Raw genomic sequence first — 121,943 nt, forward strand, 5'->3', positions numbered from 1 at the left:
AAACTGAAATGTAATATTGCTACAATTACATGGGCTACAAGTTGAATAAATTCCCTCTCTGTAGCACCTGACAGACTGTTTAACTCATAAATAGAAGTAAAGTTATTAAACATTGAAACTGCACCTTTGCTCTGTAGACACCCTATATATATATATATATATATATACACACATATATATGTATATGTATACTGTATATTCAGATACATAGGTACACAGACACACACACACACCGTAAAGATATCCAAGTCAATATATCATTTATATTTGTGTGTTGTATCTAATAACAATTGAAAAGCTCACCTGGTTACAGAGAAGTTGAAGTTGCTCCCTTTAGCTCAGGGGATCAGGGTTCAAATCACTAGTCCTGCTGTTGTACCCTTGGTCACAGTACATACCCTGAAGATAAGGTAAGATAACAGATTAAGAGCCAAGGATGTTTGCGCATCTATGGCATGTGACACTGCATTCAACACCCAGAACATGGGCAAAATGGGAGGGAAACCAGAAGTTTGGACACAAGAAGAAGAAATAAACAATATGCAAAGAATACAGTACAATAACTTAGAGGGAAATGTGTGAGAATATCTCGTCATATAGGCACAGAAGCGGAAAAAAGCACAATTAAACTCAAATATGTCTAGCTGATGACTCACTAATGAATGTATTACTTTAAGATAAACAGTATGTTAACAACCGTCCTCGTTATGTTACATATTTGCTACCAGTTTTGCTGGCTGTATTAAATCAAATGTAGATCCCGACGGTGGAACATTAATGTCCTTTTGAGTGTGGATATGGGTCACACTGGCACCTCAGAGGTTGACAAGGGGCACAAGTGTGTGTGTGGGGGGGGAGCTTCAGTAGCTTGTCATTTGAGTCCCACTTGTCCTGTGTGGCTTCCCACAAGGGACTGGAACCTGCGACAGCCCGGTGCGAAAGCTATGTGATGATCTTACCTACACGCTTTGTGGTCCTGGAACTGTGGAGGTCTTGGCGCAGTAAAAATTACCCAGGTGTACAAATGGGTAAATCCCTGTCAGCAGTTTCGTGTCCACACCGAAAGTTGCTTCACAAAAAATGAATAAATAGCGATGACTGGCTGGTTCACTGATTGCGAACACGTCCTTCGGCGCTGTGTGTGGTTCTCACCTATTGGATATGTGTAACGGGGGAAATTGTTGGGCAGCCCCTTGGGGTAAAAGCATGTGTGCGTAGGTGGGGAGAGGTGCTGCACCGGGGGCGGGTGGGCGACGTGCGCTGCGGCAGGATGCCGCTCCACCGACTCCCAGCAGGAGACCACAGCAGGAGTGCGGCAGCACCTCTAACAAGAGGGTGACAAGGGAAGGCCGGGAGGCACCCGGGGAGCCGCTCAGTTATTAAAATGAGATGGGCAGATCACCATTCAGCAGTCGAGCCCCCACCAGCCCCGCTAAACCCGCACGGGGAAACCCGTCTGAAGACCGTCGGCTCGTACCCCCGCGTCTCCGTGCACATCAGTCTTCTTTCCGCCCGTCGAACGGCATCCGGTTTCCTCTCGCCCGGATCTTCTGAAGCACCGGAACCATCTGCTCACTCGCAGCTCGGAACTCCAGTTTCTTCAATGTGTGACTTAATTTCCCGGCATGAAGATTTCATTTATGAGCTGAAAGTTCCCAGTGGGATTTAAAGTTCCCTCCGTTCATTCACTCACTCGTTCATTTACTCATTTGTTCATTGCACTGGCACTTCCTCAGTCGCATACTGCCTCTCGTGGAGCTTTCAGCCCTGAGGAACGTCAAAGTCGCTCGTTTCTCCTTCCTGCGAGTAAGAGGCGCGAGACGCTCGTCTCCACCGTAAACGCACATCGGTACGAGTCGCTGCCGTCACCATAGCAGCAGGGCTGCTTTCGGCCTCTTGCCTGTTGGAAATAGTAAAACATGGTCATTTAGACCTGGCATCATGAGTACCGCTTCTACACGCAGTCCATGTGAAGCTCTGCTGTCTCAGAGGAAGTACAGTGAACACCTGGTCAGGACGGAAAGTAGCGGGAAAAGCACAGTTCATCCTCCGGAGACAGACCGTGCTCATTAGGGTTAGGGTAGAAGAAATGATGTTACTGCTGTTATACATAAATACACACACACGCAGTCTGAAACCATTTGTCCCGAGCAGGGTCGTGGCGAACCGGAGCCTTACCCGGTAACACAGGGCGCAAGGCTGGAGGGGAAGGGGACACACCCAGCATGGGACACCAGTCCATCACAAGGCACCCCCAGCAGGATTCAAACCCTAGACCCGCCGGAGAGCAAGACCCAGTCAAACCTGCTGCGCCACCGCACCCTCCTTAGACAAAAAAAAAGTCCAATTATATCATTTGTATGTTGTGTTGGCAAATCACTTTAAACTTTGAAATAGTTATTATTTTGCATATTCTACTGTACTTCAGTACTTCAGCCGACATTCGGTCTTGTACAGCTGAACTCTGGTGTGGACAGAGCTGTCCTAACTGCAGAGTCCCACTGAGTCCATGCTGTCTCCTGCTGACCACATACCTCAAGTCCTTCCAGAAAGTTCTGTGTCGCGCTCTCATCCTCAGTGTCGTCCAAGGGCTGCGTCCATCCATCTTGTTGTTCCTCTGTCCGTCCATGGTGCGCTTACACATCCCCTGTGTTCTCTCCATCGACTCTGAAGTTCACTGCTCTAGACGTAACTCTACCAATTTTCTTACCCTGAATTGATACAGTAAAAGTTACCCTGCTGCATAAATGGGAAAACAGCCACTTACAGCAAAGACCAGGTGATGGGAGTCAGCAAGGAAAAGTCACGATGCCACTTTCCTGACACCAGAAAGCAGTTTGATTTCGGAGGTGTTTTGTTTTCCTCTCCTCAGCTTCCAGATGGTCCATCTGGTGATGTGGGTCCACAACCTTCCTGATGCCTCTGGAGCTGGTCATCAGTTCTGTGCCAGCAGTCAGCACACCCACTGGAGGTGGACAGTCTCCCCGCTGCCCCCCGCTACCCCCCACAGTAATTAGAGTCCAAAGTCCACTTCTGAGCTTCTGAGGCATCTGGGTTTTCTAACAGAAAGAGCTGCAATAAACGGGGTGTCTGCATTCTACCCTGGATCCGTCGCCGTGGTCAGACATCTGGCCAGAGGGATGAGTCTGGAATACCGCGGTATAGTCTTAAAACCTTTTCTGCCATGACACAGGTTTTCATGAGACTCTGCTGTGTGGGAAGCAGAGCAGAGAGCTGGGGGGGGGGGGGAGGGGGGGCATCTGAGCTCAGTAACATCCTACAAACTGCTCATTAATTGAGTGGAGTAAAAGTACGTTTGGGCTTTTGTCCCCGGGGGGCCACCGCCCTCAACAGGCCATTAACATGTCAGACGCACCGATGGGGGGCTACAGAAATGGGCCCTATTTTGCCCCCTTTGACGCACCCCCTGCGAACAACTATTGAAACGGTACAAATAGGGGAGCAGGACCAGGCTTCAGGGCCACCGTCAGCCGCTCTCCCTTTCGGCCCCGGGCCCTGGGGTGGGGCGTGGGGGGGTTCTGCTGCCAGGAAGCAGACCCTCCTGCTGTAGGGCCCTTGGTGAAAGGGTGCTAATCTGATGACTAGATGGGCAAATCGGTGTAAGTCACAGCGGAGAGAAGTGTCAGATACATAGATAAATAAAGCGGGAAATGACAGGATTATTCACTTTGCTTACCTTTCAAAACTTTGTCGTGGTTCAGGTTTTTACATCACATGTAGCTTGAAATCAGACCGTTTCAGAAGTGAGCAAGAGACAGTCGGCGATGAGCGGTTTCACAGCGAATCAGAACTCTGATATGAAAGCGCTACGACTGTCCTCTGCAGTACAGCGTTGTCCAGGGGGCGTAGGGCTTAGCGGTATTGCGTTTTCATCGAAGGACACGGGTTCAAATCCCACCTCCTGCTGTAGTACCATTTATGCAAGTCCTTACCCCGAACCAGGGTAATTACCCTGCCAAAGACCAGCACTTGGGAGAGCTCCCATGAAATGTCTGGAATAGGTGGTAAAATGTGTCCAGGGTGTGGATATGACAGATGGACAACATAGAACCAGGACAGGAAACACATGGACAGGCAGGAAAACACGCTGGTGGTTGTTGGGTTGAATCAAAGCGCAACTTTCACCAGAAGCACACGTGAGACTGAGCTTTTTGTACTTTGGGCACGTTGAGAGGTCGGATTCTCTAGAAAAGACGCACACAAGAGGGCGAACAGGGACCAGATGGACAGACTCAACTGCAGTGACGGTGGACACGGCCCTTTAACACTAGGGCCGGAAGGGGAGCGCAGAACTTTCTGGAAGAAGTCCACGTACGTGGTCAACGAGAGTGAGCCTGGACTCGACGGCACCGAACGCGGCAAATCGCTGTAAGCGTCTTGGTGAATGTTGTCGTTTCTTTGACTCTTCCCTCCAAGACGACTCAACGGTGCAGCTCGCGTTCGGGAAGCTGGTTCTGTATGTCCGGCAAGGAGCCGCCCGACAAGGAGCTTCGCGTTTCACAGCAACCTCCAAGAGGAAACTAGCAAGAGCCTCACTTAGGATGTCACACACACCTCCTAATTGGCGTCACCAGCCGAGGAAGTGGACACACACCACCCCCGAAACAAACACAGCCGCAGCAGATGGAAGCAACCTGGAAGAGCGTCTCTCAGCACTAGGCTGTGCCCCCCCCAGAGCGAACGAATCACACACGTTATCATTACTTTTTTTTTTTTATTTATTTTTTTATTAGGAGTGTCAATCATGAGACTAAGGATGGCAGAGAAGGCACAGGTTGCTTTGTGGGCATCCGGAAAGTTCCAGAACACACATAGTAGGCAACGATGCCTGGTGCCCAATAAACAAGGTTTGCTCAATTCTTACCTCTGGGACAATTTAAATTTGGATTCCCCCCACCCCTTAAAATTAGAAGTATTTACAGCAACATTCTTCTTACTCACCCAATATATACACACACACACACAATTGTAATTCTTTTGTTAAATTATAATAGATAAAATAGAAACCATTTTCAGCTATAATATCAAAACATTTGTCAACAGTGGCTTAAAAATATTATAGTGGTAACAAAAGAATTCAGTATTATTGATGTTTCTCACAAGAAACAGTAAGAGAAGCAACTCATTGTTAGTTGTTAGTGGCACCTATATACTGTCATCGTAATTCACTGGAATTGAATGAAATCGAGTGAAATGCAGCTGTTACATAAACATGAGAATATCCATAAAAACCCCATTGCTAAGAATGGCTTTAAACAAGAAAGGTAAACCGGAGTATTCATGGCTCATAAAGAGGGAATAAAAAATTACAGGAAAAAGATCCATTGGCTATAATGATAATTATGAAGAAAAAAAAAGCCCATAGCATTCAGTAGTAAAGACACAAACAAAGTAAAAATATGGTATTCCTGGCTTATGTACACAAGTATTGTGTGTCACTGGGGGTGGGAAGGTGAGGCGTGCACACTGTCGCTCCTCAGGGTCTGGGGTTCGACCTCCTGGGAAAGAAGCAGAAACAGACTGAGCACGAGTCCTGAACCGAACCAGTGGGTGTGGTCGTCAATGACACGCGCGCTCACACACACGCACACACTCACCAGCAGGGGAAGGAGAAGAGCGGATGCTGCCCCCAGTCCACCATGTTGCCAGGGGTGTAGCTGTGGGCTCCGCTGTACTCGCCAGCCACGTGACGGGCCGCCGCCGCCGCCGGAGGATGCGGGTACTGGCTGGGACCCGGGCCGCTCCACTGGCCGAGCGCCGACTCGGATCCGTAGGGGGCGTACAGAGGGTGGGGCCGCGCGCTCGGCCTCGCCACGTGCGCCGAAGCGCCGTGTTCCGGAGGGGGGGCCACGGCGGCGTGGGAGCTGCTGGCGGAAGGCAAAGCCATCGTGGTCGGGGCCCTGAGGGTCCTGTGCTCAGGGACGGCTGCCGCATTGGAACCTTGGCGCTGGAAGGCGGATCTGACCGAGCCGCTGCCCAGGCCGGGGGGAGACGGGGTCTTGGCGAACTCCTGGGACCTGCAACGAAGAGGAGAGCCGCCGGTCAGCAGAGAACGCGGGAGAGCGCAGCGGCGGGGCCGCGCACCGCGCGGTCGCACGCACCTGTAGGACTGGTAGGAAGCGGGAACGGGAACCAGCTGCTCGTTGCTGAAGACCGGCGCCTGGCCCTCGGAGCCCACGGGCGACACAGAGCTCGGGTTCTGAGCGGACTCCTGCTGGGACCTCCAGGGAGAGTAGCGCTCCTCCTTCACCGCCGTGTTCTCCTTGGGCACTCCTCGGGGGCTCTCTTCCTCCTCACAGTCCTCAAAAGACTGGTTGTAGGGGCCTGGAGACACACGGCAGCACCGGTGAGGTCCAGGACTCACGGGGACACACACGCACGCTGCAGTACTAACCCAAACCGGAGGCAGCGCTGCACCACACTAAGACACGGAGACCCGTACCTGAATCACTTCCATTCTCCGAGTCCCTGTTGGCTGTATTCTTGGACGCCTTGGCCTGATTCCTCTGTACACGTCTGCAGGGGGTGAGCAGGACAAGTTAGGCTCCGCTTATCTGCCGACACGGAACACACACACACACACACACACACACACGGAGTACGCAGAACCACAGAGTACCTTTTGGTGTTGGTGCCATCATCTCGGAAGCCTTTGGCAAAGGGGTTGTGGTCAATCTTCAGCTTTGTAATCTAAGAAACAAACGAAAAACAACATGTTACTCCTTGCAGGAAGGGCAGGTCATTGCGAGGCATGAAGCGGGGGCCGTATCATCGCTGCGTACGAACGCGTAGGCACCTTGGTGTTCTGGTAGGCTGTAACAGCCGTGAACGTCGTTTCCGGGAAGCTGAAGATCTGAAAGACGCTCCAGCGCATGGCGAAGAGGTCATCGGCCTGCACGACGTGGAAGCGCGGGTTGTACCGATGCATGGAGTGCAGGATGAGCTGCGAGAGCCAGACACATCATTGTTTTTAATACTCGCGACTTGCGGGCTCTTCAAAAATGCACATCGCTCCCAAGGCAGCAGGACGGAGGGAGATGCTCACATGGCCATTCTGATCCAAGGTGTTGTTGGTCAGCTTCATCTTGAGGAAAGACACCGTTTGCTTCATCCAGTGGCTGCCCAGGGCCGGAGAGTCGGGGTGCAGGTATGAGCGACAGGGCGGCTGCGGCTCCGCTTTGCCCGCCACTTCCCACTTGTCCTTGTTCCACTGAGGAGAGAGAAGCACCGTGAGCTCCACGAGACTCGCTGAAGCTAGAGCGCCCCCAGCGGGCAGCTCACATCCTGATCACGCGTGGGCCACGGCAGAGCACAGACCCCTTACGCTCTTCCCTTCACGGAGAGGAGCAGCGAGGAGTTTAGCAGGGGATTGAGAAGCAGGAAGAGATAGCGTCCTTTGATGTCTGACAGCAACAGCTACCAGCGCCACGAGACGGGAGGTGGGACAGCTCGCCGAGACAGACCCCGAGAGCCGCTTCCGGACGCCGTTCTCGCACGGCCCGGCAGCGTGTAGGACGCGAGACGATCCAAGGGTGGCAGACGGAAGTTGGAAAGCCGAGAAGGTCCCTCACCTTGTATCTGAAGGAGTCGACAGGAACCATGTCCACCATCAGGATGTACTTGACGTACGGCAGCAGTCCAGCGATGGAGATCTTGCAGTGAGGAAACATGCGCCTGAAACGCAAGTGTACTGTCAGCTCATGCTCTGGACCACGGTATCCAGGGGGGATCCGTCCCACTCGCGCACACAGCCTGCGGAAACACCCCCACCGTTGCCATACGTCCGTACCGGCACGCGGAAGCAGAGCAGCGCCAGCGAACCAGGGAACTAACGGAACTGCCGAAACCTTCACAGCGGGGCTCACGTGAAACGCTAACGAAAAGCTCGGGTCTCCTCACTCACCTGCCTGGCTTGGTGATGATCATCTCTGTCCCGATGTCGTGGAAGCACTTCCACAGCTCCATGTTCTCCAGGGTGATGCTGACGTTGCTCAGGGGATAAGATTCAGGATTGCCGGTCACGGAGGACGAAGAGGGCATGTTGAACGTGGGCTGCAGGTCTGAGGGGGTCGTGCAGAGAGGGGCGAACAGGTTACCATGAGAGAAGAGCGAGGGTGAAAGAAACAGCCTTTAACTCAGTAAGTTATCGGCATAACTTGAGCAGATGGTTTACTCTGGTTAACCTGGACAACGCAGGTTAAGTAAGCATCCGACTAAATTCAAAACATAAATATTTCAAATAAAATTAAAGAACGACATGAGAAGATGTAAGCAAGATGAATAAATGGGATGAGAACCAGATCCAAACTGAAGCTGGTTTAGTTTCGGTGTAGTGATAAGGAGGAGCCACAGCCAGATACTGTGGTTCTTCTCTTAAATTTTTCTTTCACCTAAAAATGACTGAAAATGTTGATCCCCCCCATTTTTTCTTTTTTTTTTTTTTTTTAAAAACCCAAGTGAACATTCAGCTGCTGCTGCAGCTGAAGGCCAGTACTTCGCACAAGGTTCTACAGCAGGACCTGGACCTCAGATGATGAAGAGCACAGATCCACGGTCTGGAGGGGACCAGCTGCTGCCCAACAATCCAGGAAAGGAATCAGATCTGCTGAAGCTCTTCCTCCTGCCGTAGTGCCCCATCTTTGTCTCCCAAGAATCCAGCAGATCACCAGACAGACTCACCCAGAATGGGCTGCATGTCTCAGACCCAAAGCAGGTCACGGGCAGCAGGAACCGGCAGTTGCGCGAGTTGCGGTGAAGGGTTGGCAAGCGACACAGTCCGCCAGAGAGCAGCGTCCTCAGACTCGGCGGCTCCAGACTCCGGGCGTCCAAGCGCCGTACATCCCACTCGACGTTTCGCCGAAAGGTCGGGGGCAGGTCGGCGATGGAGAGCTCGCAGCTCCAGCTCCACTAGATCAGCTAGAGAAAGGAAAAGTCCCACGAAGGCCCATCGCGCCACTTTTAAGGAGCGTCGATCGGAGGCGGAGCCTGAAGGACGTTCTCGGCCTTTGAAGTGACACAATGAGGGGGTCTGGATCACACCTGATTGGATGGGAGGTGAAATCAAAGAGACTTAGCAGAGCCTTGATACCGTCCCCACAGGAAGGGAGCACACAGGAAGTCCTCCTTTATAAACTGCTAAGAGACTCCTAAGCAAACACGGATGAGACGCCGACGCTTGGAAGCCGCGCCGTCCTGCTTCGGCTGAGGGACGGTTTTTTGAGCACACCAAGCCCACGGCGCCTAGCTCCGTACCTCTTGCGAAAAACACATCGCCCCGAGCTGCATAGATGGTGGCAATTCGATAACTGGCCACGGAAATAGCGGGGGTCTGACGGCACACCTTTGGAGCGACTGCAAGCCGAAGCAAAAATGCAGGTTTAAAGGCAACTGCGGTGGGAAAAGACGAAAGGCGAAGCGCATCAAAGCCCGAGCCGAGCAAACATTCGACGACTGGTTTAAAGATGCCGCTTACGGGCCGTCGACTTGCAACGTGAGAAAAGCCCCGCGGAAGGTGAACGTGAGCTCGTCGGGCCTCCGCCTCAGCGCAGCGGCGTTAGCGCAGCGGGGCAGGAGGTGCGGCGATCGACACGCCGCGCTTCCCGGCGCGTCCCAGCCGCCGACTATCCTAAGATCCGCGCGGGAAGACGTTTTTCCGCTCGCCGCATTTGTACTCGTGTTAACGAAAGGCGGGAAACGAGCGAGAGGCACGTGAACCCAGGAGGAGAATCGTTTCGGGCCGGGGGACTGCCGACCGCTCCGCAGCTCCCTTTTGAGCGGGGCGAGACCCGAGCGAGATACCTGGCCGGGCGGAGGCCCGGCCCCGGGTGCGAGGCTGCTCATTCAACGCGGGCCTCCGCGTCGCACAACAATAGACGCTTAAGGGCGGCTCCTCATTCGCACCGCTTAGCTCCTCAAAAGGCTCAAGTTTCCCAGCACGTGTAGCCCGGGAGCTGAACGGCGAAAGGCCTCGGGTCGAAATCCACAAGCGTCACCCCCCGCCGCTCCCCGTCTGCGTCGCTGGCTGGAGCAATGGAGCCCGTCACCGTTTTCACGCGTGCAAAGTAGCGCCGATTGCTAAGAGATGACAAAGCGGCCTTGATCTTCTCAGAAATGCGTACGCGCAGCGTTCCCTCATTCACTTGCGTATTTTGCGAAAGGGGGGCGACGGAGGGCCGAGGGCTGCTCTCCGAGGCGCGGCCCGTACGCGCCGCTAAACAAAGGCCTCGTCGCGAGCTCGGGTTCGTAACCCCCGGGTCTCCGAGTTGCGCGAAACAGCGTCGCGGTCGGATGTTTACACAAAAGACACACTTGTGGAGTCTTGAAAAACCAGGAGGAGAGATGTGAACCTACTTCTCAGGAGAAGAGCAGGGTAAAGAGTGTGCTGGCTCAAGCTCTGTGTAAATGTGTGAGCAAGAGCCACACCTGGACAGAGACCATTAAGGGGAATGAGCTCCAGGTGTGGCCAGGTCTCCAGCCGGAGAAAGACTTTCTAAAGGGTGATGGCAGAGGAGTTCGTGGTTCTTGGTGTTTTGGCACAGAAGGGTGGTTGCGGTCTTCTCCACGGGCTACCAAACGGAGTGGAAAGAGGAGCGTTTTGCCCACTTTAGTTCTACTTCTGGGCTACAACCGTAGGAAAAAGAGCTCATTTCTCCACTCGGTTCTAGGGGTACGAGGGTTAAAACGCTCGTTCTTCACGATACGTGAAGGGACCACAACCCTGACGTGTGCTGGTAACAATAAATGGTTTCCTGCATGTGGCAAACTTTTGTAAATGACTGTAAGTGGAGTGACGGAACACACCTCGGTCCAGTTTGTGTCCTGTTTCAAATGGACCTGGACCTCCGGGTGTGCCCTGGGAACGCGACGGGAACTAGTTCGCTCGACCGCTGTTCCTTCAACCACTTAAAAAAGGCGAGTGTCCCCCTCTGGTGTCCTTTTGAAGCACAAAACGCATTTTCTTTTTGTCACACATGTAAGTTGACTGTTCTTACACCTCTGGCAAAAAAAAAAAAAATGTACCAGGTGTCTAGAGTCCACTCCAGACAAGGCACAGTGAGACTGGGGGTGCCACAGGTGCTCTAAATATAGTGTATTTACCCCCTTTACTCCAGCAGCACCTGTTTCCAGGGTAAATGAAGTGTTGAGTTTCTGATCGATTGGAGATCAGGCTTATTTATGCCACACGGCTCCTCTACCAGCACAGTGTCCTTACGTGTTGTGGAGACGCCAACACTGTAGCGATCTTGTGAATATCAGTTCTTTGTGCCTCTAACATCGGTGATGTTGGAGGATAAGCTGCAAACCTTATTTTCCATCTGCAAATCCACACGCGCGCGCTCTGAGACCGCTCGTCCTAAGCGGTATCACGGCAAACCGGAGCTTAACTCGGCAACGCAGGGCACAAGGCTGGAGGGGGAGGGGACGCACCCAGGACGGGACGCCAGTCCATCACAAGTAACCTCAAGTAGGACTCGAACCCCAGACCTACCAGAGAGCAGGACCTGACCAAACCCACTCCATTTGTTTACCTTATTTTTTTAAAATTATGGAAACTATGCAGTTTCCCAGATCTGCTGCCCCACACCTGTTTTGACACAACACAGTAAAGTTCCCAAAATCATTCCTCAGTTGCAGTAATTGATCCATTGGCGAATAGGGTAATTTTTACTGTACCCGTTCAGGGTTACTACTTTAATGAAGGTACCTACCGCAGGAGGTGGGATTTGAAACTGCATCTTTCAAGCCTGAATATGGCACATGTAACCAAGACGCCACCTACTGGAGGCTCCTCTAGGGGTCGAGCACCAGCGGCTGCCCCTCCCAGGCATTCGGAGTATTATTTCACACTCCGGAGAGTTCTCTCTCCGTCCGGTGCTGAGAGTCCACAACCTTCCTGATGCCTCTGGAGTTGGTCATCAGTTCTGTGCCAGTGGACAGTGTCCCCGCTACCCCCCACATTAACTGGAGTCCAAAGTCCATTTTCCACTTGAGCGGGGGGGGGTTTGGGGTTTTACCTTGGGCCCATCGCTCTGCTCGGACATCTGGCCTGAGCAATGATTTTGGTACTACTGTACCGCGGTAAACTCTCTAAAGCTACATCCCTTGAGTCAGAGAAGCAGCTCTCACCATTGCACAGTCCGCTCTGTTTGCCCCCCGTTGACCGACGCCGCTCTGGGTGCTGCTTGAATAGAGAGGGCAAAAGGCAAAGAAAGAAACGAAACGGTGAACGACAAGTTCGAAACGAAAATTTTAGTGTCGGAACAGATGATGATGATTTTCTGTAAGAAACGATGGAGCAGAGACTCCTCGAGGGGTCATTCCACAGACACGCGTTCACACACATCTCCAGCTGCTCGTTGGCCTACGTGTTGCGACCGGGTGGCTGTTTTGGTGCGATGGGGGCGAGACCCCCCACAGGGGAGTGCTATGAGGGGTGTTTATGGGAAGCGAGCGTGAGTGGGCTGCCACGGTATTGGTATTGATCGGCTACCGATAAGTGGCGTCCGGCTCCTGGACGAGCGCAGAAAGGCGTCTTTACGGCATCGGCGAGGCCACGGCGCGGCTCAGAGGGACGGCAGGCGTCTCGTCGGCACCTTCGCTGCGGCCCTCCATTAACGTTAAAAGGCTGTTTGCAAGGAGGGGAAATAAAGAGAGGAGAGAGCCGAAAGCACCACCCCCCCACCCCCTGAGCTCAGGTGCGAAACCAATTGTCACGAGGCAGTTATTAATCACAGGTTCAGTGCTGCTCTTCTCACCCAGGACCGACCTCCCGCCCCCCGGGCTTCTCTTGCTCTGTGTTCGAGCAGCATCCTTGGTGAACGAAGCTTTCAGAGCGTCCCTCTCGGGGGTCTTCATTACGTTCCTTTGTTTATTTGTTGTTGTTTTCCATTCTTGCAGAACCTGTAGTCAATATCATTAATACACCGTTACTTAATGTCTGGGTTCCGAACACTTTTAAAGTCGCCGTTATTAGAGCCCTAAAGAAATCGGATCTGGACTGTAATAACCCATGTAATTATAGACCTATCTCCAATCTACCGTTTTTATCCAAAATTCTAGAAAAAAGCAAAGCTTCCCAAATTGTAAAATATCTTAATCACCATAATATATTTGAAAAATTTCAGTCTGATTTATGCACTGAAACAGCACTCAGACGTGTTGTTAATGATATTCTCATCTCTTCTGATGCTGGTCAGATCTCTATTCTTATGTTACTGGACTTGAGTGCTGCATTCGGTACTGTAGACCATAGTGTCCTACTGAGTAGACTTGGAAAGCCAGTTGGACGAAGAGGTGGTTTGACTCATATTTAGCTAACCGTGAACAATTTGTACTAAAATCTGATGACTGCACCCCCTCCATCTCTACTACGGTTCAGTACGGTGTGCCACAGGGCTCTGTGTTGGGTCCATTACTGTTCTCACTTTATATGTTACCACTGGGTGACATTATTCGCAAACGCAATGTGAATTTCCATTCGTATGTCGATGACACACGGCTTTACGTATCGTTCAAGCCTGATGATCCATCACATGTGGTGTCGTTAGCTAATTGCTCTACCAGTATAAAATTATGGAGGATTAAAAATTTATCTCTAAATGCCAGTAAAACAGAGGTACTTGTGGTGGGTGGTGATGCCAAAACTCTCGACATAATCATGCCAATCTTTACAACAAATGGTATTACCTTCAAGCGTCCGGATTGTGTCAAGGATTTGGGTGTCCTGTTGAATGGGAGGCTGTCATTTGTATCTCCTGTAAATGCTTTGACTATGTTGTGCTTCCTTCAGTTAAGAAACAGCTAAATTACAGCAATTCCTATGAAGGCAGAATGCTGAGAAATTGGTTCATGCTTCTGTTTCAATAAACGTTTTACGCCAGTCTGTAGTCAAGTTTTCTTTGCCTTGTGCCTTTGTTCGGTGCTCTGTGTCACCGTGCGAGAAGATCACTATAAAAATACATTGAATTTAATTCAACTGAATTGTTCGAGTCCCGCTTGGGGTGCCTTGTGACGGACTGGCGTCCCGTCCTGGGTGTGTCCCCTCCCCCTCCGGGCTTACGCCCTGTGTTGCCGGGTAGGCTCCGGTTCCCCGTGACCCCGTAAGGGACAAGCGGTTCTGAAAATGTGTGTGTGTGTGTGTGTTTATTGCTAATATTTGGTTTTCCCTGAGATCTGGATCTGTCTGTAACTGAGAATTGTTTATATGTTGAACGTCCACATGTATGCTCTCTCCTGCGTGGCCTTCCTGCTGCTGCCATCAAACCTCTACAGCTGATCAGAACGCTGCTGCTACACGAGTTTTTTGACTTGCCCAAGCATTTCCACGTATCTCCTCTACTTGTTTCTCTGCACTGGGCTCCTATAGCTGCCCGGATCAAATTTAAGAACCTGGTTGTCTACAAATGCATCAATAGAACTGATCCCAGCTATTTACAGGACTTGATCAACTGCTACACTCTTCCACCTCTTCATGCAGCTACTCCTGTAATGTAAATGTTTATATAAAAATACTAGGAAGGTGATCAGGAATTGTCGATATTCTGATAGTTTGATGTAGCCACTCGTGTGATGAACATTCTTTCATAGGGTGGAAAGAAAACGTTACTTAAGAATCACACGTCTGCATCTATGTCTCTCCTGCTAATGTAATGAACACATTGTATTTTCTATGAGATGCGAGTCACTGTGGATAAAAGCATCTCGTTGTATGTTTGCTCACAGTGACATACAAAATTAAATTACTTACACTGATTTACCCATTTAGACAACAGGGTCATTTTTACTGTGTCAGTTCAGTGTAAGTCCCTGGGTTAAGGGTAGGATTTAAAGCTACTACCTGTGAGTCCAAAGGCATCAGCTCTAAGCACTGCACTACCTGCCGCCTCCAGTTTTTCAAGAATGAGGACATGAACACACACTATGGGGGAACCTGAAGAGCATGTCTTTGGACTGTGGGAGAAAACCCACACAGACACGGGGAGAACATGCAAGCTCCAGACAGACTGAGGGGGCATTGAACCCATGTCCTTTCACACCACCCATGAGCTCAGGTAAGAAGTAAGTGAAATGTGATGTGTCACATGGGAGCTGATACCTGTCCACTGTCAGGACAGGCTGAGGTCCACGTAGGTAAAATGACTCACTGGAAAGAGGGACAACTTCCATTTCACTCTAGGTGTGTGTGTGTGAGAGAGAGAGAGAGAGAGACTGTCTTACACCCAACACTTGTTTGGGGATGGACTCTGGACAACAGGGACCCTCCGTTGGACAAGTGTTTGTTGACAACAGATGACAAAAGGGGGCAGAATACTTTTGACCCGGAATCATGGGAGTTCTGCACTTCCTGCTGTGGTGCCTTTTGTTAGTCGAGGAGCTGTTTGGTCTGAAACTCTTCTTAGTGGTTAAAAGAAGCTGAGAGGGATGAGCAACATCCTTGGTGTGTGTGTGTTCGTGCATGCACGAGGGGCCTGTTGCAGAGCGGACATTCGCTCACTTCACCACACTTTTACCTTGTTCCTTTCTACCCTAACCCCCTGTCGAGAACTCTGTCAACCTGGACAATTCGCTCAGTTCCCCTTCCTCGTTGCCTAAGAGCCTGGGAGTAACAATTGACTTGATAACATCCACAGAATCTACTCCATTTCACAAAAAAACTGTACACAACTCCTGGTCCAGACCATGGTGATATCCCACCTGGACTATTGCAAATCTCTCCTGTCTGGTCTTCTGACCTCAGCCATCACACCTCTCCAGTTGATACAGAACACTGCTGCACAAGTTAGATCATATTCAGCACTCTGGCTACAGCCTATAAAACCATCAGTAGATCTCCTCCGCGATATCTACGAGACCCGATGAGTCACTACACCCCAACCAGACTGCTACACTCCTCCAGCTCTACCCGCTTGGTGGTCCCACGCACAACAGGTCCAAATCCAAAGCACGAAGGTTTGCGGTTCTGGCTCCAGCGTGGTGGAATGACGTCCCCCTTTCGCTCAGAACTGCTGACTCTCTCTTTCTCTCTCTGCATTTAAGAAGGGTCTCAGAACTCATCTATTTCTGACGCACTTCTCCCTCGATCTCTTAAGAGCTCAATAAACATGCACGTGTTTGTTTTATAATGTTAACAATTTGTTTAATAATTGAAAGCCCATATGCAGCTACTCATGCAGTGTACACTGGTTCATACCATGGTATGTGACAAATGGACTGTACTCAAGAATCACGTGTGTGTGCGCACCCAAGTCTCTTTCTGTTTGATGTAATGAACTCTTTGTATTTTCTCAGAGATGTACGTCACTTTGGAGAAAAATGACTCTGATTAATGAATAAATGTCAAACGACAAACTTGTTTCTAAGAAGTTCCTGCTTGTTAATGAGGCACAACACAGCGCCACCAGGTGGTCACAATGCAGGTCCACAGCTCCACCCCTGGAGCTGGAGTCAGTTTCCTCTGAGATTAATGTAGTTTGTAGGAAACGATGATGATCCACGTCGGTGTGAAATGAACAATGGAGACCAGGCACAGGTGTGGTAATCAAGTGTATTTTTGGTCATAATGCAGCAAGTCAATAGTAAGAGAAGAGAAGAGTGTCGTCCCCTTGTGTCTGAGCGCCGCAATGCTCTTCTTAACGCAAATACAAAGTGAAATTGACATAAACCTCGAACCCAGGACCAGACAGCAGCCAGGATACACTCCCATGAACAGTGCAGAAGGGTTAAAAAAAAAAAAAAAAAACGTCAGCATCTCGCACCAGAAAATACAAACATACATTTACAGGTCATTTAGCAAGACGTGGCTGCGGCTGATGCCCCTTACAAATATTTACAAAGATTTCTGTTTAGCTTTTAAAAATGCTGCTCTCACAGTTCAGTCCAGAAAAATACTGCAAATTACCATCTTCATATAGAAAACAATCTGTAGAAAAACATTCGTTCGTCTTCAGCTGATTGTTTAGTATTAGAGCTGTCAAATATATATCTTTTTAAATATACACTCCCAAAGTGATCCCTGGGGGGATTGAAGTGAAGGCGTCCCTTTGTGGCTCCCAGGGGGAATGCGAGGCCAGGCAGAGCGGGAGTCATGCAGACACGACACGAACGCGGGATCCACGTGTTACATGCGTGTGAGATATGTACAAAGCCCACAGGATGAGTAGACGGCCCCCCGACGCCTCCCTGAAGGGTTGTGCGAGGATGCTGGTGCCAAGGCATGTTCTGCCCCCCCACTCCCCCCCCATCACGGTCGACAAGAGAGAGCGGACATACGATGAACCTTTACAAACCGGTAGAGGACAAATCTGAGCCCAACAGTATCTTCAGGGTGTGTGAACCCGCTGGTCGAGGTGCCTCACGGGACTCAGGAACCACAGGAACCGCTGTGCGCCGCCGGGACTCCCGAGGGAGCACGCAGCGGGGGCGTCAGCAGGTGGATGTGAGCCCCCCAGAGTCCGAGGGGAAGAGCGCAGAACTTGCATCGCAGGGTACACATCAGCTGCATAGGACATGTTCACGGTTCCCTTTCTCCAGGCGCAAGTCCTCAGGAGACCCGTTTGCAGTCGGAAGGTGGACGTGCAGACGGCGCGGATCGTCTGCTCAACCACCCTGACAGTAAGCGGCACTTTGCTGGATGGACAGGATGGCCCTCGGACACCCGACGGACGAGCCCTTGAGCTCAACAGGACGCGAACGGCGCTTGAACACGGTCGGTAGGAGGTGGATCGGCGACGTGACCGCAGAATGGGACATGGCTGGCATGGCCGTGCTGAGATGCGCCGTGGGACGAAGCACAAGTGGGAGGGACTGCAGTCTGTCCACACTCTGCACGGCGTCCAGCAGGGGTCAGGGGGAAGGGGTCGGGGGTCAGATGTCCATGTAGTCCTCCTCCTCATCCGTGTCGCTCTCCACTGACGACTCCTGGCTGGATGTCTCTTGCACTTCGAGCGCCGGCTGACACAGGGTCTCCTTCTTGACGTTGGCGGCTGACTGGGAGGACAGGATGACGTTCTGCAGGGAGGGGGCGGAGCAGCGGTCACTCAAGCAACGCAGGCAACGGGAGGACACCACAGAGGAGCACGAGAGAGAGAAAGAGTGAGAAAGAGAGAGACAGATACGGAGAGAGGAGCTCCCACCTTCAGCTTCTGCTTGGTCTCCTCAGAGATGCTGCCCTTGGGCGAGAGCAGTGTGGGCGTGGGGGGCGTCACCGTGATCTCCGGTGGGAACTTGGCCACAGCCGACGGGATGAAGAGCTTTGGCATGTTGGGAGGGATCCGTGAGCGGATGCGGCTCGAGTCTGACTGCTTGGAGCTGGTGGCGTCGGGGGATGGGCTCAGGGCCGAGCCTTTGAGAGAGCGAGAGAGAGAGAGAGAGAGAGAGAGAGAGGGAGAGAGAGTGTGTGTTATATGGTGGTGGGAGGACACTGGCACTGGTGGAAACTGCTGTTAAGAAGGACATCGCCGCTGACGGAGACACATGGACACACACCTGTCCCCAGGGGCTGGGGGGCGCTGCATGTGGCCGTTTCCTCGCTCAGCCAGTCTGGCGCCTCCTGTCCCGGCGACATGGTTGCCATCTTCATCTGCTGGCAGAGCCGTGTCTCCTGCTGCCTGTAGGCCAGTCCCTCGAGCAGCTCCTCGCGCTCATCTGCAGGGCCGACAGCACCGTGAGTATCGCTACACAGGTCAGTGACCGTGCTGTGCCTCACCCCACCGAGGACCATGGTTCACCTCTAATGACCCTTGTGTATAAAGGCTAACCGCTGGTGGCGCTGCGGTCGAGGGACTGGACTTGTGCCCCACCCACTGCACCTTCAATCGCTTGAGGAGAATCAAGCAGCTTTATGAACACATACAATACCCTGCTGTACCATACTGTGCTCTACTGTATAGGTGCATCTCATTGGCTACAAAAAGAATCTGTAAATTTTGTTCTCTTAAATAATGAAATATTCCTTAATATGCGAAAAACCATTGTGACACATCACCTGTTGTACTTACAGCCACAAGGTGGAGACAAACACTTCTGTTCACAGAGCAAAAAACAAACAAAAAAAAAAATTTGGGATGTATTTCCAGGAAGCTGTTTAAGTGACACCTCCGCTGAACTTTCTCTACAAGGTACAATAAGACTGAGCGCTGCAGCACTTAGTTTTGGAGACACGCTTAAAAACAAGTTTTGAGCTGCTTTCCAACAGTGTGTGCAGAAGGACCGTCTCTCTCTCTCTCTCTCTCTCTCTCTCTCTCTCTCTCTCTCTCTCTCTCTCTCTCTCTCTCTCTCTCTCTACCACTTGACCCATACGGGGTCGCAGGGAGCCGGAGCCTAACCCAGCAACGCAGGGCATAGGGCTGGAAGGGGAGGGGGACACACCCAGGACGGGACGCCAGTCCATCGCAAGGCACCCCCAGCGGGACTCGAACCTCAGACCCAATGGAGAGCAGGACCTGGTCCAACCCACTGCACCACCACGCCCCTTCCAGGTAAAAACAGCAGGTCTAAATTAAGACTCAGTAGCGCCACCTTCTGTGCCAACAAAGAAGGAGTGGTTGAACCCAACTGGTCTTCTGCACTAATGCAGTGAGTGGTGAACAGAGCTCTTTGAGGGCTGCTGGGACAGCAATGTCTAGAGGGAAGACCCTCGGCTAATGTGTCCGACAGCAACTCAGTACATCTCCAAATCTCACTATGTTGACAGACAGACAGAAAGAGACACACACACACACAGGCTCTCCCTCGCCTCAGGCCTGGTTGCCAGGGCAACAATCACATGTAGATTACTGCATTGAGCACTGAGATGCACTCGAGCTTCCATGTTACCTTGTGTGTGCGCATGTATGTGTGTGTGTGTGTGTGTGTGTAGTAACACTCATAAACCACATGTGTACACACACACACACACACACACACACACACACAAAATCACATAGGGGTACCAGGTAGTTAGAGCTGTCCCCTTGCAGTGCAAGAACTGAGATCCAAGTCTAACCTCCTGCTATACTATGTCTGAATAAGATACTTACCCTACTGTGATCACTTTGTGCATAAATTGTACTTTTGCTGAGATGTACATCTCTTTGGACAAAAGCATCTGCTAAATGAATAAATGTAAATGTAAACAGTGTGTGTCGTGATGGTCTAAGACACCTTCAACAAGGAGAACCAGTTACACTTTTTAAAATCAATAAACCAAAAGTTTTTTTCATCATTCTGTTTGTATTCAGACCCTGCAGTTTATTTGCATTTGAACAATTAACATACAAAAGGTGTCAGTTTGTATCTCCCCCTCCCATAACTATATAAAACACACACACAGAGCTGAGCCATCATAGACTCCCCTTACTTTGTGCTTGGCTTATTGATGCTGGCAGTGGGACAGTAGTCAGATCCTATAATAAAAATATATTATAATAAGATGACAATAATAACAGTTGGCGTCTGCAGACCTTTCGGTCAAACCGTACTGTCTGACTTCATTAGGGATGTCGAACCCGTGACCCAGGCCCTTCTGCAAGCCCCTCCGTGGACACAGATTTGCTGACACTGCCACTCACCTGACTGGGACAGGAAGGCCATGGCTGCCGGGTGGTGACCCTGCGGCTTTCTCTGCTGCGATTGGTCCAGGGGCCCTGTGGGGAGGCCCTGAGGGGCAGGGCTCGCCTTTACCACACTCTCCTGCGGGGGTGGGGCCGGCGCAGGAAGTGCTGCATTGAAGATGTCTCGATGCTCTTTGGAGGATTTGGGTGTGGTGGGCGTGTCAAGGCTGGCCTGGGGGCGGAGACACAATGAGCAGCAGCGCACAGAAAGCACAGGACACAAGCCATCAATCGCACCGCACAGGTAAACAAAGAAGTACAAAGTAGCAGAACCCCAGCCTGGCTGAACCTGGAGCCTTCCAGAACAGGGTCCAGCGAAAGCCCCAGCAGCTGAGCGGAGCGTCTCACCCGGATCCGTGGACGGAGGTTGTGGCGCCGAGTTCCTGAGCGCAGCCGAGGAGTGCTCAGCCGTCGGTGCTCCTCCACCCACTCTCCGCCCCCGCCTCGGCCCCGCCGCCGCCACACTGCCCCCTCCTCCGTTTTTGGAGGACCACTCATAAACACGAGAGCCGTACAAACAACCTGTGGCAGGAGGACGCTCGATCCTGGAGCTGCTGCAGCGGCTGTTGCTGCTGCCATGGCAACGGGGGGAGGCAGCAGCAGCCAATGGCTTATGGTAACACAAAGAGTCCCAAAAAGGAGCGCCGGTGAGCGGATTCCATCCTGTTGCGTTAGGTAATGTCCGCCGTGTTGTGCCGGAAAGAGCATCGTGTTGAAAATGCCGTTACAAAACCGACGCACAGATCGAGATGCAAACTGGTGACTGAGTGGTGCCATCAGTGGGCTTCGCACCGCCAACATGACACAGACACGGCCCACACATGGTACGTCACTTCTTTACGCAACTCTCAGTTTGAACAGCGGGTGTTAGAGCTTCTGCCCTGCACTCAAAGGTCCTCGGTTCGAATCTCACCTCCTGCTGTAGTACATCTGGGTAAGGTACATACCCTGAGCCAATATAGTAAAAATAACCTTGCTTTATAAATGTGCTTTCAAGGAAAGTGTCAGATAAACAAATAAATGTACGTGTTACAGTGATATGGGAGGGGGGCTGTAATGAAGTGCTGTGATCAGAACCAGCACTAAGGTGTGTGAAGTGGGCCTTTGATCCACATGATGCCAGCTCTCCGCACGCTGCCCTATTGAACCGTCGATTCCTCCAGAACTGCTGCAATCGCACAGCAAAGATCATCGTTCCCCAGGTTATTATTAAATACAGTTATAATCATGTAAACATGGCTGCCACTCTGAGCAATACAGTGTTTATTACGGTAATGCTGCACAGGACCCGCCCCTGCATAACCAGGGCCAATGAAAGTTCCTCATGGGCGGAGCCAAGTTGGAAAGCGGCAGAAGAAACCGCCCACTTCCAGCAGCACCATAGCTTTGTGTGTGCGCGCGTGTGTGCGCACGTGTCTGCGTGAGAGAGAGCGAGAGAGAGAGACTGTGGGAGACACCTCTTAAAGCTTGTTGATTTGACAGGACACAGAGCAGAGCAGCCCGGCGCCCCCGGCAGGGCATTGCTGACGTGTTACATCACTGCATTATTGATGTGTCTGTGCGCGTGTGGTTCACATCTCCATCATGCAGTGAGTTCGCAGACACACAGAGGCTGAAACACACGTGTGGTTCCTTAACCACTATGCCACACAGGGAGCATCCTGGTGAGGTGCGCATGTGAGCCCCCTAGTCCCTGACTCATTGCGACTGCAACTGTGCTCCGAGATGTGCAGTAGGAAAGAAGGCATGGCTGTATGTGTTCAAACACACACGCATAAACAGCAACTGCTCCGTGCACAATGCCTCATCTCCTCATCACTATGGCAACCCCCAACTATTAAACACAGCCGGATGAACCCCGGAAAAACCACACGGCATCACACACAAGAGGCCGGAGGATGAGGTACAGCTGCACATTTAAAGCTATGAGCCAAAGCGGGAGATGTGTGTTCACAGGTGTCGTTTCAGCCAGGTTCAAACCTCCTGCATTTCACACAAGATGCGTGCGAAATGCACACCGCGCTACAGGGCAGGCGTGCGTGCGTGCGTGCGTGTATATATATAAAACTGTGGAGCAGAGCTGTAGGAGTTTCCACCTGCAGAAATGAACATGAAGAACACCACCAGTTCCACCAGGTCCTGCTGACTACAGCGCCACCGAGAGGCCACCGTGCTGACTTCATCATCACACGAGTCCCAAAAGCATCGATACAATGAAGCAATTCCTGCAATACCCCAAAGCAGCCACTGGTGGTGCAGCGGCCAGAGCACCACATTTGCAATGTGCCCTGTTTCTGTGCTATCTGCACTCATATCAATAATATTAATGTATCCACCTTTACAAACTGTAATAAATGTATCCGACACTTTTCTGCAAGGTCACTTAGAAGTTTTGCACACTTTACATTTGTTTTCTTGTCATTTGTAAACCTGTGCATTATTACTGCACAATATCCTTCTTTCTGCAGAGCAAGCTGAGAAGCCACTTTTAAAGATGCTATAAAATTAAATTTACTAAGATCACTGAGCTTCTTACAGTGATTTACCTATTTGTACAGCATGGTATTTTTTACTGCATCAGTGCAGGGTAAGTACCTCGAACAAGGGTACTGAAGCAGCAGGTGGGACTGGAACCTGCGATCTCTGAGTGTAATGTAACGGCATTAATGGCTCCAACCAGTACAGTAACTGGTGTCCCACACAAATAACACGTTAAGAGAGGCGTGTTCACGCAACACGGAGCTCCGTCGCCCTCCTGCATCTGAAGCTTCCTGCACAGCAGCACTTTCACATCTCATGGCTCTCGCTGCTGTGCTGACGGGATGCGGGAAACCGCCAAGTCTCAGCATCTTGAAAGAGCAGGTCCTCCTTGCAAACGAGTGCACACACACACACGCAAACACACAATCATTTAGCTGACGTTTTTCTCCAAAGCAAGTTAGTTGTTTAACGATTTATACAACTGTGTAGTTTTACTGAAGCAACTTAGGGTAAGTACCTTGCTCAAGGGTACGACAGCTCGAGGTGTTATTCAAACCTGTGACCTTTGGGTCCAACCACTACACAACCAGCTGTCCCCTCACAGAACTACATATACTCGCATGTACACAACGCACACACTGAAGTCCTACATGCTGCAGAGTGCAGTGATGAACAATGATAGCTGTATCGCACCACAGGTCACTGTGTGGGCGGAGCTGAAGACCTTGGCGATCTGAAGCCTCAGGGACATGCGAATGGACCACTAGCTGAGCGGGAGAGCATGACAAGAAATGCACTCCTGTCCTCAGAGGCAGGAAGTATGTGATGCAGCGCGCTGCACACACAGCGGAAAAGTCCCAGCGACAGCAAAGCATCCCATTGGGGACTTCCTCACCGCAAACGAGCTTATTTTGAACCCCAGGGGAGGAGTGCAGATTCAGCTTTGCACGGGGGAGGGGTTCTCCAGCAGCAGCAGCAGCAGCAGCCGCGGGGTCCACATCGGAGGGACGCCTCCTCACCTGTCCTCATTCATGGGCTTCACACAGACACCTTACAGGTTACAGCAGGCCATCCTGCCATGTGCAGGTACGTGTACAACATCCCCCTCCTCCGGATGCAAATGAGATGCCTTCCTCATTGCCAGACCACCTGGGCGCTGTAGGGACAGTACCTGGAGGTCTGTTATTTACGTCTGTCTCCAGTGCCATGCAAACTGTCCCTTCCACATGAAGCCCAGGAGAGGGAGGGAGGCAAACAGAGGACTTCCTGTACCACAATCGTTACTGTGGCGACACTTTTAGTCTTAAGGTCTGTTATTTACTCTGAGTTGTACATTGCTTTGGAGAAAAGCCTGCAAAATGAATTAATGTAAATATGTCAATTCTACTCAAAGGACACAGGTTTGAATCCTGCTTCCTGCTGTTGTACACCTCATCAAGGTACGTACCCTGAGCTGATACAGTAAAAACTAGCCCGAGTATAAATGGGTAAATCAGTGTTAGTAGCTTAGTGTATAACCCTAAAAGTGTATGTCCCAAAAAAGTCGTACGAATGAATGACTGAATGAATAGAGAGAGAGTACAGTACTAACAATACACTACTAACAATAATAGTGATACATCATGCTCATCATGGTAGTCATCAGTGTTTCCGCCCGTCATCCCTCGACCTCTGACCCACAGCTACTCAGTCTACCTTGCCACTCACCACATTTATCCTCATGGTTTGTTTTTCCACAGCCAGTAATGCTCCTTGTTACCCTCCCTTCTGGTGTCTGTGGTCGCTTCTCTAGTAACACACTGCCAGTCGCCACCGTACACCATTGCCGCAGTGGCAGCGGCTCCCCCTGGTGGCTAAGGTTTGCCTACCTGTCTCTGTGCAGATGTGGCCATCTGGATCTGGCAGAACTTGACGGCCTGGTCCAGGGCAGCCTCCTCGTCCACCTGCCGTGGGGGAGACACGAGTTAGACAGGAACTCCTTTGTAAACATTCCTGTACTAGGGAGACTACAGTGTCACAACACTGCGCCACATGCAGCCAAATGCAGTGCAACAGTGCTCCTCGCAGGGCCGCCGAGTTCGCAGTGGGCGGCTTTCTGGCGCCGGTTACCGTGGCGCTCGAGTGCTCGCACCGCACCTCACGTGAAAGTTGAGAGGAAACGCAGACGTGTCGCCAAACCGCTCTCCTCTCCTGAGCTGAGGGGCCCCTCGGCATGCAGACCCCCACATGGGTGCTACAGAGTGCGCAAGGAGCCCAGCGACCCCCTCAGTGCTGCAGTTCACTAGAGAGGCTGCGTGCTGTGGTGGCCCCAAGGGGGTGCCATCCAGCACGATCAGTCACGATACGAAGCTCCGACACAGCAATGAAGATACCTGTGTGGAATCAACACCATGAGCATCTCGCCCTTAATGGGCTACAGCCGTGAGCCCGGAAGCACAGACCGCAGAGCAGCAAGGAAACGGAACCCTGCTGACATGGTGACTGAGCACATGTCTTACAGGGTGCAGCTCAGAACACAACAGAAACATTTGCTATGTATAAACAATGTATTACCTTTTTTTTGGTCATTATCACGTTGCATTGATGATCAATTACAGTATCGTTTACGCGTACATTTACATAGATTTCTGTTTTTGCCGAAAGCTGACAGGACCCCAAACAGAACAGGGGTGGGAAACCGCCTTAATTCAACTCCCTTGCAGTGTTTACAGCTCCTGTCTGCTGTTTCTGAGCATCATTGATTGATAACTCGATGAGAAATGTTGCACTTGCACATGTTTATAATATGAATTAGTCAAGAATCAACAAAGCTGCTCGGATCAAATTTAATTAAGACCCTGGTTATGGCCTACAAATGCATCAATAGAACTGCTCCCAGATGGACTTGATCAACTGCTACACCACCACCAGACTGAGATGCCCCTCCACACCTGCCCGCTTGGTGGTCCTACGCACGGAAGGTAACGCAAAGAGGTTTTCGGTTCTGGCTCTATTGTGGTGGAACGACCTTCCCCTCTCACTCAGAACTGCTCAATCTCTGTCCATATTTAAAAAGGGTCTGAAAACTCACCTTTTCCAGACTCACTTCACCCATCATCTCTTAAGTTCATGTAAGGTGTAAATGCTCATGCACCATAACTTCGAGATCATGCCCGGACAAGACTTTACACAGCTACTCTTTAACATACGCAAATGTTTGCATCTCCAAAAAAATAAATAATAAGTAAAAAATTTGTAGGAAGGTGATCAGGAATCGTTGATATTCCGAGTTTTACGGATCTACTCAGAACATTGTGATTGTGATGAACATTGGTTCATATGGCGGAAAGAAACTACTTCAGAATCACACGTCTGTAACTGTCTCTCTTCCTGCTAATGTAAAGAACACATTGTCTTTTCTATGACATGTATGTCACTTTGGAAAAAAGCATCTGCTGAATGAATAAATGTAACGCAAATGTAACAATCTGAACCAAAAGGAGTTTGTGGAGGCAACACATTTTTATTTGTCATTTTAAATTTTAATTCAGCCCAAATAAGTTTTAAAGAGCACTTTTTTAACCTCCAGCTCACATTTTTACAGAAGCTGACTAGCAAATAAACTGAGGGACATCTCTATAACTTCTCTACGTTGAGAAGCTGCTGCATTTTAAAGCACTTCCATCCTGTCTTGTGGAACATCAGTACTAGTGTATGCGTAAAGGTTTACAATAGTTTGCAGTCAGTCAGCTGTGATGCAGAGAACAATGGACATGTGTTCACAAACTCGATTCATACCTCGCTCACCTGAGCGTGGGAGGTGCCGACAAACCACACAGGTGTAGAGCATTTAAAGGGAGGGTCACATTTCTCACTGGACCCTTTATATGTCCCACTGGCAACAGGGTATGTGTTACATATGTATATAGACACATCCATTACTGTATACATATATTCACGAGGCTGTTGATAAAGAAATAAAGAGATATAATCAACAAGCAAACTTGTATCTCGTCTTCCTACGTCAGATGACTGCTGAGTGCGACACCGAGTGTTACGTCAAACCACGTACTTTAACAGCAGTTTCCTTCTTGTCTGTTTTCCAGTTTAAAACGTTGCACACAGAGAAATATAGTTATAATGTGACGCAAAGTATAACTGAAGCTGAGAGCCACAGGAAAGAGTCACTAGATGTGACAGCAGGAGTTGTTTAAAAATGCACATCAGTCCCAGAATTCACAGGGGCACGAGGAGACCAGATCGATCCCAGACATAGGAAGTACCGACAAGCATCTCCTCAGGTGACGCACATGCGGGCGCACACACACACACAGACACACAGACACACACACACACACACACACACACACACACACACACACACACACTCACTTTCATGTGGCTGCATGTCTACAGAATGACAGGTTTTCCACCCCACCCTACAGGGGCCTCAGTGCGGTGCTTTCCTAGCCTGCAAGGACCGCTCGCAACCTGCACCTTCTAACACCACCAAAAGGTGAGGAATTCCCCCAGCCGACGGGGAACCACCCCACCCTCCAACATGCACTCACGTTACCTGCTTGATGAGCATGTAGGTCTCCGACATGATCTTCTCGATGCGGCCCAGGTCGTAGGTCATCACCTTCTGGCCCTGCTGCCACACCTTGTAGGCATCCAGCAGCAGCGTCTTGCCGGACTCCACATCCTCCAGGAGCTTGCGCTTACGGCTGGGTCTCACGGGGGCTGACGGGGCCTCAGGGGGACTGGGTAGGGGCTGCCGTTTGACCCCTGGAGCTTGGAGCTGCTGTCGGGAGCTGATACTGAGCTCCTCCAGGGAGAGTTCGGCAGTCTTCTCTGAGCTGGGGGGCCCCGCAGGCAGCTCTAAAGGCTGGACGGCGGCCCCCCACTGATACCCCTCCAACTCCATGGGCTCTTCCTTCCGCTCAGCCATGTCCACGGCCTGCGGTGAGGTACGGCCCTGAGGGGTCTCCGGGGGTCCGGGTTTCCTGGTCAGAGCACACTTTGGGTCCTCTGCACCAGACCGGGGGGCACTGTCCGTAGTGGTCATGTCCCCCAGGGGGGGCGCCGGGGTGCTGAGGGGCAAGTCCAGCACCTTTAAGTTCACGTGTTGAAGGGGGGGGGAGATAGAGATAGAGAGAGAGAAAACAATCAAACAGTGGATGACAAGAAGCCTTATTCAGCCACAGGACTGTCATCTGGTGTGTGTGTGTGTGTGTGTGTGTGTGTGTGTGTGTGTGGTAACTCCTCACCCCAGTGAGTTTGTTCAGATTATCCTCCAGCACTTTTACAGTTAAGAAAAATGCTCTCTTGGCCAGAACCTGTCGGTCCACATCCCGCAGATACTTCCTTTAAAGACAGAGAGCGAGTGTCAGAGACAGGATTTCACGCGTTACTTCCAAAAGTGTGGAGTTGTGCCGTTCGATGCCCTGCTTACTTTCCCTGCTCCGGGGTCCTCTGGAGCATGAAGGAGACCTTGAGCAGGGTGTCCCGGTCCTGCAGCACAGAGAGAACCTCCAGCAGCAGCACTATGGAGCGGTTCATATGAGACGCGAAGCTGCCGGGTCGATCAATTTCGTCCACCGGGATGCGCCAGACTCCCTGCACCACACACCGCAAAGCAAAACGACAAGAAAACAAAAAACGTGAGAGCAACAATGAGGATGTCGTCCCTTGGTGGGACTCACACTCACAGGAACCGGCCTGTGACTGACCTCCCACCTCCGAGCTCCCATCGCCATTTCACACACAACGTGAGAGAAACGAGCAAAAACATGGTAACAGCACAACCTTGCTATATAAAGGAGTAAACCAGTGAAAGTAGCTGAATGTTTGAATTGATATGGAGAAAAGTGTCAGAACAAATAAATGTAAAAAACAAAAGACACACAGAGGATTCACAGGTGTACACACAGACGCACAGAGGTGATGTCATGCCCAAAGGTGGCGCCGGCTCTCCTGAGTGTGTGCCTGCAGGAGCAAACTGTGTGATGAAACAAACCCAAATGAGCAGTCAGTCAGTGTGTGACCACGATGGCCCCTTCCTGCCCCCCACCACCATGCCCCCTGTCCCACTATCTGAATCCAGATCAGGCAGGAAACAGCGGAAATATTTCACAAACAAATTTATAAGCAAATCCTGCTGAGGTGTTATACCCTGTTTTCTTCCTGATGGAAGCGTGCCAAGTTCTGCCGTCCTCTCTGGATACCACAGTAAAGCAACTCAGGCTCTTTCCCCACGGTAGTGTAACGACTCGCAAGTGACCAAGGTAAACAGATTTTGGGTTATGTGAGTGTTGGTCACCCACAGTGTGCGAAACAGCATCAAGTAGGAAGGAAGCACTGTGTATCGCTCTGTACAATCCATGTGTGTATGAAAAACACACATGCGCGCACACACACACACACACACACACACAGGTTCAAGGGCTGGACACTGAGTCGGAGATGGCTGCAGGGCGGCAGAAGAAGCCTCGCATCACGGCACCCCTAGGCTGCCACTAAGCTGCCTGGAACGGCGGCTTTGCCCAGATTACGATTGTAGATCCTCAGATAAAGCAGATTTACAGGACTTTGCCAGTGACGACTTTTCACATTTACCCATTTTTTGCGTTTATTCTTTTTAAGAGCTCTGAAGAGCGTTTCCTGTTGGGAACTGGGAGAGGGGTGCGCTGCTACATAGTGATTGGGTCAAGGTGCCTGGAGACACCAAATCACAACTAGAAGCACAATGCTGGACAGGTTGAGAATGGAGCTTCACACACGTGCAGGGCCACCAAGAGCAGCATGACAGCAGCACTGAACTGAACATCATTACTTAAAGGCACCTTCTATAAGAATTCCAATTTACAAGCAAATGTAATCTGCATTATAAAATTTGCATAATGAGCTATTGGCTCACACGAGAAAAGGCTAAGGGAAGCCATACCTATCAATTTATAACCGTAGGCCACCAATTCAGCTGGAAAACAAGGAGAGAATGTACAAACTCCACAGATAAATGGGCAGATTTGAACCCACAGCCCAGGAGCTATGAGGCACCCACTGCACCACTATGCTGTCCAAGAAGACAACAAAACAAAAAATAATAATACAATGAATGACAAGAGAGAAAGGAGACAGAAAAAATTGTGTGTTGCAAGTGATTTTGAACATGTGGGTCTAAAGCCTGAACTCACAGGTGTCCAGAGCAGTTCTGATTCTCTGGACTCGGTTTCTCTGTTTAAAAGATATGGTAGGAAATTTCTCAGTTTGGTGAAAAACGGAGTTACGGTGAACAATTTGTGCCTCAGAAACACATTTATTTTTTCCCATTTAAATTAATGGGAATAAAGACTTCTTTTAATGAAAAGTCACTTTCCAAGCTGATTTTCAGTAATGAATTAGGACAAACTGAAACCTCATGAGAGGGGAAACAACTTCTTTCTAAAATTTCTGCAGCGGAGTAATGTGACCTACGTTTACCCACCAAGCTGAGCGATGGCAGTAAAGAGCAGTCAAAGGTATACCCTAATTGACAATCATTTACATATTTAGCTCTCGCTTTGGAGAAAAGCATTTTACAATGTTGTACTTAATTATTTACCCATTTATACAGCTGAGTAACTTTACTGGAGCTATTTATGCTAAGTACCTTGCTCAAGAGTACTACAGCTGGAGGTGAGATTGAAACCTGGGTTTTGGTCTAAAGGCAGCAGCTCTAACCACTACACTACTAGCTGTCCCTTCATTTCTTTAGCAGTCGCTATTCTCCAAAGCAGCTTACAATGATTATGAGACATTTCTTATGTAACCTGTTTCAAAGGTTTCACATAACGTTTCATGATCAATTTAATGTCTTCCAACAGGAAATAAAATAAATAAACAGCAGCTGTGCGTTCACTGGTACTGGGTCTAAGGTGTGCCATCCTGCAGGGTTATGATTACGATGATGACGATGTAGTTTAACAGAGACTGTAAGGACATATGAGGAGGTAGCCGTTACATTAGCGATTACCAAAAAGTGCACGATCTGATGGCAGCAGGCAGGGAAAAGGGTATGGACAACCCCTGGGGCCCAGCCCAGAGGAGGGAGAAATGCACTCTCTTGGTTCTGGTCTCCCTAGCAGCCCCTCCCCTACACCCCCACACCTTAAGCTTTGTTTGCTTAGGGTTCGAAGGAGACAAAACTTCACAGTGATCAGCAGATTGCTGCAGTCGGTCACAGTCCACATCAGTGGCTCCCACCTGCGAGTCTATGGGTTTTTCTGCGTTATCAGGGGTTCGGATCAGTTTATAGAAAGGCTACCGTCTTCACAGCGAAACTCCATTCTACCTCTGGCCACACAAACATGATGAGAGAGACAGAGAGAGAGACTGAGACAGAGAGTCTATTGGTCGGTCGGTCATGAATAAAATGTGACACCACCCAGGGAATCCCCCCCTCTGATGCTCCTTCAGAAGTCCAGGTGGCACATGGCTGGGGTGGGGGGTCATGTGCCCGAGTGGCAGCAGGACCTTCTAGGTAGGGCTCAGTACACTCTGAGCATGAGGATGTTTTTGGGGCTGTGTTACTTGTGTTACTGTGAGCTAGGACTAGTGAGCCACAGAGTGTAACACCACCACTGCAACCGGGTGAGCAGGAGTTCCTCTCACTGTGGGACACACACTGCTTCCAAACAAAACCCTGCAGGATGAGGTTCTCACTGCCTCCCGGGACAGCTGCACTGTACAGTCCAGCATACCCTTTGTATGGCACACACATGGCTGTGTTGACTCAGCAATTTACTACACTCCTGCGTGAACTACAGGCACACGTAGAACAACAACAATAGGAATAATGTTAACAACAGAATGCGAAGGGCAGTGCACGTGCAGTACTGTGCAGAGAGGTTGACAGGGAGACACGTACAAGAGATGTGGGGATCTGTATGGATGGCGCGTGCCACACACACCGTTTGTGTACATGAACAGACGGGTACATATGTGCCCTATCTCCGTATATACACTACACTACTTCCAATCATACTGTAAATCATACACAAACACAGCAGGTGCAGCGGTTGTCATTACAACTCTTTACTATCTGTCAAGCGATTTTAACATGTGCACAGGCAGCGGTTCGCACCACACCTCCCGTCACTGCGGGTTCGAGAGGCTTCACCTGCTGTGAGCTCCAGTGCTGCTGGAGCCTCCTTCAGGCCAAACAGTGCAACTGACATGAACAGAAAGACTGGAGCTGAACAGAAACAGGACAAAAGTGAAAACAAAACAAGTGAACATCATCTCAGTAGGAGAAAAGCAATAAAAAGGAAACGAGAAGAACTTTACAGGAGCCTTGAGGCGAAGGGAGTTTGGCAGCAAATGGAAGAACTGTGACCCTCCCACATTTGGTGTTCACATCTCAGACCAGTATCCAGAATCCTTCTTTCTGGACACAGACCAGATACCATCCTCTCCAGGAACCTGCTTCGCAGCGCCCCCCATCGCACGACCCTCAAAGCGAGGGCCACGACACAGAGCCGTGAGCGCTTGAGGAAAGCCAGGTGGGAGTTTGGCATGCGGCTCCGGAGGGCGCCGTCCTCAACTCCCGGCGCAGCCGGAGCAGCAGAGACACGCCCCCCAACAGGACCGAGGTGAAGTACAGCCAGCGGTGGGTGCTGCCAAACCACTGCAACTTCCACAGAGAGAGGGAAACTCACCATCACCAAGGAGAGCGTCTCTCCAGCGCTGAGCTCCTCGCACAGCGAGTGCCAGATCGTTTTCCCGCCAGCCCCACCTCCCAGAGAGCAAGCGAGCGAGCGAGAAGGCGGGCAAGCGAGCGGGCAGGCGGGCGAGCAGGCGGGCGAGCAGGCGAACTAGCGGGCGGTAGAGCCGAGAGACACGGAGCTCCGCTGGCAGACGGGCCGACTAGCTATTCTCTCCTGTTCGGTGGCTGCCATCGCAAAACAAAACGCCCACGCAGCCTTTCTGCTCCTCTCTCCCCTGACCCCCACCAGGCCGCTTCCCTCCCCCCGCTCCTCCTTGCTCGTCCGCTCACGCTCACTCGCTCTCCACCAGGCGTGTGCCAGCCCCCTTACACGGCAGCCAGCCAATGGGGAGGGGGCTGAGAAGCCCCCTTGCAAGCTCCGACACACACCCATAGCAGTGCTCTCACACACGCAGACCAGGGTGGCAGTGGGTGGGTTTACAAATCAAATGCAGGAGAATAATTGGGGGTGGGTGAAGGGGTATGTATGGCCAGATCTGCAGGATAGCAGAAAAATGAAGCTGTTTCCGCAGACAGAAGCTGCAGCACGGAAAACCTGTATTTCCTCCTCCCTCTCTCTGATCTCCTCTGTCTACACACACACACACACACACACACACACACACACACACACACACACACACACACACCCCTCGCTGCCTCCACTTCCTGTTTGTGCTGAGGAAGAGCGTGAGGGGGAGGAGGGCACTCGGTGTGAGTGAGCCCGAGCGAGATGTGAACACCCCACCCCCGCTGCACAAACTCGATCTCTCAGAGTTGACTCCACCCCCCCAGGTCTGGCCAAGCCCACTGAGCACAACACTCAGTCTCCTGCTCACACATAAGCACAAACATGTACCTTCAGTCTTATGTACTGTCAGCCTTACAGTGTACACACATTGTCTTATTTACACACACACACACACACACACACACACACACACACACACACAGTCTCACTGTCACACACACTGACACACAGTAACACTAAGTAAATAAGTAAACAGAAGGATCCTACTAGTGCAAATGGAGGGTTTCCCCCGCCGGCGGGGGGACCAGGCAGGGTAGTGGCCCAAACATTACAAGGCGGGAAAGAGAGGCCAGGAACACAGTCACTACAGCCCTCAATCAACCTGTGATCGATGAGCACGGAGGAGACTGAGGGGTCAGCAGGACGTCAGTGACGCTGTTCCTGAGATTAATGTGAGGTGAAGGTCCCCCGTGGGGCCCTATGGGTCCCGGTGGTCTCCAGTGGGCGGGGTGCCGCTGTTCCCACTACACACCAACTGCTCTCTCAGCAGCAGGAACCACTGAAGGAGTAGATGACCAGGTCAGCCTGACAAAGACACCCGCTGAGCCCCTCTTGGAGCAGGACACAGCCGCCTCGTGTGAGTGTGAGTGGGGGTGAAAAAAAAAAACTGCAGTGCTACACAAAGAGCCCAATGCAAACTTGATGCAGAGCTGAACCCCTGGACAAAGCCAAAGCCAGGATCTGTAGCAGAAAACACACAAAGACATTCATCCTTGAAACTCTTAACATGCAACATGGCATGAAAATGGTGCAAAAAAAATCCAGGTGCGCGGCTACTGTGTGGTGAACTGAGCGCAGTCACACTGCTCAGCAAGAAGCTTCGACCATGAGTCTACAAGCAGCAGAACAAGTGGCCTTTGAACCCAAGCAAGAGCGCTGTGCTGTGGTTCCACTAACAAGGGTCAAAACTCTAAATTCTGCCAATTCTCAGTTTTGGTTCTGATGTGACAGAACAAACTTCCTATGTCCCTCAGAACTGCTGAATCCTTCCTAAATTGAAGAAGGGTCTCGAATCCATCTCTTTGAGAGCCACTTCTGATCTCCTGACAGCTCCATAAATGAGTCCAACACCATCTGCTATGATTATCCATGTACTTGCTGTTTGAATGTCACTTCAATGGGAGCTACTGGAAGAATGCGAACCAGCAACACGGTGGTGCCAGACACAAACTGTGTGTCCACAGTCCTGTGTTTGTGCCTAAAGCTCTTCCTCTGTTGTTGATGCACTTTTGTTTACTCCAAGTTGCACGTCACTTTGGAGAAAAGTATCAGATGAAAAAATAAATGCAATGTAACTGAAATCAGCTTCCTGGATCACCTGCACCACAGCTGAAGGTGACGGCCAGTCGAGGGTCCACCTGAGCTCACAGACATCAGGGACATGACACCTCAATTAGATTACAGCCCAGGTGTTACACCACAGGATTTGGAGAATTAAGATTGAAAAAGGAGGTCTTCAGGGGTATTAGAGCAACCAAAAATATACATTTACATAGCAAACCCTTTCCTGCACAGCAATGTAAAACTCACAGAAAAACAGAATGAGTTCATTACATTGACAACAAACTGATTAACAAACTGGTTTCACAGCAGCATTTACAAGAAAAATGCAAATAGGTTTGAGCTTCATGTTAAGCAATGCACATCAGGGAAGCGCGATATGGGTCAGACCCAACGTGTCCGGTGCGAATGCCCCAACTGACCCATGTACACAAGTAGGACAGCCTGACCCATATAGGATGCGGGGGGGGGGGTCGGCAACAGTCACCTCCAGCTACACATTCACTGTGCAAAATGACATGGCAAAACACAAATGGCAACCTGAGCACAAATGAATGAAGAGGCCAGGGTGTGAAACCGCTCCTTCGTCAACACACAACTCCAACAGATGCCTCCAAAATGGGGAGATCATTAAAACATAAAAATGAGTTCAGAAAAATTAAGCTCCTGTACCAATTGTTACAGTGATTCAGGCAGCTTTTCAATGCATTTCATCCCACAACTGGTGAAGGATTCAGTGTATGAATGTACTCTGGCCCCTTGCGTTATGAACAGTCAAGTTCTGTATTTTGGAAGTTACATTTTCCAGTTCATTTACTTATTCCAACCACATTTTGCTCACTAAACTGTTTCCTAAAATTTCTGTCTGTAAGAGTAACTTGCATTCACCCTCAAAGCTGACAGATGGCAGTAGAGAGCACTTAAACATAGTTTGCACAGTGTTTACGGTTTGTGTCTGCTGTTTCTCACGGTCAGGGATCAATAACAATATGAAAAATGCTGCAAATGTTTATGGGATGAATCGGTCAATTTTTACCGTCAAATACGAGTTCGCGAAGACAACACAGCCATTTTAAATGACGAGGGTAAATCAAAAAGTATCCACAATAATCTGCGCACACATAAATTTGGATTTTCTTCATCTCAATACGTGTGCCCCTGTGAGATTTTTCACATTTTTAACATTTCAAAATGAAAACGAGGTAAACTGTGACTAAGTTCACAGTTACTGCACTTAGCCTTCATGGTCTCGGACGTCTGGGTGCTCTGCAGCCACGCCCACGTCACGACTCCCGCTTCCTTCCAGAAGGTCCCGCGGTGCTGGATTCTGAGCGGGTGACAGTTGGGCTCGGCAGGGTGGGTGATGCACGAACCCGGAGCAGCTCCAGGAAGGGGAAGCCTGCCCAGGTCGCAGCCAGACTGGAGATCCCCCTGCCTGGGGGAGGGGGTTGTGTCTAAGCCCCGCTCTCCCACAGACCCACACAGTGACACCAGTTCAGCTCAGGCCAAACACAGCGATTGCCAGGAGCAGCAAGCAAAGCAGAGCTCCGTATACGAGACACAGCTTGAGTTCCGGTGGCGAAGGCAGCTTCAGAGTCACTGGTCCAGTAACAACCTAAATCTGAATCGCCAAAACTCAACAGACGACACCAACCGAACAATAAAACAAGAAATTAAATGATCCATACCTTTCAAAGAAAACCCGACAAGGTGTCCTGCCCGGACAAGGCCAAAAGAGCAGCAAAACACACACACACACACATATTGGGAAAAGCACTGCAGTAAGAAAGACTGAAGGAAACAAACACTCCGACTCCGGGCCGTTTTTGGCTTGAACCCATTTGTGTTGCAGCTCTGTTTTACTTAAGAGGCACACATTATGCATTCCTCCATTACAAGACCTCACCATGTTTTACAACAATGTACCGTGAAGAGTCTCAGCAAAGAGAAATGGTCCATGGGGCTGAACGGGCGCCACATCACACCAGCCCAGTCGCGAGGGAGAGCAAGGAGACCAGCTCCGTCCACTACACACCCCTCCTACACCACCCCACCCCACACTACCCCGGGTTCAGCCCTGACAATGTCGGCCATGTTGGGGAACTTACATTGAACAGGTTGGTCTTATTCCTCTCGCAGAAAAGCCCCTGTGCTGGCATGTGTTTCAGCTGTTGCCACGGGACACTGCTCCCTAGCAACACGTCTCGGGCCCACTGCAGGTTCTGTGGAAGCAACACGAGATGAGAGGACTGTAGGACAGAAAGCAGCAAAAACACAGAGGAGATAAGAACAATTCTGGCTGAACCTCACACACCTTTCACACCATTTCCAGGACACACCAGAAACGACCAACATGCAATCATCAACATGGAACCCCAGGAGGGGGCTCTTACATGCCTGAAATGAGGATGTCAGTGTCACTCATATGACACAACGGTCACGGCTGAGGTCACTGTCAGCACAGAGCTGACAGTGTCACATGGAACAGCTTTTCTGAGTCGGATGAAAACACCACCTTGGTGATGAATAAAGTCCAGACCAAAACCAAGTCACACAGCTCCAACGGGGAGCGCTGCACACACAGGCTCAACTCTGAGGTCCTTGGGGCATAGGGAGGCCAGCTAAGGAGCCGTGGGGGGTGTATCTTCAGCTCAGTCTATTGTGATGGGTATGTCAGAAAAACACAGTGGTCCCCTTTAGAGTTTGAGAAAGGCCACGGAGCCCTTCAGCACATAATGACATTTATGGTAAATGAGCAGATTCAATTGAAGTGATTTAATAGAAGCGGTGGGCCGGTCCAGGGAAATGCAGAACACACACATCGATGCATCTGGGCAGCAAAACACACAAGGGGAAGGGTCAGCTTGGTTCACAGCTGCCCTGCGGAAACACCGATTATTCACAAGCTGAACACGGAGGCAGCTGCCCTATGCACTTGGAGAGCAGAAGGAGCCGGACTCCGAGGGACAAATCCAGGAGGGTGTAAAACCTCCCACAAAGAAACGGAGCCCTCCGAGAGGACAAAAATTGTTTAAACAAAGGCGAAAACGATGCTGCTGGGGGGGGGGTGGCGGCATATAAAGATGTAGACCTCACTGGAAGTTCACATGATACCGTAACCTACTGTTCGGCTTCGCTGTCAAATAAGTTTAATTCATTCTGGAAAACGCGATTGTAAAGTAAATTCTCCTAAGAAAAATAATGGGTGCCGAACACCGAAAATTCCTGTCATATCTTCCAAACACAGAGAAAATGTCACTGGAAACCACTGAAAGTGTAGAATGTCAGCATTCTGTGGACACCTGTGAATCCAGGTGTAAGAGGTACATGTTGAAAACTACTCCAACATTTGTGTGCTCCCTTCTTTCTATCACCCTTCCCACATTCCTTCGCATCATTTATCTATTATTCCTGCTTTCAGTTTTCTGGATTTTACCCCCTGAATACGCACATAATACATGCAACTACACATGCACTTTATAGTCTATCTTTTATTTGTCTTTGTCTGTCCTACTGTCTCATTGGTCTACTGTACTATTTTGTTTAAATTATTTAATTTTCTATTTTTATACTAAATGTTAGTGATATTCCCACAATCATTTCGTTGTATTGCACAGCAGTACAATGACAAAGTCTTTAATTCAATTCAATATTGTTCTAGCGCAACACGGTGACACGGAATGTGGCGCAGTGTCCGTGGAGTCTGCATGTCCTCCAGGGGCGTTGATGTGGCTTTCCTTGCAGTGTCCAAAAACAGATGCCTTAGGTGAACTAGTGACTCTACATTTCCCCAAGAGAGTGAGTGAGAGCATGAGTGAATGAGTGTGTGTGTGAGAGAGACTGCCTTCTGATGGACTAGTGCAACGTAACAAATTACGTTATTTACATTTAAGGCACAAAATACATTTGATCACTAGTCTGGACTCATTAAGGGCAGCACGTGCTGTGTAAAGGAAGCTGGTATATTACAGTGGCTTCGCTGTGGTTGGCACCGTGTCCGTGGTTCATCACGCAGGGGGTTACAGGAAGAAGTGAGTGGACTGGCATCCAAAGTGTTCCCATGTACCCCCACTTCGTTGTCTCTCCACCACCTTCCTATAGCTGCCCGTATCAAACTCAACACTCTGGTTACAGCCTATAAAACCGTCAATAAATCTCCTCACCGATACCCACAAAAGGTGATCATTCGTTACACCCCAACCAGATCTCTCTCTGCATTTAAGAAGGGTTGCAAAACTCACCTATTTCTCACTCACTTCTCCCCTGATCTCTTCGGAGCTCAATAAACATGCACGTGTTTGTTTCACAATTTTACTGATTTGTTTAATAATTGATGGCCTATATGCAGCTAAGAGGGAGTGCGGTGGCGCGGCAGGTTTGGTTGGGTCCTGCTCTCCGGCGGGTCTGGGGTTCGAGTCCCACTTGGGGTGCCTTGGGACGGACTGGTGTCCCGTCCTGGGTGTGTCCCCTTCTCCTCCAGCCCTGCACCTTGTGTTGCCGGGTTAAACTCTGGTTTGCCACGACCCCACTTGGGAGCAGCAGCTTCAGCCAGTGTGTGCGTGTGCGTATATATATATGCAGCTACTCATGCAATGTACACTGGTTCATACTGTGGTATGTGAAACATGAACCGCACTCAAGGATCACATGTCTGCACCCAGCACTCTGCTTCTGTTGATGGGGCACTTTTCACAATTTTCTCAGAGATATACGTCACTCTGGAGAAAAGTGTCTGCTAAACTAATAAATGTACATGTAAGTCCCCCTCACACAGCAACCTTCCATACCATGTTTTCAGGTGAACAAGGTTGCACTACGCAAGCAACAGACCACAGAGCAGGATGTGGATGCTCAGGACCTCCTTGCACCCGTGTTGGGTCAACAGCAGCACCTCTCAGAGCCAGACGAGGAACAGACATAGTTGTGACGAGGGAAGGAAACAAAAGCCTGTCACTTCATCCCGCTGAACAGTGAAGAGAGAGCAAGAAAGCAGTGAGAGTTTCTCCTGTGAGATTGCTCACTGCTCAGTGTTTCACACAAACACGCAACACTATGCATCACACCGAGAGTGGTCTCTGTGCTCTATCCCCACCCCAGCGACAGAACAGGGCTGCAGCTCCCATTAGGAAGTGGCCTACAAACAAACCCTGCTCACATCATTCTGTCTCTACAGGATCTCCCTCATAACCCCTCGAAAGAAAGAAAGAAAGAAAGAAAGAAAGAAAGAAAGAAAGAAAGAAAGAAAGAAGGCTGTTTCCATGACTGCCGGCCTGCAGGGGGTCATGTTATTAGTACACATCTCGCTTCACTTACTAAGCACAGAGCTCAGGGCTTCAAGACCAGCTATGTGTGAGCGAGTGGTGGAATCCCGAGAGCCTATAGGGATGTTTTGTTCTGACAAACCTATGCCGAAAACCGCTCCTCCCCCTTTCCAAGGAAAGTGAAATGAGCTACTCAGCAGGAGTGGGCGGGACCTGTGGAGTTGGCAGGAGAGGGCTCCCAAACACCATTAGAGAGCACATTTCCCTTTCAGGTCTGCATGAATCCTCTAGTCTACCCAGCGAGAACATGTGGAGCGAAAGACGAGGGCGCCGCGCGGACACTTACCCGGTGGGTGCTGCTGTTGGCGTACAGGTACGCCAGCCGGTACAGGCTCTTGTAGTGCTGTGGGAAGCGGCTGAGGCAGAGGAAGAGTGCGCGCACGCACATATCCACCAACAGGCGGCGCTGCTCTGAAGGATCCATAGGCAGGCATTTGGGCACGTCGGGGACCAGTTCCACTGCCGGTTCCGCCTTCTTCTTTGACTCCCCAGCAGGGGGTTGGGGGGGTGTCTGCAGGGACAGAGGGACCTTGGGAGGAGGGGGGGTGGGCGTGGCAGATGTGGGGATTGCCGCAGTTGACTCAGGAGCCGACATCTCTGCCAGGGTCATCGTCAGGGTGTCCAGAACCTCCTGGATGCACTTGTCCTCCTCCAGCTGGGTGGAGACGCCGCCCTCGCTGTGTTGCTCTTCCTGAGACCCTGAAACCCTGCATTCTGAAAAACCACGCTGGCATAGTTAATAAAAAGATAACTGGAGCATCAGAGACAAGGATGCTGGGAAGACCTGTAAAAGAAGGTAATCTAGGACCAGTTAAACACCAAAGGTCACTGTGTTTTCTGCAAACATCAGCTCCCAGGTGCAGCTTGGTGTGTCCCAGGTCTCTAAATTTCGATACCCATTACTGCCTCACTGCTCTGTACCTGGACACCTCATCTTACAAACAAAACTGGGATCTCAAATCTGTCTGAAACTTTTGTTCAGAACTCTAAACTCACTTTTACCACTAAGTCACGATCAGTAAAAGCTTAACAATACAGATGCCCCTTAATTTATTCACTTGTAAGCTTCTGTAAAAATCTCAGATATAGCTGTAGTAATTACAAGACAACACTGTAAAACTATTTTAGTATTTTCATCAACTCTCACCTACATCAGAACTAATGTGACAAAATGAAAGTCATCTCCACACACTCTTATTCAGTGTTGACAGTACACTGATTCATCCCATGAACATGTGCAATGTTCCTCATCGTGTTGATCACCAACACCCAGGAACAGCAGACGTGAGCTTGTAAACACTGTGGAAGTGAGTTGAATTAAGGCAGGGCTACACTCCTGTTCTCAGATATCTATTAGCCTGGAGGGTAAAAACTGTTCAACATATTTCAGAAATACAATCAAGCTTGGAGCTTGATTGTTGGTTAACACACAGAGCCAGTGGACTTGACTCGACTACTGGGTAAGAGAGAGGTATCGGAGCAGCTGAGCTGACACTGTGACAGTGGGACAGTGTGACAAGTTGCCTATGACTGTACAGTGTGCTCCGTTGATGGTATTCTGCATTAATGAGCAGGTCATCCACCCTTCCAAGTCAAACGTACCTGAGCTCTCCATCTTGGGCTGCCCTTGCTCAATGGGCACGGCCTGCTCCAACGAGGAAGTGCCCACCATCCCAGGATGCATCTTGTGACTGCTGTCCTGGGAGCTGGTGGCGTCGGTGAATGGGTCCTGGGTGGAGTTCGAATCGGAGAGCACAACCACGCTGTCCTGACTGCGGTCTGGCAAACGTCGCACAAGCAGACGCAGACACACATGCCCATGGGTGGGGGGGGAGGGGGCAAGACAGAGAGACAGACAGACTTGGATCGTGTGGCCAGTCAACTGCAAGGGCAATAGGAAGGGTGGATGTTAAGACTCCGCCCCATTAAACCGTATCCACTGAGACGACCAGAGAATCAACCCAAAAAGAGGAAGAGAAGAGGAGCAAAGAGTGACCAGGGACCCCAAGTGCTGCTGGGGGTGGGGGCTGGAGGGCAAAGTTGCAGAGACAGAACCACAGCAGAACCTCAAAGTGGGTGGGATGAAGGGTCACGCCGGCTCAGCAACTCAGCAGGACTCACGGTGCTCCTGGTCAGCTGACCTCTCTTCTCTGCTTTGTGAAGGATTCCCCCTTCCAGAGGACACCCCACCCTGCTGCCCTCGACCGTTGAGGTTCCACACGGGTTTGAAAAGGGGCTGAGCATAACCATGAGTACAGAGCCCTTCTCTCAAGCGTCTCAAGGCTCCAAACGCAGCATCAGCAAAAGGCACCGGCAAACCGCTGAGGAGGGTGGCTGGAGGACGGACACGGGGAATGGGTATGAGAGGCCTAATTAGCGGAGAGCTGGCCAGGGCCTTCCCCTGGGAGTGCTACTACATGGCAGAGGGAGTGGCTGGACCACACTGACCAGTGCTGATGGCCCACTGACAAAACACACCATATTTTTAGCCATGGAGAAATGGTGCAGAAACACTCTGGTTCGACCTCCTCCAAACGCCGGGTTCAAGCCCTCACCAGGTAAATCTTAACAAGCAACAGCATGGCCAACAGCTGAACCTTGAGCGCAATCAACTGATATGGGGGAGGATGGAGAGGGATGGCTGGTATTGACCCCCACCAGCCCCCCGGGGACAAATGCAGACGACAACGACGACAAAAACACCACCACCACACCAACACCACCACAACAACCAACACCACCACAACCAACAAGAACAAGGGGGATTATGTGAGAAGCAGGCAGGCAGAGAAGAAGCAGGCAGGCAGGTGGGCAGGTAGGAATCTGGAGAGACAGAGCAGCTGGTAAAGAGGGCAACATGGCGGCCGCGCTGGAACAGGCGCTGTGGGGAACGGCACGGCACAGCTGGCACGATAAACCGGGCAGTCGGACCTCAACTATTCACGCTCAGCATCCCTCATAACGCTCATAGACATAATTTTCATTCAACGGGGCTTTAAGAATGAAACCTAAAGCTGAGGAATCGGTGTACCATGTTTCACCACAATGCCTGTGTAAAAAGCAGGGAATTACTCTGTCATCTTGGTGAACATGATGAAAATGCCTGCAACTGCATGGCACCAATGTATTGAAGAGCAAAAGAAAAGGGGCAAATCTAATTAAAGAGAATCAAAGGAGGACACGGCGCCGCAAAAGAACCAATGTACATGTATGAACAGTGATGACTGGCACATATTTCCACGCTTGGGGAATATTGGCATCGGACAAGAGAGTTATTAATCCCACCAGCACTGGCGGGCAAAGGGTTTTTTTTTTTTTTTAAAAATCATGATGGGCCTCGAGCAGCCCTCTATTTCCACAGGAACGGGGAAGTAAGCAAAAGAGGAAGCCAGTGAACAGAACTGCATCCATAGGTGGCATCGTCTCTCGTTTATTTGTACAGAGATGCTCAAGAGCAGCAGATGGAGCGGTGGTCAAGGAACACACTTTCAACGTGGCCCCTTTCGGGACCAGTTAGCTGTTAGTGCTGCCAAGACACCTCTAGCAACGGAAAGACTCACTTTATGAAAATACCTCAGTATTCAGTCTAACAATTAACAGGCCAGTTAACACTTTGCTTTAATTAAAAGAAGAGAAAAAAAAAAAATCAAATCAATACACTAGAACTTCCATTTCTGACAAACAGGAAGTAAAACATTCAGGTGTGTGCTATGATCTGAAACACTAACATGTTCCCCATCCATCCATCCATCCATCCATCCATCTTCTTGCCCGCTTGTCCTTCTAGGGTCGCGGTGGCAACAGGGAGAACAGAGAGGCCCAGCCGCCCCTGTCCCCCGCAAACATATCCCCCAGTCTTCTCTAAAAATCAAGATTCATTAAAAATTAAAATTCATTAAAAAGAGGAAGTTAAACAAAAGACCAATATCATCTGAGCAACTAGTCACGGACAGTCCTTGGTTCAAAATCCACCTCCTGCTGTAGCTCCGCTGATGAAGGTACTTACTCTGAATGAATGCAGTGAAAATTATCCTGCATCATCTGACAGTTTTCTCCAAAGCGACCATGTGATGGCTGTGCATTCACACTGTTTACACTAATTTACCCATTTACACAGCAGTATAACTTTGACTGAGACATGATTAAAAGTGATTATTAACGCTGACTAAAATTTAACTTGTGTACACTTCACTCAACCCACTGTGACACTATTTGTTCAGTGACATAGCCCAAGTGAGCAGGAGCAGCTGTACAGTGTCACTGTGCCTAGGAAAGGGGGGTTGCCGGCTGGTTTCAGGTCCCCAAGTAATTTTTCTTTAAAAAATTTTATTAACTTTACATTACCTTAAATGTAAAGCTAATTTAGGGGGTGCGGTGGTGCAGTGGGTTGGACCGGGTCCTGCTCTCCGGTGGGCCTGGGGTTCGAGTCCCACTTGGGGTGCCTTGCGACGGACTGGCGTCCCGTCCTGGGTGTGTCCCCTCCCTCTCCGGCCTTACGCCCTGCGTTGCCGGGTAGGCTCCGGCTCCCCGCGACCTCGTATGGGACAAGCGGTTCAGAAAATGTGTATGTGTGTGTGTGTGTGTAAAGCTAATTTAAAATAAATGAAAAGTTTACACTACCTTAAAAAGAATGACAGTTTTTTTTTTTTTTAAAAGTCTCTCTAAGCTCCTATTCAGTGCTGACTGTTGACCGAATCATCCCATAAATATGTGTAACGTTCCTCATCTCGTTCATGATCACTGATACTCAGGAGCACCAGACATGAACTGTAAACACTGTGGAAGTGAGTTGAATTAATGCCATCATTCACTCCTGTTTAGTTTGGCTGTTCTTTACTGCCACCTATCAGCTCAAAGGTGGATCACCGTTTATGTTCACTGCTGCAGAGAAACCACAATTATGGAAGAAAATACTATCAGAAAAAACTAAATGGAAATTGCAATCGTTTGTATCTTTGAAACTTTATAACTCAACTGTTCATAACACAAGGAGGCAGTGCAGTCAAAAATATAATCCGTTGATAAGCCCATGAACTTTCATCTGCCTTTATAAAAGTCCTGCATTTTTGATCAAAGCTTCATGCAATCAAACCCATAATGTACTGTAATGTAACGAACTGCAAGAAAGCGAAGTAAAGGAAGTGCGGCCGACTGCTCTGCCAGTACCCAGGAGGGAAGGTGAGCCTCTGCCACAACCCATGTGCCGCACTCACCTGCTGTGTGTCAAACTGCCTGCCAGCTGCTAATGGGTCTAATGGATATCTCAGCTCCTTCTGGGGTTCTCCTCCACCTGCAGCGCCCCACAACACAGCTAGCACTGGCTACATCACATACGGACACGCAGGCAGCAAGTACCTACTGTACTTTATTTCATTCAAAGCAGCATGGGAAAAATGAATTAAAAATCCATAACCATTATTAGATATATGCCTGGCCACTTAAATATTCCTCCCTGTGGCAAAGCACTGAAAACTCTGCTTCCAAGACAACAGAGTGAAAGCAGGTACTCTGGGGTGTACAGCTCATCTGGGCTCCTGAAGTACTCAGATTCAGATTTCAAGTTACACTGAAAGTCTGTAACTCATTTTGACCGAAACTCTAAAGTCACTTTAACCACCAAGTAAAATCAGTGTCAAATCAGTTGACAAATAACACTGAGCAGTAGAGCTTGCAGAATGACAATTTTAGGGTCACCCAGGACCCTATTCTCCTATTGTGCTTGTGTGTTCTTCAGTGCCATTTATCGGCTCAGAGGGTAAATATGGGTCACTTGCACTCCACTGTAGAAGAAATTCTATGGACTGCACTCCAGAACCACCATGTGTGCATCCAAATCACTCTTTCTCTGTTTGATGTGATGAACTCTTTATATTGTTCTCTGAGACGTACGTCACTTTGGAGAAAAGCGTCTGCTAAATGAAGAAATGTAAACTTACGAAACTGAAAACCTTTCCATCTTCAAAAACGTGTAACTTGGCCATCACATTGTCACAGTGTATACACCTATCACAGTCAGACGTTCACCTGCTTGTCGCTTGGTTTGCAAGCGAAAACCGCGCTCCAGCAGAGCTGTACAGTGTAAGAGCACCTTAGAAAGGGTGTGCAACTAAATGCTGGGAGATGGAAGGCAATTTGGTGCAAAGCAGAGGGGACATTAAAACGGTACGCAGCACCACAACGTTCGCACATGCACACAAGTGACCCAGCCTGTTCGAGCGGCTGACAGCAGTGGCCATGAACGCAAGGCATGGACAGGAAGCAGGAGAGGGACTGAGCGCCCCGCCGAGGAACCTCTGAATATGCAGGAGTGTCGAAGACACCGCCAGCAGCCAGTAGTGCAAAGGGAGAACAGGAAGCAGGAGAGCCCAGGAGAAAGTATGCAACTAGAACACCCTACAGATGAACACACACGTGCTAGAGTACCGAGGACACCGCCAGCAGCCATGTTGCCCATCCTACCACCTCCCTGTCCCCTGTGCAGGTGGGGGTTGGAACTGGAATCATAATCATAACCGTAACCAGCATCATCAGCATCTTCATCACCGTGATCATCATTGTCACTGTAGTGACCACCCTCATTCCTCCCCTGAGTGACAGCCAATCCCAGTGAAGCGGGGCCCCACCCAGTGCAAGCCGGGGCTGCAACTGTACCATCCGCCTGCAGCTGCTCCTGCTGCTGCTGCTGCTGCTGCTGTTGGCGCCGGAGGGCTTTGCGTTTGGCGTAATCGTGGTCGACCGGGGCGGCCGTGTATGGTGGGGATGTCAGACCTGGACCGTTGGAGGGGAAAGACGTCCCGAGGCACAGGGCCGCGCCCACTGACGAGTGCGAGTCCTCGTCATTCACCGACAGAGCCTTCTCCCTGGGAGAGGGGAAGAATCACTACAGTTACTCTCTACTGACAACAAACAAACAGGCCTATCGGAGCCCCACACTTCTGTTCTGTTAGGAGCTGCTGATGGTGACTTGAGTCACCTGAGCCACCTGAGAGGACACCCCCCACAAACCTCACACAAGCTGAGAGGGTCCCGACTCAAAAACGCAAGCATGGAACAGTGAGCCATCGCACCATATCTTAAGTCCACTTAAATCAAAATCACTCAGTAATCACAGAATTCAGCATTCAAAATTAAATATTACTGCATCAATTAAGAGTAAGTATCCCGACCAAGTGGTCAAGGTGGGTGGCACGGTGGCACAGCCAATAGCGTTGCTGTCTCACACAGCCTGGGTGGTGCTAGAGGACGTAGGTTTGATCCCCACTCAGTCTGTGTGGAGTTTGCACGTTCTCCCCATGTCTGCATGGGTTTCCTCCGGGTGTTCTGGTCTCCTCCCACAGTCCAAAGACATGCTGTTCAGGTCATCCATAGCGTGAGTGACAGAGAGAGTGTGTGTTCCACTGATGTATGGATGAGTGACCCAGTGTAAGTAGTGTATCTAGCAGTGTAAGTCACCGCGGTGAATAAGGTGTGTGTGTGTGTGTGTGTGTGTGTGTGTGTGTGTGTGTCCGCGCGCGTGAGTTCATTGGAAGTCGCTTTGGAGAAAAGCATCTGCTAAATAAATGTAAATGTAATACATGTAATGTAACAGATAGACCAGCAGAAACTCAGGTGAAGGGTATGACTCGAGGTGCTCAGTGCACCATACTGTCTGCCATCTTGCTGGTCTTACACACTCACTTCTCGCTGGACTTGGGTGTGTTCTTCTCCTCTCCACGGGCAAATGGTCCGCTGGCTGCCTCCGTCAGGATGCTGAAGAAGAGCTCGTGCTCCTGTTGGGCCTCAGCGCTGGGGGGACGTGACTCCAGCAGCTTCAGGATGGAAGCGCTCAGGCGGAAGTACAGCTAGGCGCACACACAGTCATATAAGAGGCGTCACCCTGGTTTTCATCTCTACCTCCAATTCCTTCAAATTTATTAAAAACAAAATGAACTAACAACCAAAATGCATCCAGGGAAAAAAAGGTGTTTCTAAGATACAGGGCAATGACAGCCCGAGTGCCGTACTGCCCATACACAGGTGCCCCCCACACACAGCCCATGGCAGGGAGGAGGGCAGTCCTGCAGCTCAGCAGGGTCTGTCTGGGGTTTCTGGGGCTGACTAGCAGGGGCAGCACCCACCTCCAGTGCCTCCATGGCCAGCTCTGGAGGGTTGTGGTAGTGGATTTTACGTGGGTACCGTGCGGCCTCCTCGTGCAGGTAGTGAGCAGCCTAAGGGAACAGTGCGAAAGGGGTCAGCGAGACGATTGGAACCAGTGCAACGGTGTGACACCAGCAGTCACACCATGATTACAGCTGACACTCCTCATTACTAGTGTTGTCTTGTTCTTCACTCACACTCGTAACAGTTTACAGGATAACACACAGGACACGGATGCTGCTGTTGCCAAGGTAACGTGTGTCAACAATAAGGTGAAACAAGAAGCGTCAGAGTAGTAGCCGAGAGTGAAAACTGGAAGAGTGTCACACACTCCCTCCTTGCAGGTAACTACAGGTGAACACCTGGGCTTTCTAACCCTTAGATACACACTTTACAAGATATATGGCCAGCAGCAGAGTTGAGGATCAACTGTTTAAAACACACCCCCCCATAACTCACCTGTTTGTAGAGAAGCAGGTATTCCCGTGGAGGCTGCTTACGTTTCTCAGAGATCTTGCCCAACATGTAGTGAATGAGCCACTCCTCCTCCTCTCCATCGCCCTCACAGCGTGACGCCCCCTGGAAGCACTGGAAGGCCGTCTCCAGCATCGAGTCCCTGCGGTCTTCCATCTGAGGCGTATACACACACACACATGCAGGCACGCACAGTGTGCGCCAGCTGTTTGTCACTAGTAAGTTATATACAAGGGCTCAAGTTGCAGACTCCAAAACAGATGTGTGATTAACAACCCAAATTCACCAAAGGTGACATGACAGACACACACTTTCCGAGTGCAGGAAAAGGGGCCTTGTCACGTGGATGGCTGGCTGCACACCGGCCGAGACAGGGTCTGCGAGCAAATGGCCGCAGCGAGAATTGAGAGTGAATGTGAAAGCAAAGACAGTCGAGCTGCGGTGAGACACACGCAGATAGCGGCTTAATCATGTTGGACTTCCGGCGCCTGGAAGCAGAGAGAAGGTAAAAGAAGGAGCACAACGTGTGGATGCCACCCCTTCCTCATTAGACAGAAACGATTCCGACACTGAGCAATTGTCTGAAAACTCAGACACACACATATTCGCCTGCAGTCCCACCATCACACGGCTGGACACGCTGCCACCTGCAGTCCAGGTCCCCCCACCTGTTTGACGACCTCGGGTGGCAGCTCAGTCTTCCACTGTTTGAGCTGGCGGGAGGCGAAGGAGTGCAGGGCGTAGGACATGGTGCCGTACTCAATCCACAGAGACAGGTTCGAGGCATCAATCTCGAGGGCACGCCGGAAGCAGTTAAGCACAGCCATCGAGTGTTTCCAGATGGGGCCATCGCTCTTCAGCTCGTTGGAGTTGAGTTTGTCCTGGATGCGACTGGCACGTGCCAACGCCATGCCCGCCCACGAGTCAAACCTGGATGGAGCAGCAGGAGCATAAATGATCACAGCTGACACCAATCTATATCAATCTGCATTCATTTCATACCCGTTCACAACTGAACTGCTGCTTACATGCTCTGTGGTAACAACCTGTAAAGCCTTCATCTAAACAGCCATGGCAACCAGAAAAAAATAATTATAGAAGCAAGACCCAGCAGTACAAGTAGATTAACAACTGTATGCTACTCTTTCCAAGGCGATGCAGAACATTATATAATCAGCATTTCACTGAGTTCATCATATATACAGCGGGGTAATTTTTATTATAGCAATTCAGAAAAGTACCGATCAAGGGTACTACAGCAGGAGGAGGGACTCGAACCCAGGAACTCCAACTAGAAGCTGACAGTGGTAACCTGGTGCCCAGTATCAGGCCAGAGTGATCACAGCTTCATCTTATTTGGTTTGAGTGATTTCCAAACATGTGCAGTGATTCAAGGGAAAGAGGTTCACAACCAAGTCTTTTGTCTCTCCACTGTCACCAGACTCCTCGTACCCAGTAACCAAGTCAAACATTATCAGCTTTGCCTGGGTCGAGACTGTGGACATGGCGAACATGGGTAGTTAAGAAAGAAGACTGACCTGTTTGGACACACGCATATGTCGTGCATGTAGAACTTGATGGCCTTTGACTGCTCCTTGTTCTTAAAGTGGTAGTCTGCCAGTAGGTAGTACACTTCGTTTACCACTGGGGGTGCTGCGTTGGCCCCTTCGGGCAGAGAGGGCACCTAGGTAAAGGGAATGAAATGTCAGGTAACAAAACAACAACCAGCTGGCATTTGGTCTCCGATAACTAGCAACATATATCCACCTGGGAAATGGGAAATTCTAAGAGGCAAAATAAACTGAGTTGTTGCTATGGAAACTTGAAATTAAACGCAAAGTAAAATACTGTGAATGCCTCTACAACCCCTCCGATTTGTGGATTTGTGTTCTGAACTTAGAATCAGAGCAGCCTGCACCACTTGTGGGCAGACACGGGCTGTCCCGCCGGGTCATGCTGGTCTGACGTGAGACAAGACGCTGTTCAGACCTGCTCCACCATCTGTTCTCTCTCGTGCTCCAACCACCCCCCTGTGACCCGCCAAAGACACACGGCCACCGTGCTTTGTCTCTAGCCATTAGCCACGAGACCAGTCAAGATGCTCCACGACCACCGGAGGACTCCTAAGGCCTGTCCGCAACCCCCCGTATTACTCCATCCGTGTCAGTGTCCTTGGACAAAAGGGTCGAAATAATGAATAACAGCAGTAATAATAACAAGAATAATCCACTTGGCAGCTGGGTTTAGTGGAGACCACGAGGAACACTCCTTTGACGAAAGCTACGAAAAGTCCATCCCCGGCAACAGCACCAGGACACGTGATTAGAAAATTATATGTGCTGCTGGGACCTCTCATTGACACTGCTCTACATACTTGGGTCCGTTTGGGTGTAACCGCAGTCGAATTATTTTACAACTGGATGGATGGGCGACAGACAAGATGGGGCCAAACTGTACAAATGCACCGTAGCATTGCGCATAAGTCACTTCTACAGGTGACACTTTCCACTGACCAACAGCGATGAGTAGTGAGCACTAATGACTGACACCGACCAACACAAGGCCAAGCCTGCAGAGCCAAATTCCAAACCTGCTTTTCTAACCCATGGAAACAAGGGGACATTTACACTAACTTGTCAAAGTTAATGGAGCAGGAGGAGATCGGCAGTTCAAGTTGGCCCTGGCGTGTGTGGTCTGTCGGTGGTATGAGGCGCGACAGAAAACAAACACACACACAAAGTACAATGTTTCCATTATAATGAGCTGATGAGCGACAGCTGAACAAACGCTCAGCTCCACTGCGCAGCTGGAGCAGCAGCTCACAATCAGCCATCTGGGGCAGCGACACGGACAGACTGGGCAGGGCTCACCTCAACGGTCTCACCCTCAATGTAGGCAGACACCTCGTCCATGGAGAGGGCAGGTGCATCGCTGCAGGGCACGATAGTGGAGATGCGCTTCAGCAGATTGGATAGGTCCGCTGACACCGTGCTCGTCTTGTAGCTGTCGAACTCGGGCAGTGTTTTCGGTTTGAAGTACTGGAACATGAAGAGGGCGTCGGCCCACTGTAGCTCCACCTGCAGGACACGGAGAGCCATGACAAGGGTCGGAGGTCAGTGTATCCATGAATCACATCTACAAAAACATACACACACATTTTCAGAACCGCTCGTCCCATACGGGGTCGGGGGGAACCGGAGCCTACCCAGTAACACAGGGCGTAAGGCCAGAGGGGACACACTCAGGACGGGACGCCAGTCCGCCGCAAGACACCCCAAGCGGGACTTGAACCCCAGACCCACCGGAGAGCAGGACTGTGGTCCAACCCACCACGCCACCGCACCCCTACTAAAACATAACTGAAAACAAAACTGAAGAAACTGATGGGATGTTTTACATCTAGCGTTCACCTTCAAGGCAGCGTTAAGAGTAAAACCTATGCTGGCACCTCAAGGCTGTTCTTAATTCATTTTGTCTATAATTAGAGTTGTCTCCACGAAACCCTACTGGATGCATCTGTCACCTTGTTGCTGATCCCCAGCACTGAGGAACACTAGATTTGAGTTGTAAACACTGTGAAAGAGATGAATTAAGGAGATCCCATGCTCCTAATCAGTTTAGGTGTTCTTTCCTGCTACCTGTCAGCTTGCAGGGTAAACACCTGTATTTGCTCCACTACTAGAAATTTTAGAAAAACACCTTCACAGTAACAGAGCAAAACAACTTCTACAGGGGCCCTGGGAGAGGGGAACCAAAACAGCATTGAACTATACAGTACAGTGCAGGCCAGAAAAATAAATAGACTCCATTATTCCCACCCGATCCCTGTAGGCAAAATCTTCAGGTACACTCCAGTTTACAATCGTACACAGATAAGAAAAACATAAACAATAAGTATGAAAGAATGAATGAAACCACTGCTTCCACAGCCCATGGAGTGTATCCACATCTGGAGAACCTACTTGAACACTGTGGCATTACAGAAAAAAAAAAAGGGGATATTTTTTCTTTGGTCGGGTAGATTAGGTTAATAAGCCCACAAACACATTAATGATCCATAGTTTGTCTTGGCACGCAGCTGCTGCATGATGACATACAATCACAGCTCCAACAAAAGGAACAAATTAATCCGGAGCAACTTCTTCATTTGTTAACACATATTTCATCCACAATCCTGAACTGCATTCTCATTGGCTGGACCATTGCCATGTTCCCATTGGCCGCGCATCCCCTACTGTGCCATTGGCTGGTCTCCTGCCACGCCCCCACCAAAACTGTGAGACAGTTCCTAAGCTGCCCTGACATCCACCCTCCCCATTGTCCCATCAGGCCCCAGGATACAAATCCTACAATGTACACTGTTATTCCAAGGCTTTTACCCAAACAAAACCCGTAGAGCTCAAACTTTCATGTCGATTAAAACCTCACTGTGACCTTTGCAAAAACAGTGACTTTCGTTAACCACGTGTACAGTTCCACAGAGGTAATATTTCAACTTGAAGTGTCACATGTTCATCAGCTACGTTCATTCTGACACACTGACCACAGCGATGACTGCAGGGAAAGGTCACTTCCTCAATCACAGCTCCTACTTTCACCTCTCCTCAACTATATAAGTACATGTATAAAAACACCAAGAGAACAATAGCGTTATGTATCAGAACAATCTTGCATTCACAATCAGCGATCTCAAATAATTGTGGTATTTCAATGCTGTGTTTGGTTACACGATAACTGGCCGTGTTACATGTGACTCAGATTTCACTCCCATCATGTCGACATGTTTTCACTCCTCAGCATCGCAGCACAAACCGAGACGGTTAGATTCTTCTCGGCAGAAGCTGCCAGTGTTTCCTCAAGTGAAAGAAGAGTGACTTGTGTGTGGATAATTAAAGCTCCGCCCACTCACATCCACACAGCAAACTGTCAGTTTACACACACTGCCAAAAAGCTCTGCGTTTGGATGCTACTGACATCGATGAGTGTGGCGTTGTTTATCTGTAAACAAAACAGCAGTAGACAGGGGCGTGCAGGCTGCAAAAGTCACAGCAGTTTGACACGCAGAGACAAAACATGTCTCACATTGTGAGAGAGTTACAGAGAGCCTCTGCAGGGGAGAGTGGGAGGCTGCGGGTCTCATTTTGCTAGAACCCCCAAAGCACAGCTACTGTTTCTTCAGACGTTTCACTGATCCCATCTGTCCTACAGGAGCACAGAGGGAGGAAAGTGTATGTTCTCTGCTAATAAATGCCCAGGGGATTCCAAACGACACCTTGCCTGGACGAAGAGGAGAGAAAGAGAGCCAAGAGGAAGGAAGCTATACGCACACAAGCAGTGGGACACTGCCGACACAGCCACATGGAGCAGGATCAGAGAGAGAAACAGGACCCTCTGCCTCCTCTTCTCTCTCTCTCTCTCTCTCTCCATCTCCAAGAAAACAGCTTTTCTGCTGCGAAGATAACAGCACCCTCAGAAAAATGTCTTCAGACACCAGTCAGTGCAACCATCTCCCTGTTCCATGACATAACCAGGAGAAACAGGGCTGCCCTCATTTTCTCTGTCTCTCTCATACAAATCAGATTCATGCACTAAGGATAAACACGAAGTCCTTCTGAGAAGGAACACAGCTACATCAGTGTACACAAAGCAGAGGAGCACAGCCTACACACTTTATCACCCACAGTGCTGGGACAGGGGCAAGAGAGTGTTTACATGGGCTGAGGCCAGAATTTACACGTGTGCGCGCACGCACGCACGCACGCACGCACGCACGCAGAGGGAGAGGCACAGAAACACATGTTTTGCCTTGCTTCCTCCTCAGTGAAAGAAGAGGCCAGCCGACCAGTACATATTTGGTTGCAGAGGCCTGAAGATAATTAATCTCATTCAAGATCCCTGAAGGAAAAAAAATCAATCACACTTATATTGACTTGTTTTAAGAGCTTGCAGTGCTCCAGAGACGGTGAGAGGAAAAGAGAGACAGAGACAGAGAGAAAGCAGCCACCTCATGGGAAATGCAGACGTGTTCAGTCGTTCACAAACTCCACCTTCGGGCCCCACGGAGACCAAGTGGTCAACGTGTCGTTACATCACGCTTGCTGCCAACTCGACTAGTGCCTGCGTGATCAGTCCACTCCCTCTAGTGGCCAGTTCCAGTCACTACACCTAAAGCCTAAACACTGCAACCCTCCAGTTCGGAGAGCGTTTAGGCACAAGGGAAACAAAAATGATTACAGAGCTGTTATCCTTTAATTATCCTCTGTAAACAGGGTAAAGGGAAGGGTGGGTGAGGGGCGGGGCCAACCTGTTGGACTGAGTGCTCCTCCAGGTAGCGCGCCTTGCTCTTCTTGCTGGGGTAGGCGTACAGACAATAGAAGCACTGCTCCAGGGCCGTCTCCAGCTCTTCCTTGTACGGGTGGGCTTCCTCCATCGTGGATGCTGCCAGTTCCTTCTGCAGGACCCGCACCTGGACCGACACACACACACACACACACACACACACACACACACACACACACACACACACACACACACACACACACACACACACGGAGCAAGTGCAGTTCATCATCAGTAGGGCTAAGAACCAAGGTGTAAACTTTAAGCTCAACAAACAGCCCTGAGTTTTACAACTCCTTGTATTTTCAAAAGCTGAGAAATTTTTCTAAATATAAATAAACTGCAAAACATTTGCATTTAACAAGAGAACACAACCTGTTTATGTTCCAAGGAAACAGGTGGAAGTAAAGAGAACTCAAACAGAATAAAAGTGTGAGACCACCTTACTTCAACTCCCTTCCACAGTATTTACAGCTCGTGTTTAGTATTCCTAAGTGTCAATAATCAAAAACAACATGTGAAATGTTGCATGTTATGGAATTAATCAGTCAATAATGTGCTTTGGATAGGAATTAATGAAGCAGACAAAGTTAATAAAAATATCTATTAATATTATGTAATATTAAAGTTTTTTTTATTATAATTTTGTACAAGGCAGCAGGTGGTTACAGCCACCACCTTGCCTTTCAAAGGATCCAGGTTCAAAGCCCACATCTTGCTGTAGTACCCTTGATCAAGGTACCTACCCTGAACTGATACAGTAAAATGACCTAACCCTAATAAATAGCTAAATCACTGTCAGTAGCTTAACATTACAAGCTGTTTTGGAGAGAAGTGACCGATAAAATTGAAAAAGTCAAGAGTAATTGAAGATTTTCTTTAGCTGGAAGTGAAACATGCAATTAACAACAAAGAATGTGGAATTTCCACCTGAATTACTAATGTTGACATAATCATCAATTCAGCTCATACTTGAATTGCGACACTTTGTACCCTTAAACTGGACGGCTTGATGAGAACTGACTTCTAACATGAAGCAGAGACAGCTGCTCAATACAGACAAGAAAATTCATTTCTGTGGGATGACAGACGTAGAAGGAAAGAAATCGATATGTGCGGCTCACACAAGCACTCGTGTATTGATCTGTTCGTTGACCTCTGCCTCCACATCACTCCACCCGTGTATCTGATCATCATCCAGCCAACCTACGCTGGCATATTAACTATAATGATAAAGGTAATAAATGTTACTAATATTTCCTTTAAAATCCAAATATTTAAATACATACACTGACAAAACAATTCTGTAACTCCAAAGTCAATTTTACCACTGAGTCACAATCAATAAGCTCAATAATACAGACATCCCTCACATTAATAACGGGTTAGGTTATGTGAAAAAGTCAGATGTAATAAAAACATACTATGTGGGACGGTGTGCATATTATATTTTTAGCACATCTAAGCTACATTAGAAGTCATTTAAATTAAAATAATTTGTTTACAGCATTCAAGAAGAGAATTCTGTTGCTAAATATGTTGTTCTTGCACGCATTTATTCCGGGCAAACTACATGAGTACGTCAACTGTAAACCCAAATACATCCAACTGAAACCAAAAATGATGCAGAGAGAATGGAGACAGGGGAGACCAGAGGGGACACTCACGTAGAACTTGAGGAGAGCCCCATCTGAGTTGCAGCACCAGGAACGGCGGCCCAGGTACTCATGGGCTGTGTTGAGGAGCATCAGGGAGGAAGGCAGCATGGGGGTGTCTGCGTCATCTGTGGAGAAAGAGGAGGAGACTCGGGATTGGTGAGGAGCACCCCTGGGTGCCCTGCAGGCTGACAGCCGCCCCACTCACCCTCCTCATCCTCAGTGGGAAGGTGCTGCCGCAGCAGGCAGTTGAAGGTGGCTTCCTCATGCTTGATGATGCGGTAGAGGATGATCCAGGGCAGCACAGAAGAGAAATGCGTCTCCTTGGGCTCATCAGGCAGAGACATGCTGTAGTCTATCAGCTAAAGAACGGCGAAAGTTAGCTGGCTTCAGGGGCTCGCAGGTTCAAGAGAAGGTAGAGGGCAGCGGAGAACCTACCCACCTGGATCAGGTTGCTGGTGAGCCGAGCCAGGCTGGCGGGGCGTGGGGGGTTGCTCAGCAGCTGGGGGTCACGTGAGAAGCAGAGCTCCATGCCCTCCAGCATCTGGGTGACCGTGGCGGCCCACTCATCCCGGGCTGAGGAGGGCGGGGCGCCGCTAAGCTGCTGCACAGCCTCGTTGAGCGCCACCTCTGAGGAGTCGAGACACTGCCGAAACTCGTCCTGGCGTAGCAGGGAGCTCTAACACACATGGCCAGCAGGGGGGCATCAGGCGCACACACACATTTATTCATTTAGGTGACAGTTACAATTATTTACCCATTTACAGAGCGAAGTAATTTTACTGAGGAAATTTAGGATTAGTACCAGCCGCACAACAAACGCACCCAAATTACTTGGCAGGGAACGTGGTATCCGATGCAAGAAAAATAACTTAAAATCAACAGCTTAGTCCATGTTAACACTGCCCAAGTGATGTACCTGCAAGAGCAGCAGTTGGGCGGGCCGTTCTGGGAGCGAGCTGGAAAACTCCAGAGCCTTGACTCGGGCCGAGGCGCCCGTGCTCAGAGTGGGCCGTAGCAGTCGCACCACCGACTCATAGTCACCCGACTCGAAGAGCCGCTGCACCTCCTCCAGAGACTGACAGCGCTCCAGGGACTTGAGCTTCTTGTCAATCTGCAGAGGAGCACGGACATGACGTGCCAAGGGGGCAAAGGAACTCGTCATGAAAACAGGTGTTTACTGTGATCTCCTTAGCTGCTGAACTGCATGCTGTTGCCACTGACCTCATCCACAGAAATGGTGGCATCCACACACAGGTTGGGCAGGAAGATGGAGTACTCTCGCTGTTCTCCGCCCAGCACCCGGCGTGCTGCGTGGCTCTGCAACATCTCCACGCATGCGTCATAGCTGTCCACCGCCTGGTCCATGTCACCCTTGGGGGGGACAAACACCATCACTTTGGTTCTATGAACCCCAAGACACAAAAAGATCTTACATTTCCATAAAATCCCTACATCTAGGACTTAACACGATGATTTCTTCCTCAATAACAAAGACATCCCTGAGCTGAGTGCAGGCGGACGCAGAGGACACAATGTTATTATTAATTCTACAATGCACTCTGGGAAATAAACTCCAGATGGTTTCCCTGCGGAATCATTCAAACATTCCTAGAAAATAATGTTCCACAGAAGAACCAGAAAACTAAAAATAACCTTGAAAAAAGGAATATCCCCACTGCATACATTCAGATATTTGAACTTCCAAAAATTAGTACCACTCGTGCTAGTATGAAGACCCTGTTTGTGGTTGTGTGGACTTCTACCATATCTGTGGTGAACCACATTCAACCATATGAAGCAAACAAGGCAGCAGTACCAGCAGACAGACAGACAGACAGACAGACAGACAAACAGACAGACAAACAGACAGACAAACAGACAGACAAACAGACAGACAAACAGCTGTGTCCCTGCTGAGGATGCTGGGATCAGACATAGCACTAAAGTATATACTGCTGACCAGTTCCACATACAACAAAATGCATCTCCACTACTTTCTGAGGAGGACTTCAACGTAATCACTGCACCATATAGTTCAAGGTGTGGTCGATGCCAACTCCTCCTAAAAAGGATTGTGAATGTCATGATCCAGAGACATTAAGATCATAAACAGTTTCTCTGAAACAGTCCATTCTTGCTGGTAATATTAGGTATGAATTCATGTATGTATGTATTAACATTTTCCCCACATGGTCAGCAGTTCCATCTAAAACTTCCACCCACTAGTGAAAACAAAAGGATAGTTTACTTCATTGCATTAATGTCCCTCTCAATAGAACTGGCACAACAGCAACTGCTGAAATCATAGTTTTCCTTAAAATCAATTACCGCTTCACAGTGATCCCGAATCAACCTGCAAACAACTGGATTCATCCACTACACTATCATTACAGTACTAAATTATCCTCGAAAATGAAACCACACACACACACACATTTTCAGAACCGCTTGTCCCTTACGGGGTCACGGGGAACCGGAGCCTACCCGGCAACACAGGGCGTAAGGCCAGAGGGGGAAGGGGACACACCCAGGACGGGACGCCAGTCCGTCTCAAGGCACCCCAAGCAGGACTCGAACCCCAGACCCACCGGAGAGTAGGACTGCGGTCCAACCCACTGCGCCACCGCACCCCCTGAAAATGAAACCAATCAGGTCAAAGTGGATACTCTACAGAAAAACTAGACTCAAGAATAAGCTGAAGCAACAAATATCCATAATTATTATCTGGTGGGGTGCAGTGGCGCAATGGGTTGGACCACAGTCCTGCTCTCCAGTGGGTCTGGGGTTCAAGTCCCGCTTGGGGTGCCTTGCAACAGACTGGCGTCCCATCCTGGGTGTGTGCCCTCCAGCCTTACGCCCTGTGTTACTGGGTAGGCTCTGGTTCCCCGCGACCCTGTATGGGACAAGTGGTTCTGAAAATTGTGTGTGTGTGTGTGTGTGTGTGTGTGTGTGTGTGTGTGTGTGTTATCTGGCAAACCAGTCACGACTTACCTACAGCCAGCAACCACCACTACAGAGACATAATACATGATGGAAGGAAATCTGAATGTGATTTACCACTAATCAGAACTGGTACTAAGCATCATAATTGGGCAGCAGGTGATGTACTAGCTAGAGCTGCTGCTTTGCACTTGAAAGACCTAGGTTCAAACCCCACCTCCTGATCAAGGCACTTACCCTGAACTGATAAAGTAAAAATTACAGTGATGTACAAACTGGTAAATTATTCTGAGGAGTTTGGGTACAAACCTCACATTGCAAGTTGCTTTTGAAATAAGAAGCCAGATAAATGAAAAATAGAAATTCAAGAGCTCTATGAAAACTGCAATCTCAACCACTGACAGCCTGGAGGAAAATAACAGTACCAAATTGACACTTTGAAATCAGCAGTCAAATTAACATAACATGGACTGTGTAAATGAATAAAATAACTCACACTGAGCACTAGAAACAAAAAGGTCACCACACATCTGTACTCTAAACCCCAACAGAGTGTTAGGTTGAACCAGGCAAGAGAAGGGAGTGTGCTGCTTGAGTGAGCTGAAGTGAACTGAGACCCAGTTACCTACTGAAGGGCAGGGTTGCACCTGGGAGTTTTCGTGCCGTTGACATCTACCCAGGATCTCACCTGTAGGGCCAGGAAGCGAGCCTTCAGCCAGTAGACGCGCACTAGGTAGACCAGCCAGGCATTGCCAAAGAGGTCCTCCTGGGAAGAGGCCAGGGCTAGCTGCAGCAGGTCTCCCTCAAAGTGGGGTCCAGGGAAGCTGTCCTGGGACACGTCTCCATTGGGACCAGCGGGACACTTCCGTGGAGAAACTGGAAACCAGAAACATGCTGAAGGTGACGCTGAGATTTCCAAAAGCCTCCTAGGTTAAATCACTAGGGCTGCTGTATGTCTGGTTTATACTTCAATTGTGATTTAATGGTTAAAGTGACTAAAGTGACCAGACCTCTGGTCCCAACAGTGTATGTAAGAAGAGGAGCCTGTCTAACACTTATTTAATATTCTTAATCAAAGTTCCACATATTGCAGAACATGCTCAGAAAACTATAGCTCACTGTGTATGGGAAATTTACATCAGTGAATGAGCTACTGCAGATAGTACTTTTGAACAAGCCCACGCACAAGGCACATTGAAACAAACACACACACACACAAAAAGTGACAGTAAATGGCTCATACCAATCGTGCCTTTGGCAAGCAATGACTGCTCTAGGTGCAGCTCCATACACGACAGGCTCATCACCATCATGTCCTGGACCAGGAACACCAGAGCCATGTGAAAAACACAGCAGGTCATGAATCAGAGCCCAGAAACTCAGCAAGAAAAGAATCAGGCATTCCACCAATCAGTAGAGGGGATCTCAAAAAACTACCGATCAGACTTCAGAGACCAGTGTGAGTAGTAGACTGCACTTCAGTAAATTAACATGTCAGCGCACGCACACACGCTCTTGGCTCACCCGGATGTGCTGGTTGCTGCAGTCCCGGAGCAGTGGGTTGGGCAGGCCACTGCTGTGGCTCCTCCAGCAGCAATAAACATCTAGGACGACTTGAGCCAACCCAGGGGGCCACTCCTCCAGGTACCGCTGACCTACCGCCTTCAGGTACTGCATCATCAAGTCAAGCACCCCCCCGTTGTTCATGTTGCACAGCAGGAAACTGTGGACATCCTGCTGCTCTGCTGGGACATGAAGAACAGGACACTAACCTGACACTTGTTCATACAGATTATCATTGTTAACTGGTGTGTTCTCTCACACTTGGCACTCTAAACCACAGGCTCTTAGGTCAGGCATGATACAGGAACACAATTATAGCAGCTCTGCGTTTTGTTAACAATCGAGTTATGAATTTTCTGAAATACTAGTATTTTCTAGCTTATTTGTTTTCAACAGCATTTTCTTACCTCTTTTCTTAAGTTTCTGATTGCTGTTGCACAGCCAAAGCAAGCTGTGTTTAACGGTCTAAAAAATATATGGCACTAAAAAGCACCCAAACAACCTTAATTTACATTTATTCATTCAGCTGACACTTTTCTCCAAAGTGACTTACAATGTTAAGGTACTTACAACTACTTACCCATTTATACAGCTGGGTAATTTTACTGGAGCAATTTAGGGTAAGTACTTTGCCCAAGGGTACTATGGCTGGAGATGAGGCTTGAACCTGCAACCTTTGGGTCCAAAGGCTGCAGCACTAACCACTATGTTACTAGCTGCTTTAGTAATCAACTCCTTTCCACAGTATTTACTCTTCCTGTCTGGTGTTCCTGAGTGTTGGTGATCAACAACATGAGGAACACTGTGGTGTCAGAAAAGATAATTTAAGTAAGAACTTATGTGTATGCATATGTAGATTTTTTTTAGCACTACCCACCAGACTCCATGAATACAACAGAATCAAAGGGCAGGCAGCTGGCACCAGGGGGCTGCTGGGAGTCTGGCTTCACTTCTGACTCAGCCTCATAGGTACCCAACGTCTCCTCATCATCCTCCAGGTCAAACTTTTTCAACCTGAAAGAGACAGAAGGCACAGTTGCAATCACAACTTGCCCAGGTGTAACAAGACAGAGGAATCTTAACATCTTCAGATTTGGGTTGGCATTACCGAGAGCCACTAGCTGATTCTCATCTCATGTTACTGACCCACAGTTCTTAGTTTCCAGCATGTAGTACCTGTGGGGTTCCTCCGGGTTCTATTCTTGAGATTACTGAAATTTTCACCGATAACTGGGGAACACCTAAATGGCACCCTATCCCTGTCATCTGTTAACTGCAAATTTCTGAAGCTCCTACCCCCCCTACCTGGAAGGAAGGAACTTCAGCAAGAGCTCTTGGAAGTCAATCTTCTCCTCCTTCTTGCACTTAGTGTTTCTGACACGGGCGGATCGGCGCTTTGCCGTCTCACCGCTCTCCTCCACCACACGCTTCCTCTTGGGGGCCTTCTTCACTTTGTCTGATAGTGAGATGTCCATGGCTGTCGGGGTGGGGTGCAGAGGGCCTTCAGGGAGGTCATTTGCAGACATGTAGGCACAACAGCAAACGACTGACACACACACACAAAGTTAGAAAGGTGCATACAAGGACTTTCACAGATAGCAACAATCAAAAGTTCAACATGTTTGGGAGCGCAGCTACTGACCCACAGGTGGCGCTGGAACTGTTGTAGTGACTTCCACAGTGCTATGACTCTGGGTAACATGAGCTTGTGGGACAGAAGTCAGGATGGAGGCCTGGGAGGCAGTGGATGGTTCAACGCTAGGTGGAGCAAGGGCTGTGCTGGTGTTGGCACTGGGCAGAGTCTGAATTACACTGACTGGGTTGAAGGCCTGCAGGTCGGTGGTGGGGTGCTCGGGGTCCTGGTACTCTGACAAGTCGATGCGCCGACCCAGACTGGGTCGGGGGGGCTCGCAGGTGGTCTGGTACTTGTACATGGCCAGCAAGCTCTCCCCCAGGCACTTCCATCTGAGCAGCACAACCAGATACACACTTCTCAGAAAATTACATTTATTAACACTGTGACACACAACTGAGTAAACACAGTAGACACAGACACAGGATTGTTGAGACAAAGCTTGTGTTTCTGAAACCACCATGTTGCTGCTTCACATCCCTCCAGTAGCTCCTATAAAAGTGACATTCAATCAGCAATTACGTCGATAATCATAGCAGATGGCATTGGACTCATTTATGGAGCTGTGAGGAGATCAGGAGAGGAATGGCTCACAAAGAGATGGGTTTGAGACCTTTCTTGAATGTGGGAGGAATTCAGCCGCTCTGAGGGACACAGGGAGCTCAGTCAAGAACTGACAGGCTTTAGATTTTGACCATCATTGTGATCACTAAGATCTCTCATTTAATGGCAGTGTACCCATGGCCCTGTACTTCCAACAAATGACATCATCTGTTCTTTGACTTTGAGAGCAAGTCCACAGGTGAAGGATGTGTAGCTGGTAGAAGGGCAGCAATTCCTTGAACTACACTTACGTAAAGAAGGAGATGGGCTGCACCAAGTGGAGGTCTGGCTTGGGTTCCTTTGAGGAGAGTGCCTGCCGCCGCTTCCGCAGCTCCAGGCCCTCTTGAATAATGGCATGGGCTTCCTCCTCGTTCACATCCACCGAGTGCACTGACATATCGCTGAAAAGGAGGAGGGTTTGTCAGACTCCATGGAGAACCTCTCATGTGGACCCTACCTTTTTCCTTCTCTCTCTGCTGACAAACTCACCATTTGAGGAACATCTGGAAGGAGTCCCTCCTGAGGCAGGGCTGTTCCTGGAAGATCCTCTCCTTTAGTACCAGCCCTTTGGTGTAATAGGGGTCCTTCTCCAGGGCTCTGCAGATGAAGTACAAGCAGCCTGGGCCGCACGGACAGTAGGAAAGTGGTCAGAGCACTTCAACCATCAATTTAAACCCACAAATTTAAACTTTGTTAGACGCTAAAACACACACACACACACACACACACACACACACACACACACACACATTTTCAGAACCGCTTGTCCCATATGGCGTCACGGGGAACCGGAGCCTACCCGGTAACACAGGGCGTAAGGCCGGAGGGGGAAGAGACACACCCAGGACGGGACGCCAGTCCGTCGCAAGGCACCCCAAGCGGGACTCGAACCCCAGACCCACTGAAGAGCAGGACCGGGTCCAACCCACTGCGCCCCCCACGCTAAAACATATTCTCCCTTTACAACTGCACTGTTTTGTTTTAGTGACAGGACCAAGTATTTTGTCGAGTCCTTGTTTTGCACACTGCTGAAAATGTATCAGAAGAAAATATGTATCATTCACATCTAACAGTGCCATCATGTGGAATGACATGAAATGTCAGGACTCACAGCTGTAATCGCTGAGGGTGTAGAGAACGGTAATGAGACTATCCAGGCAGGGCCAGTGGTCCGGATTACAGCGAAGACCCTCCTCAAAGGCATGACGGGCTAGTGGAACCCTCACCAGACGGACTGCCACCTGGCCAATCTTGTGCCACATGTTCACATCTGTGGAGTCCAGCAGCACAGCCTGGAAGGAGGGAACACCAGCAGGCAGACAGTTCAGGAACATAAAGAGGTCATGATACAACCAGTCACTCAATCCCAAATGCGGACAAACAAACAACAAATTACGACACCAATGTGTTCGAGCTTGCTTTCCATGCTCCTGTGCATTGTACCTCTAGGTAGAACTCTACAGCAGTCTCAAGGTCATCCCGGAGTACAGCCAGGCTGGCCAGATTCTTGTAGGTGGAGTACTTAAGCATGAGCCCTGTGTGCTTGAGGCCTGCCTGCTCATCGTCTGACGGCATGGCCTAGAGGAGGAGCCAAGGACACAATTTAAGTCAGCAGCTGGACCGATGCACTCATCCTGCCTGCTTTAATTTTTTTTTTTTTTTTTTTTTTTTTAAACCTTTGTTCCAGTTTCAAAAAAGGAAAAGGCTGTGTTGTTTACAGACTTGCTGCTGTTTATGGTTGTTTATTAATTTAATTATTAATTCTTTGTGACTATTATTTGACTCTTTCCTACAAAACAACTTAAAATGAGCAATTAAGATACTTACAATTATTAACCCATTTATACAGCAGGATTATTTTTTCTGTATCAGTTCAGAGTAAATGTCTTGACACTACAGCAGGAGGTGGGACTTGAACCCAAGTCTCTCAATTACACAGCTACAGCTCTAATACACCACCTTCTGCCCACACTTATATGTATTACAATGAAAATATTCCGCTTCACATGTCTAGATGCAAACATTGCTGTATGTCACTTATCATGAGAACATCAAAAAAAAAATCTGCCAATTTAATAGTGTCACAAATCTAGGCAGTAATACTAAAAAGCATTAGTGTTAAAATTTTGCAAATTCTTTTTCCCCAAAGGTGACATAAAGCTTTAATTAAACCCAGGAAGTCAGAGGTGCCATAGAGCGTAGTGTATAAAAAACTGCCTCTAAATCTTCAATAAAAACACAATCCTGAAAATGCCTAAACTTACTCAATGTGACATTGAGATTTTAAATATATGAGTAAATAATTCTGGACATGCCCACATCTTCCCAGGTACGCTGAGCCACGCTGTTAGCACCTCTTTCAGCAGCGGTGTCTCCAGAAGCTCATGATAAGCCTTGGCGGACTCCTCAAATCGGTCATGTTTCTGGAGGTCCAGGGCTTTGTGGTACAGGGCAAAGGCCTCTGCTTCCTGCAAAAAAAAAAAGTTGCAGAAAGAGCACATAAATGCACAATGACCCATAAGAATGTAACTGCCTGGTCCAGCACTAACCAGCAGGTCCAAGGCGACCATCACCTGCGCCTCCTTAGTCTGACTCTTGTGGCTGGTCAGCGACTCCTCGTGTCCATCGGCAGTGGCCGAGGCTGCATTGAGCGCCGCAATCCGGATCTGCGGGAGAGTCTCGGTGTCACCAGTGACCAGTATCTCATTATGTCTTCCTTAACGTATCACACAGCAGCAGATATTTATGTTAGAGTGCAGGCAGCAGGGTGCATAGTGGTTAGATCCACTGCCACACACCGAAGGGCCTGGGTTCAAATCCCTGCTCCTGCTGAAGTACGTTCGATCAAGGTATGTACCCTGAATTGCGGCAAAAAAAATTACTCTGTTTGTAAAACAGTGTCAGTAACAGCATAGGCTGTTTGCAGAAAAGCATCGTACAAATGAATTAAAGTTAGTTAAAACAAAATATAGAAATAAAATTCATATTCTAAACAGCACATATTTATATTATAAAAAGATCTGTCAATAGTGACAAGACCTCATACCCTATCACATATCAAAGAAAGTTGTGATACACAGGTTAACGAATACATTTTTATAACAATGTCTACTAGTAACAGGGCTAAAAAATGCACGTAAGGCTACTGAATTAAATTACCATTGTTTAGTTCTGCTCCACCATCAGTCACCATCAAGTCCTGTGTGTAGGGGAAAAAACGGAAGCAAAAAAATAATTCATCATACACATGGCAGCTAGCGTGTAACTTACACGATTCCTAGTGATATGTTATCTGAGTGAAGATTTTTTTTTAAAAAAAAAGCATCAGGATCGGATTATAACATTAAAATTTGATTTAACAGCTGAGCTGCGCCTTCTCTGCACGGTTAAAACACTTTGGCTTATGCAGCGAGAAAGACAAGTCGTGAACATCGGCGTTAGTCAGAAATATCTGTGCAATGTTATGTTATACTGTACTGTACTGTACTGCACTTAGCCTAACTGTGTTAGCTACCAAATCAAATAGCTCTGCTCCTCACAACGATGTTTAGCCTCTGATTGGAACAAATACAGTCAGTGTGAGGCAAATTTCGGTGCATTCTCTGATTCTGAATGCAAAACGAGCGTAATAAAAGTACAGAAATAAAAAAGTAAAACAAAATAAAATAAAATAAAATAAAAATAAAATAAAAATGCAGTACCCACACAGAGTGCCAGTGCAAATAAAGAACAATAATACAGAAACCACGCGACCGGCGGTAATGAACTAGAGAGTAACGATACATTTCATTGGTGAATAGGGGTGCGAAGTAGCCAATAGGAAAGTAGGATATTCACACAAGCGTTTGCACAAGCCACTAATCACGAATACTAAAGTAATGAACCATTTCATTGGTTAATTTTGGGACAAAGCAACCAATGAAGAACTGTGATATTAACTGAGGCGTTTCCACCCGGAAGTTTTGCCGATATAGTTCAGTTTTTTTTTTTTTTTAATCCAGCAGGTGCCTTTGTAGTTTTTCCAGGCTAGAATTTTTTTTTTTTTTTTTTTAAAGCTGTCATTACGTTTGTTTGGTTTAAGTACTAGTACAAGCAATATGACTAATAGAAACAAATATATTTGGTGGAATAATAAGTCCATGTCTACTTCTCAAAATATCAAATATATTTATTGCTGCTGTTGAGTAGAATGGGACCATGGCATCTGGGCAGTATTAGTGGACACCTTTACTCTGACAGCAACACAAATATGAGGCAGCACTGTACTCTTGTGCATGATTATGCTTCCTATTATAATGTGGTTTGAGACAACAGGTCTGCGTTCCTGGATGCGGTACAGTGGGACCCATGACATGTGCCAACTGAAGCTAACTGACACATCATGAAGCCGCTGTGCAGGAGGAAAGCAGCTTTCAGCTGATTCAATTCAATTCCATTAATTTTTATAGAGCTCCTCTCACACAGTGACACAGAGCACTGAACAAAACAGTGAGACAAATCGATAGTTGGCTATATGTTAAATCACTATAATAATCATAGTTATTACAGCTGTAAGTATGTCTACTGACAACAGAGGAAAGGAAAAATACTCCCAACTGAAAGGCAAGGGAGAAAAAGACCTCTAGGGGTTAGTCCATGGCAGAAAGTCTTCAGCTTCCGTCAGCATGGGGTGCTGGTGTCACAGCCACATCACTAAGGTCTCGTCACAAGGCAAACAATGCTCAGCACAAAAGAAATGTTAGTAACTGATGACATAATGAGATTAGAAAGTTTTCTAGAGTATTAAAAGAAACACAACAAAAGCACAACAAAAACATGCTAACCGAGCTAGACATCAGAAGCTCGAGAGTAGGCCTCAAAATGAACCGCATGAAGACCAAGTTCATGCGGTCAGATTACGCAACAAGGGGCCGAATAGTGGTTCAAGGCGATGAAATAGAGGAGGTGGAGGAATACGTCTACCTTGGACAAGAAGTAAATATGCGTTGAGACATGGAGAAGGAAATCTCGCGGAGAATAAGGGCCGGATGGAAAGCGTTCAACTCCATCAAGGATGTGCTCAAAGGAAAGTTGGATAAGACCACCCGCGCGAACCTCTTCAATGGCACAGTTTTACCTGCAATGTTATACGGCAGTGAAACTTGGGCCACCACGAAGAGAGAAGAGCAAAGGTTAGTAACTGCTCAAAGGGCGATGGAGAGATCTATGCTGGGAATATCACTAAGAGAACATATCCGGAGTGAGACGATCAGAGAGAAATCCGGTGTGAGGGACGTCATCAACGAGTACGAGAAGCAAAAGTTGAGATGGGCCGGACACGTTGCTCGGTTCACCAACAATCGGTGGACTCGCGCAATTGTCGAGTGGTATCCGCGTGAGCGGAAAAGGCCACTCGGAAGGCCTCCAAAACGATGGATTGACGACATAAGAAAAACGTTTGGAGCTACGTGGATGAGGAAGGCGCGATCCAGAGAGGAATGGGAAGCGTGCTGTGACCAGCGGAGTCGATTCGACGCCCGATAGTCTGGTCGGTCAAGACAGTCAAGACAACAAAAGAGAGGGGTGCGGTGGCGGAGTTGGGGTTGGCCAGGTCCCGCTCTCTGACGGATCTGGGGTTCGAGTGCTGCTTGGGGTGCCTTGCGATGGACTGGTGCCCTGTCCTGGGTGTGTCCCCTCCCCGTCCAGCCTTGCGCCCTATGTTGCCAGGTGATGCTCTGGTTCCCCGTGACAAGCAGTTTCAGATTGTGTGTGTGTGTGTGTGTGTGTGTGTGTGTGTGTGAGAGACAACAAAAAAGACAATTTTTCTTGATCAGCCCTTACCATTGATAGAACTTGATTGAGAAACTGGGGGGTAAAAGACACCTGTACAACTCAGGCACTTGGAAGATTATGAAGGAATTTATTGTGTAAACTGTACAATTTACAACACTGCCAAGAAAAATACAAAATATTGGGTAAAGGGTACATGGCTTGATATTCTTTTCACTCTTCCATTACTCATTTGACTTGCTGCTTCATCTAGATGCGCTGCTTTTTAGCTTTTTCCTCCTGTTGAGACAAGGCAATGCTGTATTTTACCACTGATCAAAAACATGTTTCCACTGAAATAACAGCAGATGAAAAAGGGCAATGGCATTTTAATAAAATAAACTTCCAAAGAATTTGTCAGCTATTAAAAATGCCATGGGAACTCTGGACGGACTCTTTCTCAGCCGTTCCTCTGACAGGGTTTACCTTGGTGACCTTCTTGAGCTCCAGCAGCACCTTCTCATAATGAGCTTCCAGCGTCTTCAAGTTTTCAGCCTTAATAATCTGCTTTTGAATTCCTGGACTCCCAGCATCTTTGAGCATCTGCAGGAACAACTTCTCCTGAAGGAATCAGAATGGAGATCAGTGATGGAAGCAAGGCCAGGCCCAGTGTGACCAGCAGAACGTGACCAAGGTCATATTAAAATGAGAGGAATGGCTTAGGCAGGATATCGGGCAGCGGAACGGTCTCTCCCTCCAGCTTCACCACGGACCTCACCTGAACTCCCAGCAGGAAGGTGAAGGCCAGTCCCGCTTTGCCCGCCCTGGCAGTTCTGCCCACCCTTCAGAGAAACACCAGGGAACACTGACACTATGGAAGGGAACTCACTGCAGACCCATCAGGATCTCCAGGGACAGCAGTACTGAACCATCTTTCATCAGAGCACCATTAGGTTTTCAGCCACGGAACTGAAAGAGGCCAGCAGGTGAACTAATGAATGCAGCTAGTGCCTTGTATTTGAATGGGCCAGGTTCAAATCCCCCCTCCTGCTGCAATACCCTTGATCAAGGTACTTACCCTGAACTGATACAGTAAAAATTACCCTTCTGTATAAATCAGTGTAAGTAGCTCAGTGTACAAACCTCACACTGTAGATGAGTGTCAGACAGGTAAATAAATCAATAATAAACACAAACTCCCCATCACCCACCTGTGAATGTAAGTCCGGATGAACTGCGGTGCATCATAGTTCACGACACACTTCACGCCCTCAATGTCGATGCCTCGGGCTGCAGCGTCTGTGCTGATTAACCTTTTAACCCACAAAATCTGTGTTTTTAAAACATTCTTGCACATCCCGCCCCCTCCATGCAAGGCTCCTTGCGCTCAATAAAGCAGGGTTTAGGGTCACCCCACATAAATCCAAAGACTTACAGTTGGATTTTGCCTTGTTCAAAGTCCTTCAGAGCTCTCTTCCTTTCACTGGCACTGAGCTGTGAGGAGAACTCTGCCACCTGAACCCCCCCAAAGAGCTTTACCAGCAGGTGCAGCCTGTAAGAGGAAAGAAATGAGCTCAGCATTCAACAGCCTGCTCAACAGGCCAATGGTCGAGGCTCTGGGGTCAACGCCAATGAAAGGGGATGAAGCAGGAGCAGGAAGGGGCGAGACCACCATCACACCTGTGTGCTGCCTCCCTGGAGTTGGTGAAGCACAGGATGGGGCTAAACTTGAGGCGCAGGATGAGGTGGAGAATGAGGAGGGGCTTCTTGCTCAGGGTGCAGGAGACATAGTACTCCTGGGGGAGGAGGATAAAGATTAGTTATATGTATTAATGTGATGGATGCTTTTCTCTAAAGTGATTTCCAGTGTTAAACTACTTACATTGATTTACCCATTTATACAGCAGGGTAATGTTTACTGTATCAATTTAAGGTAAGTACTCTGATCAAGGGTACTGCAGTGAGAGGTGGAAGCTGTAACCACCTGCTGCCCTTTATAAAGTTTTAACAAACAAAAAGTACTTTTCACATTAATACTTTTAAAAGGGTACTTTAGCAAGAGCTGGGAATTGGATCTACAGCCTCTGAGTCCAAAGGTGGCAGCTCTAACCACTATATTACCAACTGCCCTGTGGCAGGTCTTGAACACACACACACACACACACACACACACACACACACACACACACACTTCAGCATCCAAGTCTGATGTGGGCAATGAGTGTCCACTGCGTACTGTTTATACACCAACAAATAAATACACGTAGAACCAGGTTCTCCCAACCCTGGCTTATTCAGACTGATCTGTGAGTACAACCCCACACACACACACACACACACACACACACACACACACACCGTTAGGCCCTCGGGGAAGATGAACCGCTCCTGGGGCCCTGCATCCAGGTCACCTGGGCGGCTGTGAATGGAGCTGAACAGGCGGGGCTGGTGGAGGCCCAGCCGCTGTAGCTTCTCTGGGTTGTGGGTGAGAGTGGCTGAGAACAGGAGCTTCTGGAGGGGCATCTGAGGCTGCAGGTGGCTGGGAGGTGTCAGTGGGGGTGTTAGAGGGGCAAAAATGAACAGACAGTGACCTTGTGAGATCCCTCACTGCCACACGTCTGTGAGCTTGAGAAGTTCGGATGCATCGAGACAGTTCTCGCACCGAAACTCATTTGCACATATGATGACATGAAAAGTTTAACACAAGCGATCTGTGTCTGTGTCGTGCTCCCGGTGCCACGAACATTCTCACCTTGCTGCTGTGATCGGCCCAGGCTCTGCTCTTCTGAAGATGGAGGCCATGTCTGAACCACTGTAAACTGCCTTGGTCAGCTGATTGAGCCAAGCCTGGTGCATGCTATCGATCATCCGGTCTGCCTCGTCGATTACCTGCAGGAACACACAGGGAGAAATGACAGTCCCTTTGTTGACATCACCACTCGGGCAAAGAAAACCACAATCCCGACTTTGAAAAATCCTGCCTGCAGACTATTGTGTGGAACCCTGTGTTCTATCACGCTCACAAGAAAGCGCAGATTCTGGAGATTGAAGCCTTCGGTCATGTTGATATGGTCGACGAGCCTCCCCGGTGTCGCCACGACAATGTCTGCCAAACTGCACCAACCACGAGCACTGCAAGAGAATACATGCGGTTTCCAGCACATCACCATCTTGGATTATCCCACTCCAACCATCTGCATAATGCATGCACTTCTCAATCAGGAGTGCCGAAAAAGTCATTTACTAGGTCGCAAAGCTCCTCAAAGTACCACAGAGCTGCAGTATTCCTGTGTTATATAAAGTACAACACTGCTTTAGTCCATTAGGCTGAAACGTTCTAATCTGTCTTTACAGGCTGCCTGTTTCTTTTCAACATTTGGTCTGTTATAGCTGCTCCCTTGGCACTCAATCCCACCTCCACGTACTGCTTTTCAGACACTTATCCTAAAATGCTCCAGGAAAAATCATTCAGTCATATACATGGTTAAATAAATGTAAACAGCTGAACACTGTAAGTTACTTTTAACAGGTATGTTGACTCTCAGCTGACTGTTGCTGTCACTGTTGAGTAAGGAGACCAAGGGTAAGAGGGTCATCTCTCATCCCTAGTGGACTTCCAACTAATCTGTGCTCCTTGGTTCCCCTCACCATACACTGTTAGCCCTGTACATCAGGGACCTGAACCCACAGCCCTGTCATATGACACACACACCATTTTCCTAATGCTCCACTTAGTAGAGCAGCTCCCAGACTTTGCCTGTTCATACAGCTTGAACTTTGCTTTTGCTGAGAATCAAGGGTTCGACCAAAGAGATCAAGATTGAAGAGCTACCCTCAAGGCCAGCCCTGCACCGTCATACCTGCTCTCCAAGAGTGAGGCCTGCTCTGCCGACAGTGACCTCTGACCTGTGAGCATGCCCACTTTCAAACCAGTGCCATCTGTGTAGCAGTGGAAGACCTTCCCCACCTACCAAGAAGATGGAGTGAATGGAAGCACAATAGTGACATAGTGACACTACATCCATCATGTAGTACCTCCACCCCTTCAGCGAGCAGCAGGAAGAGAACGTCGCAGGGGCCAAGCCTACAACACGAGCTCGCTTACCTGCTGTGCCAGCTCTTTGGTGGGCAGCACCACCAGGGCCCGAACTTCACACACCACCCTCTTCAGCAAAGCCTGCGGTGGGGGGGAGGGGGGGTGTCAATGGTCAATGGAGTGCCAGCATCCAAACCCTCACAGGGAAAAGAAAAAATGGAGGAGCGGTTACCTGGACAATTGGGATGACGAATGCCAGTGTCTTGCCACTCCCAGTGGGGGCAGATACACAGATGTCCCTGGGCTTGTAACCACCACGTCCCACTAGCAACCCTTGGCCAACACCTTCCAGGATGGCAGGGATCACCTCCGCTTGCACTGTGAGGGGTTGATGGGAATGATTCTCTGAAACGCTTCTTTGGTGAGTTTCTAGGTACTTCACTGTATGTGTTTCACTCTTCTAAATCACAAGTGTCTGTATTTAGAATCACCTTCCAACCAGCACATCATTCACACCTGAAAAACTGGCATACTACTTCCTGTTTTCTTCCTACTGTCGTATTTGAATCACTCACCATGTGAACAATGTCAGCAGTAACTCACCACCCTCAATATTTGATGGGACTAAGCCTGATGGGACTACACTTGTTGGACACTGTGATGTGAAGTGTTGTGGTGGTGGCAGCATCATAGCATGGGGCTGTTTATCACTAAAAGGGACTGGGAAGCTTGTTCTGTCTCTCATTTCAGAGTTTCTACAAATTTTCATAGAGGAGTGAGCAATTTTCCCAAAATCTGAATGTGCCAAACATAACCACACAGAGCTCTAACTGCTGCCAGAGGCCTGTTAATATACTGACATTCATTTTCTGGCAAAAACAAAATTCTTTGCAATACAGATGTGGTGACTTCATGACTTTGTTGAAGGTGGAAAACCAGAAGTATGCATTAGAATGTGAAGATGCTGCAGCGAGGTGAATGCAGCAGCTTGTCCCCCGACCTGGGAAGAAATGTAGAATCCCATTGCTCTCCAGCTTAGCCAGTAGCTGAGGGCATATCCCTGGCACTTGTCCAATCGGGACCAGGTTCTTGTTAATATCCCTCTGGACCACATCCGGCTGTGCAAGCCACTGGGGCAGAACCATCTGGACCTGTAGCAGATAGGGATAGAGCACTGCCCTTGAATAGCAGGCCAACCTCCTCAGTGTGGGGCAGTAATGACTTGGGCAGCATCTACCTTCTGTGCTGGTTTGCTCTCAAACCCTCCCAGAATGGTGAAACCAGGATCAGAAGTTTTCTGCTCAGAATTCTGCCTCGAATGTTCAGCTTGTTCCATGGCTTCTTCTGGGCAATCATCTTCATGCTGTGACTCTTCCTCCTCACCACCCCCCAGATCATCAGCTCCATGCTGTGGAAGTTTCAGTTTCCTCTTTGGCACACTTTCATTGAGTTCCACTGAAACACAAAAAAAACAGCGTATTGTGTCATGCAGCATTAATGTCCTGCTGTATAAATAGGAAAATCACAGTAAAGTTAATTGTCTAACACTGGAAAAAAGAGGCACCAGCTGAACAAACAACCAAGAGTCAATGATGAAAAATTCTGTACTACAATGACTGTGTTGAAATGCAATAAGTGGATTAACTCACCTGATCCAGGCTGTTCTGTTCTGGGTTCTTTGTTCTTCCTCTTCTTGCTTGTCAAGCTGCGGTTACCCGAACTGTGGTCTGATGTGTCCTGTGAATGAGTTTTTAGTGGCACTTCCCAGTTCACCTCTTCCTTCCTCTTCTTTGTGGGTTCCTGCTTTTCAACATCCTCATCCTCCTCCTGCCTGCTCTTCTTCGTCTTCTTGGGGGGGATGCCGGGGCTGGGGCTCTGGTCCTGCTGAAGGACAGAGCTCTGCTGCTGCTGCTGCTCCCTGGCCCTGGCCTGCTCCTGTAGCTTGGCCAGCAGAGCCTTCGACCGCGACTCGCTGGAGCACCGGTCATCAACGTCTTCATCACCAAGGTACCTGCAATACGAACAAATCAGTCAATCAGTCACCAACTCCACAGCACAGGAGGGGTTCAAACTGTGATCATTCATTAGAAAAGTCGAACACATGGACCAGGGTGCATTCATGTGAGTAGTTGAAAAGGAATTACAGCATTTACATTTTTACATTTATTCACTTAGCAGATGCTTTCTCCAAAGCGACTTACAATAGAAGCTATGTAGTGTTACCAGCCCACACACCTTCACCGCGGTGACTTACACTGCTAGATACACTACTTACACTGGGTCACTCATCCTTACATCAGTGAAACACTCTCTCTCTGTGTCACTCACACCCTATGGATGAACCTGAACAGCATGTCTTTGGACTGTGGGTGGAAACCAGAGCATCCAGAGGAAACCCACGCAGACACGGGGAGAACATGCAAACTCCACACAGCACTTATACAGGATAATACCACAGACCCTTATGAAACAGCTAGAAAAAGCACTTTGAGCAACTCAGTAGCAATGTGAACATAGTGACAATGAAGTTACAAGGCAAGAGTGATGATGAAGTGTACTTTTACATTTACATTCATGAATGTATTCGATGTCATGATTCTTCTGTACATATAATGTAGTGAGTAAAGTATATTAAGTATGAAAATCAGCAGCAATCACTTAGGGAAAATACGAAGTGACACTACTTTTAAATAATAAAACAGTACATTTTCAGTTCTGTCATAACTGATATTTTTACCAGAAAATAATATCCCTGAGCAGATCATGAACGTGAGTCTACAGCTTGAGTTTCATCATTCATCATGTCATGATCATTCACACAATAAATAATTCTGACTAAGTTGAGTTCGCAGTTTTTATTAGCAACTTGACACATTTTTTTTTTCCTTTAAGCCAGCACTGCACTGATATAAACACACAGACATTTAAAAAAAAATAAAAACAAGAGAGTCTTCATACGTACCTGCTTATGTGGAACAACGCCATCTCTTCCACAATTATTTAATAATTGAATAATTTATTATTCAACTGACTGCGAAAAGATGACACTCAGGAGTAGTAAGCCGGCGAGGAATTAATATCACAACAAGCGACGGTTGGCTAAACAACGATCACGAGTATGGCCGCGTGCCATCAGACTTCTGTTTAAAAAGTACATCTTTATACGCGATGTTTACAAAGTCAGAGCGAGTTAGCTGACAGACACAGAAACCACGTGAACGCAGAGGACTCCATGCGTTGATCACTGTCGTGTTTTGATGACGTAATGTTCAGCGCAACGATTTGTTTTTCCTGGTCGGCTGGTGATGACGTAACTGGATTTACAGAGTAGAACGCATTCATTTGAGGGGGTTAAAGGAGTCGATTACACACCGCTTGCCCCATTCGGGGTCCCTGGGAGCCGGAGCCGGAGTCTAACCCGGCAACACAAGGCGCAGGGCCGAAGGGAGGGGACACACCGGAGAGCAGGACCCGGTTCAACCCACTGCGCCACCGCGCCCCCCAAGTTGATTATAGTTCAACTTAAAAATGTCTAATACGCGTTCATACATGATGAGTTAAAACACTGAAACATACAGGTTATCAATTTTTTATGCAGTAGTCCACACTGTGCTGTTTTGTTAATACGTTCCCCCCCCCCCCCGCGGACTGCTGCGGTGGTTCTGTCCACGTAGTGACGCGAACCAATGGGCGTCAAGAGCGGCGATTCAAACCTTCAAGTCGAGCTGCGTTAGAATGCGCAGGACTGTTCTTGACGGACGTTAGAAAAATACTGCAAATTAAGCGCATAAATACATAGACAGAAACAGACACACACACCGCAGACGTGCAGCGCTGAACATTCGGTTTGCAGGCCCCCGTAGAAGAGCCGGAGCCCTGCGGCGCAGTGAAAAATGACCGGCGACGTCGCGTGTCCGGCGGCTGAGGCGGCGCCCCGGCGGCGGTGAGACGAGACTCGTTTACAGACCCGTTTAGGGCCTCTTAAACTCTCTGCATTCGATTCGGCTGCTGTTTCCTGTAGAGAAAATCGTCCTTCGGGAACGTGTTACTCAGCGTGACTTTAAAGTTTAAGTTTAAGCTAGGCCCTACGCTACGGTCGCGTTTCGCGTACATGTAACATGATGATGATGATGACGGCGCTCCGTTTTCACCACCACCACCACCAGCAGCAGGCTGCTGCTGCGGCATGATCTTCTTGTCCTTCTCTCATCATCTTGGGTTTTTTCTCATTCGCGCACACACTGGGCCACGTGCCGAGCCTGCCTGCCTGGATTGCCTTCGGAAAACACCAGTGTGAAAAACCCACCACATCACGATGATCATCACATACTGCTCTGTTTTTCTCCTCTTGTTGTATTGAGGGGCTGAACTGCGATCCGATGGACTGAATCCTCCGGTGTTTCCTGCTTCACACTCTGGACCGTTGGCTGAATGGCCATTGTGATGGCTGGACACTTGACATGCATTAATTTAATCATGTCACATAATTATATAGCACGTTGTTTGTTTTCTCTCGTGTCCAGCAGCGAAAGTGGACACAAGGACACCCCGAAGGCCCCGGTTCTGTGTCTCAAAGGTAACGAGCAGAGGGCGTCTCAGGATGACGATGGCTACTCCACCAGGAACTTCAGCTTTGGTGCGTCTCATCATCATGACGAGTCCTAGAGCACTAACATCTCAATATTCTCACTCTTTGTCCTCATTTTATTTACACTCATTCATGAGTATTGTATGTATTATTTACTGGAGGTCATTGGCCTTTCCTATTTTTTTTTGAGATGCTGAAAAAAGAAATGTCATTAAAAGCTACAAATAGTGTATGTGATAAATAGGTGGTGCAGCATGTAGCACTGGTGCCTCAGAGTTCATGGCCTATGTGCTTGGACAGTGGTGTGATGCTCGCTCAGCCTGTGCGCGGGTTGCATGTTCTCCCCATGTTTGCATGGGTTTCCTCCCACAGTCCAAAGGTGTGTCTTTTGGTTGACTTGGTGATTCTGAATTGGCGTGTGTGTGTGTGTGTGTGACTGCACTCTAATGGACCGGAGTCCTGTTCAGAGTGTACTCTGCCTCACGCCCTGTGCTTCCACAATGGACTCTGCACAACTGTGACCCTGCAATAGGACACTGGTATTGGCACTGAGTAATGGTTTCGCCCTAGTTGGGTAAAGGCTGCCAACAATAGGTTCCCAAAGACTTGTAAACTCTGTCATGGTCTGTAGTTGATTCCACATATAGCTCACTTGAAAGTGTGTTCCTGCTTGTGGTTGTGATAAAGCAGAGGCTGAAAGCTCAGATTCCCACTGCGACATCCTGGAGGAGCACCTTTCTGCCGTGGAGGTGAACTGCAGTTTCTCGGCCAGGTGAGTAGGTCTCCGCTTCTCTTTTTATTAGTGGTGGGTTTGAACTCCGTCTAATCCTCCTCCTCCCCTAGTGAGCTGGCCTCCCTGTGCCACCAGAGTGTGGTGGTAACAGGCAGCCTGGAGCAGCAGGTCCACACAGAGAGCTTGGAAAGGGCAGCTCCCCTGGAACAGAGGGTGGCTGAGCTGGAGAAGCATCTGGAAGCTGGAGCACATACCCATCTGCAGGAGTTCCAGGAGCAGGTGGGTTCCTCCAGCAGGCTGTGATAATGTAATATTGCTGTGGAACATGAGCGTTTAAACCACGGTCATCTTGTTACTTTACAGTACACGAGGGACCTCAGGGAGACGATCCAACTGTGTGAAACACTCATGTCTGAGAAGGTTGGTGACTCTTTTTACTCTATATTTCATATTTATTCATTTTCTCCAAAGTGACTTACAATGATAAGGTTAGGGTTATTATAGTTACAAGCTTGCACTTATTTACTAATTTATACAGCTGGGTAACTTTTCTGGAGCAATGTAGGGTAAGTACTTCGCTCAAACCTGTGACCTTTGGATCCGAAGGCAGTAACTCTAACCACTACGCTACAAGCTGTCCCTTTATGTGTCATGTACCTACAGTTGAATTTTTAATTTCTAATCTGCTTTTCATCCTCCATTGACTTTACGGTGCTGTCTGTGATAGGCAGCTGTGGCTGCTGAGCGGGACCTCATTGAACAGGAGTTCTGTGCCCTACGTGAGGAGAACCAGACCCTGAGGCAGGAGAAGGAGCACCTCCTTCGGGACCTGCAGGAGAAGAGAGAAGTGGAGGAGTTCAGGGCTCTGGAGCAAGAGAGCACCAGGCAATATGAGGTGCTGTTCCAAGAGTGGATGGAGCTTGAAACCTGCGGGGGGGTCAGTTGAGTGTCAGTGTATTTAATTGTCGTACAAGAGCTTTTACTAGGTTCTTAAAAGGGCTTTCTGCACTGTCTGAGATTTGACTTGTCTTATTGGTCCAGTGTAGGACCATGGCTGTGCTGCTAATGTTCACGAAACAACTTTTTATATATATATATATATATATATATATATATATATATATAAATTATTTAATTTTGCTGACTCTGAACCAGCATCCTTTTTGTGCAAGCCAGCCTTGGTAACAACACCACCTGCTGTTAACATAAAGTTCTTGCTGAATGCCATTGAGCTAGAGGTGTACAAGACTTGCTGCAGTGTGGCCCCGGGGGGTTACAGTAACAGCTCTCTTCTGTTCTAACTCTTCCTCCTATTGCCTTTGCTTGTTGCTTCACTCATCAGGAGGAGCTGCTGTCTGAGATCTCCTCTCTAAAGAAGTCAGCAGACAAATCAGCAGCCTACATTCAGAACCTTGAGGTAAGGCTGTACATGTGACGGCTTGGGGTGAGGTGGGTCCGGTGGCCTTCTGCAGTTGTGAAATCAGTCTCCTGTGGACTGTCCTGCTGATGTAGCAGAGTTCTTGTGGAGGATCAGCTGAGTTTGTGCTCTACAGGCTGACCTTGCTGCCATGTCAGCCGAGCTGAAGCGGAAGGATGAGTGGATCGTGGAACTGCAGGGTTTGGTGAGTTTACGTCTTCTCTCGTTTTGCTCTTATTCACGTGCATCTTGTTAGTACTGCTGTGGAAGATCGCAGTGGTTTATGTGAAGAATGAAACTCTGCATTTGCGCTGTCGGTGGCTGCTGTGAAGGGCTGTCCTCTGGTGTTTGTGTGGAAGAGTCCTACTGCACCGTGGGCCTCCACAACACAATGGTCCTGGTGCACCTGGTTCCAGCAGCTTCTCTTAGTGGCCTGAGTCACTTAGCGATGTGGTTGGAGGTTCCTCTACTCACCAAAGGTATGCTCACCACTTGTTGTACACTTTGCCACACTTTGCAGCGGAACAAGGATTCGGCCCAGGAGATCCGGCAGCTGAAGCGCTCTCTGGAGGATGCGGAGACCCTGAGTCGGGACGCGAGGAAGGAGTGGGCAGTGTTGCGCACAGAGATGGTAGCACTACGGGAGAAAGAGGTGGGTACCTGTATACCACCTTAACTGCCTGTGGTGGCCCATCTGTACAGGATGGTGTATCACCCTGAGCTCTTGTTACCCTCAGGTGGACATGACAACCGGGTACACGAAGATGGAGGCTGAGCTGCAGCGTCTGCGTGAGCGGCTGGAGCTGGAGAAGACGCGTTTTAAGAAGATGCAAGCAGACCTCCAGAAGGAGCTTCATAAGGTCTTCCAGGAGAATGTCGAGCTCAGCTCTCTTGTAAGGGAAAGGGGTAGGTGTCCTGGGTTACGCCCACTGGCTCACCTGGCAGCCAGGTAGGTACAAGAGGTAACAGTTCACAAAGGGTTATGACTTGTTCTTGTCTTTAGATCACAGTGATGTTGAATCAGAAGCCCTCGTTAATCTCAGGAAGGAGCTGGAGGGGTCCCAAGAGAGGGAGAGAACCCTGCAGGCCAGACTAGCCAAGCTGGAGTGCTTTTCCAAGTTGCCAGTGGAAGACAACTCGGTAAAACAGGTAAACATCTCCTGTGGATTTTTTTTTTTTTTTTTTTTTTTTTTTTTTTTTTTTTTTTTTAAATTAACTCTCCCCTGTTTCTGTCCCTTCTACTACCTTCAAGAGCTAGGTGCGTTGGTACAGTTTACTTCTATACTTTAGTTTCCCCCACTGTAAAGTCTCCCACCTACCTGTACATTGTAATTTTTCTACCTGGACAGACAGGGGACCACACTGGGGAGCCCTGCCTGGGAAAGAGTTGTGTAGATGCTAGTCTGGCATGTGTATATGGGGAAGACCAGCAGGGGGCAGAGCATGTCCAGGGCATATCCATGAGCCAAGAATGTGCTGGTGCTATGGAACTGCAGGAGGAGGCTGGGGAAAAGCTGCAGCCTGAGGTTAGTGCTTGTCTGTCTTGCTGAGGTGACCAAAAGTCAAACTAAAGAGGCATGCTGTAAGTAGACTAAGTATCTGTGACCTTCCCACAGAACCTGAGGGAGGATGTGGAAACGACAATTAAGGATCCAGACTCTGTCCTGTGTGCGCAACTGCAGGATGAGTTAGAGGACCTGCGGTCACACATGACCTCTATCACAAAGGAGAGAGACCAACTCCTGGAGGAAGTGGGGGTCCTGCAAGAGGAGGTGTCTCACTTTAGGAGACTGCTGCAGGAGAGTGAGATGGTAGGACTTGGTCAGCATTTGGAAATTGTCTAAGGCTTTTTGGAATGGCTTCGTTAAACCTTTTTACTGCCTTTTTAATGCGTCCAGGCAGCTGTGCTCCAGCAGTGCTTGGACCTGGAGCAACCATCCCAGGACAAGGGAGAACAGCCTGAGCTTCAACAGCAGGTGCGTCGATGCAGTCGGTCTCTTTGAAAGGCTCATGGCTTCTCGGGTAGTTGCGGTGTGGTGGAGCTGAGAACATGGGGCGGCTAAGGGTCTCCAGAGTTTCTGGTCCAAAGTGTTTTACGGAATAAGGCCTGTCAAGTCCAATTCGATCCTGTGACAACATGGCTTTTACAGTAAGGGAGGTGTGGCCTTGGTTCTGGGGAGATGTGAGGATATCAGGTCGTGGGAACAAAAGGGCTTTATTGTGATAATTTAGTCAAATCAGCTGGGGCCCTGAAAAGGTTAAAATGCAACACAAAGTAACCAAAAAGGCCCACAGGACCCAAACCCAGGTTGCTGCAGGGAGTTGTGGCATTGCCTTCTAGCATTCCCCAAAAGTCTCCCTTAGTCCACAGACCAGCAACAGGTCCTAATTAATCTGTTAATATGGGTGTGCTGTGCGCTAGGCTCCGCCCACCAGCTTGCAGAGGTGACAGAAGTGAGTGTTGCCCTTTTCTGCACATCTATGGTCTGCTTTTTGAACTTGGAGAGGGTGACACACATCCAAATGAAGTTGATCCCTTAAGACTACTGTGTTTCCTCAGATTCAGCGACTGGGTGAGGAGCTTTACAGTGTAAAGGCAGAGAAGGAGCACCTGCAGGCCCGGCTGGAGGTCCGTGGCACTGTGGCAAACATCGGAAACTGGGGCCCTTGGCCCTCTCATCATCCCTGTTTCTCATGCCATTAAAAGCAATTTCCTGCGCAGTTGCTCATAGGTGCGAGTCCAGAGGAGGTGGCTCTGCTTGAGCTGAGGAGGAGCAGTGTTGACCGTGGAGAACGGCGGCTGAGGAGCAGGCTGGAGCAGGCCAGGTCACAGCTGGAGGTACCTGAGTGCCACTTTGACTCTTTATGGACTTCCTGGTATCTGAATCGAGGACCATCTGCTGATCAGTGAGCTCTAAGTGGACCTGCAGCGTCTGCTCTTGAGGAAAGCTTTTATGCCCATTGTAGGCTGCTGTTGCTCACTTTCGCCGATCAGTAAGTAGATGAACAGTGTATGTGGCTCTAGGAGGAACGGATCAACACTGAAAGGGAGGGGTTTTTTTTCTTTTTTTTAAAAAGAACCTGACCAATAATTTGAGATGTCAACGTTAGCAACTTTTTACCTCTACATCCGAAACAATAAAAACAAGTTATATGTAAAAAAAAAAAAAAAAAAAAAAAAAAATCTCTCTGCACAGTAGTGTGGCCTTCCCAATTTCCATCTTGCACCAGAATGCTGTGGTTCTGACTTACTCATTTCATCAGGCGATGCAGCAAAGCCTGGTAGCGCTAGAGGAGGCCCGTGCTGAAGCTGAGCACCAGGTCTCCACCCACAAGGAGGCGATGCACCTCCTGCAGACAGAGCTCCAGGAGACTTGTGCCCAGCTGGAGCTGAAGAACACCACCATTCGAGCTCTCGAGCAAAAACTGGCACAGGTGAGTTTAATCCCCCCAGGTGGTTTAGTTAACCTGAGGGCTGTGGGTTTGAGCCTCATCTTTACCGGGTTGAGTATGTTGTGTGGTATTTCTGCTTTACTGAGGAGATAATCACTCTGCAAATGAGCAATAGTCAACCCTCATATAATGGGGTCTTTACCATGAAAACCACTACAGTGTCTTGTAGAAATACTGTACATGCATTTGTTCATGTTTCTTCTTTGCTAACAAGTACTGTTAGTTTAACTCCCCCCAACAGGAGTTTGAGGAATTGATGTACTTGATCAGTATAAAGTTCATTGCCCTCAGGGTTGTAGGTTCACACCCACAGAGTAGACAGTGGTTGTAAGGTGCTGCAGGGTTTGTGACATCTGGCCCTGTGATGTTGAGGGTATGTTGTTGAGCATCTGTGTTCCTCTGGTTTCACCATCAGGTGTGTGGAGCATTGGGGCTGCAGAAGCCAAGGAGCCCAGATTTCCAGATGGATCTGGAGAGGGCGGATTTGTCCTCCTGCCATCAGGAAGAGTACGTGTGTGAGATTGAGAGATTCCTCAGCTCCAGTGTCAAACTGGTTAAGCCCACCTTTGCTTCAGTGTTTGCCTGCATGGTCCCACAGGCTGGTGAAGCCAATGGCTCTGGACCACCGAGAGGAGACTGTATGGTCAGTGACGGAGGTCCTGGTCAGGCCACGGAAACCAGCTGACAAGTCCAGTGAGTGTTATTAAAGCTGATGAGGAAGGGGGAAGGAGGAGTTAGTGGCCAAAGGACCACAAACAATTCTCGCCCTGGTTTTACAGTGCTCTTTACTGCATTTTTAAATTTTTGATCTACATCGTGTAGGTGTAACCCTACCCTTCTGATTATCTGACTTGTGCACACATGTCCTCTGTCTCTGTCAACCCACTTGGTTCCATGTTGTCTCATGCCTATCTACAGTTGTGGAGACCAGCAGAGGGCGCACTGTCCTCAGCCCATTGCTGACAGAGCGAGACGAGGTGAAACAGCTGAAGAGTGATGTTCATGAGAGGTACGTGTTCCTCTGCGTGTGCAGCATTTACGTTGTGATGGCGACGAAGCTCAAACTGGGGAGGTTCTGAACCACGCTGCCTCTCTCTTACCCTCTGCGTGGACAGTCATGTGGCCGACCAGCGAGGACAAGCTGCCAAGTGGAGGCGGCGAGCCACAAAATTGAAGGAGAACCGTAGCGAGATGTCCCCCCACACGACACCCACTAGGAGGCGCTGCCTCATCCTTTCTGAGGGCCACTTTTTCGAGTCGCCGAAGAGCAAGTTCTTTGATGTACGTCACAACGCGGTGCACCTCAACCGCCCCCGGCAGTTCTTCGACAATTCCAGCTTGGGGACCATTCCCGGTACGGTGGGCGTCACCCGACCTCTTTGGTGTGTTTGCTTGCCTAGTGCCGTGTGCTGAGTGATGTGGTACTCTGTTTCTCAGAGGTGGCGTTCCCCCCTGCTGGGGCTGCTTGGGCACATCTCAGAGCTCTGCAGAAGGGTAACAGTCTTTGAGCTTCAGGTGGCTGGGCTGGGGGTTGGTACTGTGTGCACAAATGCCCTGCTGACACCTGGGAATTCTACACGTTTCCTCATGTTAGTAATTTCTCAATGTGCACCTTGTCCAGTTGAGTCATTTTTAATTGCATTCTCATAACTCGTCCATTTTCCACAAAAGTGACCAGTGTTGACCCTCCACTTGCATTCAAGTCACTTCCACGGTCTTTATACAGTAGCTCCTCTCCAGTTTTCCTGAGTGTCACTGATCATGAGCAAGATGAGGAACGTTGCACGTGTTTATGGGATGAATCTGTTATCAAGCAGTGGTGAATGGGTGCAAAGGGAAGTGTTTTCCACTCATTCGGAGTCATTTTCGCTATAGCCCCTGCTTGACTCTGCTTCTATCCCACTAAGATTCATCTAGTCATTGTCCACCTACCTCTAAGGTGACCCCTTTGTTCCCCGATCTAGACCTTGACACAACTGTGGAGGAGAATGGCTCACCGTTGCCATCTTCACCCAGACAGGACAACTGCAAAGCGCAATGAGAACCGAGGTGCCCTTCCTGCCCCTTGTGTATACATATTTTTATGTACTTTTTATAAATTTTGTGTATAATATCAGTGTATAGCCTAATTTCACAATGTTTTAAATGTCAATTAAAAAAAAAAAACCACATACCACAGATGTCTGTTCAGTCTTTGTTGCTGTGACTGCTGTAGCTGTAAATGGCCTAATGTGCCCAGAAGGAATATTGGGCAGGTGGGTGGCTGAGTGCTTCAAATACTACAGTACATATACATTTTGTCATCTCTTCCTTTAGCTGCTGCCTTTGAGGTGACTTACCATGTTCACACAGAAATGCTGTGAGGCAGTTAAACTGTCTTCCAGTGCTCATATAGTGTGCACCCCCCCCCCCCCCCCGTTTCATGGAGCCTTTACAAACCAGAGAATAAATTAGAGAGGCTGTTGCTGTTAACTGCCAAACAGGATAAATCAGTGCAAGCGCGTGCTGCCACTAAGTCTCTGGAGGAAGTTTCATCAGTAAAGTCTGGTCCTGTATAATTCATTCATGAAAGGCATCACTTAAGATCAGTGGGGTTTCTTTAAGAGGAACATGGGAGGTTCTCAACATGGTTGATTCTTGAATTCATTGCTGATGTAAAAAGTGTACCTTCTGACCTTTTGTCAAGATGTGATTGGGGGGGGGGGGGGGGGACTCCTTATCCTTCGAAAGCTGCAGTGCTCCAGGCTCCAGAAGAGACTGCGAGGTGCTGCGTTGCCTCTTTCCCTCCTTGGTTCATCAGGCGGGGGGGGGGGGTCTCCCTTGTGTCCATCTCATCTGTCGGCTCAGCGCAAACGTTTTGTCATCGCCCATCCCCTACCTGTACCCTTCCATACTGTCCCTTTTACTGCTCCTTTTACCTCCTATTGACTGCAGCTAAGGATACAAGTGTGCAAACTTCACATAGGAGAAATGTGAGATGAATTAATAATTAGTGCAGCTCTTGCTCTGTACTGAAGCACTGCTTTGAATGAACTATTTCCTGGTTGAATTCATCCATCCTCCTGCATTCATGTAGCCAGAGTCATGGTGGACTCTGGGAGGGGCTCTGTTCCACTGAGTCACTTCAGCTGAGGGACTCCTTTTATATTTTCCACAGCTGGAGCTGCCCTTAAACCCACAACCCTGGGGCTTCTCAGTAAGCACGCTTTGCACTTACATTTTGCTCTGTCAGTGCTGGAGTGAAGGGAACCGGAGGTCATCTGTCCAGAAAGAGATGGAGTTGGAGATGGTCTGGAGAAGCAGGACTTTAATGGGCACCTGGGCCCGGAGCCAAATAGCATCGGTCTGAACTCGGTGAACCCGGCACAGACTGTGGGCTAGTGCCCAGAAGGAGGAACACGGGATGAGTGGAGCGACCCAGGAGGACTCTGACAGGCCAGAGAGAGAGAGAGAGGACCAGCTGAGGAGGCCACAATTCCAGCAGTGGTGCAGTGGTTAAGGACTTGGATGTGTAAACTGCAGTGAAGCTGAGCAGTTGCTTCTTATGTCTCTCAGTTCCTCAAAGCACAAAGAGCAACTGGACAAGGCAAATTCTAGAATCCCTAATGAACATTCCTCATGTGATGGTAACTTGTTGCTGCAACATGGGGGTATGTTATTTTACATTTGTTAATGTAGCTGACATTTTTCTTCAGTGCACATTACAATGAAAAGCTACTTTTTTGTATTAAATATTTATACTCTGAAAAGAAAGTTATAATGAACTTTCATTGCACATAATAAAGAGGAAAGAATATACGTGGAATGCTCTTGTTCCAGCTGCAGTCTAACATGGTAGACACTATATCCCCACCTCTGCCTGCATGGTGGTCCCACCCATAAGAGGAAAGCAAAAGTCCACAGGTTCTCTGTTTTGTCCACACTGTAGTTGAATGATCTTCCTGAATCCTTCAGAGCTGCTGAATCCTTTCAACACTCAAGAAGGCTGTCAAACCTATTTCTTTCTGAGCCATTTCACTCTTCATCTCCTGACAGCTCCATAAACTTGAATCAGACCATCTGCTACGATCACCTCAGTACTTCAGGTCAATTCTATATACAGCTGTAACGTGTACAGTTTGAAAAGGGAGCTTTCGACCCTTCGGTACAACATCTTTCCTTGGCCAGTCCTTACATACCCACAGTGCCTTTTTTTACTGCGCTCTTATCAGTAATCTATGGTAATATACAGTACAATATATTGTGCTTGTCCGACAGCTGGGAGCGGGTTGTAATTTATCATATTGGAGAATCCCACCAGACCTCATGTTTTCACCATGTTCTCCTTTATGGCTTCATTAAACCCACACCCTGCTCATTCCCACAGAAAACCACTCATGGCTCCTGAGTTACCGTGCAATTTACCCTGATGAGTCACACCAGGACCATTCCAATGAGCTGCTCAGTTGCCTGAACGCAGCCTCCAAGGGTCTGCGTGAAGGGTGGTCTCTCTGTGAGCCCCCCAGGCCTGAGGGTAACAAAGATAGTGTGTAGATACACCCCCGCTGTAGAGCTAAACAGATGAGCGATGTAACAGAATTACTTTGCAAAGGGTTCTGGATTGTGTTGTTGAACAATGAAAACAGCTGCATTGCAGGCAGCAGAGCACCTCTAGGGTCTGTCTGTCTGTCTCTGTCCATCTATCAGTAAGGTGTATTTCAGGCTGCTGATTTCTGTGGCGTTAATATGCCGTTGTCCTTCCATCTTCTACCTGTGCTTCTCCTGCTGTTTGTACTCGGACCCCAGAGAGCCGTTCCCACCCACGCGCAGCTCCGCTACCTCCACTGCCCATAAATCTGCTGCTGATGTCATCTTCTGCAGGGAGCTGCAACAGACAGCTGTTTGTGTAATAGAGAGATGTGCGTGTAGCTGCGAGAGTGTGTGTCAGTGCAGCCTGAGAAAGACAATGAGAGACAGAGGAAGGCTGAGGTCAAGGTCAGCCATACGGGTCTAAACGGCATCCTCGGTGTCGGAGGGTTTGGTGTGGACACAGAGGGTTGTAGTGGCAGTATCCTGCCTGAGGGGGCAGCAGTGAGTGGGCTCTGCAGTGCTCTGCCTTGTGATTCCAGCTCCGCAGTGCAGAGGGTATAGAACCCTCCCCCGCCCCCAGCCATCCATCAGCACCACTGTAACACGCCTTTTCTGAGAGCTGGGCAGAGACCGCAGTCGATTCCTCCAAACTGGTCCCTTTGTGGCAGAACTGGAAGCCGAACCCCTTTATTCTGAGACGTTCGTCACGGTAGAAGCATAGTTTCGATGTCACAGGCACCTTCGCAGCGGAGATGCTAAAAACAGAAGAGACATGATTTGTGAGTTCTGCAAGGCATCTTGCACGATGATATAGCTCCGCCCATCGGCCCATTGCTGAGCCCCTCCCACCTCCTCCCCCTTCTGTTCCTGAGACGCGACAGGACGCTCGCTATCGATCCTGGCAGCCGGTGGCCCTCATATGGCCTGCGTCACAACGCTCCCCGGCGCTATAAATACCGGGAGGAGCTGCAGCAGTGCAGAGCCGCGAACCACCGCGAGGAGCCATGACTTCGCTAGGCTACGATCCCTACTACTCATCCTACCGCCACCGCTATGTGGAGTCCGGGCCCCGGGTGGCGGTGCGCAACAGCGGGGGCCTCCCGTGTCGCTCGGTGTATTCCAGCCTGGCGGCACCTCCCCTCTCCAACTGGCTGCACTACTCAGGCTTTGGTCGCACGGCGTCCTTCTCCTCGCCGCTGTCCCTGCTGGGCTCGGCACCTGACTTGGACCTCAGCCAGGCGGCGCAGGTGAGCTCCGACTTCCGGGCGGTGCGCATGCAGGAGAGCGCCCAGCTGCAGGAGCTCAACGACCGCTTCGCCGGCTTCATCGAGCACGTGCGCGAGCTGGAGCAGTGCAACCGCGCCCTGGAGGCGGAGCTCCTCGTGCTGCGGCGCCGCAACGGCGAACCGTCCCGCCTGCACGTGCTCTACGAACAGGAGGCGCGCGAGCTGAGAGCCGCCGTGGAGGAGGCGAGCGCCGAGAAGCAGGCCGCCCAGGGCCGCCGGGACCGCCTGGAGGAGGCGCTGCGGGGCCTGCAGGCCCGCTATGAGGAGGAGGCGGTCGCCCGCGAGGACGCCGAGGCGCGGCTGCTGGAGGCGCGGAAGGGCGCGGACGAGGCGGCGTTGGGGCGCGCAGAGCTCGAGAAGCAAACCGACTCCCTGCTGGACGAGCTGGCCTTCTTGAAGCGGCTGCACGAGGGCGAGATCGCCGAGCTCCAGGCGCAGGCGCAGTTCAGCGCCCAGGTGTCCGCGCAGACGGAGACGGCGGCGCCCGACCTGTCGGCGGCGCTGCGCGACATCCGCGCCCAGTACGAGCGTCTGGCGCAACGCAACATGCAGTCGGCGGAGGACTGGTTCCACGGCAAGGTGAGCACCATGACGGAGAGCGCCGCGCGCCACGGCGACGACATGCGCAAAGCCCGCGACGAGGCCGGCGAGTACCGGCGCCTGCTCAAGGCGCGCGGCCTGGAGGTCGAGGTGTGCCGGAGCGCCACCCAGGAGCTGGAGAAGCAGCTGCAGGACATCGAGGAGAAGCAGAGCGCCGAGATCGCCGCCATGCAGGTGGGTCCCGCAGTGGCCCCTCGCTGGCCCCGCCCACAAGTTTTTAAAGTACCTTTGTTGTCAGGGACAATATCCAATCCCACCTGTACTATGGTAAAAAGGATAAACCAGCATCCAGAGCAGCCCTTTTTGAGTCTGAGCTCCGGTTGCAGTTTTACGCTGTTAGGACAGCGAAGAGTAAGAGAAACCGTACAAAATATAGAAGTAGAAATGAAGCGCATAGTAATAAAGGTTCAGTTCGAAACACTGGGTAAAACGTGCGGAAACCAGCGGAACGTTCCACTGCGATCGCAGTTAGTATAAAAGCAGGCGCAGGGGCAGTGTAGCGTGGACAGTCAGTGAAAGGTTTGGTTCCAGTTACAGAAGGGAAAGTGAACAGACAGACACACACACGCAGTATTTCAAATCTCCCCGGGGGGGGGGTAACTATTACTACAATAAAACTGATGACAGTGCAGTATTGGGGCACCCATGAACCTCCCTGACCCGCAGTCACTCACGTGTCCATGTTATCGCTGGACCGAGGACCCGGTCTATAGCACCGTGCCAGATGGTGACGGTCGGCCCAGGTCTCGCTTCGGAAGAGCGCCTCCTAGAGGGCGTCTCACCTCACTGGCTGCTTGAGGGGGCAAATACAGCCGACATTTTACAGGAACCCCTTGCGGACCAACGCGCAGCTCCGGTGCGAGTCCTGCAGCCTCAGGCCTTCGCTAAAAGGTGCGCCGTGTTCTCTGTCCCGCAGGAGGCAATCGGCCAGCTGGAGAACGAGCTGAGCGCCACCAAGAATGAGATGGCCCGCTACCTGAAGGAGTACCAGGACCTGCTCAACGTCAAGATGGCCCTGGACATTGAGATCGCAGCCTACAGGTCTGTGGCTGGACAGCTGGACACATAGGGGACATGATCTATTGCAACATTATTGAAAGATACATATTTTATGATACATGTTTAATGACCCAGTGATTGATGGTATGAGGACTAGCGATGCCTTCTACACATGTCCTTTACCCTGTTTCTGGGCAGTGTCCCTCCGAGCGTCTCTTTCTCTCTCTCTGTCTCTTTCTCTGTCTCCACCGCAGGAAGCTTCTAGAAGGGGAGGAGACCCGTTTCAGTGTGGGCGGCGCCGGCTCCCTCCAGAGCGTCTTCTCACAGAGCGTGTCGGCCGTTCCATCCTTCGGCCGCTCCGTGTTCTCGCTGCAGTCCAGCCTGAGCTCCGGCGCCCCCTACCTGCTGAGCTCGCGCCTGCTCAGCTCCTCCTTCTCCTCTGCGGACGAGATGATCGGCGCGAGCCAGGCGCAGCGTTCCGAGGAGGGCCTGCCGGCGGGGGGTGACGAGGAGCAGCAGCAGCAGGAGGAGGAGGAGAAGGAGGTTCAGGATGGAGAGGAAGAAGGTTAGACTGGTCCGCAGGAGACGAGGCCATTGGAGCATCTTGCTCATTTGCATAGTTAATGTTCAGCCTAAATACGCCCACAGAGTTCCGCTGCACACAGCTGGCAACAGGCAACACAGTACAGTATAGGGGAGAAAAGTGAAAGCAGAAGGTTGCTAGATTGAGGCCCAAGCAAAGAGTAAAACCTTTGTTTAAGAGCATCAGCTTCGAAATAAAAATGTGACTGAAGACTGAATGAAGAGCTAAAAATTGTGTTTACAAAGTTGTTTGCAACCTGAAGGACCTGGGTCTGAATCCCTCCTCCCACTGGTATTTACTCTGAACTGATTACCCTGCTGTATAACGGGGTAAATGAGTGTGCAATCCTCACCTGTATTGTCCTTGAAGGAACGAACAAACGACACTAACAGTGCGACGTGGACTGTTGTGTAAGCAGTCTCTGTGCCCGTTGTTCCTGTCTCTTCGAAAGGTGAAGCTGAGGAAGGAGGCGAAGGCGAGGAGGAGGAAGAGGAGGAAGGCGCCAGTGACAAGGAGGGCGGGGAACAGGGTGAAGGAGAGAGCGGGGCCGGCGGCGGAGCTGGAGGAGACACCCGGGGCGCAGGAAAGGAGGAGCGAGGGGACGAAGGCGGGGACCGCAAGGCCGAGGAGAAGGAGGACTGAGCTGCCGCCGTCGTTCAGATCGTTCCCAAGGGCCGCGAGCGGAGGGATCCGAACCTGAGCCGACCTGTAAAGTGTGCTGCTTCCTGTATAATGGTGCTCTATGCAACAAATCATAATCGAGTCGCTGCGACGAGAGACGTGTAACCATTCCTCCAGAGCCAGTGCGTGCGTGCGTGAGTGCGAGAACCATCACAGACACGCGTGTGTTTTCCTGTGTGCGGGTGAATGAACAGCAGGAGGCATCGTCTGGGCCTCGGCGATGCTGCCCAGCCCATTGTTTCGACTGGTGCAAAGAGAGCGGTGAAGCACCGCCCCGAACGAGTCGCCGCCGCCGCCGCCTGCCTGCGGAGCACAAGTGTGTTTGAATGACGACAAATGCATCTTAGGGAATAGAGCTCATCATGTACTGTATGCAAATAAAGATGGAATTCACGCTGACTGGAAATATTGACTTTTATATCAGCAAAAGGAGGCCAGATAATAAAGCTCTTGTTCAGTGACACACACACAGGTCAATGTGCTTCATTTCATCATTTAGTGAAATTAGTCTTCAACTTCTCAGTTACATTCAACAGCTGTGCTCAAAGTAAATATAAAATATGAAAATATGTGACATTATCAGACTTTACACAGCAGTCATGACAGATCAGCGTGGATTTCTGAGCAGGGCTCTAATGCTGGAGGGAGTGTGTGTGTGTGTGTGCTGAACCCCGGGTTCGAGTGCTATTCTGAGTGAGCGTGTATGACTGATGGGCCGTGTCATCACACAGTGTCTCACTGCAGTGGAGTCTTTGGGAGGGGGGACAGGGCGACGCCCTACAGCGTACCAGGGTGCTCATACAGTACTTCACTCTCATTACTTACACACCCGTTCCGCACACAACAGACTCAATTCATCGTGGAAAATGAGCTCACTCAGCGAATGCCTGTTGCAAAGGGGGTCAAATTACCTTTAATTCTTCGGAACGAAATAAGTGTTTCCCACATGAAAAGTACCAGAATGAAAGGAATTTGAATGGCTGGCAATGATGATGCCGACATGGGCAACGCCAGCAGGAAGCGCTCATCCCGCCTGCGGTGTGGACCCTGTCTTGGAGGTGAGGAGCGGGACGCAGGACACGTCCTGAACGGAGACGTTCGCCAAATCACTGCTGGGGTGTCTCCCTGTGCAAAGCGTAGACGGTCAGCAGAACGACCGCGCTGACCAGTGCGTGACCTTCCACGGTCTATGTGGAATTTCATTTATTTAACATAACATTAAGACTTTGTTTACACTCCTGGGAACATATCAGCTGTCACTGAAGTTGTTTGTACGGCCCTTTAAATGAGGGACATGTTTATAGTTTGTTTGTAAAAGTAGCAGATATTGCCTGAGTTCGAATCCCATCTCCTGCTGCAGTACCCTTCTCATATGGACCCTTTGTTCCCCTCTAAAGTGTATGAGATATTGATTGTGTTTTAGTCTCATTCCAAAGTCATTTTTGACATGCCCAGAGATCAGAGGCCACGCACAGTGGAGTATCACGAGTGAGACCTCCCAGAAACCACACACAGCGGAGTATCACCAGTGGGATCTCCCAGAGACCACACAGAGTGGAATATCACCAGTGAGACCCCCCAGAAACCACACACAGCGGAGTATCACCAGTGGGATCTCCCAGAGACCACACAGAGTGGAATATCACCAGTGAGACCCCCCAGAAACCACACACAGCGGAGTATCACCAGTGGGATCTCCCAGAGACCACACAGAGTGGAATATCACCAGTGAGACCCCCCAGAAACCACACACAGCGGAGTATCACCAGTGGGATCTCCCAGAGACCACACAGAGTGGAATATCACCAGTGAGACCCCCCTGAAACCACACACAGTGGAATATCACCAGTGAGACCCCCCAGAAACCACACACAGCGGAGTATCACCAGTGGGATCTCCCAGAGACCGCACAGAGTGGAATATCACCAGTGAGACCCCCCAGAAACCACACACAGCGGAGTATCACCAGTGGGATCTCCCAGAGACCGCACAGAGTGGAATATCACCAGTGAGACCTCCCAGAAACCACACACAGTGGAGTATCTCCAGTGAGACCTCCCAGAGACCACACACAGCGGAGTATCACCAGTGAGACCTCCCTGAAACCACACACAGTGGAGTATCACCAGTGAGACCTCCCAGAGACCACACACAGCGGAGTATCACCAGTGAGACCTCCCATAGACCACACACAGCGGAGTATCACCAGTGAGACCTCCCTGAAACCACACACAGTGGAGTATCTCCATTGAGACCTCCCTGAAACCACACACAGTGGAGTATCACCAGTGAGACCTCCCAGAGACCACACACAGTGGAGTATCACCAGTCTCATCAGAGCTCCCCCAAGGTTTCATTAAGGTCTCCCCAGGACTGGAAGATCCATGTCAGTAAGGAGGGCTTGGAGGTTGTGGTCTGACCTCATGTCGACCCAGAACTGCAGCGAGATCCCACAGTGACCCTGAACTGACCACAACGCGGCTGTGACCCCACATTGTGCTCCATGAACTTTGACTGCAGACATAAAGCAGTTCAGGGCAGCTAGGAGCTCCTTGAAGTACACTGGTTCCTTGTGTTACGAATGTCTGAGTTATTTATTTATGACGTTACAAAGTTTTCCTCCACTATTTTCTATTTTTAATTGTGCTTTTTCACTGTTATAATTTCTGTTGGGAAGCGACAGAACAGGTTTCATTAACCGCCTTGTTTCAACTCACTTCCGCAGTGTTTACAGCTCGTAGCCCGTGTTTGTGATTTTACTCATTGTAACTATATACGCACTATGTACGCACTTCTTACAGATGGCGACCACCCACACTGGTCATGACCATGTGATCAACTGGTCACCAATCGGCACCGAATGTGAGGTTGTGGAGATGATCTGTTTTTCATTTTCAGTCATTTTAAATCCATTTTAGCTTTAATATACTCTGAAGATGATAAAAAATAACAAGCGCTACGCTGTGTGTGACTGGTGTCCTTTCCAGGGTGAACTGGGCCGCGTACCCTGTGATTCTGGGTTAGGCTCTGCAGGACCGCGATTATTGGTAACGGAGGGATGGAAGTGTGTATTTTTTTGATATTCAAGTGAAGTTTTGTGAAAACCGAGCCTGCAAGTATAGAGGGGCTGTCAGTTGTTATCGATTGCGAGTTTGGGGTAAAAGTGACTCTGGAGTTACAAACAGATCGAGTTGTGAACAGACCTCTGGTCGCACTTGTGTGCTGTGTAAGTAGAGGAGCTGTAACATTAGCGCTTCCGTGGAAGACGTCCGCTGTAGAGGACGTGTGGAGGGAGCGTCTCCTGCTCTGTATGCAGGATGGTTTTTCTGGCAGTGCTCCTGTCTCGAACCAGCACTGCAGATGTACGCTGAGGCAGAACGCCGCCAAGGGCGCAGAGCATTAGCAAATAAATCGAGTGCGCTGCGGCGTCAGCTCCGGTTCCCGCGCCCGACGAGCACAATATGGCCGAGTGCTCGCACCCCCACCCGGAATGCCACGGCGTCCCCAGACTGCCGTTCGGGAGCGGCGCCAGATCAATTTCCCTGATGGGGTTGGGAGGGGTCGTGGGGGGTTCTGGGGGAGGGGGGGTGCTGCCCAGCCGCAGAATAGAAATTTCTGCTCATGTCTTTCTCAAAGCAGTCACTGGGAGCCTTAACCGCCTTCCCAAGCTCTAGCTCCTCTGTTTGCACCTGGAGTCCAACGTGACCCTCACAGCTCAGCCTCACACTGCTTCCATGCAGGTCCAAGATTTCAGTCAAGGGTACAATAGCAGCACCCTCCTAGGCCTTGGTCCGGAGCCCCCGAGGGGAGGTGTATCAGATCGCATCCCAACCACCAGAACGAAATCGCAGCAAGAGCCCGACTTTCTCCTCGACCGACAGCTGGAAAGCAATATTGGCAGAATGTATAAAAGTCGCACTTCACTGAACTACTCTGGGCATTAAAAATAAATATTTGTGCCTGGGATATGATCTGTGAAAATGATTATAATTACATCTCTAATTGTTATTATATTTCTAAAGGTGAAACATTTACAGCTATTGAACAAACAATAATCAATATATCATTTCAAACTGTAAATGTCAAATGTGCATTGAGGTAAAACACCAATTTACCACATAGTCCTGAGGATGCAGCTAACATGTTTCCCAGTACAGTGAGTTTTACTGTAACACAGTAAACCTGTTTTATCTGACTCCTTTCTTCAAAGTGACTTCCTCTCTTAAATTACTTACAGTACACTGTTTTACCCATTTTTACCACAGGGTAGCTTTTGCTCTATCAGTTCAGGCTTAGTATTTAGATCAAGGGTAGTAGAGACAGAGGTGGGATTCAAACCTGCAACCTTTGGGTCCAAAGGCAGCAGCTCTGACCAGTACAGTACCAGCTATTCCTGTTCATTCATTCATTCATTCATTCATTCATTCATTATCAATAACTATTTCTGTGGTGTAGGTACACCATGGATGTGACACCATCAGAGGGCATTAGTATTGTTTTTGTAGTAATAATAATAATAATAATAATAATAATACCATGTATTTTGAACTGTCATTGTGACTCTGGAGAGTTTTAGTCTGTGCACAAACGTTTGTGACAAATTTTATTTTTCCAGTTGACAGAATTTCGAGACAACGTGTTCATTCATCATAAATCCTTATTTAATGTTTCTTTACTAGCAAAAGTGAAATGTTTTTTCGAAAACTGTGAATCGGTGAGGATCATGTTGTCAGTGACTGTGCGGACAGGGATGAGCAGGGAACAGAGCTGAGCGAGGAAGCAAGTAAAACACCACAGTAAAAGAGGAGCAGGGAGACGATGCTTGGGTTCGAGTGACATTTATTAAAATGCCGCTGAAAAAGTGTCATGAGACTGTAGCACCTCGGTTGAAGTCGGACTGGAGTCGAGGTCCGTGGCACACGGCGCGGTAAAGCTGCGCGTACCGCGCGTTCACTGGTGTTCGCTGTACTGCACTCGTGAGGTAAACGGAATACAGTAAATGAAGAGCTTTTTAAGGCTACGAGCTGTTGGTTGGTTTCGTTTCGTCGTTATTTGCGAAGCGTGTCCCCGGTGCAGAACACGCACACACAGCATCATCGCTAGTGTTTTTGGCTCAGTTGATCGGTTCAGTATCTTGGCTACATCTGTCTGAAACGCATCCAGGAAGTGCCCCCCCTCCCCCCGTCACCCCCACAGGCTCATTCCATGTGCTCGGCTCATCCTCCCGTGAACATCACACTTGCATTATACTCGAGTGTTCGGACTCCCCTAGGACCCCCCCCACCCCATCACTCACATGCACGACCCCACCCCCCACCCCCAACCCCCAACCCCCAACCCCCAGCTATTGCACAAATAAAATGAAAGCGCTGCACTTCCTCTCCGCCTGGCGTCTCCGCCGCGTCTGCTGCAAAGTCCGTGTAAAGCTATCGCTCAACATGCATCTGTGTTAGCGTGTTGCACCTCGTGGCCTCGCTGCCGTTCATGAAAGACTCGTCTCTTCGTTCGAGTTTCGTCTTGAGTTTCGCGTCTTGGTCGAGACGAATCTCAGCGATGACTTCGAGTCGCCCCCAGTCGCATCCGCCTGGTCTTCACTGCGTTTCGGTGACCTGCTTCACAGCCTGCGAGGTGACCTTCTCCACCTTCTTGGAGGTGACCAGCTGCTCGTGCACCACCTCCTCGACCTCCTGCATGGTCTCGGTCACGGTGACCGATGTGGTCACGTGCTTGGCGCCGTCCTCGCCGGTGGTGATGGTCTCCACCGTCTTGGTGATCACCACCTTTTGGCCGACATCCTCCTTAGTGGGGCTCTCATCCACACCGTTGGTCACCACATCATCCTTCTCCTCGTCCGTCAGTTTGCCCTCATGGTCAGTTTCCTTGTGCACCTCACCATTCACCCCTGCATCTTCCTTGTCCACCACTTTCCCCTCACGTCCCTCGTCCTCAGTGTCACTCTTCTTACCTTCCTCCCCTTCAGAATCACTCTTCTTGACTTCCTTCTGTGGCTCTGCCTTGGGAGCCTCCTTTACCTCCTCCTCCTTCAACTCCTTGTCCTCCTTCTTCTCCTTGTCCTCCTCCTTCTCCTCCTTCTTTTCCTTGTCCTCCTTCAACTCCTTCTCCTCCTTCTTTTCCTTCAACTCCTTCTCCTCCTTGTCCTCCTCCTTCTCTTTCTCTGACTTCTCCTCCTTCAACTCCTCCTTCAACTCCTCCTTCTTCTCTTTTAACTCTTTCAACTCCTTTCCTTCATCACTTTGCTCCTTATCTTCCTTTTTTCCTTCTGCATCCTCAGACTCTTTGTCGCTTCCAGCTTCTGACCCCTCTTTCTCCTCACTCTTCTTGTCCATTTCCTCCTCTCCTTCCTTCTCCTCCTTCTCCTCCTCCTCTACAGCACTTTCCTCCTTCTCTTTCCCTGCTTTGTCAGGAGACACCTCCTCTTTGGTGGCCTTGGTTGACAGGACAGTTTCCTCCACCACAGACTCTTCCTCAGCTTCTTCTCCTTCTTCCTGTCCCTCTTCCTCTTCAGCTTCTCCTTCACCTTGTTCTCCTTCTCCTTCTTCTTCTCCTTCCTTTCCCTCTTCACCTTCTCCACCCTCTTCCTTCTCACCTCCTTCCTCGGCCTCTCCCTCTCCTTCCTTGTCTTCTTCACCCTCTTCCTCTGCATCCTTCTCCTCGGGGGCGCTGGCACTCACTGCAGCCTGGCTGGAGACAACTACCTCCTCCTCCTCTGTCCTCTCTTCCTCTCCTTCAGCCTCCTGGTCTCCCTCTACCTGCTCAGCAGACAGCTCATCCACCACCTCAGCCAGGGCCTCATCAAGGTCATCCTTCTTGTCCTCGATGATCTCCTCTACAAACCTGTGCTGCACCTTCAGCTTGGAGGCCTCAGCCTTGGCCTTAGGGAGCTTGATGGGCATAGTGGGCTGCTTGTATGGGAAGGTGGGGCCGCTGATGCCCCCAGAGAAGGTACTGAAGCGAGACTCCTCCCCTTCCAGAAGTTTCCTGCAAAACAAGTGGAGAAGCAGTAGATGTTAACTGTTGAAGACAATGAACTGGTATTCCTGCTCGAAAAATTACCTTTCGCTAGTTTTTCCTGTGAAATGTTACTATTTTAAAAAATTAATTGAAGTAGTTAGTGCTGTGGTTAGAGCTGCCACCTTCAGGCCCGAAGGTCACAGGTTTGAATCCCACCTCCTGCTGTAGTAGCCTTTATCAAGGGACTTACTGTGAACTGATACGGTAAAAATTACCCTACTATATAAATGTGTAAATCAGCGTAAGCAGCTTGACAGCGTGAACTATCTTGTAGAAAAGTGTCCGATAAATGTTCTTGGTGTCAACAGGCTCCATACAATAAGGTCCCATTCATTTATGTGAATGTCTGTAAGGCCCTGATCGTCCTGGAAGGGGTTCCAGCCACTGTACAGCTTACACTGGTCTAGCAGCAGGTAGCGTACTAATGGCCACCGGTGGGGACGGTCAACATCCGCCCTCGTACCCAGCCGGGTCTCGGGTTCACGAGCCGCCCTGTACAGCAAGTCCAGAGGGAGTGCGGACTCCACGAGAACACGCCGAGCCCTTGGGTCTCTCGCCGTACCTGTAGGCGGCGATCTCGATGTCCAGGGCCATCTTGACATTGAGCAGGTCCTGGTACTCCCTCAGGTGCCGAGCCATCTCCCACTTGGTGCTTTTGAGCTCGTTGTCCAGCTGGTGAACGGTAGCCTGGTGACACAGAGCGAATCGGGTGTTGGGAGAACTGAGCTTCCTTCAGGGGCCACGCTGTCAGCTCAGAATGAGAAAAGTTAACACGCATTCAGATTGAAACTGTAAAGAGCCGACACAGAACCAGCCAGCGGAGTTGTTCTCGAAGTACCTTCTTGGATTCTGCCTGCCACTGTAACTGTCAAAGGGGTTTTGTTCTCACTATTAATATTATGAATTTGTCATTGGTGAGGGGGGTGCGGTGGCGCACTGGGTTGGACCACAGTCCTGCTGTCCGGTGGGTCTGGGATTCAAGTCCCACTTGGGGTGCCTTGCGACGGACTGGCGTCCCGTCCTGGGTGTGTTCCCTCTGGCCTTACGCCCCTGTGTTCCCGGGTAGGCTCCGGTTCCCCGTGACCCCGTATGGGACAAGCGGTTCTGAAAATGTGTGTGTGTGTGTGTGTGTCATTGGTGATTGATCGATCCAGTCGTTTTGCGGGTTTTGGTCCACATCGGGCTCTTATTTAGCGCTGTGGTGAGAACTCTGTGCTCTGAGCGGCGGGGGGGGGGCGACTAAATAGCGCAAATTCTGTTAATACTGGGATGACTAATAATAATTCCAGTTAGTAACACTAGTACACAGAGGTCCGTCCGCGTGCCTTATTCGGCAGAAAAGTCGCGAAGTGCCAAGTGCAGTAAAACATGATTTTTACATTTACATGTTCGCTTAGCAGACGCTTTTCTCCAAAGCGTCAAACATTTTTTCTTTGTTTCACCCGGTATCAAACATATGTGTTCAAGGCTCAGTTTGTGGAAAAGGCCACTTTAATAATGTATGAAGCGCTGACCAAAAAGCACGAAAGGCCGGGCTCATTAATATAAAGATAAAACTACGAAGCGGATACTAGTCAGAGACATATATATAAAACCCTCGGGATACAGGAATAAATCCTGCGTCGCGTTGGTCTTGACCGTCCCGAGGGCACAGTCACAGTCAGTCCGAACAGACGGGCTCGCTCGCGGTGCCCTCCTCCTCCTCCTCCTCCTCCTCCTCCTCCCGTAACCCGCTCACTGACAGCACAGCGCGTCGCATCATCATCCCCGAGTCCAGCGCGGCTCTCTCAGAGCCTCACCCCCAACCCCCCCCCCCCGCCCCACGCGATCGGCGAGGAGAACGGACCTGGAAGGTGGCCAGGTCGTCGCAGTGGCGCTCCCCGACGTCGCTCAGCTGCCTCTCGAGCGACTCCTTGGTGCCGCGCGCCGTCTCGAGCTCCACGCTCTTGCTCTGCAGCTGCCGCCGGTACTCGGCGATCTCGTCGCGCGCCGCCCGGATCGCATCCTTGCTCTGCTCGGCCGCCTCGTTGAGCTTCGAGACGCGGCTCGCGAACCAGTGCTCGGCGCGCTCCAGGTTCTGCGCAGAGTGGCCGTCCAGCTGCGCGCGGATCTCGCGCAGCGCCGCCGTCAGGTCGGTCTTGTGCCGCTCGCGCGCCTCCACGCTCACGTGCGGCTGCTGCAGCTGCGCGAGCAGCTCCTGCACCTCCTGCTCGTGGTTGCCGCGCAGGAAGTCCACCTCCTCCTGCAGGGAGCGCGCCCTCTTGTCCAGCTCCAGCCGCACGAGGCTCGACTCGTCCGCGTCCTTCTTGAGCGCGCGGATGGCCGCCTCGGCGTCCTCGCGGCTGCGCGCCTCCTCCTCGAGGCGCTCCTTCAGCCGCTCCGCGTCCTCCTCCAGGTGCTCGGCGTCCAGCTGCACCCGCGCCTTCTCGCGGTGCACCGCCTCCAGGGTGGCGCGCAGCTCGCGCAGCTCCTGCTCGTAGAGCTCACCCAGCTGGGAGCGCGACGCCTGCTGGCCGCGCAGCGCCTCGATCTCGTCCTGGGCGCGCGCGTTCTGCTGCTCGAGCTGGCGCACGCGCTCGATGTAGCCCGCGAAGCGGTCGTTGAGGCCCTGCAGCTGCTCCTTCTCGCTGGAGGAGCGCGCGAGCTCGCCGTCGAGCGGCGGGGGCGCGCTCCAGTCCGGGCTGCTCTCCGCGGAGCTGTAGGCGCGCGCCGCCGCGGGCGCCGCGTGGCAGCTCCTCCGGAAGGAGGCGGAGAGCGCGGAGCTCGGGCTGCTCCTGGACCACGACTGGGCTCGGAACCCGCCCGAGGGGCGGCTGTAGGAGGTGCGGGATTCGGCCGCCCTGCGGTACGAGGGCCCCCCTGTGGGGTCCAGGCTGTAGCTCATGGTGGCGCAGGTGGCGCAGGTGGCGCAGGTGGCGCAGGTGGCTCCGGGTGCGAGGAGTGCGAGGAGTGAGAGTGCGGGTGCGGGTGCGGATGCCGGTGCCGGTGCCGGTGCCGGTGTTCGGTGAGAGAGGCTCCCGGCTGCTGCTCCTTATATATCCGTTCAGTATCCGCTAACGGGGCAAGAACAGCCACGTGGAGGCGCGCGGGCTGAACGGGGGGGGGTCGATCGATCGATCAACAGCATGTGGCGTGAGGGGTACAGCCGCGCCCCCCCCTCTCCCTCCCTCCCTCCCTCCCCCCCCTTCCCCCAAGGCGCGTGAAGCACAATGGATTCCCGATGCTGGACATCAGCGAGAGAGAAGGTCGGGAGACGCGCGACATCAGAGCTGCAGAAATGATGATAGCGATCAATATGGAACCTTTTGCCTCATGTATAGGAGCGTATAAAAATATAACTACGAGTTTACATTACATTTGGCAAATTTGGTTCATATGGTGAAGAGTAACAAAGTGCGCTCAAAAATCACGTGTCTGCATCTAAGCGTCTCTTTCTCCTAATGATCACATTGTATTTTCTATGAGATGTGCGTCGCTTTGGAGAAAAGCGTCTGATGAATGAATAAATGCACCTGTAAATCATGTAACTGTAAATCTGTAAATGTAATAACTACAGAGCTCTGCAGGGAGGCGCAGCCCCGCCTGGATGGAAATGCGAGCTTTTATTGCAGACGCGTTATTTTAGTGCAAAGGAAGGAAGACAATGTGAGCAAAACCACTCGGACATCCTAATGTTCTTGCATTGTGAGAAATTCCTATTTCTCCCGAGTGCGAGCTGCACCAGTTACTCTACTCATTGTACCCCGGGCTGTTCGAAGGAGCCCCCGCTCGTGCCTCTCATTCAGAAAGACAGAGAGGAGACATGAACAATGAAGTGTGTGAAACAGTGCAGTGGGGGGTGTCGGAGCCCTGATGCTCGCAGATGTTCCTTCAGCTTTGTGCTCACTGACAACATGAGAAGCTGAGGCGTAGAAGACAGTTCAGCACTGGACACTGGACAGCTCTCCAAGGGAACGGGGAGGGACTGACAGCACAGGGGCTCTAGAAAGACACTGCTATACACGGTAGTAATAATAATAATAATAATAATGGATTAGTATTAATTACTGGAGACAAGGGACTGTCTAGGTCCTCCTGAACCGTCTGCTTCCGTAGTTACGCTGCTACAGCCTGTCCGACTACACTTCGGGACTCCCGAGTCATCCTCCCCGCCCCCACTTTCTCTTGGCCACGCCCCGCTATTCTCGCACTGATTACACCGGGCCTGACCGCGCCTTGCTGGAGTGCAGACCACGCCCCCCCGACTCCTGGCCACACCCTGCTCAACCCCAGAACGCCCCAACAGCCGCAGAGGACAGTATTTCCGAGCTACAGTATTTCTGACATTTATAGGCTACTTCCGTGACAATTTGAGTACAATTTGAGTAGGAAGGAGAAGTACCGTGGAATTTAGGTTAATGCAAATAAAATATCCGAACGTGCAGCGATACGAGAGCCGTCGCTGTGGTGGGACCGCAGTGCTCCGTGGGACTGGGGAGAAACGGGCAGATGGAGAGTTTGGCTTCTTCCGCGACCTCGGGTAACCCTCAACAGCAGGCGTGGAAGGAGAACCGAGAACGTGGCAATAACCATGGTCAGAGCTTCCTGCTGTGGGCGTAAGGCAGCCTCTCCTGTCATAATAATAACAGTTATTATAATAAAAATAACAGGGTTTTTGTTCCCAAAGGTAAGAGTTTTACAGAACTACTCAAGGTGGTGTTGGCGCACTGAAGCACAGCAAGACACTTTACTCTGATTTTACCTTTGGACTTTGACTGAACGGTCACCTTGGACCCCATGGCACAAAGGACAGCCAGGTACGAAATGGGTCCAGTGGCTTCAGGGAGAGACGCAGCGGGGGGCCTACAGGCTGTGGGAGGGGCTCCTTCGCTTGGTGAGATGAATAAGCAGAAGAGGAGTCTTTGGGACGTCTTGTGGGTGTCCATGTGGCACCGGGAGCTCGGGTGCGACGTCATGAGGAACCGGTCGTTTCTAGTGAGAGACACGAGTGGACGCGAATCGCCGCAGCAGGGCATTGCCGTCCACACACCTCGTTCGGTGGGGCACTTTGAGTCCAGACATAAACGTGACTGCGTGGTCACTGGAGTCGCATGACGGAACATGTGTGGTCATGTACTACAGTGTACTACAGTGAGGGGGGCACAGTGGTGCCGCGGGTTTTGCCTGTGCCTCCTCTCTGGTGGGCCTGGGGTTTGAGCCCTGCTTGGGTGCCTTGTGATGGACTGGCGTCCCATCCTGGGTGTGTCCCCTCCCCCTCCAGCCTTGCAACCTGTGTTGTCGGGTTAGGCTCTGGATTACCGTGACCCTGCTCAGGATAAGTGGTTACAGAGAATGTGTGTGTGTGTGTGTGTGTGTGTGTGTGTGTGTGTGTGTACTACAGTGTACTACGGTACCATCTGTCCTGTCTACTACTCTGCGATGATGAATTAATTACCTGTCATTTGTCCACATCTGTGTCCTTAATGATGGTGCTCCCTCACACATTATTGATTGTCTGAAAGTGAGCGGTGCAGATTTCTGAAACAAATGGGGTCACAGACAGGGGGAATATCGACGGAAGCACGTGTGAGGAGAAGAAGCTCCTGGGAAAACGGAGACCATGGGAATGGACAGATGGCCTCTAGGACCGAGGTGATGGAGAATCAGGCAGACGAGCCGCGTCTCCTCGTGTCTCCTGGCCGAGAACGCAAAGAAGAGATCGTATGAGCCGGATAAAATCCCGTCTAAGAGCAGTAGCTGTGATTTGATCAATTCCATCACTTTGATTTGAGCACTTTGTTCAGCAGCTGGTGCGCTTGGCAGAGCTGTCACTTTTCTATATGAAAGACCCAGGTGTGCGTGTGCGTTTGTGCACGCAGCTGATGTCCAGACTCAGTATGGTGTCAGTAGGTGCTCATGCTTTGCAGGTGGCTCAGCGCTACCACAGCAGGGCGTCTCGACTCCTGGACCCGGTCGCCGGGCGGTTCCTCGGTCGCCGGGTTCTCCGGAGCCCCTCTGGCTGTTTCCGGAGCAGGGCAGCTCGTCCCGTTCTCTGCTAATGAATTATACACTGGAGCTTCCTGCTGTTAGCGCCCCCCCCCCCCCCCCCCCCCCCCCGCCATCCCGCCATCCCCTCTTCTGGCCCCAAACAACCCCTTTCCACACTCAACCGAGAGCTCATTGCTTTTTCATGGCATGAAGATATTGTGAGTTACTCACGCAGAGGATTTGGTCCAAGTCACTGTGTCGGAGGATGGAGCAGCATGGGAGCCGAGCACACACACACACACACACACACACACACACACACACCGTAATTCAATGAGAAAACAACGCACATCAAATCTGTGGCAACAAACAGGGCCAGAAGTGGCGCCAGGACACTGTGCACACACACTGTACACACACTGTACACACACTACACTGTATTTACTGCACCTGTACTGTCACTGTCATTCATTTACCTGACACTTTTCTTCAAGGTGACTCAATGTGAGATACTGAGCTACATACACTGATTTACCCATTTACAGAGCAGGGTAATTTTTACTGCACCAGTTCAGGGTAACTACCTTGACCTGGGGGACTACAGCAGGAGGTGGGATTGGAACCCTCAGCTGCAAGGGAATAGGTCTAATGCACAAACGGAGCTGCAGCTTTTGGCTCAGAGGGTTGTTGGTTCAAATCCCACCTACTGTTGCTGAGTAAAGCACTTACCCAAAAAACTAGCTAGTTGGGTATCCAGTAAAAAAAAACAGCTGTGTAAATCAGTGTAAATAACTCAAAATTGTAAGTTGATCAGAGGAATTATTTAAGTGATTAAGTATAAAGAGGGACATATCTGTAGCTTTTCTTTTAACCTTTTTTTAACCACTTTCAATGTAAATATCTGCAGGATACACCTTCGTGTCAGCATGTCATGCTCTGTTGTGAAGAAGGAACTGCACAGATGATATCTGGTCTCTGTGCCACGTGATCCATATTTCATGAAGATGTTCATATTTCTCGCCTCCAATGGATGTGGGGATGGAAGAGATGGAGAGCAGTCCTGACGGTGAACATTAATCACGGGCATCAAGTTTCCGCTGATCGGCCGGCTGGCCCTCTTGTCCCTGTGGCGGGAGGGAGAAGTGTGTGCGTGTGTGTGAGCTGCATGGGGAACGGGCTCTGGGATGGGGGAGGAGCACTGCACAGCAAATGAGTGACGGGACATTAAAAGACTCTTTCCAGGCTGAGCTGAAATGCCGTCGCACTCAGACTTGTTTGCTTAATGGACCCCCCCCCCCCCACTCCCCGCACCCTGCCCCGCCCCGCCCCGCCCCACCCCGCCACCCAGCCCACTGCGGTGATGCTAAGGCCCCCTCCCCCTGTTCGTCCCACACATCCAGCTGCCATCGAGCAGCACCCTGGAGGATTGACTGCTTGGGTGGGCAAAAGCCTTGAAATGAGTTTGCAGTGAAACACACTGATTGCTGCTCTCCCACAATACATTGAGTCCCAACCGCCAATCCCACACCCTGGTTTTACAGGTGCAGCATTCAGAGGCACCTGGCCAGTGTGTGGTTTTACACCCTTTTACTCAGTGAGGTCCAGGAGACGCTCCTTCCCGCTGTGTTGCACCGCAGCTCTCGAAACAGCGACCGTGTCACACCACACAAAGTCATTCCTGGTCTCTTTGTGCCACGCCCCCTTGATTGCAGGGGGTGGGGTGGGGTCCCACAGGCCAGTGGGTGGAGCTCTGTGAGCTGAGGCCGGTCCCGCAGAGACCCGATGCTGTCTGACACGCTGCTGAGGCTGGTGGGCTGTGATTGGACAGGGCGCAGCGTGTGGTGATGATGTCATATGGAGCGTTTGGGGAGCTGGGGGGATGGAGGGGGAGGGGGAGCTCGCCTGGGATCTGCAGTTCCTCTGCAATGCATCAGTGGCTCCAAGTGGCTCCACAGCCGTCTTCTTTCCCGTCCCTCCTTTGAAACTGCATTCTGTGAATTCAAGGTGATGCTCTAACCACTGCGCCACCTACTGGCCCTTCAGACGCTTTGTTGATGCTCAGGAGGATGCTGGGAGATGCGGGGGCTGGTGGTGTCGCTGTGAGCTCTTAATCTTACAGCTGGGTGCGGGACGGGGGACAGGCAGGGACAGGTCTCAGTGAACCTTCATGTCCAAAGAGTGGGGGGGGGCATCTGGAGACAGTGCAGCCCCCCCCCACGAGGGGCCACATGTCTGTAATGCGAGGACTGAACCTAGACCCCCCCAACCTCCGCACCCAACAGCATTGCCAAACACAGAGCCCAAGAGTAACTGCAGCTAAGGATGTCCATTTAATGTCTGCTTGGACACTGGGGCCTTTAGACGACGTCTGTGACCTTTGAGGAGGTTCTTCTGTGCGGCGCTGGAACCTTCTTCGTGCAGAAGGACCGTCCAGCATCGCTGTCCAAGGACTGTCTGACCAGCCCCCTTCACATACAATGCACGGGGGGGTCTCCGTGGAGAGTCGTGCATCTCATGGTCCCTGTGACACGTGTCTCCATTTGTCAGGAGCCACTTGCTCCTGTGTGTGCTGCTAAAGACACACACACACACACACACACACACACACACACACACACACACACACACACACACACACACAGCCAGCTGTTCGTAAAGGGACCGTTGATCGGCCCAAACGACCTCTCAGGTTGCTGCTGTCATAAGTGTTTCTTGTGAGCTTTTATGAAACGGAGTTTATTACCACGTTTCCGTGGCAACGGGCTTCCCAGCGCTGTGCTCCAGTGTCACCTTTTCACTGTGAGAACATTTTCACGCATTTCTCATCAGTCTGCAATAGTGACGCGCGCATGAAAGTGTCATGTTTTATTGAGCATTATTATTAATTAGCTGTCAGTTTCTTCCATATTTATATGTATTTATTTCTTTGACTCATTTCTCACCAAAGTGACGTGTCTTTGAACTGAGAAACTGGGTCCAAACTGGTGTCTGGAGGCCCTGCGGAAACAGCTCGTCTCTGGAGGACAGACGTCCGAATCCATGTCCTCGCTCCCGCTCCCCCACCCCGACCCCCACCGATCATCAATAAGCTGACATCACGCCCCCCCTCCCTCCTGTAAATCATGGCGGAGTGAAACTTTCATAGAGTCACTGCTGCTCTGCACCAAATGGCTGAAATAACGAGACACAGCGAGACACCTGCACTGCATATTTAAACGAGTCTGACCCCGTTCAGATAAACATTTTACGTATATTTCACGTTCTTGAGAACCACACTAATTATGAGACCCTCCCCCAGTCCACTGTGAATTACCGCAGACGCACACACGCACACACACACATCTTGCACTTGGGAACGTAAGAACATGCCATCTCCATACAGGGTGGACAGATTCAAACCCAGACCCAGTAGCTGTGAGGCACCAGCACTACCTGCTGTGCCACCATGCCACCCGCAAACATCCATATTTAACTAATGATCACGTTAGCGAGTGTGAGAACACACACCTCAGTCTCCTGGACAGATGGACAGCGCTGGACCATCAGAGATGATGACATTCTATAGCTGTGTGTTTTTCACGGACTGTGACATCATCACTGTGCGCCGACTCCATCACAATGACACGAGGGATGGGAGGATGAAGGTGATGGGATGGATCTCAGCTCTTTCAGACAGTAAGGCAGATGGTAACAGCTCTCTCCCACACACACACGTACACACACAGTGATTTCCCTGATGTAGTCATTCAGGCTCTCCCTGGGGGGCTTTGCTTTTCTGCCCACCGCAGCACCCCCACGTCTCTTACTGGCCATCCCCCGCACCCCCATTCCTGCTTACCTCACTCTTAGAGCAAAAGCTGCTTGTGTCGACTGCAGTGCTGGAGAAATGTGTGTGTGGGTCTCATTAGTGAAAAGACCATCATCTCCAACTTTAAATATACCCTAACTGCACCCTAACCCCTAACGAATTAACCGTGTCACTGAACCACTTGTGAAAAGGAGCAGAACGAGGAGGTGGAAAATGCCGGAGACCCTTATGCTCAAGGAATCACAGACCCCCAGACCGCAGACGCAACCTTCAGTATTTAGTTCTTTAGTCCTTTATCTCTGCATATGAAGTGAAATTATTTTGCATTTCAAACTACCCGTCATCCTAGTCCATTTGCAGTTTACCACGTTGTACCCATGCACGAGACATAGCCTGAGCATGGTGAAAGGTATGGCTTATTTAAGGAGGGTTGTTTGGTTCATTCCTAATAAGGCTCTCATCCAATCAGGATCCCAGTTCCCCACAGGCCACACCCACAGTCTGCATTTACTCATTTATTCAAAGTGTCAGTCTATTGACGGTTACTTGTAGAGCACGGTAAAATGTAGCACAGCAGCTAAGGGCTTGTACCTTGATCAAGGATACCGCAGCAGGAAGTGGGATTTGAACCTGTGACCTCTAATTCCAGAGGCCAGCACCCTGGTCGCTACACCACCTGCTGTCCCACTTCGGTAATAAGACCACATTTGCATGTCTAATTCATCTGAACGGCATTGTGGGAAAGTGGGAGGAAACCAGTTGAACCATCGGGGGGACGAATGGAAACTTCCGACTGAACCTGCAACCCTGGAGCAGTAGATTTACAGTGGGACTCCTGAGATGCTTCAATACCCATAATGCACTGTTTTGCCTGCATGGTGGTGCAGCAGATGCATTTGTACGCAGTCACATTTGGTCAATATACATAAAGCGTTACGTTTGTTTTTCTGCAGTGCTCCACCGCCGTGGCCCTTAACCATTTTTAAAGAGCCTGTATAGAAAAATATACATAAATTAATTTCCAGAACATATTTTGCACTCAGTTTATTCTACTGAAAATGATGAGCTCCACTCAGGACTCTGTTTCAGTCCGTGTCTCTTTTATTTAGCTAAACGGCGCTGCTTTCATTCCAGACTTGTGCTCTCCGAACCCCAGGAGGCCCCCTGCACAACCCAGGCTTTGAACCCGTGCCCTAGAGGAAGATGTGCTGAACAGGGGCCAGGAGGTTCTTGCACAGGGCTTCATGGGAGGGTTTAGGGCTGGTCGGTAAACCACTTCTCAGTCAGGCTGGAGAGACCAAGTCGCGGACAGATGGGAATGTGGTCGCGGCCCCAGGTGCGAATCTGGTCTGTATTCATGGACCCTGGGGATTGGCGGGGTAGCTGGAGAGCGAGCGAGCGAGTGAGTGAGCAAAGGACGGGGAGGGGGGAGGGAGCCTTTCCCCATTAGATAGAGACAGTGTCCACAGGAGGCACCGGGTTCGTATTGATCAACAGTGAGGCTATTAGTGGACGAGCTGCAGATCTATTACAGAGTGACCCCCCCCCATGCCCTCCATTTAGAAATGACATTAAAAGCAGCATGAATAATAGAAGTGTGGAAGCAGCTCTTCTGTTCCTGCAGCATCTGCAGAAGAGAAACACTTTCACTCGGCAGCGAAACCGGGTCCAAGCGGCCCCACGTCGCCCTCTGTTGGCCACGCGACCAACCGATGACCAAGAACGGGATTCAAAGATGCTCGAAGCGCTGAGGATAACAGCGGTACCCAAGCGGGCTGCCCCACTGCCTCATGGGATTCCTTCACCTGGGCGCCGGCAGGGAGTCAACCTGGGTCTTAGATGAACCAGCAACCTCAGAAACTTAAACATGTGCGTTTACGCACGCCACAGAGCTTCCATGGCTCCTCCAACCTGAGTCTTAGACAGCACAGAGAACCTGGGGATACGAATGAAACAAGCGGAGCTGACTTGTGTCCTGCGGTTCCCCCAGAGTCCCGGCCCACTTTTCCACCCAACGGCGACCGGCGTTCTGTCGGATCTGGGGTCACCCAGCCAAAGGGGATCATGGGAGATTTCATCAGGAGCTGTAACTCCATACAGCAGGGTCTGGTACCATGGTAGATGCTGTACTCTCAGTGCTGTGAGGGGTGGTTCTGCTCACCTTTACTATTAGAAATGTTGCAAAGAGATACAGTCATTTTCCAGTGTATTCAAATAATAATTCTTCGCCTAGCAGGTTTCAAGAAATTGTGTGTGCGTGTGTGTGTGTCTGGCGCAAACCTGGGATGTGCTCACCCCGCGAGTCAAAAGGTGGCAGTAAATGGAGTAGGAGTGCGGGACCACCCGAGTCCAACTCACTTCCACAGTGTTTACAGCTTCTGACTGCTCTTCCTCACTGCGGGTGATCAATAACAGGATGGGGAACATTGACCATGTTTATGGGATCAACCGGTCAACAATCTGCACTGAACAGGAGTTTGTGGAGACACGACGTATAACATATTTTTATTTCCTTCCTTTTAAAATTGTACTTCAAGCGTAATAATTAGCTGATATTTATTTAACACTCTTCTCCGAGGTGACTTGCACTGTAACGTCTGTACACTTCTACTTACACTGATTTACCCATTTAGAGGGCAGGGCAGTTCTCACTCAATTATGAACAGATGACTCGTCCCAGCGGTGTGTTTACTGTGTTTACTGTACACCTGGACATTTTAATGAAGACATGAAGGTAAAGTCCTTCACCGCTGAGCTCCCAATTCCCACACCTTTTACTTTTGTGGCCTTAAGCTCAAAACTGTATGTTTTACAGTAAATGATCAGGGAGGGGAAATGCCTCCCCCCTCCCCTGGGATCGAGGTTCCAACATGTCCTGTGATGAGCGCCTGTGGCTTGGAGCCTCTAACTGCTGCCCACTGCAACTGACAGCCAGGCTTCGGTTACGTCTGCAGTGCAGTGTGCAACCCCCCCGCTAACACAGCCATACACACTACACACTCACACACATGCACACATACACAGGGACACACACCCTAGTGACCGAGCTATAAAGTCACGTAACTCAGCTGCACCCCAGCATGTCGGGCTGCCCCCTGCTGGCTGGGTTCCGTCCCTACACCCTAGCGTGACCAGCCTGGGCTGATTTAGCCCATGTGTCAGTGTGTCACCAGATTTCCCCCCAGGTGCTCACTTAGTGTATGGCAGCTCGCACCCGAGGCCCTGGATGACTGCGCCGGCATCCTTTACCGTGTTAAATATTTAAGAGTGGAAGCACAGCCATCAGTGTAACATGTGCACCCTCCCCAGCAGCCCTGCTAAAAGCAGCCTGGAGGGTCTCTGTATCACTCAGATTCGCCCAGTGGAGCGACGGAAATGTCCTGCAGTGTGAGACATCCCAGTCCCACACTGTAGTGTCCAACACTGAAGCCCCTGTCCTGTCACAGCAATGATGATGACCATGATACTGAAAACGGTCACAAATAAGTGACCGGGGGCTTCTCCTTTGGGGGGGGCACACAGTGAGGGGCTCTTCTCACCAAAATACCATTATTAATGAAGCCAATGAAGTACAACAACATTCGACTGTGTGTGTGTGTGTCTCTGTTCCCCTGTTTCAGTCCATTCCAGTCTCCCATCATGAGTTCCTTCCTGTGGACACACCAAGTCCTGAGGGGACAAGACCATGGGGTGTGTCAGTGATCTTCCTTCCCAGGGACAGAAGGACAGCAAGATACGCACACACACACGCACACACACACAGACACACACAGACACACACATGCACGCACACACACACACACACACACACACACACACACTCTTTCTGATCACCTTGCAGGGAAGGTGGAAAATCAGAAGCAATAATAATAATAATAATAACAGTTATGAGTGAATTTGCTGAGATTCCTCTTACAGTTAATACTGCTAAGTTGGTGTAAAAAGTAGTGTCTACAGTGGTGTTTTGGAGGTTTAACACCCGTCTAAATGGACACTGGGATGTTTTTACACTTTGCTACTTACTCTGATTTACCTGGGAAATTTCCCCAAAACCTGCGAGTGCCAATATTCACACTGACATTTATGACATTCCCTCTGCTCTCCAGGGCCTGCAGTAATTAAGGACCATGCTGTACCACGCTGTACCATGCTGTACCACACTCATCCCATTGTTTGGACTCCCAGTTCGCGAGATTTCATGGATCTGATCCAAGATCATTCACAGCACTTCTCAGTGATCGGTGCAGATGTTCAGTGTCCTGTCCCCCACATGAGTTCCATGTTCCCGGTGTGTGGTGCAGCGCTACAGACTGCGAGCGCATTGGCAAACGGTCCCGGGAGGCTGAGTGAGAGAAACTGAGACGCAGTGCATTGTGGGAACTGTGGACCCCAGCTGGGATGAACCAGAGCTTTTCCCCCATCGATTGAGTAATGACTTCATCTTCATCTGCTTCTGTTCCGGTATGTTCGGGAGGACTCGCGGTACTCTGTCCTTTGGGGGGCCACTGGTGGGGGAGGCATTAAAAAAATCGCAGCGTCCGGGATTTATGAGCGCCAGGCAGAGATGGCAGGACCGCACTTGTCCATAAAGAAATGTCTTTTAAAATAATCATCTCAATGGCGCATTACGCCGCCCGGGTGTGGCCCCCTGCCAGGGAACCTTTTAGGACAAGAAGGTGGAAACGGACAATGATGAACGCAGACGGACGGGGATACTAATTGTCCGTGGTGTGTCTATGCGTGAGTGAATAAGTGTGTGATGGACTACCACACCCTATGCTTCCAAGATAGGCTCCAGACCACCTTGACCCTGCACCACACATAATAACTGTGGTCTCTTCTAAAAAGTGCGTAAGAAACACGAGCAAAGACTCACTTTTAAAACACTTGAGCTCACTGTGCCTGGACCTCAATTTCCTTCATGTCCATATCTATCTCACTCCTTCCACGGTACGTACCTTCATCATGGGCACTACTGCAGGAGTGGGACTTGAACCAAAAAATGTTAACGTGGCTCTAAGTTCTGTGCCATCTGCTGGCCCTCCCTCCTCCAGCCTGTAAGAGTTTCCTCCGCCGTTGCACTCAAGGTGGTGGTAAGAGTGAAACGCATCATCACTCCTCCTCAAGTGGTTCCTCAGACTCTGGTATTGTGTTTCCAATGAGCTGAGGGGGCCGCCAGTCGGGCTCCGAACCCCCCCCCCCCGGGCTGCCAGTTTCCAGTAACAGGGACGGCATCCTGGGGAAATGAAACATCTCTCTTTCCATCTGGGACCCGTCTCCTTCTCCATGTTCTCTCACCGGAAACAGTCAATACATGAACTCAGACCCTGTTCCCCAATAGGTATTGAGTTTGCGTCCCTGCAGCGTCTGGGGTAACAGCCATGTTTGCTCTCTGCTCCACCGTCCAGCCAGAGAAACCAGCATGTTTGCCATCCAGTACTCTACACATTCAGATGTGAGTCCCTCAGTGGACGCCGCACAGGTCCTTCCACTGCTCTGCCACTCTCCTCCGGGGCAGCAGTGCATTGTGGGAAGGCCCTCCGGACACCTCCCAGAAGAAGAGGCCTTTGATGAGGAACAGGGTGCTGTGAGAGTAGGAGAAGTAGGCAGCGTCCAGGTGGGCTGTGAGTCAGACAGTAAGGAGAGAGAACGCTAACAAACAATATGATCACGTTAACATAACAACTTTCATGTAACACACTAATGTTGCAGCTTATTAATGGGACGAAAGGGAGCCACTTGTCCCCCGGGGACTGACACTCATAAAAGAGACAAGTGGCTTTTTCCCATAAATTGTTTTTATTAGTTTATATAACCAATAACTGTGTTTTCTGTGCTGCTGCTGTGTTTCTGTCCCTTTTTGTTCTATTATTTTTATATAAAAGCAACAGAAACACGTTAATGAACTTAAATTAATACACTTAAATTCAGATTAGATTATATCCAAATTGCATGTGTACACACACACACACACACACTTTCAGAACCGCTTGTCCCTTACGGGGTCACGGGGAACCGGAGCCTACCCGGCAACACAGGGCGTAAGGCCAGAGGGGGAAGGGGATGCACCCAGGACGGGACGCCAGTCCGCCGCAAGGCACCCCCAGCGGGACTCGAACCCCAGACCCACCGGAGAGTAGGACTGCGGTCCAACCCACTGTGCCACCGCACCCCTGCATGTGTACAGCTGGGTAAATTTAACGGCATCAGTTCAGGGTAAGTGCCTTCATCCAGGGCAGTACAGCAGCACAGCAGGAGTGGGATTAGAACCTGTGCCCTAACCAGGATGCCACCGTTACGCAGGTCGAGCAGAGGGGCGGGGCTACGTTTGCGCTCCACTGTGTACCTGCGGGGTGGTCGTTGGGCTGTGAAGATGGAAACATGTCCTCCAGATGTTTGGGGAAGCCATCCTGCACCCCATGCCTGGTCACATTGTAGCCCCACACCTGCAGCGACAATGTCCCAGTGGTGAGGCAGGAGGAGCCTCCAGCAGGAGCCTCAACCCCCTAACTAGTGCCTCGTCCCCGGGACCTGACTGATGGGCGCAGGTGTGGGGGGTTTCTAACAGCACACGAGGCTCGGTGCTCCTGCCCACGGTCCCGGTGCAAGTGCAGCAGGAAGTGGGATGTGAATCTGGGCACCTTCAATGAGTAGGACACCTCCTGCAGTAGCAGCGAGGGCACTGGTGGCCTCAGTACTGACCGGCAGCCACTGGGCAGTGTGACCTGGCTGTGACTTCTGTGTGACCCCGCCCTCAAAGCTCGATGGACCACTTACCTGGTGGCCCTTGAAGAAATAGATGAGCCCAGTGTGGTGGGAAAACATTGCCGTGTCCAGTGGCCCCGTGACCCCCGGGAAGCCTTCGGAGATCCCGCGTGGGTACCGCTGTCCCTCGGGATCCTGGGTAACGGTGCGGTGAGCCCCGCGGTCGTACAGCCAGTACTGGGTCCCTGCAAGGGACGAGCCGCAGGGCAGAGGTTCTCACGGGACTGCGGAGAGGTGAGTGTCGCTGCGCGCGCGCGTGCGTGCGTGCGTGTGTGTGGAAGGAGTGGCTAAGGAACTGAACTTGACCAAAAGGTTACAGGTTCAGCTCCCACTGTTACATCATTTGGGAAGAGGCCCGAGTTACTTCAGTGAATCTCTGATGAACAGGAAATGGGGGAAACCAGGTGAATATCTTTAAATGATTTGTGTTCCAGATGATTCTTTGACACCGACATCAATTAATAATCAGTGAGGGGGAGGAGCAAGGCCCTGCACAGACGACCTTTGAAGAAGAGCGTTGCGTCCATGTCGGGGGTCCAAACGTGAACGTGGGCGTCCACCCCCCCGCCGGGCAATCCGCCCCACCCCTGCTCCACCCTCCGGGGGTCTCGTGCTCGTGGGCGCCCCCTGCTGTTGTCGTACAGCCAGTACTGGTCTCCGCGCAGGAAGTAGGTGTTGAAACGGGCTGCCGACTCCCCCTGGTGGCCGACGGTGACCCAATCGAAGACGGTGTCGAAGGAGCCCTCGCAGCGCCCTGGGGGGTGGCGGTGGGTAGAGTGACCATAATTATTCTACCTTATTTCATAGAGCACCTTGAAAGGCTGCTTATCATACTTTTTCGGGTGGAAAAAGAAGACAAACGAGTTCTGTACATACATAAATACAAAGTGTTTGTCTCCGCACCAAGAATAGAGTCGGCTCGGTCACAACACGTTCTCACTCCTTCCTGCGTCTACTGACACTTTTCTCCAACGTGGTTCACACTGCTGGGTCCTTTTTTACTGCACCAGTTCAGGGGAAGTCTCTTCCTCAAGACTATGAGAGCTGGAGGTGGGATTTGAACCTGACACCTTTGTGTCCTAAGGCAGCAGTAACACTGACCCCCACACTGCCAGCTACACCTACCCCCCACACCTGACACTTCTCTCCAGTGATTTACCCTGTTGTAAAGCAGGGTACATTTCACTGTGTCACTTCCCCGATGAAGTACTGCTACCGCAGGAGGTGGGATTTGAACGCTGCTCCTCTGAGTCCAAATTCTGCAGCCCTGGCCGCTGTGCCACCTGTTGCTCTGCTTGTTTTACTGACTTGCTGTTTATTTTGCCACTCCTTGTGCTCGAACCTGACCCGCTCTTTCCGTTTGTCTTGCGCTCAGTGGCGTTAGCTGGAGGGTGTAGCACACTCAGATCGCGACCCCTGTAACGACCCCGCTGTGACCTCTGCGGGGCCGAGCACCTGTGTCTCAGCTATCGGTTCCGGTGCAGTCTGACAAGATGGCGAACGAGACGAGACACAGCCGACCTCTGACCTCTCGGAGATCTTACCGTACAGCTCCTGGATGGCTGTCCGGTCCTGCAGGCTCAGCTCCATAGTGCCGCCGCTGGCGGGATACTGCGGGTGCATCACCGAGTCGGGGGAGGGCAGGTGCGGCAGTCCCAGGACGTGTCCGATCTCGTGTAGCAGCACCTGAGAGCAGCATTTACAGGGTGAAACTATTCCCACAGAGGTGTTTGCGGGAGTTGCTCTTCAAATGTGTTTCAGATGTGTGTGTGTGTGTGTGTTTCTCCTCCACCGCCGTTTATCCACATGTACAATACATGTATGTACAGTCTGGGCCAACAGCCTTCAGACGCAAAAGACCAGGGTTCAAATCCCATCTCCAGCTGTAGTGCTCTTGATCAAGGTACTTACCCTGAATTACAATAAAAATTACCCCGCTGTGTAAACGGGTGAATCAGTGTATGTGGCTTAACACAGTAAATCACTTTGAGAAAAGTTTCTGATAAATGAATAAAAATATTAATAAAGGGACAATTGTTCCTTCATAGTCTCTCTCTTTAAAAATATAATGAATAAATGTGAAGTACAGTCTGTGTGCATGCTGGTGTGTGTGTGTGTGTGTGTGTGTGTGTGTGTGTGTACATATGTGCTGTACATGTACATACTATATGTGTGTTTGCCCACCTGCAGCAGGTTGACTCCTTGCTCCATCGGGGGTGCGCTGTAGGGCTCATCGTCGTCCAGGTGTATCTCGCCCGGACGGGCCACGTGCGCCAGCTCCCCCCCCAGCCCATCGAAGAGCCAGGGGCAGCCAAGGTGTCGCCCTGGGTTGGGGGGCGACCGTGAGAGACGATGACTGCGACGCGGACGGAAGCACTTACCTACAGGAGGTTAGGGTCCCACCCGGGTGCCTCATGAGAGCCTCACCCGTGCCGAACGCGACTCTGATGTCGAGCTCCGCTGCAGGTGAGGCCGGGTCCTCTCGGAAGGTCAGGGGGGTCACCTCGGCCCAGCGCCTCAAGGCGAGCGCGAGGGTGCGGCGCTGCTGCGTGGCTGAAAGGTGGGAGCTCAGGCCCTCGGTCAGGAGTCGCCACCTCAACCCCGTCCTGGCGAAGGCCAGTCCTGGAATGGGGCCCCGGGAGCCCTGGGACCCCCGCGTGCGCTTGAGCCGCCGGCCCCTACATCCCAGAGGAGCTGCGACTCCCTCTGCCTGGAGAGTCACAGACGGCCGGTCTGGGCGTTCAGAGAGGGGCAGTGGGGGGCTCCCTGTCCGGTCGCTGGACGGGTGACGGTTCGGTCCTGGAGAGGAAGTCGGGAGTCCGTCATGGGGAGCTGGGGTTCCCCTGCGGACCCGCTGCTTCTGCGGGACAATCCGGAGCAGGAGGTCTGCTGGGGGTCTCTCTCTGGGTGCATCTGCAGTTTTTGGCTGCTGGAGGCAAAAGAGCAAAGACAAAAGAAATGAAAAACCCCAAGCTGTAAACACACTGAAGAACGCTCATTTACCTCTGAGCCTGGTACAGTGTGGTACAGCATGATAGCGCACCCATGTCCTGTGCGGTGTGAGGGGAGGAGGGAAGCGACTGAGCGGACGCGCGTCGGTGGAGAGATCCAGCAGCGCCGTGTGGAGACACCGCTCAACGCCCAGGCACCCTGTGCCAATCTGAGGGGGGCCTGAGTTACGCCCCCCGGGGACAAGAGAGAAGAGAGCAGTCAAAGCTGCCGGAAAGTGCCAAGCGAGCCACATGTCCCCAGGCTCTGTCCCTGCTGCCCATGGCCCCCGTCCTCTCTTCCGAGTGAGAAGGGAGTCGGATGCTGGGCTTTATGCCCCCAGTTGCTGGCAGCTGCCTCTGCTGGACACCTGTTGGGACACCTGTTGGGACAGGAGTTGGTTCACCTCTGCAAGGACAAGAAACCATCCACCTTGAACCTGGGACCTGCCCTCCTGCTGAGCCCTTTCTTCATGATGCTGGCCGCAGTGGAGAGGAGCAGCTAATGGGCAACTCTTTCCCGCACCTGAGGACTTTTAATAAAAAGAGAGCAGCGGAGGGACGCAATCCGATCCAAAACAGAGCATCTGGTGACGGGGAGCAGCGCAACCCGATGAACCAGAGCTCTGGCGCTGAAAACGCCGCACGGGCTGCACGGTGACCTGACTGACAGCTGGGACCTCTGAACATCTGGACTGTCCCCTGGGAAGCAGTGCACGAGATACAGGGTCAGCAGCCTTGTCCACTTGAAGAGCCTACTGTCCCATCGCAGCGTCCAGCGCTTTATGACACAAAGTCGTTTGTTCATGTCGGCAGAGTAGGCAAAGCGCTCAAAAACAGCACGGTAAAAGTACTGCCACTGTAAAAACAAAAGTACTCGTCCAAAAAGCTAAAAGCAAAAACAGGAAAAGGTCAGATCGGTTAACAAACGTCACTCAAGTGCCAAGTTATTTTAATTAAAATGAAGCTTTTTAGTGGTTTGAAGGCAGGTTTAGCTCATATCTGTGTATCTTTTTGATAAACTAAAACTGCTGCCCTTTGCATTATAAACTGCTATTACTACAATTATTCATAGTGTACAGCGTAATAACTTTACCTCTATCAGATCAGCAAAAGTATCCGGTTCAAGGGGACCACCAGTGGAGAGAGGGGTTCGAAACCACAACCTTTAGTTGAACCACAGTGCAGCTCTTCAGTTTACACCTTCATTCCAAGTGCTGCACATTTGTTTGTTTAATTAACTATCAATTAACTTTTTAATTTATGCTCTGGTGGGTGCGGTGGCTCAGCGGGTTTGGCTGGGTCCTGCTCTCCTGCGGGTCTGGAGTTCAAGTCCCACTTGGGGTGCCCTGCGTCGGACTGGTGTCCTGTCCTGGGTGTCCCCCCTCCTGCCTACGCACTTTGTTGCCGGGTTAGGCTCCAGTGCCACGACCCCGCTTGGGATGAGGGGCTTCAGTGTGTGTGTGTGTGTGTCTATTTATGCTCCAAGGCAACACCGCAATAAGAAGCAAATAGTATCACAGCCATCGAAGTGGTAAAATGTTGACGCTCGGACAGCGGAGCTGAGCGGAGAGTGAGGTCACATGCAAAGAGTGAATAAAACAAGCAGGAGGTTTGTGTGGAGCTCCAAACAGTAAAAGTGGAGTAAAAGTTTCATGTGAAATATCCCAAAGCGCTCTTTCCAGTGTCAGCCTCTCTGTCGAGCTCGTCCTAAGTGTAATTAATGTGTTCTGCATGTTGTCCTCTGTCATAAATCGTACTGTCCCTTGTGTCCTCAGGCTGCTTGACCTTGATCCAACACACAAGTGGCTCAATCTCAGGGACATCAGAGTCTTTCCTGGGCGGTGCCTTCATTTAGAACATGGAATCATTCCCACATCTTCCGGGGCCAGAGTCACACACTCGCAGCGCGTGGAAGGTGGGGCGAACGCGGTGGGGGGGTTGGGGGGTGTCCGCACCACACAGAGCAGAAACGTTGACCGCGGTAGGTTCCCCGCATGAGTTAACGGTCAGTTGCGCTGACTGCTACTTTCTCGAGAGGCAGCGCAGGTTCAGCGCCTCCGTCAAACGTCCCCCACAATTTCGGTCTCCGAACCATCTTGTGTACCTTCCGCTCTCCTGAGCGCCACACGGATTTACCTGCCTTCTCAGACACGTCTGCGACGCGGATCACGCGTAGATGGCGAGAGCGCCGCTCTGGACGCGTACAGAACACGACGACGCACATCGAAACTCTGGAGACCGCCGCAGGCCAGCAGCTCCATCGTAGCGACACGAAGGCTCTTGTGCTCCTTTTACCCCACACGCACATCTCCATTCCCGCCGTGGGCAGCGGGCCGTCTGGCCTCGAGGTTCAGCTCTCGGTAAAGCTGTAGTTAGCGAACCGAGCAGGACGACGAGGGAGGACGAGAACGCAAAGGAGACCGAAAGGCGCGAGGACGCGGACGCGGACAAAGCCTTTTAACGTGGCTAACTGGAGGACATCGGCGTCCCTGGACAGCTGGAGCCTGTTCTACATGTGGGGCTTGTGGTTTGAGGAGGGAGGGGGTCACTCTTACAGGCAGGGAACACGTTTCGTCGCCAGCGCCCGTGTTCGGCCTCCGCTGCTGCGTCCGTCGCCCTCATCGCTTCCAAACGGAGCCTTCCGGAAGTTTCCAAAGCCCTTCTTCACAGCAGTGACACGTGCGAAGCTCTTCTGCTTTCAGTAGGAAGAGATGATAAAAGAGAGCAGAGTGTGAATCTCACCATCGTTCTGGAAAAAGTGGTGTCAGAAGTAAAAAGACGGAACAAAGGTGTCAAAAAGAGTCCCTGTCTCCATGTGCTTTCTGTGTGTTCAGTGTTTTGTCCAGATGACACATGAACATCACACACTGCGTCACTGTCGACTTTGTTTAGTGAGCACTGCGCCTGTGAGTCATCTCCTTCAAATGAAACTGAGGTAAAATATTACTTTATACTTGAGTAAAAAAATAAATTCCATTATGTTTATTGTCTAATACAATAGCCGTATGGCGTGTCGTACAGAAACTTATTCCACTGTACACTGCGACAGTGTAAATCAGGGGGTCGTATACAAACTTTTTCTAATCATGTACACTGGGGCAGTGTCACTTTTGGG

At 50.2% G+C, this 121,943-nt stretch overlaps 7 protein-coding genes across 13 annotated transcripts; 2 read left to right on the forward strand and 5 right to left on the reverse strand.

The window, feature by feature from the left end:
• Positions 1–5,332: 5,332 nt before the first annotated feature.
• tbx16 (T-box transcription factor 16) lies at positions 5,333–8,968 on the reverse strand. Its single transcript, XM_029259665.1, has 10 exons — positions 8,701–8,968; positions 7,925–8,081; positions 7,593–7,695; positions 7,067–7,231; positions 6,818–6,964; positions 6,641–6,711; positions 6,464–6,537; positions 6,123–6,345; positions 5,619–6,038; positions 5,333–5,519 (listed from the first exon to the last, which is right to left on the reverse strand). Exons 1-10 carry the CDS (start codon positions 8,714–8,716, stop codon positions 5,498–5,500), a joined length of 1,398 nt encoding a protein of 465 aa, XP_029115498.1. The 5' UTR covers positions 8,717–8,968; the 3' UTR covers positions 5,333–5,497.
• A 7,559-nt stretch (positions 8,969–16,527) lies between these two features.
• On the reverse strand, positions 16,528–67,330 carry cabin1 (calcineurin binding protein 1). Of its 5 annotated transcripts, none has more exons than XM_018731647.2 (39): positions 67,279–67,330; positions 66,733–66,772; positions 66,147–66,239; positions 65,928–66,041; positions 65,017–65,151; positions 64,685–64,865; positions 64,063–64,192; positions 63,825–63,974; positions 62,980–63,302; positions 62,643–62,814; positions 62,215–62,351; positions 61,299–61,516; positions 61,018–61,090; positions 60,463–60,650; positions 58,056–58,205; positions 57,751–57,945; positions 57,274–57,510; positions 57,040–57,193; positions 56,844–56,959; positions 55,142–55,303; positions 51,708–51,914; positions 50,376–50,521; positions 49,506–49,767; positions 48,823–48,993; positions 48,345–48,434; positions 47,905–48,068; positions 46,879–47,087; positions 42,349–42,561; positions 41,830–42,006; positions 40,514–40,941; positions 37,015–37,128; positions 28,525–28,688; positions 28,340–28,436; positions 27,646–28,182; positions 24,959–25,033; positions 20,568–20,781; positions 18,505–18,663; positions 18,153–18,361; positions 16,528–18,027 (listed from the first exon to the last, which is right to left on the reverse strand). In XM_018731647.2, the coding sequence occupies exons 2-39, from the start codon at positions 66,733–66,735 to the stop codon at positions 17,884–17,886; spliced, it is 6,711 nt and encodes a 2,236-aa protein (XP_018587163.2). In that variant the 5' UTR covers positions 66,736–66,772; positions 67,279–67,330; the 3' UTR covers positions 16,528–17,883. The 5 variants fall into 5 exon arrangements, with proteins under 5 accessions (XP_018587163.2, XP_018587162.2, XP_018587160.2 ...); XM_018731646.2 differs by having other exon boundaries at positions 62,643–62,838; XM_018731644.2 differs by having other exon boundaries at positions 62,643–62,883.
• Positions 67,331–69,487: 2,157 nt separating this feature from the next.
• Positions 69,488–76,773, reverse strand: ddx51 (DEAD (Asp-Glu-Ala-Asp) box polypeptide 51). Of its 2 annotated transcripts, XM_018731587.2 has the most exons (16): positions 76,320–76,773; positions 75,007–75,368; positions 74,595–74,812; positions 74,358–74,508; positions 73,590–73,735; positions 73,427–73,498; positions 73,182–73,288; positions 72,345–72,453; positions 72,074–72,210; positions 71,680–71,860; positions 71,002–71,117; positions 70,757–70,873; positions 70,533–70,634; positions 70,100–70,163; positions 69,808–69,942; positions 69,488–69,621 (listed from the first exon to the last, which is right to left on the reverse strand). In XM_018731587.2, exons 1-16 carry the CDS (start codon positions 76,340–76,342, stop codon positions 69,592–69,594), a joined length of 2,070 nt encoding a protein of 689 aa, XP_018587103.2. In that variant the 5' UTR covers positions 76,343–76,773; the 3' UTR covers positions 69,488–69,591. The 2 variants fall into 2 exon arrangements, 1 of the variants encoding a protein (XP_018587103.2); XR_001965093.2 differs by lacking the exon at positions 70,100–70,163.
• Positions 76,774–77,092: 319 nt separating this feature from the next.
• On the forward strand, positions 77,093–85,710 carry LOC108921899 (centromere-associated protein E-like). Of its 2 annotated transcripts, none has more exons than XM_018731631.2 (23): positions 77,093–77,300; positions 77,881–77,993; positions 78,633–78,717; positions 78,789–78,957; positions 79,042–79,098; positions 79,406–79,573; positions 80,021–80,095; positions 80,232–80,300; positions 80,616–80,747; positions 80,833–81,001; positions 81,099–81,244; positions 81,445–81,621; positions 81,712–81,906; positions 81,994–82,071; positions 82,656–82,724; positions 82,818–82,934; positions 83,360–83,530; positions 83,964–84,055; positions 84,147–84,241; positions 84,467–84,557; positions 84,664–84,902; positions 84,986–85,042; positions 85,513–85,710. In XM_018731631.2, the coding sequence occupies exons 1-23, from the start codon at positions 77,251–77,253 to the stop codon at positions 85,587–85,589; spliced, it is 2,691 nt and encodes an 896-aa protein (XP_018587147.2). In that variant the 5' UTR covers positions 77,093–77,250; the 3' UTR covers positions 85,590–85,710. The 2 variants fall into 2 exon arrangements, with proteins under 2 accessions (XP_018587147.2, XP_018587149.2); XM_018731633.2 differs by having other exon boundaries at positions 78,636–78,717.
• A 3,276-nt stretch (positions 85,711–88,986) lies between these two features.
• On the forward strand, positions 88,987–92,698 carry neflb (neurofilament light chain b). The gene is made up of 4 exons (XM_029259541.1): positions 88,987–90,177; positions 90,920–91,044; positions 91,257–91,567; positions 92,037–92,698. Exons 1-4 carry the CDS (start codon positions 89,122–89,124, stop codon positions 92,225–92,227), a joined length of 1,683 nt encoding a protein of 560 aa, XP_029115374.1. The 5' UTR covers positions 88,987–89,121; the 3' UTR covers positions 92,228–92,698.
• Positions 92,699–97,609: 4,911 nt separating this feature from the next.
• nefmb (neurofilament medium chain b) lies at positions 97,610–102,290 on the reverse strand. The gene is made up of 3 exons (XM_029259494.1): positions 101,145–102,290; positions 99,861–99,985; positions 97,610–99,265 (listed from the first exon to the last, which is right to left on the reverse strand). Exons 1-3 carry the CDS (start codon positions 102,180–102,182, stop codon positions 97,858–97,860), a joined length of 2,571 nt encoding a protein of 856 aa, XP_029115327.1. The 5' UTR covers positions 102,183–102,290; the 3' UTR covers positions 97,610–97,857.
• Positions 102,291–114,467: 12,177 nt separating this feature from the next.
• On the reverse strand, positions 114,468–118,309 carry LOC108921896 (matrix metallopeptidase-21-like). Its single transcript, XM_018731622.1, has 7 exons — positions 118,266–118,309; positions 118,023–118,162; positions 117,383–117,524; positions 116,341–116,592; positions 115,851–116,023; positions 115,420–115,519; positions 114,468–114,695 (listed from the first exon to the last, which is right to left on the reverse strand). Exons 2-7 carry the CDS (start codon positions 118,047–118,049, stop codon positions 114,538–114,540), a joined length of 852 nt encoding a protein of 283 aa, XP_018587138.1. The 5' UTR covers positions 118,050–118,162; positions 118,266–118,309; the 3' UTR covers positions 114,468–114,537.
• Between the last annotated feature and the right edge of the window lie 3,634 nt (positions 118,310–121,943).

Source organism: Scleropages formosus, chromosome 17, assembly GCF_900964775.1.
Source record: "Scleropages formosus chromosome 17, fSclFor1.1, whole genome shotgun sequence".
Lineage (NCBI taxonomy): Eukaryota > Metazoa > Chordata > Actinopteri > Osteoglossiformes > Osteoglossidae > Scleropages > Scleropages formosus.

Bases quoted from the DNA above. Each gene is read 5' to 3' on its own strand.
- LOC108921896 (XM_018731622.1), bottom strand. From the start codon at position 118,049: ATGGAGCAAGGAGTCAACCTGCTGCAG. The intron at 116,593-117,382 runs GTAAGATCTCCG...GCCACCCCCCAG, and splicing joins AGCCATCCAGGAGCTGTACG to GGCGCTGCGAGGGCTCCTTC. The intron at 116,024-116,340 runs GTCGTCTGTGCA...CGTCCCTTGCAG, and splicing joins CGCAACGCTCTTCTTCAAAG to GGACCCAGTACTGGCTGTAC.
- ddx51 (XM_018731587.2), bottom strand. From the start codon at position 76,342: ATGGCGTTGTTCCACATAAGCAG. The intron at 74,509-74,594 runs GTAGATGCTGCC...TATCTGCTACAG, and splicing joins AGAGCAAACCAGCACAGAAG to GTCCAGATGGTTCTGCCCCA. The intron at 71,118-71,679 runs GTGTGTGTGTGT...CTCCTCCCCCAG, and splicing joins TCTTCCCCGAGGGCCTAACG to GAGTACTATGTCTCCTGCAC.
- tbx16 (XM_029259665.1), bottom strand. The intron at 6,965-7,066 runs GTGAGCATCTCC...TGGCTCTCGCAG, and splicing joins CCTTGGATCAGAATGGCCAT to CTCATCCTGCACTCCATGCA. The intron at 6,712-6,817 runs GTGCCTACGCGT...TTTGTTTCTTAG, and splicing joins CAGCCTACCAGAACACCAAG to ATTACAAAGCTGAAGATTGA.
- LOC108921899 (XM_018731631.2), top strand. From the start codon at position 77,251: ATGACCGGCGACGTCGCGTGTCCGGCGGCTGAGGCGGCGCCCCGGCGG. The intron at 81,002-81,098 runs GTAGGTGTCCTG...TCTTGTCTTTAG, and splicing joins CTCTCTTGTAAGGGAAAGGG to ATCACAGTGATGTTGAATCA. The intron at 81,245-81,444 runs GTAAACATCTCC...CTACCTGGACAG, and splicing joins AAGACAACTCGGTAAAACAG to ACAGGGGACCACACTGGGGA.
- nefmb (XM_029259494.1), bottom strand. From the start codon at position 102,182: ATGAGCTACAGCCTGGACCCCACAGGGGGGCCCTCGTACCGCAGGGCG. The intron at 99,986-101,144 runs GTCCGTTCTCCT...CTGTGTCACCAG, and splicing joins ACGACCTGGCCACCTTCCAG to GCTACCGTTCACCAGCTGGA. The intron at 99,266-99,860 runs GTACGGCGAGAG...CTTGTTTTGCAG, and splicing joins ATCGAGATCGCCGCCTACAG to GAAACTTCTGGAAGGGGAGG.
- cabin1 (XM_018731644.2), bottom strand. The intron at 50,522-51,707 runs GTGAGCCCTGCC...CCCTTTACCTAG, and splicing joins TTGAGGGTGAGACCGTTGAG to GTGCCCTCTCTGCCCGAAGG. The intron at 48,994-49,505 runs GTGGGGGGACCT...TATACGCCTCAG, and splicing joins CACCCGAGGTCGTCAAACAG to ATGGAAGACCGCAGGGACTC.
- neflb (XM_029259541.1), top strand. From the start codon at position 89,122: ATGACTTCGCTAGGCTACGATCCCTACTACTCATCCTACCGCCACCGC. The intron at 90,178-90,919 runs GTGGGTCCCGCA...TCTGTCCCGCAG, and splicing joins CCGAGATCGCCGCCATGCAG to GAGGCAATCGGCCAGCTGGA. The intron at 91,045-91,256 runs GTCTGTGGCTGG...TCTCCACCGCAG, and splicing joins ATTGAGATCGCAGCCTACAG to GAAGCTTCTAGAAGGGGAGG.